The sequence below is a fragment of the Durio zibethinus genome, chromosome 14 (genome assembly GCF_047325235.1).
Source record: "Durio zibethinus cultivar Kanyao isolate XHJ-2024 chromosome 14, ASM4732523v1, whole genome shotgun sequence".
NCBI lineage: Eukaryota > Viridiplantae > Streptophyta > Magnoliopsida > Malvales > Malvaceae > Durio > Durio zibethinus.
Window position 1 is genome coordinate 1,852,769 of NC_143175.1, and position 124,537 is coordinate 1,977,305.

The 124,537-nt window shown below is 30.8% G+C and overlaps 13 protein-coding genes and 3 pseudogenes across 32 annotated transcripts; 6 read left to right on the top strand and 10 right to left on the bottom strand.

Moving 5' to 3' along the window:
* Window positions 1-950: 950 nt before the first annotated feature.
* LOC111295709 (putative lysine-specific demethylase JMJ16) lies at window positions 951-11,475 on the bottom strand. 7 transcript variants are annotated; one of them, XM_022889340.2, is made up of 14 exons: window positions 11,371-11,475; window positions 10,579-10,642; window positions 9,389-9,483; window positions 8,982-9,307; window positions 8,717-8,788; window positions 8,262-8,339; window positions 7,596-8,123; window positions 6,901-7,125; window positions 6,202-6,363; window positions 5,121-5,489; window positions 3,089-4,451; window positions 2,895-2,998; window positions 2,071-2,268; window positions 951-1,720 (listed from the first exon to the last, which is right to left on the bottom strand). In XM_022889340.2, the coding sequence occupies exons 4-14, from the start codon at window positions 9,297-9,299 to the stop codon at window positions 1,388-1,390; spliced, it is 3,750 nt and encodes a 1,249-aa protein (XP_022745075.2). In that variant the 5' UTR covers window positions 9,300-9,307; window positions 9,389-9,483; window positions 10,579-10,642; window positions 11,371-11,475; the 3' UTR covers window positions 951-1,387. The 7 variants fall into 7 exon arrangements, with proteins under 7 accessions (XP_022745075.2, XP_022745074.2, XP_022745073.2 ...); XM_022889339.2 differs by lacking the exon at window positions 11,371-11,475 and adding an exon at window positions 11,097-11,178; XM_022889338.2 differs by lacking the exon at window positions 11,371-11,475 and adding an exon at window positions 10,932-11,062.
* A 2,726-nt stretch (window positions 11,476-14,201) lies between these two features.
* On the top strand, window positions 14,202-16,848 carry LOC111294551 (uncharacterized). Of its 4 annotated transcripts, XM_089743114.1 has the most exons (7): window positions 14,229-14,524; window positions 14,619-14,721; window positions 14,839-15,016; window positions 15,106-15,203; window positions 16,145-16,244; window positions 16,334-16,419; window positions 16,507-16,848. In XM_089743114.1, exons 1-7 carry the CDS (start codon window positions 14,424-14,426, stop codon window positions 16,558-16,560), a joined length of 720 nt encoding a protein of 239 aa, XP_089599240.1. In that variant the 5' UTR covers window positions 14,229-14,423; the 3' UTR covers window positions 16,561-16,848. The 4 variants fall into 4 exon arrangements, with proteins under 4 accessions (XP_022743656.1, XP_022743657.1, XP_089599240.1 ...); XM_022887921.2 differs by lacking the exon at window positions 14,619-14,721 and having other exon boundaries at window positions 14,202-14,524; XM_022887922.2 differs by lacking the exon at window positions 14,619-14,721 and having other exon boundaries at window positions 14,205-14,524; window positions 16,148-16,244.
* Window positions 16,849-16,863: 15 nt separating this feature from the next.
* LOC111294550 (casein kinase 1-like protein 10) lies at window positions 16,864-22,865 on the top strand. Of its 4 annotated transcripts, none has more exons than XM_022887918.2 (15): window positions 16,864-16,881; window positions 17,752-17,835; window positions 17,923-17,963; window positions 18,365-18,434; window positions 18,564-18,712; window positions 18,802-18,897; window positions 19,653-19,723; window positions 19,996-20,057; window positions 20,157-20,220; window positions 20,308-20,392; window positions 20,572-20,698; window positions 21,379-21,452; window positions 21,529-21,592; window positions 21,869-22,002; window positions 22,199-22,865. In XM_022887918.2, exons 2-15 carry the CDS (start codon window positions 17,760-17,762, stop codon window positions 22,484-22,486), a joined length of 1,401 nt encoding a protein of 466 aa, XP_022743653.1. In that variant the 5' UTR covers window positions 16,864-16,881; window positions 17,752-17,759; the 3' UTR covers window positions 22,487-22,865. The 4 variants fall into 4 exon arrangements, with proteins under 4 accessions (XP_022743653.1, XP_022743652.1, XP_089599238.1 ...); XM_022887917.2 differs by lacking the exon at window positions 16,864-16,881 and having other exon boundaries at window positions 17,341-17,835; window positions 22,199-22,498; window positions 22,590-22,865; XM_089743112.1 differs by lacking the exon at window positions 16,864-16,881 and having other exon boundaries at window positions 17,341-17,835.
* A 617-nt stretch (window positions 22,866-23,482) lies between these two features.
* LOC111294549 (putative serine/threonine protein phosphatase 2A regulatory subunit B''delta) lies at window positions 23,483-30,511 on the top strand. Of its 3 annotated transcripts, XR_016327339.1 has the most exons (14): window positions 23,483-24,079; window positions 24,679-24,921; window positions 25,057-25,162; window positions 25,244-25,343; window positions 25,678-25,783; window positions 25,887-25,977; window positions 26,900-27,041; window positions 27,271-27,418; window positions 27,592-27,701; window positions 28,241-28,397; window positions 28,615-28,722; window positions 28,814-28,939; window positions 29,056-29,206; window positions 29,930-30,511. XR_016327339.1 is itself a non-coding variant. In XM_022887915.2 (13 exons), the coding sequence occupies exons 1-12, from the start codon at window positions 23,930-23,932 to the stop codon at window positions 29,194-29,196; spliced, it is 1,620 nt and encodes a 539-aa protein (XP_022743650.2). In that variant the 5' UTR covers window positions 23,483-23,929; the 3' UTR covers window positions 29,197-29,206; window positions 29,930-30,511. The 3 variants fall into 3 exon arrangements, 2 of the variants coding, with proteins under 2 accessions (XP_022743650.2, XP_022743651.2); XM_022887915.2 differs by lacking the exon at window positions 28,615-28,722; XM_022887916.2 differs by lacking the exons at window positions 23,483-24,079; window positions 25,057-25,162; window positions 25,244-25,343; window positions 28,615-28,722 and having other exon boundaries at window positions 24,821-24,921.
* Window positions 30,512-34,480: 3,969 nt separating this feature from the next.
* On the top strand, window positions 34,481-38,716 carry LOC111295261 (uncharacterized). 3 transcript variants are annotated; one of them, XR_016327340.1, is made up of 4 exons: window positions 34,481-34,787; window positions 35,034-36,940; window positions 37,577-38,015; window positions 38,357-38,716. XR_016327340.1 is itself a non-coding variant. In XM_022888683.2 (3 exons), exons 2-3 carry the CDS (start codon window positions 35,348-35,350, stop codon window positions 37,958-37,960), a joined length of 1,977 nt encoding a protein of 658 aa, XP_022744418.1. In that variant the 5' UTR covers window positions 34,481-34,787; window positions 35,034-35,347; the 3' UTR covers window positions 37,961-38,339. The 3 variants fall into 3 exon arrangements, 2 of the variants coding, with proteins under 2 accessions (XP_022744418.1, XP_022744420.1); XM_022888683.2 differs by lacking the exon at window positions 38,357-38,716 and having other exon boundaries at window positions 37,577-38,339; XM_022888685.2 differs by lacking the exon at window positions 38,357-38,716 and having other exon boundaries at window positions 35,042-36,940; window positions 37,577-38,339.
* Window positions 38,717-38,945: 229 nt separating this feature from the next.
* Window positions 38,946-43,796, bottom strand: LOC111295605 (uncharacterized). Of its 2 annotated transcripts, XM_089743116.1 has the most exons (10): window positions 43,333-43,474; window positions 42,066-42,626; window positions 41,554-41,675; window positions 41,045-41,436; window positions 40,613-40,862; window positions 40,332-40,494; window positions 40,134-40,236; window positions 39,875-40,003; window positions 39,395-39,610; window positions 38,946-39,289 (listed from the first exon to the last, which is right to left on the bottom strand). In XM_089743116.1, exons 3-10 carry the CDS (start codon window positions 41,639-41,641, stop codon window positions 39,011-39,013), a joined length of 1,620 nt encoding a protein of 539 aa, XP_089599242.1. In that variant the 5' UTR covers window positions 41,642-41,675; window positions 42,066-42,626; window positions 43,333-43,474; the 3' UTR covers window positions 38,946-39,010. The 2 variants fall into 2 exon arrangements, with proteins under 2 accessions (XP_089599242.1, XP_022744886.1); XM_022889151.2 differs by lacking the exon at window positions 41,554-41,675 and having other exon boundaries at window positions 43,333-43,796.
* Window positions 43,797-47,811: 4,015 nt separating this feature from the next.
* Window positions 47,812-55,866, bottom strand: LOC111294022 (protein PHR1-LIKE 1-like). The gene is made up of 8 exons (XM_022887151.2): window positions 55,710-55,866; window positions 53,340-53,837; window positions 52,623-52,812; window positions 52,447-52,523; window positions 52,315-52,354; window positions 52,082-52,139; window positions 48,906-48,975; window positions 47,812-48,546 (listed from the first exon to the last, which is right to left on the bottom strand). The coding sequence occupies exons 2-8, from the start codon at window positions 53,814-53,816 to the stop codon at window positions 48,190-48,192; spliced, it is 1,269 nt and encodes a 422-aa protein (XP_022742886.2). The 5' UTR covers window positions 53,817-53,837; window positions 55,710-55,866; the 3' UTR covers window positions 47,812-48,189.
* A 790-nt stretch (window positions 55,867-56,656) lies between these two features.
* On the top strand, window positions 56,657-59,763 carry LOC111294192 (peroxygenase-like). Of its 2 annotated transcripts, XM_089743117.1 has the most exons (6): window positions 56,764-57,024; window positions 57,750-57,899; window positions 58,478-58,563; window positions 58,647-58,741; window positions 59,204-59,329; window positions 59,433-59,763. In XM_089743117.1, the coding sequence occupies exons 1-6, from the start codon at window positions 56,916-56,918 to the stop codon at window positions 59,575-59,577; spliced, it is 711 nt and encodes a 236-aa protein (XP_089599243.1). In that variant the 5' UTR covers window positions 56,764-56,915; the 3' UTR covers window positions 59,578-59,763. The 2 variants fall into 2 exon arrangements, with proteins under 2 accessions (XP_022743151.1, XP_089599243.1); XM_022887416.2 differs by lacking the exons at window positions 57,750-57,899; window positions 58,478-58,563 and having other exon boundaries at window positions 56,657-57,024.
* A 185-nt stretch (window positions 59,764-59,948) lies between these two features.
* Window positions 59,949-65,404, bottom strand: LOC111294621 (uncharacterized). Its single transcript, XM_089742939.1, has 6 exons — window positions 65,315-65,404; window positions 65,060-65,173; window positions 61,974-62,242; window positions 61,409-61,632; window positions 61,155-61,282; window positions 59,949-61,052 (listed from the first exon to the last, which is right to left on the bottom strand). The coding sequence occupies exons 1-6, from the start codon at window positions 65,402-65,404 to the stop codon at window positions 60,882-60,884; spliced, it is 996 nt and encodes a 331-aa protein (XP_089599065.1). The 3' UTR covers window positions 59,949-60,881.
* Window positions 65,405-65,598: 194 nt separating this feature from the next.
* On the top strand, window positions 65,599-72,312 carry LOC111294623 (peroxygenase-like; annotated as a pseudogene). The gene is made up of 6 exons (XR_016327273.1): window positions 65,599-65,623; window positions 69,937-70,047; window positions 70,634-70,719; window positions 70,803-70,897; window positions 71,362-71,487; window positions 71,591-72,312. The product of XR_016327273.1 is annotated as a peroxygenase-like (transcript).
* A 520-nt stretch (window positions 72,313-72,832) lies between these two features.
* LOC111294624 (uncharacterized) lies at window positions 72,833-75,965 on the bottom strand. Its single transcript, XM_022888044.2, has 4 exons — window positions 74,763-75,965; window positions 74,541-74,627; window positions 73,279-74,367; window positions 72,833-73,180 (listed from the first exon to the last, which is right to left on the bottom strand). The coding sequence occupies exons 1-4, from the start codon at window positions 75,852-75,854 to the stop codon at window positions 73,007-73,009; spliced, it is 2,442 nt and encodes an 813-aa protein (XP_022743779.2). The 5' UTR covers window positions 75,855-75,965; the 3' UTR covers window positions 72,833-73,006.
* Window positions 75,966-83,789: 7,824 nt separating this feature from the next.
* Window positions 83,790-90,217, bottom strand: LOC111294626 (uncharacterized; annotated as a pseudogene).
* A 6,056-nt stretch (window positions 90,218-96,273) lies between these two features.
* On the bottom strand, window positions 96,274-98,103 carry LOC149514941 (uncharacterized). The gene is made up of 3 exons (XM_089742859.1): window positions 97,165-98,103; window positions 96,822-96,895; window positions 96,274-96,592 (listed from the first exon to the last, which is right to left on the bottom strand). Exons 1-3 carry the CDS (start codon window positions 98,089-98,091, stop codon window positions 96,541-96,543), a joined length of 1,053 nt encoding a protein of 350 aa, XP_089598985.1. The 5' UTR covers window positions 98,092-98,103; the 3' UTR covers window positions 96,274-96,540.
* A 4,566-nt stretch (window positions 98,104-102,669) lies between these two features.
* On the bottom strand, window positions 102,670-103,735 carry LOC111294628 (uncharacterized). Its single transcript, XM_022888049.2, has 2 exons — window positions 102,950-103,735; window positions 102,670-102,810 (listed from the first exon to the last, which is right to left on the bottom strand). The coding sequence occupies exons 1-2, from the start codon at window positions 103,733-103,735 to the stop codon at window positions 102,670-102,672; spliced, it is 927 nt and encodes a 308-aa protein (XP_022743784.2).
* Window positions 103,736-107,190: 3,455 nt separating this feature from the next.
* On the bottom strand, window positions 107,191-109,967 carry LOC111295263 (histone-lysine N-methyltransferase SUVR4-like; annotated as a pseudogene).
* Window positions 109,968-117,348: 7,381 nt separating this feature from the next.
* Window positions 117,349-119,075, bottom strand: LOC111294627 (protein VACUOLELESS GAMETOPHYTES-like). Its single transcript, XM_089742860.1, has 3 exons — window positions 118,147-119,075; window positions 117,810-117,881; window positions 117,349-117,609 (listed from the first exon to the last, which is right to left on the bottom strand). The coding sequence occupies exons 1-3, from the start codon at window positions 119,071-119,073 to the stop codon at window positions 117,604-117,606; spliced, it is 1,005 nt and encodes a 334-aa protein (XP_089598986.1). The 5' UTR covers window positions 119,074-119,075; the 3' UTR covers window positions 117,349-117,603.
* Window positions 119,076-124,537: the final 5,462 nt, after the last annotated feature.

Below are 124,537 nucleotides of genomic sequence, written 5' to 3' on the forward strand. Positions count from 1 at the left end.
CTATCGAGATTACTGAATTATTTGCTTTAGGTTCTGGACAATGAAATTAATTGTGATAAAATTAAAAAAATAATAATAAAATTTGTTGTAATTATAATTAAAAAAATAATTATAATTGTGATTAAAAAAATTTAATAAAAAAATTATATTTAAATTTAACTAAAAATATAATAAATTTAATCACATTGTACTAAAAATATAATAAAATATAAATAAAAATTTATTAGCTGGAGATAACAAAAACAAAAGAAAATCTTTTATTTTGCTATGCTTAAACATAAATTTTTTTTACCTAAGAGTTTTGAAAGCACGTTTATTCATTTTGGTTAAATATATATATATATATATATATTTGTTGATGTATATGCGTTGGTTGGATTAAAGGTGAGGGGGATTCTTACTGTACTAAAATTGTCGCTTTGTCGCTAAATCTTTTTAATGTTATAATTGGTATATAAGATGATATTTAAAATAGAATAAAAATTATTTTATATTATATTTGATTTGTATATAAAAAAATAAAATTATAAGAAAAATTAATAACTTTTTTTATATAGGATGATTCAATTTTTTTTAAATAAAAAAAATTATTTTTAATTCATCAAATTAAATTCTTATATCTTACTATATTTTTAAAAATTATATTCATAATTAAATTATATAAATTTTGAAAAAAATAATTTTAATTAATAAATAAATTATTTAATCTTAATTTTTATAAACATCGGATGTGTTTGGTATGCAAAATTATTATAAGATATAATAAAATGATATTACAAATAAAATTTGATTAAACAAAATCATTATATCTTATCCTATTCATAATATAAGATAAAATCATTTAATCTTATCCTATTTATAATATAGGATGAAATTATTATAGCTTCATGTTGCACCCTTCGGTTTCAGCCATACTTCAAGTGAAGAAAAATGGAGCAAATGCAGCAGCATACAGCAGCAAACAACCAATATATATATAAAAAAAAAAAATTCAGTTAAGAAGCATCTTTGTTTTTTTTTTTATTAACACCGTATGAAACTAAACTAAAACTCAAAATCAAAAAAGGAAAAAAAAAAATGGTAGACGTTGATATATGGGTAACCCTAACAAAGTACTGGACGGAGGCCAAATGATAAGAGGGTGCCAATATCCACCAGTTGAATTTCTAGACTTTTTATGCTACAAATAGTCAGGATGCAAGAATCCCACAGGAATATAACCAATTGTTAATCACTCTCCTTTTCCTACTCGAAAGAATGGTGGATTGAATGAAAGCTGTATGTATGAGAAGCGTAAAAGCAGGGCATCGGTATATACAGAGATGAAAAATGAGAGCGAATGGACTCACAGATTTGACCTCGAATCTGCATGACCAAAAATATTCAATCATCTAGGACGACTGTGAATCTCTTCATCAAGGAGTCTAGCCACAAGGTGTACATCCATGGGTGGCCCTTTGTCACTTAAAATGCTATAAAGTGAGTGTAATTCTTCAGAGTTTGCTTTCTTGAATAAGCCTCTGAGAAGTGTGTCAAGTCCACCAGTCAAGCAATTGATCCAAGGAGCCCCTGCAGTATTTTGTTCCCCAGATATTTTAAGTAAGTTCTCACCACTATCAGGGGGATGAGAATGTTGTAGAATCTGCACTTGAGGTCGTGAGTAAGGCCGAGAGTCCCAATACTCCGAACAAACTCGATTTCGATCCATTGCCTCAATGGCCTGGTGTATATTAACCATGTGAAAGATGAGTTTTACTTAATACTTCAGAGTAATGCATTTACGAAATAAAGTACAGTTGTTAAACGATTAAAAGACAATGTGCTCAGGGAGGGGGAGAAATAGTTTAAATAAACTAGTAGGATAACTTTTCAGATCAACTGGAGACCAATCAACTTCTATGTTTGATGTTAAAAATCGTCAGTACCCCAGAAGTCAGATTGTACTCTGGGGATGGCTTTCAAAGTTATCTTCCAATCACCAAGATCCCTCCCCCTAGGTGTAGAGGAACCAAACATGAAGAAACTTGCCCACGGAAAAAATCACATAACACATCGTACGAACTAATTTACCTGCACAATTGCTGGTGAAGAAAAACCAAACATCTCAAAGCCATCAAGGCTTCCGGGAGGCTGCAATGGTGGGAGGTTGGTCCTTCCTAGTCTATGTTTCTTTGTTATCTCTTGATTCACTTTCTCTCTCACCATCTCCCAACATCTGGCAGCTGAAACATGAATGAATACTTCACTGGGACAATGCTCCACAGAGACCTGAAATCAAATCAACATTAAAGCCATGAAGCCTAAAAACACATACATTTCTGGCCATTATTTTCTTACTTTTTCTAACCTAACTTCAAATCAAAACTAAGTTGGAAGACGACTTCTAAAATAGAATTTATAAGTTCTCTACGGTAATAAAACAAACAAATATTTTCTCTAATAGATGGAAGTAGGAAAAAATCAGGTGCAAGATAGTAGCATGCACTTCACTAGTAATGTCTAGAAAGTTATACTACTATGATACTATCTATAACAATCAAGTCAGCCGGAGTAAGTTATTTCCCAGTAGTCTGATAGCAAGACTAGTCAACTATGCCGAACAATCAAATGTTAAAATACATAAAACACATTCAATTACTTTCTGGTTCTCTGCAAAGAAAAACACAATGAACATCAGAGACAAACAATTTGGCAACAAAGATAAATCTATCCATATCTACTACGAATTTCTTCAATTGCCCATTAATTATGAAGGAATATGATTACAAAACTATGATAATTTTTCCTGGCATTATGTAATATAAGTTGAAGCACAAACAGGAAAGAGATAAAAAATGTATAACTGATAAGATAGTAGCACAAAACATAGTTGATACAATTAAATTTTCAATTACCATAAACAGAGGTCCATCCCTTCCCGCATCCAGAATTTCTGAGACATAGAAGGCCATATTTGTTGGATCTAAAACACTTATATACCTAACCCGGCTCTTAAATCCTGCATTAATTAGAATAAACAAGTAAATACATACTTAGCAGTTAGCATATTGACATGCATCGGCATTAATAGACCCCAAATGCAACTTACCTCTAGGGAAAATACACTGGCTGTTACACCATAACTTCCCAGAGAGCACAACTCCAAATTCCAGAGGCTCAACATTACAGTTGATCCTTCGCACTACCTTTGCAATGCGAGGACCTTTCTGCCGGAAGTTTCTGTCCAGATTATTTTGAGGGCAAGGCAGCCCTCCTACATTAGTTCTTGCATTGTCAACTAAACTTTCGAAGGCATTGGCTGCCACGTTCTCATGTTTATCCTCGTTAGCTTTTTCACTGCCCAATGGCAGCAGATGCTGAAGGTTGCTTTCAACAGTCACCAGATTATCCTTGTTATTGTCCATCTCTATTGTATTAAAGGAATCCTGAACATTTCTACCAGATTCTGCAGTGGCAGAGTCTAAATGACAAGAAATCACCTGATGATTAGATCCTAGCAATGTGATACCATTTGCAGCATGCTCATCTTTTGCTTGAAAATAATGAGATGAACTATTCCTTTGTACATCATGGGAACTGGCATCCCTTTGATACATAAAAGAAGCATCAGTTAGAGGCGTAGTTAAGATAGGCTCATTCTTGTAATTACATGTGCTCGCCTTTCCACCAGATGGTGCCAGCACCAGTGAGGTTTCGGACTGCTTTGTGATAGAATGTTCTTTTGGTCTTCCTGAAACTGGTTTCTTTGGTTCATCACCTTCATCATCACTAAGAAGAATAATATTATCATCTGCTGGAGCTGAAGGTTTCTTCACTCTACTTTCTTTGGCAGTTTGGCCTCGAGGCATGCTTAAGTTTGAAGCAGAAAGAACCAATTCCTCTTTCTTCAACTTAGAATTTGGATCTTTTGATGGTAATGCAGCCTCTGATAGTTTATTTCTTTGATGCAATAACATCTGAGCAGAGATCTGAGCTAAAATCAAGGACTTGTCTTTTGACATTTCTTCTCCTGGCAAATCTTTGAACGAAATGACTGATGGTTGTGATTGCACCTCTTTAGGTATTCCTTCCAGTGTAAAGGACAATCTACTACCCAGCATATTGTCCTTGGAGACATATGTACTCAGGGCCAGTCCAAGGTCTAGTCTTGCCCACCTATACACTGAACTTAGTTTTCCTTCCAATGCATCAACAAGGATATTTAATTCATTTATGTCATAACGAAAGAGGAAAACTTTGGCACCCCTGGCACATGAGCAGAACTGTTTTGCATGATTCAGGCATGCATATCTATCAGGGGAGCAACGACAGCCTGCTGCAGAAAGGTGCAAATCAAAAAAACATATGCTGCATTCTCTCTCGCTGGTAGCATCAAAATTGCTGTCCATTTTCACAGCCTGAGAGGAACTGCAAAGAAATTCCCTCCCTAGACACTCCATCTCAACACGTGTCTGTGGCCAAGAAAAATATACAAAGTCAATCAAAATCAACCACAGGTAATATAAGCATTTCATTTATGCTATGTTTACAAAATAAGCATATTAACAAAAAGATAAAGGTTACAAGATTTTAGCAAATATGGATCCTATTTCAGAATTTGAATTGAAATTAGATCAATTACTGGATATAACTGATTTATAAACAACATAAAATTGACTTTAAGTAATTCTGCCATTGAATACTAGATCAAATCCAGTGATTGTAGTATATATTTTGTACAAAATGAATTTTACATGTAAACATACTGCATAATAAGGTTATGGGTCTACATGTACATATACAATAAGCATGGAAGTGCATGCATTTATGTCCATGCATGAGAACATAAAATATTAGTTCTCATAACACAAGCTTCTTATCCTCAAATTATTAGAGATTTGGGATCAACAATTCTCCAGAGATCGGACCAATCCAAACCAAATAAAAAGTTTATCAATTATATTTGAATTAGAGGCACAAATCCAGCTTAGGAATGAAATTTACATAAATTCAACTCTTAGCAATAGACATCCCAACTCAAATCCAGATCATCTACACAGATTCTGAACTGACAAAATAAGAATTCATACAACCAAAGCCTATAAATCAGCCCAAAGACAAATAATGGACATAGAAATTACCTTGAGAGTTTTAGCTAAGATTCCATCCTTTCCACACATATCTTTCCACCTTATGTTATCAGAAGTATACTTCTTCAATAAATTGAGCTCCCAGTGGGCTTTGACTGCTTCCCTTGCTGCCCCGAGCAACAATTTATCGTGTGAGATGGAAGTTTTTCTTCCCTGTTCACGGTATAGCTCAATAGCAATCAGTCCATGGGGCAACCAGTCAACAGGAGCTACATTTACTGCCTCCGCACAATTGAAACCACAGTTGAACCCAGCATGGTATGCTCTAGGGAAGGTCAGAACAAACTCTCCAGCATTCTGAACACACCGATAGACAGGTGCCCCTTCAGATTTTAGTATGGAAGGGGACAGCTGAGTGACCTGCATGAAAGAATGAAATTCAGGGCATAATTGGTATCAGGCAGTAATATTACAGTAATTAAGCATACATGGGGAGAAAAGAAGATCTTATATGTGAAATTATAATGAACTATAGATTACAACTACAAATTCAATCTTCTGAAACATGGAACCAGGAACAGTTATTACAAAGCATCCACTACATTGGCACCATGAATGTGAATATATTTCATATTTGTTATGCATTGATTTCATTAATTTGCTTTTAAGTAGTGTAATAAGGATGGTGAACCAGAAGAAAGCATCCTAACTTCTCTCACATATCCCAAACTAGAAAAACACTAGAGCCAGAATAGGTCCTCTCAGTATGTATATTACGTAAAACTCGTTCAGGTTAAAAATCCTTTCTGCTAGAACCAGAACCTGGTTCAAGCATTCAAGGGGTACGGGCAATAATGATTCCTAATTCAAATTTTAATGTTAAGAGCAAAACAGCAGGGACAACATCACAGATCAGCCTTACCAAGCCACCAGCAAAATGGTTGATCCAAGGACATGTTTTCTCAATAAAGAACTATTATAATTATTTGACCACTTAAATTCAAGAAGCAAAAGTATCTTTTGATACATTTGGCTTTTTAGTACCGATTGACATGCTCCAAAACAGTTGGATAAAGTCACCCTTAGCTATAATTACAAATATAAACACCATATTATAGAACTTTTAGCTCACCAATTTGTGAAGTAGGTCAGGTTGTTCATCAAAAAGGTCAGGCAAATGCTTTCTCATAGCCACCTCCAGTTTAGGAGCATCCTTTCCTGGGACACCATACCAAATTTTTGGAGCACCCCAATGCATGTAATTTAGTGAGTATAGATGGTGATCTTCCACATGCTGGTTGCATCCATATAAAACAAATGAAAAAAAAAAAAGGAATTAGCAAAATCCTCAGGTCATCCTTTAATTGTCAACAGCAGCATAAAATAGAAGTTTTGCAGGTATAAGTAATGGCCTTAAATGTGACTTCAAAAGCTTGGAATTTCAAAAGAATCATTTGTTGCTAACACCCAAAAAACATAAAACTATACCACAAAATTCTGCATGGTGGCGTAGGTGGCTAAAAATTCCATCAAGGGTTTCTTCCACTATTTTGACAACAAATGCATGCACATTTTTACATCAACACTATATTTCAACCAGGATCTGATCACTTTAGGCATACAACTTCTTAACTGTTCTTATTATGCTGTATTACAGCACACATTATATATGGAAGAACATAATGCGGTACGAAGTCACACAAACAAAATAAATAGACATGAATTTCATTGTTCACAAGCTGGGCTAATGCAAAATTATCAAAGAAAATATTGGAGCCAAGAGTTCAACTCATGCAAGGATAAAAGAGGTCTATAGTCCTAGAATTCTTACCCAACAAAAGGAGGAAAAGCACATTCCTACATACAACCAGGGAACCAGAACCCCAGAAATATCACTGCTTTCATAAGAGAGAACAGATCCAGGAAGCCTTGGAAAGTTATTTAAGTTCCAGCCTGATTTTATGTACTTTTCATTTGAAGCAAATCCAACTTGGCTGTGCTTCTTAGGAAACCCACTGCCAAAAACCCCAGTTTCTAGATCAGCCCCATATAAGACCTGAAAAAGGAAAGGAGCATAAGAATTACCAACTACTCTTTGCAAATAGTTTAAAAGAGAAACAAAAACGAGGGTAGATAAAAAAAGAATCAGAGCTTGCTTGGCATAGTTGGAGATGAAAAAAAATAGTTTTGCTGATGTAAAGCTTTTAGAAATTCTTGATGAGAATGAAATTGTTTGAAATAACTAAGAAAATTTCTTTTGCCCGCTTGAAACTTCATTGACTTTGTCCATCAGCTTCTCATTGTGACTCTTTCTTGAATCTCCAATTAGGAACTTCAACTCCTAGCCTCCAGAAACTCATTATCAGCTTTTAGAAAGGCTAAAAGAAAAGTTTTGTCAAACTCTTATTTGGCCCAACCACAGCTTTTTGGAGTAGGAAAGCAGCTCCAATAGTCAGGCCAATCCGGCAGTAGGTAAATTAATCAACAGAAAGGAATGACGATTTTTTGCTAACTCATAACTCTTACCTCTATTTCCTCAGTTGCTTTCTCCACTATCCGCCAGTATTCACCCTCAATATTCTCAACTGAAGGCTCATGGTGCACTGGAAGAATGGTCATTTGACCTTCCATATCTACATCATTTTCCTTCCTCTTAAAGTACTGGGCCTTGAAATCATCTGCATACTTCTGAAATTTATCCAAGGTAAACTCTGGACCAGGTTCAAACCCAAACCTCTCTACTTCACAAAATCCAGCATCAGCAGACCCTGGGATACTTCCACTATCAGACCCACAGTCTGCAGCCATTCTCATGCATCTTCTCCTTTTCCTCCTCATATTGTTATTTACTTTTGACATTTTTCTCATTGAATCACGATTCTGCAGCTTGTCAACCCTCTGCACACGAGTAGCAAATCTAGACTTGTCCCACCTATTCTTTTCTTTAAGAGTACAAGGAGGCTTCCAAGAAGATGGAGGAACAATGCGACATAATCCATATTGTTCTGCTATTGGTCGTATGCTAGCTATATACTTCAAAGTATCTTCAAACTCCTGGGAAACATTATAAACCAGTTAAGATTTTTTAATTCTCTAATGTAGAACTCCAGATTATACAAGTAACAGTAACAAGTATAGCTAGGCAAATTATGATACTCAAACAATTCAAATATTATAAGTAACATTAAATACCTCTTCTGTTGGGTAGAACACAGGTGCATCCTCAAGGTCTGGCCTACATGCTTCTTCTGGCCGCCATCTTGCAGTTAACTGTTCCAACATGTTACATAGCAATGAAATAATATTTGAAGACAAAGGTTAACACATGAAAATAGCATATCAATAATGCAGTCCGGATTGCATAGTCCAGCTCCTTCATGGTCCTTCAATAACCAGTTAGTTAGCTGTCACTTTAAGCTACATTATAATATAAATTATCCATAACGTCATCATGCCAAAAACTTAAATATAAGGCACTCCCAGGTCAATACTTACATCTAGGATGTTGCTGCTACAGATGATAAATATAACAACAGTCGGGTGGAAAAAATAAATGACACTAGAGGAGCGGTGCTGCCTGAGGCAGATTATGAAAGGTGTGAAAGATTAAGGAAACTATAAAAGAGAAAAAGAAATTGGAAACTAACCTTTTGGCAATCATTACACTCTGGACATCCGCGGATAACACCTTTAGGAAAATTAAGTCTCAATCTTAGATTCTGCAAAATGAATGGCAAGTATGAAACTACCAAGATACAGCATTGTCACAAACAATAGCATGTTGTTTTGCTAAAATTTCCAAAATCAGCATTCAAAAATTTTTATAAAACAGAGAAACAATTTCAAAAAGAAAGAAAGAAAAGAAAAACAAAAGATTCAACAAATAACTTAACAAGAAAAGAAGAAACTAACTTGATCAAGCTTTCCACAATCAGGCTCATTGTCTGAACTGTTATCATACAGACCATAGTTTATCCAAGGTCTACGCCTTAGAGACCTTGTAATCTTTGCACTTTCACTATTGCCCAACTTAGTTTCCTTCTGAATTGGACTGGCATCAGAAGTACTTGCAGAGGCTGAGCAACACATTACATTATCACTCTCATGTTTTTCAACATCTTGTGCCCCCCTTTTTAAGGTAAAAGATGCATATGACTCAAAACCCGGTGGAACTGATGGAATATCATCATTCTCTTCTTTAAAACAAACTCTCATAAGTTCTGTCCCCATTGGTAGTGCTACACAAGATAATGGATGAAACTTCAAACATTACAGTCTGTATCTGGAACAGAAAACAGTTGAATACAAAACAGTCCTACCTTAAAAATTAAAGAATCAATTCAGCAGCCCAACTCAGGGTACCTAATTTGACATCCTAACTATAATTCTGAACAGCTTTAAAAAGGAACTTTATCTGCACAGAAATACAAAGCAATTAAAAAAATAAATAGACAAACATAATCCAAAAACTTCATTTGCATTCAAAATCAAGTCATTATATTCTTAGAAGATCAGCATAAATTATGTCAACATCGCAATAATTGTTACACTGATTTCAGGTTTTACTCAAACAACCACAATTCAGTACTTAGATAAGAAGATATGAGAATGGTAAGAAACAAGGATGACTACATTCCAGCATATGGTTCTGACAATTGTGTATGATAATTGATAAGCCATTTTCTGACTTATCCTCAGCAGATTAAACAATTCATGCTTTAGCCTTAATCCCCAAATCCTAGAATACTGCTACAAATAATAGCTGAAACAAAAATACAAACACAATTCTGTAACTAAACCAACTTAAGTTATCCAAGAGCCATAAGATGCATTCGATAAAACTCCTTCCCAAATTACTAACATAACATAATTAGGTGAATCAACAAGACTTATGCCTTCTCATTCTTGATAGAGTTGATTAAAACTCAGGAAGTGATGACGCGGTTGAAATCTAATGATTTCAGTTCCTTCAAAATTATGAACCCTTAAATTAGCAGCTATGCAATCAAATTTCTGAAAACATTGGTTCTAGAAAGTTCCATCTAACAGGAAAGTAACACCATTGCAGGGCATTCTTGGATCATATAATTTCATCAACAAAAACAATGAATTGTAACTTTTGGGAATTAAAATGCAACATATAAAATTGAACATCATCTTCATCAACATATTTTTCAGTTTTATTTTTCTTGATAGAAAATGAAATCATGATAACCAAACAGAAATTTACTAAATAAAATTGTAGTTTAATCCAAGATTTAACTCATGCATTACTTTCCCTATTAAATGAGTTTGATTAAATAATACTAAACCCTAAAAGATCATTATCAAATAATTTGATTGAGAGAATTTTCAGAACAAAATCAATAATTAAAAAATAAAATAAAATCTCATAAAATTCTAATTTCCTATTTTGTCATCAGCATCATCAGACAAAAAACAAATTGCAAGCCAGAAAGATCCAAAAAAAATACATAAATTAAAAAGTCAAGAAAAAATTTGAGCTTACATGTTGATCCAAAAGATTTCTGTAATTTGACTTCAATCAAAGCAGCTGAAAAAGCCCCTTTTGACTACACCAGTTTTTCAGGGCAAAATAAAAAAATAAAAAAATCAGTAAAAATTTCTAATTTCAAAGCACGATAAAATAAATATTATGAAGTAAAACAAATGAAAACGTTGAACCAGATTTTAAACAGATCTAAACCTAACCCTAACCCTAAACCTAAAACTCCAAATGGTACCACAAGAAAAAAAAAAAACAAATTCAACAGGAAAAGAGATTACTATTTTTATGATGATGATGATAATAATAATAATAATAGTAATAATTTTCTAAATTTTGGTGCTTTTCAAGGGTACCTTCAAAAGAAATCAGAACAAAGAAAGAACAATTCCAAAAAAAAAAAAAAAATAGAGGAAGGAAGCTGATGAGGGTAAATATGGAAGATTAATTAATTCATCATTACTTCTGGAAATAACAGAATTTCATCAAAGTTGGAAAAAGTGAAAATTTTTTTAATGTACCTTTTTTTTTCAATTAAGGGGCGTTTGGTCCAACAAATTTGTTTGGGTTCTATGTTTGTTGTGTTTTTATGAAGCAATTGACAGCATATAAGTTATAAAAAGAAGTTTTTTTTTTACTAAAAAATTAAGTACGATAAGGTGAAAATTTCTTAATTAATGGAGGATCGGGTGATTAATTAAGGTTAATGAAGTTTTTTTTTGGGGGGGGGGGGTTTTAGTAAAAAAAATTAAAAAAGGGAAGAAAAAATAATAATTTTTCAATTATTTATCTTACCTGTGGGCTGTTTTTCTACGGGCGCCTTGTTGGGATGAATGAGACGAAGTTTCCTCTTTTTCTTGAAGGACTGGCGCCGACTATGGCATGGACTATGGACCGACCATCCTTTATAAGTGAATTTATTTTTATTTATGGACTGAATTTTAATTTTTTAGAAAAATTAATAAAAAAAGTTAATATTTAAAATTTAAAAGTATCTTGCTTAATAAAAAAATTTATAATGAAATTAATTTATCCGAATAATTATTTATAAATTACATATCAAATATAATTGGATGAAAATATTCGGTTAATTCAATTTTTTAAAAATTAAAAAATTAAATTAAATAACCGATTAAGTCAAAGCAAATTAAAATAACTAACCACTTTTAATTTTATTGATTTTTAACAAAAATAAGAGAGTTAACATAAATTTGTCACTTGCACTAATGAAACTTTCTTTGAATTATTTTAATTATTAATTTTTATCTTAATTGTTAATAATAAATTTATGTAAATATCAAAGATTGCACTTAAGTATATTTGGTTAACTAGTATTAATACATGTATTCTCGTTTCAAAAACTAATTAGATTTAAATAAGTTGTCGTGGATTAAATTTTAATAATTAAAATTTTAATTTTAATATTTTATTAATAAATTATGCTAAATTTTTTTTATTAAAAATTATACTTTATTCACTACTTCAAGGGCATTTAGATTATAACTCTCTTGGTTGATTATATATATATGTTCATTTTTATATATTAATAATATAATTTTTACATGTAATGGTAATTTATGTACCATAATAATGCATTTAATTTTTTAAATTTTTTTCTTTTCGAAAATTTAATTCCAATTCTCAATTAAAATTTTTTATGTTTTAAAATGGTTAAGATTCGTTTTTTTTTTTTTTTTCTTTTAAAGTTCCTTTCATTCATACATATAATGTTTTGACCTAATTTATGTGATCCACATAATTTTTGTTTGGTATGCCTGGAATGTAGAATAAATCACGTGCAACATGCATACCTTGCAGTTGTTGTCATTCACATTATTGAAACGGTCCATTGAAAAATCCTGTATACATATTATTAATATTGTTAACATTATTTAACAAATTAAAAAAAAAAAAAGGCTTACCGCGTTGACAATTTCTAACGAGAATTTATTCGTGAGAATGCCTCATTTTCTTTCTTTATTATTATTTTTTATTTCTTTACATTTTTTTTTACTATACTTGCTTTGTCTTTTTTTCCCTCACTTTCGTCAAAACGTAGGTAAAAGTTGTAAACTTGTTAATTTGAATTTCAGAATTACGAGTCAACAAAAGCCTTTGAATTCTTTAATGCGTTGGTTCGTAGAGTTCGATTGTTACCTAATTATCACCCCAAATTAAGTAATCTGCCTTGAAAAATGGATTTAAATGAATGTTTGGGTTTTAATAAATGGTTTAGGGTACACTAATATTTAACATTAGTCGAATAAATAAAAATGTTTATCGGTAATATTAAGAATAATATATTTGATGGTATTAATAATAATGTAATTATCTATATTTTTTAAATATAAAAATTTATCGTAGACAATTGTATTAATGTAACGATATATTATATCAATTATTTGTTTATGATATCAATCTTTATATAAGTAAATACCCTAAAAAAGTTTAGGAACGCAAGGTTTCTTAATGACATCAATACCCTATTATTAATTTGGGTTAAGTATAAATTAATTAGTGTGCTTAATTAAATGTCAAAGTGTCTTTACGAGGTAAATGGGTTGCAAGACGTTGATCGTAGGGTTTGCAAATAATTAGGTTTATGAATACTATTAACTAATATTTATATTTTTTATTTTAAATTATATGAGTCAAATTATTTTTTAACTTAATCACTGTATTCATAATATAATTAGTTATAGATAAGTGTATTTCGTATTTCATATCATTTAAGTTTGATATTTTAAAATTAAATTCATACCTACCGTTAAGTAGTATAAATAACTATGAATCAAACTCAAATTGTATGAGTTTAACTATTTATGAATTTAACCATTCATAAATTTATGGTATCCATAAACTTCATTAATTATGAATAAATTAGGTTCATAGGAGGCTGTAATTAAGAAATATAAAAAATAATTATAGATATTAAAATTTGAATATTAAATTCGTTAGATGTCACTTATTAAGAGTTATTACATGAATAAATTAACTTAAGTTCGATATTCAATATAATTTAAGTTTAATATATATATTGAATAGTAATTTATTTTATGTTTTAGTAGGTTGTAAAAAAATAAGTTATTGGTTTCGTATCATTAGAAATTAAGTTTTAATTTTTAACTATATATGAATGTAGAATTGAATGAATTTATTATTTTGTTCATATTAAATATTATTTTATAAATATCTATTATTTATTTATACCGAATAAAATTATGATTTAAAGGAAATCGAATAGAGATATGATATTTTACTAAAGATACATAAACATAAAACAAAAATGAGATTTTAAGAAAAAAATTACTTGTGATTTATATATGCACATAAAATAAATAAAAATATTTTATTTTAAAATGTGTTTGACACACTACTTAAAAATTCCTACTTTCTCGTTCACACTATTAATTGGTAAGAATCATAATTGAAAATAGTACATGACTATGACATAAATTCCTTCATAAAATGTGTAAGTTTATGATCGGGCATGGACCTTCCAAAGCCCGGATTAAGTTCCCATCGGCCCGGAGCCCTAGCCCATTTAGACCCCTTACTCGAGAGAAATTGATCAAAGCATTGCTTACCTTTCTTCACCTTAAAACGACGGCGTTTAAATTGAGAACCATCCTCTTCCGAATCAACGCACTCAAGAAATCCCGAAAATTTCCTTCGTCTCAAGCACTCCCCCTTTTAAAAACCCAAAATCTTTATTTCAACCATGTCGATTCCACCCTCCTCCGCAACAACTCCTTCTTCCTCATCATCTTCTCAATTCACCTACCAAACGACAACGAACTCATCGTATTTTCCGTTGCCGTTTCATCTCCAGCAAAAGGCCCAACCTTATGCCCCCCTGGCCCAACCGGTTCCGGTCGCCCCTGCTCCTGTTTACCCCGCGCCGGTCGCCCCTGTCCCCGGCGCCTATTCTCTCCCTCAATATCAACAGGTCAGCAGAACAATAAATTATAAACATAATTTTTTGTAAATTTTTTATTGATGTAATTTAGGGTTTATTTTGGGTTTAATTTTTTTTTCCCTAGGTTTTGGAGGAATTTGGAAAATTTTCTGGGTGATTTGGAATTAAAAATTCGAAAAGAACAAAAAATTGCGTTGGAGAGAATAAAAATAGAAAATTTAACAAAGGTGGCAACCGAGGGAATCTTTTTGTTTGTTGGGTTTTTCCCCTTTTAATTTTATTTTAGAGCTGTGAGTTCAATTACACACTTCATCACTGTAATTTGTTGTAGTATATTTGAACAGGCTCAACAGTTATTTCAAAGGGATGCTCAGATAGTTACCCCTGAAGCACTAGAGAGCGTAAAGGCCGCCCTTGCAAGCAGTGAGATTGAGCACAAGGCAGAAACTAAAAAGAAAGCCATCCCACGTAAAGCTGCTGGTCAGTCGTGGGAGGATCCAACGCTTGCGGAATGGCCTGAAAGTATGAACTAATCTAACTGTCATATTTATTTTTGATTTCTCTATGTGTGTTTTACAAGTGGCTTTCTTATTTTTGTTGGTAATCTGCAGATGACTTTCGCCTATTTTGTGGTGATCTTGGTAATGAGGTGAATGATGATGTTCTTTCAAAAGCTTTTGCGCGATTTCCTTCATTTAACATGGCCAGAGTAAGTTTTTAATTTACTTGATTTTGTTTGTTTTCTTTTTAATAGCAGTTTTTTCCTGGGGCTATCAACTCTTTGCATTTCCTCTTCCGATTTTTGTATGAAGCGCACAGAGCAGTTATATGTTTATGTGTTTAAGCCTCTTAAGGTGGGTTTTGCTTTAGGTTTCCAAATGAATGGAATAATCCTTTTATTTCATTAGTATTCTTTAATCTTGTCAAAATTATGGAGATCAATACTATATGTTGACGGCTGGAAATGACTTACAGAGATTGAGTATGGTATATTTGACTTGAACTTATTGATTAGCTTAAGCCACAGCAAGCTGATTGATTTTGAACATGTCTGAGTAAGGTCAGTCAACCTATTAAACTATTTAATTTGGTCGCCTCCCTTTTGTTTAGCCTTAAAGTGGGGAAACGGGGAGTGCATGGTATTCTCTTCTCTGTTACTGTTTATTGTATGACATTGAACTTGAGAGAGAGGTATGCCACTATCAGTTTACTAACTGTCAACTTTCCGACAATGTTGAACCACTTGTGCTCTAACTGGTTTTCTGACTTGAGTATTGTGGCACATTTCCTTCGTAAACTTACATCTGCACGGTATTGGGAATTTTCAGTATCACCTATACTTTGTGGGATCTTAATCATGTTAACAAGAAGAGTGATAATGTTCAGATTTGTTATGTTGATTGTGTTGTTAGTTTGGGATGAGTTTTTGGCACTTGAGCACTATGCTAGGACACTATACTAGGATAATTTAACTGATCTTTGGGTTTATTTGTTTGATACTCAACCATTACCTTGGCAGTTTCTTCTGTTCCTGTTGTCATGCTTGTGGTTGTATGTTGGTATTCTGTCTTTTCTCTAAAAGAAATCCATGAGGGATTCATGATTATTTGATAACTAAGAATCTTTTTTATGCATATATCGTTTTCCTAGCAGGTTGTTAGAGATAAACGGACTGGCAAAACGAAGGGCTATGGGTTTGTTAGCTTTGCTAACCCTTCTGACCTTGCGGCTGCACTGAAGGAGATGAATGGTGAGTGCTTCTATAATCCTTGGCCAATTTTCGACAACGTTTTTTGTTTGTACCATAATAGTGTACACTTTTGGGATGATGTGTTGTAGGTAAATACGTTGGAAATAGACCAATCAAGCTTCGCAAGAGTAACTGGAAGGAGAGGATAGATCAAGATGCCCTTGGGAGACAAAAGGTATATGCTTCCCCTCGTTTTCTGTCAAAAATTTTCTCTCGGTGTCATTTTTAACTTTGGATATCTGTTTGTTAAATTCATTGGCAGAACCAAAATCACAAAAAGCCAAAGCCACAAAAGAAAGGGATATTTCACAAGTGAGCAGCCGACCAAGCCTATAGCCTTCCTCCTCTCGGACCACCAATTGACTCTGTATGATTGCACCGTAAAGTGCTAGTAATTTCTTAAGGCTAAAGTTGGGTGGTCGTAGGATATTTAAAACCTTTAAGAAAATTGAGTATACAAGCCTCACAAAGCTTATTTTCTGCGTCAAGTATCTTGTTCTTTTTTCATTTTCCCCTTTATTGTTGATGTTGTGTTTGGGGCAAGAATTTTCTCACATTTGATTTTGTTGGTTCAATCAGATGCAATGAAAGTATTTCCCCAGAATTTTGCATCCAATCAAAACAAAAAATTTTACAGGCAGGTTTTCCTTAGCTTTAGCTAATTTTCATGGTTTAGCATTGCGGAGCTATATATATATATATATATATATAATTTCTTTCACCAAGCATAGGAATATTAAAAAAAAAATTATCAAGAAAAACTTATATATTTTAATAAAAAAAAAATCTATCTTTTCAAATAATGTATAATCGATCACTTGAGAGGATCAGATTCCAAAATTGCCTCCAATTGACTCAACGGACCCATTGCTTTTTGTCTCATTCAACAAGTCTTGGTTCATTTTCTCGATTTTCTAGTTCCACCGTTTAGGTACCAGGAAAATTAAAGAAAGAAAAGAAACAAATAAAAAGTGACACCTAATTGAAAAAAAAAAAAACCCGATTGTTTATATTTAAAAAAATTAAAGCTGGTCCACGTGCTGGTCACATGCCTGCTATAGCCGTCTTCTTAACCGTGCACAATGCAAAGGAAATTGAGAGCCAGAGAGGAGAGAGAAGAAGAAGAGAAATCACAAGAGAAAAAAAATAAAAATGGAAAAAAAGAACTTTTTTCCTTGAGAGAAATCACAGAAAAATTCCTCTTCTTCTTCTTTATTGAAATCATCCTTTTCTTTCTCTCTCTCTCTCTATATATATATAGATATCTCATTTTCCCGCTTTCTTTCCCTTCCTTCAGTCGATAATCTTCTTGTTTTTATTCCTTTTTATTGGAATTTTCCACGAAAAGTATTCACATTTTTGTTTTTCACTTTTATTCACCAATGTGGCTCATCGATCCAATAATTTCCGCCTTTTATTTCTCCTATTCTGAGCCGATTCTGTCATAAAATTCTTTGATTGTAATTTTTATTTTAATTTTTATTAATTTTTGGTGAATAATCAATAGAATTGATAATGGATCGTATTGTCGGTGAAAAATTCAAAATGGGTCGAAAGATCGGAGCTGGATCTTTCGGCGAGCTTTTCCTCGGTAAATCTCTTTCTCTTCCTTTTCTCTTTTCATTTTTTACCTTTTACAGTAATTAATCCGATTTAAGTGTGGTAATTTTTTTGATAGGGGTCAATATCCAAACAGGGGAAGAAGTTGCTATAAAGATGGTATGAGCCTTATTTTTTGGGAATTAAAGTTTAGTATATTCCATTAATTTTTTTAGTGATTTACTTGTTTTATATATTGGTGCATGATATATATGAAACTTTTAGGGATTAGTTTTAAATTTTTTACCTTTGAATTAAGGCGTAGTCGAGTTCAGCTTGTTGTATTTGCAATATCAATGGAATCAGTAGGTGTTTGAATGTTTTATGTGTGAAAATTCCGAAACGTTCGAAAATGGAACTGCATTGAGATTTGTTGCTTCATAGAAGCACGTTAGATATTGCGACAATGCCATGCATTCTAGAATCAAAAGCACCACTGAAATGTTATGTGAAGTAAATTTAGAGTGTTTCTACTGATCCCTATTGATCACCTAGGATCTTTTTTTACCCTAAATCTTCAGGAACCTGTGCAGACCAAGCACCCTCAGCTTCACTACGAGTCAAAGTTGTACATGCTTCTTCAAGGCGGAAGTAAGGTTTTGTTATTTTGCTTTGCTGGTTATTTATTTTAATAATTATAGTGAATTGTGAAGAAAGGAACTTGCTATGAAATAAATTAGCTAAAGTTCATTTTTTTTCTGTTTATTGTTTTTGTTGAAGCGGGGGTTCCCCACCTAAAGTGGTTTGGAGTTGAGGGTGACTACAGTATTATGGTTATTGAGCTTCTAGGGCCTAGCCTCGAGGACTTGTTCAACTACTGCAATAGAAAGCTTTCTTTGAAGACGGTGTTAATGCTCGCAGATCAGTTAGTATGTTAACCTGTCTTACTGGAGAAATTGTTTTTCTTCCTATGTTAGCATCAAAGGTGATGAGTTCTTTTATTTCTGTTATCCTTTAGATTAACAGAGTTGAATATATGCACTCAAGGGGATTTCTTCACCGTGATATCAAACCTGACAACTTTCTAATGGGTTTGGGACGAAAAGCAAATCAGGTACTTGAGCTAATGCAATGCTTTCACTTTCTAGTTAGATAGTGGAGTGCACTCTTTTGAAATGTTATCATATTTCATTGTTGGTGGCAATAGAAAAAGGTAGAAATTGTGAAAGTGAAATTTATTATTTTATATCTTGCTAAAACCAATATGTAGTTCTTAAGATTATCTTATTCAGTTGGCTCATCACTTGAAAGACTTTATGCTTATACTTTTAGCAGTTAATAGTTTCAGGATACAATAAGAGAGTTTGAAAAAGAAAATTACTGTGTTTTCAGAGAAAAGTTAATTCTCTTTTGCGTACAATGTGAGCTTCAATATCTGAAATGTACCATGCTTATGAGAAGTTTAAAGAGAGGATACATCTTTAAGATCTTGTATTGTGGATGCATTGATGCGATTTCTTCCATGATGCTTTCCCATAAGCATTTTTGCATATTAAATATGTTGCAATTATTTAATTCGATGAAGAGTGAATTTAGGATATTGAAATAACATTTGGGAAAGTAAAGTTTTATCCTGACATCCTTTTATAGGCTTTTAAAATTGTCTTTCCTTGAGTTGAGCCTATATGTCAGTTATCAATTACATATTGAAGTTTGTTTCAATTTCTCTTGCCTGTATCAATAGTTGATAAATTGCAGGTTGCCATACTGGTATATCCCAAAAATTATTGCAGCTGTAGTTACTTGGTACGAGGGGCCACTACTAAAAGTATTGACTTGCTACTAACCATTGCATTGATTTTGTAACAGGTGTATATCATCGATTATGGCCTTGCTAAAAAGTATAGGGATCTTCAAACTCATAAACACATACCTTATAGGTATGCATGTGCCATTTGTTTCTTAATAGTGGCAAAATGAGTTCCGTTTTCTTGCAGTTCCATTTATCTCCTATATTTATCAGTTCTATGTATAATGTTTTCTATCACTTGTGTTATTCGACCTGCTTTTGCTTACATACTAATCTAGAAAGTCATCACATTTTAGCAAGCATCTAGTATTAGTTTCAGTGGTTTATTTGAGTTGTTGTTTATCTACTTAGTCTTCATGTTCAAGATTTGCTTCAACTTCTGTGAATTTGCTATCTTCACAGAGAGAACAAGAATCTTACAGGCACTGCTCGATATGCAAGTGTAAACACTCACCTTGGAGTTGGTGGGTAAATTGCCACAGTAGTTATTTTGTTGTTCTCACTTATTTGCATTATACATGTTGTGCATTGTGTAATCTAATTGTTTCTCAATTCATGTGCAGAACAAAGCCGAAGAGACGATTTGGAATCAATTGGTTTTGTGCTCATGTATTTCTTACGAGGAAGGTTATAACAATATAAGCACTATTATTTTGTGTGTTCTAAGTTTGTTGATGTGAAAAATATTTCTCATTATCATATTGCTGGCATCAGCCTTCCCTGGCAGGGCCTAAAAGCAGGGACCAAAAAACAGAAGTATGATAAAATCAGTGAAAAGAAGATGCTAACTCCTGTTGAGGTATTTTTTAATTTCAACTTGTCATTTGCTTGCAGGATACTATGCTTATATTTTAATGCATGGTGCATTCATATTGAATTCTGAATATGCAATGCAAGGCAAGGCTGGTGCCGTTACACTGCCTCTACACTTCTTTTATTTATAACTAATTACATAAAATATGCAAATCCTACCATTAGGTACTCTGCAAGTCATATCCATCAGAGTTCATATCATACTTCCATTATTGTCGTTCATTACGCTTCCAAGACAAGCCAGATTATTCATACTTGAAGAGGCTTTTCCGTGACTTATTTATTCGAGAAGGTAAGAACCAAATGATTTTAGAGCCAAATGATTTTAGTTTCAAATTCGAAATACCTTTGTCATATCTCAGTTAATACTGGAAGTTAGGAGCTGTTTGTATCCTTCTTAATACCCCGAAAAAGTTTTTAAAATGTAATGAATAGCCCAGTCTGTGTAGGTCTCAACAAGAATTTTTAGTCTGTTACCATGCAAAGCATGACCATAATGCACATAAAATTTTGTGCATTATAGAGGAAGCAATTGGAAGGTGGGTTGCTCTGGAAAATTGATGACCTAGCTTTCTAATTTCTTCTGGTCATGTATAGGGTCATTTAAATGTATCACAAACTCTGCATAGATTGGTGGTTGCTGTGCCATAGTTGTTTGCACCCAAATATCGTATGTAACTCATACACCTTGAAAATGAATAAGGATTTTATAACCAACTATAGTGGACTATCAGGATGTATATTAGCTCCTGTCAAGATGCATTTGAAACATGTGGTAAACACAGTTTGCAATATGGATAACTGTATGCGGGCTCATTCTATTGCTAGCTGAAGTTAGTTTTCCTGCTTTCAAGATGTTGGAAAGCATGATATGCCTATAAAATCATGAGAAAACATCATTTGCAAATATTTCTTTGAAGGCTGGTGGAATGTACATGGCCTTTTTTGATTCCCGAGGTGGTTTCTTGGCAGGATATCAGTTTGACTATGTTTTTGACTGGACCATACTCAAGTATCCCCAGCTCACTGGTAGCTCTAGACAACGGGTCCGTGCTTGTCAATCTTGTGCTGTACATTCTTCTATCACAGATTATTCTTATTTACTTTCTTGCATCTTTTCAGCTGTCAAGTGGAAAAGCTGCTTTAAATGCTGGAGCATCTGCTGAAAGAACAGAGAAGCCATCAGGTTTGCTCAATTCTCCTGACAGGCTGTAGGGAGGGATACAATTTGTGTAATTAAAATGTTTGGACTTCTAAGGATGTATTTGAATTACTTGATTTTTGTAGTTCTCTAGAGTTCATACTTCTAGACACAATTCTCAATTGTAATTATGATGCTTGAGGATGGATGCTTAACCTCACCTTTTTAGACCAGGGTGATTTACCTAGTTTCTTGGATGTTTTTGTTTCCCTTTGTTTTAAGTGAATCTTAATGCTTTCATTTCTTACTTGTTTTGACTAGTGGAACAAGAAATTCGAGATAGATTTTCAGGTGCTGTTGAGATATTTACTAGGAAAAATGCTTCAGGCAATGGACATCTCAGCGATCGGTCCAAGCAGAAGATATCAGAGAAGGCATCACCATCAAAGGATGTGGTAGGCTTTGGCTGCCATAAATTTGTCGCTTTTACTCTAAGTTATTGTTTATTTGCCAATTCCTATATGGATCTTGTTCTACTTCATGGAATAAATTTTGATGCATCCATGTCTTTGACTATAACGAAGCATGTAGAGTTCATAATCAGTGCTCTAGAGTTCATCTTTTATTCTGAATTTCTCAATTTTTTTCCAGGATAATGATTCTGGAAGGGGGCGAACTTCTTCCGCCCGCCCTAGCAGCTTGTCCAAGAGGGCTGTTGCCTCGAGCAGCAGGCCAACCTCTTCTGTGGGGCCTAGTGATAGTCGATCAAGTTGGCTTCTTTCAGGTAGTAGTCGCCTCTCAGCAAGCCAGAGACTTCATTCTGGGTCCGAGCAGAGATCATCTCTCTCCCGAGCTACAACCTCCAAAGGTTTCCATGAAGATCATCAGAATCAGAGCTCAGAGCACCATTCAAGGGTCACAGATAAGAGGAAGGGATGAATGTTCCATTCGGTAAGAGATGGTTCTTCTTTTTGGGGCAATCCTCACAATCCCATTTCAATCAAAACGCATTTCTTACTAGCATTAATGGGTCTCATTGCAGCAAAATTCCACATTTTTCGATGGAAGTTCATATATGCTATGTTGTTGTAGAGTCATGAAGAGAAGGATACTAAGATTTGGGATCCAGGGCCTTTTTTATTTTTCTTTAGAAGAAAAAGGGTCCTCCCAATTTGTTAATATTTATTCGAGGTAAAGCTGTAATGGCAGATTGCTCCTGATCTATGTTCATACTTGTCTAAACAGATTTATTCCTTCTCATTCTTTGAATTAGTTGCTTCTATGATGCAATCTGCAAATGTAATTTGATTTTCTCCTACAGCTTTCCTTTCATTTCTCAGTTTCTTTAATTTTAAGAACAAAGGAATTGATGCAAAGATGGGTTAAATGCCGTTAAAGAAAGTGGCATTGAATTAAAAAAATAAATAAAAAGGGAACACTTAAAGATAGTAAAGATATTTTTATTTTAAAAAATATATTTGATTTTTTAACTAAAAATAAAAGCTTTAAATTAAAAATATAATTTTGTTAAAATACAAGATAAATTACATGAATGGTAACTAAGTTTTTACATAATTTAAATTTGTTTCAAATAGATCAAACTATATTAAATTTAACCATTGTAATAGATTTTATTTTATCAACTACAGCAATTTTTTCTCATATTGCAATCTCATATGTAAAAGAATATCGGATTCTTGGGCCGAATACTTTGCCTTTGTCCTCCAAAAGACTGGTTATATAATAAAAATAAAATGAAAATCACATCCAGAAAAATAGTATAGTTTTAAAAATATATACATGTAAACATTACTCACGCTCTTGGCACGTGATGAAGAGAGAAAATAATATAATAAATGTAGTTATTTTCAACACCACTTCCCCGCATGGCCACGTGGATCCATTTAACTATTTTATTTTTCACAAAAAATAATCAGTAAACCTTTTTCTTTTAATTTAGAAAAAAAAAAGCTTCTTTTTCCTTTTCTCTCTCTCTTTTTTTCTCAGATGTTACTCAAATCTCTGCAATTTCTTAGCTAATCTCCCTCTTGAATAGCATCGATCTGTCTTTCTTTCTCTGAAAAGTTATATCTCACTTTCTTTCGTTTTCTGTCCTCCCAATCACTCTCTTGCTAACGTATAAAAAAAGAAAAATAAGAAAATTTGTCTGGTTCCGTTCTCTGATTCCATGAAGATCTAGGGTTTCGAATGGCTTCTCAGCTGCAAATCGGAGTTTCTTATTCACATTTTTCAATTAATTATTAAAAATCAATTTCTAAGCGTAAATCTTTTTTTTTTTAATTTAATTTTTGGAAGCTGATTTTCGTTTGATTTGTGCGGAAACTTTGTTTGAGCTGTGTTTGGTTATGCGAAGACAAGGAAATGGAGACAGTTGTTGTTGGAGATATAGCGTGTTTGGATGCGGAGCTATTGCAGCTCCAGGAGATGTCTCCGTTAGCTCTCAAATCCTATCCTGAATTCACTCAAAAGCTTTTCGAACAGTGGCTTTCGCTTCCTGATGCTAACAAGCTGGTACTTTTCGTTTTCTATTTTGGAATCTCCACGCTGTTCGATTTGAATTGTTTTGTTTTGAGTCCTCGAATTGAAAATTCTTGATCGTTTGTGCCATTACATTGTTCCAATCAGTTCATTTCACTGATATTTGATGGTAATTGTTTTTAAAAAGTAAATTTATTTTTATGATATAAAAGTATATTTGATGCTGTATTATTTTGATTTTATTATATGTTTGAATTAGTTCATTGTGTATATGTGTATGTGAATTCCGTATTTAGAAAAGAAATTAAGGTATTTTAATGGATTGAATGGAAAGGAATGTTGTGACCTTCAATTGTTAATTTTCTCGACGTTATCCTATATTGCTTAAGTTCATAGTATGCTGTGCAAATTGATTTTAAGTTAGAAGCGTAACTGTCTTAACAATATCCCAGAATAGCTTTTGTCTAGTCTCGAATGATGATAAAACCAATATTGTCATGTATTTAAATATGGAATTTTCCCCCATTAGTGTCTTTGAAACAGAGCATATGGAATTCATATAATTTATTGAAATATTCCTCTAAGCCTATAAGTAGAGATGCACCATTGTCTAATTCTTGTTACTTTGCTAGGTGGCATCATTGGTTAATGATGCAAAGGCGGGTAATCCCTTGAATGTTCCTGGAAATGCTTCCAGTGGAAGTATTGCCACGAGCAATTCTTTACCTTCCATGTTTCCTGCTGGCAGTGCTCCTCCCCTTTCACCAAGAAGTACATCTGGTTCCCCTCGTATTACAAAACAAAGGGCTGGTCCTTCAAACTTGGGCTCTCCACTGAAAGTACTTAGTGAGCCAGTGAAAGAGTTGATACCTCAGGTTTGGATCATGTTTAATTGATATGATATTTTTCTTTCTCCATTGCCATTCTTGGTTGTGTTTTATCTGCATATTTACCTTTCTATTCTGAAGTTGGTGATAACTTGTTATATTGGTACTTGAAAATGGCTCCAGTTTTACTTTAAAAATGGCCGTCCACCTCCAAATGAACTAAAAGAACAATGCATGTTTCGAATCAGTCAGTTTTTTTGTGGCCACCCAGATGGGCTGCAACCGAATGGTAAGATACATGTAAGTATTGCTTTAACATATATATCTGGAATTCATCTGATATTCATGCTTTACTTTCTATATATATCAGAATTCAAACTAGTGACCAAGGAAATCTGCAAGCTGCCATCATTTTTCTCTACATCACTGTTCAGAAAAATTGATGTTAATAACACTGGTTTGATTACAAGGTATAGTTTCCTGTTCACAGAAGTGGAACAGCTATATTTGCATCTTAGATCCATCATATCCTTCGAACTGCTAGGATATTGCTTTGAAAATTATGAGAATTTTATATTTTGATTCCTTTCTGTTGTGAGGTGCTCTCCATGCTGGGCCTTGTTGGAGAACTACTCATTATAAATGCAAATTGCTGCTGATGGTGATAAACAGATGAAAATATTATCTTAGAATCTGACTCCTAATCTGTTACTGGTTCTCCTTTTAATTGTTTTTCAACTGTGATGTCATTTAGATAATTTTATATTGTAGCTTTTACTGAGTTTTCCTCTAATCTGCTCGCAGAGATGCATTTATTGATTATTGGGTCAATGGCAACATGTTGACAGTGGATATAGCAACCCAAATATATACAATATTAAAGCGATCAGATCTCAAATACCTCACTCAGGTCTTTATGCATTTTTGAGAGCTTAAATCCACTGCAATTTTGGTTGATAGTCTAATAGTCTATGGATAAACTTAAATTTCTTCTATACTTTCCAATTTGACAGGATGACTTCAAACCTGTACTCCGAGAACTATTGGCAACTCACCTAGGGTTGGAGTTCTTACAGAGTACACCTGAGTTTCAGGAAAGATACGGTTCGTTTTTTATCTGTTTGATACCTTTTGGCTGTTTTCTCAGTTCAATTGGATTTTTGGGATGCAAGACTTTTTCGCTTTCCGATATTTCCCTCTTTTACAATATCTAAGGCATTTGAACACTGATATTGAGTTGTTTCCAAACTGATTCCTTCATTAAAGATACTGGAACCACTAAAATCTGAACTCTCAAATCCTGTAAATGCATCTATTTTCATGTGAATTTCTATGAATGCAGTTCACCCTGTTTCTTTGATGAAGTAGTTCTGTCTCAATTGTGTTTGATAATGTATAGAGCTATGTTAAAAATTATGTAATAAAACAACAGTGGCATATTAATAAAGCAGGAATGCATGCCTATTATTTGATGAGCAAGTGTTGAAATTTGCACATCTTTCTGACAGAAACAAAAGGTGCGTAGAAAACATGATTCACATTCTTGTTTACTTTGTTGGCTGTCTTTAGTAAGAATGGTTGGCAGTATAACTCTCATTTTTGTCTCTGGTTTCAATGGCTTAGCGTCCATGTTCTAAAATGCCTATTTTTAGGGTGATGAATTCACACAAGAAATTATTATAAATACACCTTTTTAGTTTAATGAGAAGTAATCTTATGTTCTTCTGATTATATTAGAATGACTGATTGTTGACAATTTGATGAGTATATGAGAGGTTGCGATAGGAACATATTGTGTGACTGAAAATGAAACTTAAATATTTTACTAACTCATACATTACAGCTTATTGAATATTTGTCTTAACATGTTGCGGGTCCTTTCCCATTCTATATGATTTTTACTACCGCTCAAACAGTTAGTAAAAGTACTGCCTCTGTGCTTTTTAATTGTTTGCAAGCCTAGATTCTCCCCAGTGCTGCAGAATCTGATGTTGCTTGTTCACATTACTTTTGTTCACATGGCCAGCTGAAACTGTTATATACAGAATATATTACTACATAAATAGATCTGCGAATGGTCACCTCACTCTTAGGGAGTTAAAACGTGGAAACTTGATTGATGCCATGCTACATGCTGATGAGGAAGACGACATTAATAAAGTTTTGAGGTAGGGACTTGGCTTAAGTCTACTTGAATGCATAGAGTAGGAACTGATTTTTATATTTGCTTTCAAATTCCACAAAATCATGAATAAATTTGTATAATTGCTTTTTGATGCATGCGTTTTTTCTAAATTTTGATGCATGCTTAATAAATTCTGACTGATACCAATTATTTTGACATTTCAATCTCTCTCTCTCTCTCTCTCTTTCAATAAAATATGATCATATATACAGGTACTTTTCATATGAACATTTTTATGTAATATACTGCAAGTTTTGGGAGCTGGATACAGATCATGATTTCTTGATTGACGAAGAGAACCTTATCAGATATGGTAACCATGCGCTTACCTACCGGATTGTCGATAGGATATTTTCTCAGGTTTGTCCAAGTCAGATGATATTCTTGTTCCCTGGTGCAAACCATATTCTACCTGCAGAACGAAGTTTTGCATTTAATTGAACTTTGTCTTTTCCACTATTCTCTTCTATCACTTTTCTGTTTCATTGATTGATTGATTGATTTTCAAATTTTGAACTTTCATATCATCTTAGGTTCCAAGAAAGTTTACCAGTAAGGTTGAAGGAAAAATGGGGTATGAAGATTTTGTTTACTTTATCCTAGCAGAGGAGGACAAGTCATCTGAGCCTAGTCTTGAGTATTGGTATATTTTGTTCTCTTTCTCTGTAGACTCAAGGGTATTGTAGTGGATTTTGTGCACTGATTATCATTTTCAAAAAGCTCACCTCCTTCGCATTAAAATAAATACACTTTCGATTTTTCATATGAACTCACTTGTTTGAAAAAGTCTCCCCAAAATATTTGAAAATAGTTTGAAAAGATTTTTCAGAAGCTGCTGATTGAGAAATTAGTCTTGATCAAACTAAATTTAACTAAACAAAAAGAGGATGTAAAAGATTGATTTGTGGCATTATAAATATTGGCCTTAATATTTTCTGCATCTGCTTTCACCGGGTTAGAAATAGCAATGTGTTTTGAGGGGGTGGAGCTTTTGATCGCATTGAGATTGGATTGCTGAGTAATTTTTTATTCTTGGCTAGTTTTTTCCAATGTTATTATATTCTAAATCCTGTTTTCATACCTTTGTGCTCTCTTATGGAATACTTTAACATAATTTGGCTGGGTGGGAAATTATGCCATTACTAGCCAGTAATTGGGGCACTTTTTTTTTTTCCTTTGTAGGTTCAAGTGTGTAGATTTGGATGGCAATGGAGTTCTAACATGTAATGAAATGCAATTCTTTTATGAGGAGCAGTTGCATCGAATGGAATGCATGGCGCAAGAGCCTGTGCTCTTTGAGGACATCTTATGTCAGATAATTGACATGATTAAACCAGAGGTTTGCCATTTTATCATTGTTCCCCTTTTGTCTCCTTGCCTGTTTAGTAGGGTGTATATGGGATTGTGTTCATGGAAATGCATCATAAATCTCCTCTCTGCTAAGTTCTGCTTGTAATTTCAAACTTCAAGATCTGTGCTGGTATGATAATACAATTGTCTAGAAGACAGGTTTCTGGCAAATGTTGATTTTGTCTCTTTTCATGTTCCTCTTGCAGTAGGTTGTTCATGGCTGCTTTACAATATATCATTTAGTGAGATTTAAGGATCTGAGCTAATTCTACTGTGAACTGCTTTTTACCATATGCTGGTTTGGGCCTTTGAGGGTTGAGTTTCCATTTAATGCTCCTTTCTGTACACAGCTAATGGCGATAGATTGTTTTATGTGTTTGACAATTGAAAATTTCTTGTTTGCAGGATGATAGCTCTATCATGTTGCGTGACCTGAAAGGCTCCAAACTTTCTGGAAGTATTTTCAATATCCTTTTCAATCTTAACAAATTCATGGCCTTTGAAACTCGTGATCCATTCCTCATTCGTCAGGTAAATGTAACACTTCAGCTTTTATTTACTTTAATGTTACCTTTAAAAGGAACTGTATACCATGACACTTCTATGCAAGTTTTGGATAACTGCCTTGTCTATGTTCAAACAAACAGGAGCGTGAGAATCCTACATTGACAGAGTGGGATCGTTTTGCTCATAGAGAATATATTAGGCTTTCAATGGAAGAAGATGTCGAAGATGCCTCCAATGGAAGTGCAGAAGTTTGGGATGAATCACTTGAGGCTCCCTTCTAAATTGAATTGGGTATGCTTGTCCAGTTCATGTCCTGCCGTTTTGCTTGTTCTGGCTCTTTGTGGAAAATAAAGAATAGATAAATAAAAGAATGTACTAGTAAAGATGACAACGGGTTGGGTTGGGACGTTTTTTTGCTAGCCATGAACCTGACCTGACATTATATACCTAATACCCGAATTTGATCCTATATAAAAATATTATTTTTTTATACCTGACCCAACTCGTATATGTATAAAACCGTAATTAATCTGATCTGATCCGAAATTAATAAATATTATTTTTTAAATATAAATATAAAATTAAATAAATATAAATATATTAAAATATATAATTAAATAAATAATAAAAAAATATATTTTATATGTATATAGGGTCAGGTCAAGACGGGTTTGTTTAAAACTCTATCCCGATTTTTTTTTACTCTAAACCCAACTTGAAACCCGATTAAAAAAAAATCGATCTTATATAATCAGGTCGAAACTCAATGGATTTGGGTTGGATTACTGACCCTATGTACTAGCCAATGCTGAAGTCAGATTGTCCCGGCTGGGGCAAGGATATCTTCAGTTCCTAGTAATGGTTTGCAAATGCACCAGATAAAAGAATAAAAGCTAAAATAACGGCAAAGCATTTCTAGCCAAGCAAGCTGGAATTTCATGGAAACTCAACAACAAATGTCTGTTCACTTCCTATATCATACTTATTTTTCTCATGATCTTCATGTCTCTGCAGGTGCTCAGAGAAGAGCTCAACACATTTCTTCTATGCTGGGCACCAGAAAAAGATGTCACCTTGAATGGGCAAGGAAGATACACGTGGTGTCATTGGAGGAAAATTTTGAGCTCGGCCTTGTGGGATGTACTCTTGATGCACCAGTGAAGTGTTTTCCAGCCTTCGCATTCCTGGCTTGACAAAACTTGATGAATCGTGCAATCGGGGCTTTATCTAAAGCAATTTTCACATGCACGAGGTTTTGCTGGTTTAAAGAAGGTTAGAACATTTTAATACCCTTTCCATTCTCCATTTTTAAGATACAATTAAAGTCCGTTTTTTCCTCCGTCCCTGTTGGTTCATTTAGTAATTTCAATGGTATAGTTGAATGTAGGGTTGTCATGTTATTTCTCTTATTTATGTAGCAATTTTGGTCTTGGATCATGGTCGTCTACCAATTGATTTTAGTTGTTTTCCCCCTTTTTTTCTATTAAGTTTGTGTTCTTTACCTTTTAGTTGTGTTATGAACATAGGTGTATTTTTTTGTGAAATTCGAAATTTCTGTTGTAAGTTATTTGAATAAAGAGGTGGGAGTTATTATCCAAGTCCCATCGAGAATCATTGAACTAAAGCCAAAAAAAAAAAAGAAAGAAAGAAACTGAATTAAATTTCTTCTCTTTTCTTTACAGCTTTCGCATGGACAAAAAAGGAAAGCAAAGTAATTCCTAAATTTACAAATTAAATAATTAAAGTGTTAAAAAAGATGTGAGTGAGTAACCCATGAAAGAAACAAATAAGATGAATTTTTTTTTAAAGGACGGGATATGATGCATAAAAAGATTCGTTAGTGGAATTTTTGGCGGATAGTATAAGAACCCATGGAAGAAACAAAGAAGATGAAAGAAAGGGAAATATATTTTTAAGAAGCTTATTAAGTAGGTTTAAGAGTCCTAGCTTTTCAATAGGACTTAAAATTTTTAGGGGCAATGTACATCGGCCTTCGTGTAGGTTAGATTTGATAATTTCAAACATGGTATAAAGAACATAATAATAACATGAAAATAAATCGTATATATATTTAAAAAATATATTTTTTGTATTTATTCATGTTGAGATAAATTTTGATACAATATAATTTATATTTTATGTATTGATACGTTTGAATATGTATAAGATATGAAAAATATATTTATATAAAATGTGTCACATAAATATATGTTTAACATGTGATATAATATGAAAAACACATTTAATTTAATTTTGTCATATTAAAACGTGTTCAATATATTTTTTATATTTATTTTAATTTAATACAAATATATAAAAATTATTTTAATTTTTAATGTTTTAATTATGATACTTAATTAGTTTTTCAATATCATATAAAAATGATTTTAAACATTTAATTATGATACTTATTTAATAATTATTATAAAATTATTTTTTATATTAATAATATAAATAAAATATAAATATTAATGTTAGTTTTATACATCATTATTTTATTCTTTAATTTTTAGTAATTCATAATTTTGAATTTGATACTAAAATTACTATTATTATGTAATATATATTAAAAATTATATTTATATTAACTACATATTAAATGGGTATCAAAATTTTTTTTTTTTTAATATGTAAGTAATATGTCAAGTTTATTAAGTTGTAAATGATATATAATTTATAATTATTTATTATTTTAGTTGTGTTTTTGTATATATTCTTATTAGTCTTGTTTATTCGTGTATATCTCTATTAGTCGTGATTATTCGTATATATTTGTATTATTCATATTAATTTGTGTCGTGTTTAAATATATTAATTATATATATATTAATTGTATTGTGTCATAATACATATAATAAATATTTTGTGTTCATATTTAAATTTTAAATATATATTATAATTTATATTATATTCGTGTTTTAATAATTCGTATCATTATATATATATATATATACACACACGTAAAACATAATATGAGATACGATGAATAAACATGAATTACCAGGCCTATTGTAGGCCACCCCTTTAGTAGCATCATGGGTTAAAGAAAGATGACCAATACTAACAAATGTATAATTCAAAGAAATTCAGGAGTTGTCATCAACTGGACAAATTATCTCGAAGTACAAGCTCAGTTACCATCATATCACCCTCATATTCACGATCAATGGAGACAGTTGCCAATGTACCCTTGACAGACCATTGGTTCATCAGCCATACAATTGTGATTTGTGAAAGTGACCTTGGAGGAGAGGCAGGGATTTGTGTCAGATTTTGAACCCACAACCAACCAACGAACCCCCAATCCCTGTCTCGGGTGAAAAGGAAGTGAGTAGTGCTAAGATTTTCTGTTGTTTCTATGGCCGAAGTAAGGATGCTTTCCCATTAAGAAAATAAATAAATATAGCAAAGGAACAAAATTACAAAAGGTTTTTGTGACTTTTTGTGAGAAATCACAGCTCAAATGGGAAAAGGGGGACCAAAGACTGTTTTAAGGGCAAAGCATGTGTGTGTTAAGCAAAAGAAAGCACCCCACAAGAAAATTTTGTTAGTAGTTGAGAAGCAAAAAGAGGGACAATACCCAACATTTTGAGCTCAAAGCATAATACCATTGAAATCATATGGACCTCAACCTCTCTGCTCCACCAAAAAAAAAAAAACTCTAAAAATTTACAAAAGTTAAAGTAAATGGAAACATGGTTTTTTGCATAAAATATGTTAGAAATACAAGTCTGATCAGATCAAACATTAATATAGCTAAACAAGGAAAAGAGGTAAATTGTTGGGTCCATGAGTTTGGGTTCAAATATATTAAAAAAAAATATTATACTTTTAATTTCATTTATTAAGATTCGATCACCTACAACTTCGGTTATCAAATAAATATTAAACAAGATATTGAATGAATGCATAATTTAATTCGTAGTTATATTTTTTTTAATTAAAAATTTAAAGTCATTTCCATATAGTGATTATAAAATGCCTTGTTTTATAGTTTATAATTCATATTTATTACTTGGTGTTCATACAATCCATGCAAACTAGGTTTAGAATATCAACGTAACATAGTTTTAAACTTTAGTTTATAATTAAAATAAGAAAACGCTTGTATCATTCATTCAAGTTATTCCCTTCTTTATAGTTTATGTTGTTCCCTTCTTTTTTAAGATACTTCCACATAAAAAATTAGGGGTGGCAAAAATTAATACTACAATCTATGACTTTTTACTTTGAGGGAACAAAATTAAGTCATTGATTATTATTGCTAAGATGATTCTTACTGCATTAAGAAGTCAAAGGTTAATTCTTTAACTTTTTGAAAAAGCAGAAAGTAAAAGATAAAAAAGTGCTTTAAGTACTATTTATTAAGTGGAATTTAACATGAATTGGTCATTATCAACTTCAAACCTACCCACTCTTAAGAATTTTTTAACCATGCATACCAAGTACTTTTAACTAATCACCTTTTTTTTTTTTTTTTGGAATTTGGGAAGCATTTTAATGGGATAATAATTGAAATTTCAGTAGTAAAAATACAATAAGATCTAATATATACCTTTCTCGACTTTTAGATTAAAAGTTAAAAGGTTTTTAGAATTTGTAATTTATATAATTATTTTTAAAAAATGACATTAAAAAATTATATTTAAATTACAATATTTACAATATTTTCTTTTATTCTCATACTATACATTTTTTTTTTGTTAAAAAAAAAACTAAAGGGTAAAAACCCCAAATAAAAATTTAATAATTATTTAAATTCTTATCATTTTATTACAATCAATTTAATTCTCAAACATTTATTTTCATTAATTGAATACTTATTAAACGTATAATTACTTAACCGTCAATATCTATTTTTTTGTAACTTAAGAATTTAATTAATTCTAAATAAAAAAATTTTAAAATTTGATTAATTATAATAAAATGTCCAAGCATAAATTATTATTATTTTTTGTTCAAAGATTTTTTTATCCTTTTGCTCAAAATAAAGTATCCTAAACATCTAAGCTTATGCTTTACAAAACATCAACATTTAATTCTATGAAAAAAAAAAAGCAATATTCATTGTTATAAAGAACATTTATTATTGTATGATGATGAAATTGAAAATTAATCTTTTTTTTCTTTGCTAAATTAAGATAATTATTATTTTTTAATTATTATAAATTATTTAATAATAAATAATTAATTATAGTAACTGGTGTGGAATTTTGTTCAGACACTAACTTCCACAAAGAATAAAACAGCAGCATCCGGAGGCTTAACAATTCCAAAAATGTAGGAAAAAGGAAAAAAGAAACAAGTGTTGTTTGAAACAAAGACTTGCTTTGACTTTTCCATTGATGGATTCTGGGTCGCCATCAAACAACCATTGTCCATTGGATCTATCAACTAAACTTCAAAATATCATCAGAAAAAAAAAAAAAAACAAAAAACAAAAAAAGCCGACTGGAATGGCAATTCAGGTAATTTCACACCAAAACAAAGGGCATTTAACGTTCAAACAAAGGAAAGAGAAAGAGAGAAAGCAAAAAATTGAAGAGACACCACCTGAAAATAAGCAGAGACGAGCGAAATGGATAGAAAATCAAAATAGATATTGAGAGAGAGAGAGAGAGAGAGAGATCTGAGTTAAGCAGTGAGTAGCGAGAACTGAGTCGACTCGTGGTGTGGAGGTGAGTCAATGTTTGAAGGATCAAGATTGTGACCATTCGGATCCTGTATTTTGAAATTGACGTTAACCGTCTGATTTAACCCCTCACTCTCTTTAAAGTTAACTTTTTTTAAGCTAAATTGAAAGGGAACGAAAAACCTACTCGATCGGGTCGGTTTTCGGATCTTCATTTGGATGCTGCTTCCGCTTCCTCAGGTTTGTCTTCCTTTTCTTTTAATTGTGTTAAATTTTGTTTGGTTGCTAAGAAAATGAACAAAAACAAATGGACAAGAAAGGAAAATAAATGAATATTTTTTGTGTTACTTTGAAAAGAATGTGAAATTTAATTTAGTTTAAAATAGTGAAAATATTTGTGTTTAATTTTTTTATTGGTGTAAAAAAGCAAATTTTTTTATGGTAATATGGAAATTTTACTTATTGAAGCTCCTTTTTGGGTGTTAGATTAACAGATTTGAACTCTGTGGAAGCTTTAATTTCAGTGTAAATGGAACTGAGGATAACAAAATGGAAGGCATTTGGGCAATGGTGAAGAAGTTACAGCATTGCTGAGTTTTTTAGTAGCTTCAATTTAATATTACTATAGTTAGTATTGAAGCTGGAGAGCAAAGCCTTGGAAGATATTGTTTTGAAGAATTTGAGATAAAGGTGGAAGTGGATTTTTTTTGTTAATTTTTATGTTTTTATTGTTAGGGGTATTGAAGATGAATGAAATCATAACGTAGGTATAGAAATTTTGTAAGAGAGAATTAAGTATAATGGAGGATCTTTCCAGGTATGCCCATAGTCCTGCCCATTTAGCTGTTGCCCGCCGTGACTATGCTGGGCTTAGGCACATTATTTCGACACTCCCTCGGCTTGCCAAGGCCGGTGAGGTTAATACTGAAGCTGAATCTGTTGAGGCTGAGCTCCAGGCTGATGCTGTTTTGGCCGTAATAGATCGTCGTGATGTCCCAGGTAGGGAGACTCCACTGCATTTAGCAGTGCGGTTGCGAGATCCAGTCTCGGCGGAGATTTTGATGGCGGCTGGTGCAGATTGGAGTCTTCAGAATGAGCATGGTTGGAGTGCTTTGCAAGAAGCAGTATGCACAAGGGAAGACGTGATTGCTATGATCATTGCGCAGCACTACCAACCACTTGCCTGGGCAAAATGGTGTCGTAGACTTCCCAGGATTGTTGCCTCAGCAGCTCGTATCCGTGACTTTTACATGGAGATAACTTTTCATTTTGAAAGTTCTGTCATTCCATTTATTGGTCGCATTGCACCATCTGACACTTATCGAATTTGGAAGCGGGGTTCAAATCTCCGTGCTGATATGACACTTGCTGGATTTGATGGGTTCCGTATTCAAAGATCAGACCAATCATTTCTCTTTCTAGGGGAAGGCTACACTTCCGAGGATGGGAATCTTTCTCTTCCTCCAGGCTCTTTGATTGTTCTTTCTCATAAGGAAAAAGAAGTTACAAATGCTCTGGAGGGGGCTGGTGCACAAGCAACAGAATCAGAAGCTGCTCATGAAGTAGCATTGATGTCTCAAACTAATATGTATAGGCCTGGCATTGATGTCACTCAGGCTGAGCTTGTTCCTCATTTAAATTGGAGGCGACAAGAGAGAAGTGAGATGGTTGGAAGCTGGAAGGCTAAAGTTTATGATATGCTTCATGTGACAGTCAGTGTGAAGTCAAGGAGGGTTCCTGGTGCAATGACTGATGAAGAGATTTTTTCTGTGGATGATGAAGAAAGGATGGCAAATGGTGGTGAGAATGACGAGTATGATGATGTATTGACAACTGAGGAAAGGATGCAGTTGGATTCAGCACTTCGTTTGGGAAATACAGATGGTTTTTGTGATGATGATGAGCATGTAGTTGTTGATTGCCAAGAAAATGGTTCACGAGGTTCCAATGAAAACTTTGAATCAAATGGTGTTGCTAAGGAGAAGAAGAGCTGGTTTGGCTGGAATAAGAAAGGCTCAAAACAGAGTGATGACCCTGAGGATTCAAAGATTTTGAAGAAGTTCTCCAAATTGGCCCCTGAAGGTAGCAATCAGAGACAAGTTGGTAGTCACAAATTATCATCTGAATTTGTAAAGGAAGATGCTGTGGATGGCAAGAAGGGTAAAGATAAAGGTGGCAAGAAGAAGAAGAAGAAAGGGGGCATTAGTGATGCTAAGCATGAGAGTGAGTACAAGAAGGGTTTGAGACCTGTTTTGTGGTTAACACCAGATTTCCCTTTAAAGACAGAGGAACTCTTGCCTTTACTTGACATCTTAGCCAACAAGGTCAAGGCTATAAGGAGACTAAGGGAGCTTCTGACAACTAAACTTCCTTTGGACAAATTTCCAGTCAAGGTAATTCAAGATATATTCTCAAACAATCATCTGATTTTATGGTTTAAATCCAGTTTAGTTTTTAATTGTATGCATAAATCATGCTTTTTTTTTAATGTCAATGCAATTTTTTCTATTTATTGTTTTTGTGGTTGGAACAGAAGAAGTGATGATAAGAAATACTGAAGTAGAATTGAGATTTCACAGTTGACTTAAGAGTGGTAGTCATGTCTTAAAAATGTCTGTATTTGTGTTTCTAGTTTAGGGGGCCACCTTGTTGACAATGAACCACATGCTTTCTGCATTATAGTGAGGCGGCTAAATACTTCACAATTTGTTATTTCCAGTTTCCATTTTTTTTTCAAAACTCTACAATTATAATTAACTTTGAAAATGGCCCGAATGGTGTAAAATCTTCATTTTAAATGTTAGTCTGTGGAAACTGCTGTGTAACTATAGTAGAAATTGGTGACTTTATGAGTGTGACCAATATCACAAGCCCATCCGAAAAAAGGAACAGGTTTTTTTCTCTGGCTAGCTACTAACATGCTTTCTCAACAGTTTTATTGGGCTGTTTTCTATAAATTATTTTTCTTAAATACTCATATTTTATGTTTTCAACGAATTAACATTGATGTCTCATTTTCCCTATTTCAGGTTGCCATCCCTGTTGTCCCAACTATTCGAGTCCTTGTCACTTTTACTAAATTTGAGGAGCTTCTGCCCATGGAGGAGTTCGCAACACCTCTTTCCAGCCCAGCTTATTTCCAGGATGCCAAGTCAAAGGAATCAGAGGGTTCAACGTCATGGATTTCATGGATGAGAGGGAGTCACGGTGTCCAGTGTGGGGATAGTGATAGTCATCGGTATAAGGATGATGTTGATCCTTTTCAGATACCATCCGACTATACCTGGGTTGATGCCAATGAGAAAAAACGTCGTATGAAAGCGAAGAAAGCCAAAAGCAAGAAGCATAAAAAGAAAGCAGCAGCCAAAGGTGGGGATGGTGGCCAGCAGGTGAATGAAGAGGTGGAAGAATAATTACACGGTCCCAGTTATTTAACCCCTTCAGTGGCATCTGCAAGAGGAAGTGGAGGTAAGGCTCCTCCCTGTATCCATCTGAAAATTTTCTAATCGCATTTAAGAGATATGGGGCAGTTGATTTGCAGAATGATTTGGTGGGGGATCGCTTTGATTAAGAAGAGCCTTGTCATCTGTTGTTGTATTGTTATGTGATGTGAGATTGGAGAGGGACAAAATCTCCTCGTTTCATTACTAGCTGTTTCAATTCTAATTTTTCTTGGACATCAAATCTTTGTATCTAAGTCCCCATGGTCATCAAATTTTCATTTTTGTGATTGGTATTCTTTCTCCCGTCATTGTAGTTCTTGATAATTCATCTTTTTTCTTGCTCCTTTCACCCCATCTGTTGTGCAGGTAACAGCCAATGGAACTTAAAATGAAAAACAGACTATAATTAAAGGAGATGATTTTGGGTAGCTGGTAGATATTGACATGGATCAGAAGGTTAGAAACTAATAAATCTGGGATAAGTTATATTAAATCTGACAATTCTTATATATGTGTATATTTGTATCATGTCAAACATGTTTAAAACACAATTTTTGACATGAAAAACGTGAGAAATTATCATTGTCATATTAAACATGTGTAACATGTGAAATATTTGACATTTAAAACATGAAAAATTATTATGTTAAATTCATGTTGACATGTTAAATATATATAATTTTTTATTTTTGCTAAAATCAATACAATTTTAATTAAAATTTTTAATCGTGTTGCTTTTATTTATTTATTTTTTTGTATAATTTTCATCTCATGTTATTATATCATGTTTAAAATTACAGGTCCAGTTAAGGCTATGAATTTCCTAATTTTGGTTCAAAATCTTCACTTCACATTTTGGTTTTATCCATTGCCACTACATCTACATGTTTCATAAGTAATCTTGGTGCATTTAGATACGTACAAAAAGCCACAAAATTATGTGGAAAAGCATATATAAACCAAATAAATTTCTTTAGATCTAATCTACATGCCTATCCAATCTTTGGTTCTCAGATTTCACTACCAAAACCTATCCTTATTAACACTTAAATATCCAGCCATTACCTTTCCTCCGGTGTTCCTCATGCCATCTATAAGAAAGCACCATGTGGATCCTAATGCACCAATAAAAAAGTCTGATTCCACTGCCATCAAGAAATTAACAAGAGGATAGTTCGTACTGATTTTTCTTCCAAGGCTTGCCTCATATCTGGCCATCGATATGTTACCTATTTGGCGTGTCACATTTGTGTAATAGAAGTTCCAATGAGGGTATGATTTTGTATTATCGATCACTTCCTGAAATTTAGTTAGACCATTCATGATATTAGATCATTCTTTTCTTTTTTAGTTTTTATAATTTTAATTTTTTCTTTCTATGAGTAAAAATATCAGATTACAAACCTGCATTTCAGTGGAGAGCCAAATGTTCTTGAGATGTGGAAAGCGCTTTTGAATTCGAGCAGCAAGTTCCATATATTCTTCGTATTCAACCACTTTCATTTCACATGCCTTGTCTCCCATTCTTACATGCATACTCAGCAATGGCCTTGGAACCCAAGGTTTGTGATTTGACCACACAAATTCTTCAATATCTGACTTTGGCTGGTTCACACTCACCTGTTGTGAAAGCTCTCATGAGTAATACTCTCAAAATGAGAATTGAGTTCAGCATGCATGATAATAGTTCTTTCTTCAAAGAAGCAGGTGGTTAAAATTCAGGTGACCATGAATGAAGAACTTATCCCTCTTGTTCATTCACAGGCATGAATGTAAAGACCAACAAAATAACATCAACCTGGAGATCTTAAGATTCTCTAACTCACTGTCAATTACATAGGTAGAAGTTAAATACCAAAAGACTCAAGACTTAGATGAACAAACCTTTGGCCACTCTCTGTCTATACTTGCAAGAACAATTTTTGCAGCTTCCTTCCCAAATGCAGCATGGCGAGCAATGTTAAATAAGCCACAAGTGTACTCTGTTTTAAATCTCATTAGATAGCGAACAGCCTGTGAAAAATAAATGGTATTCTACTTAAACAAGAGCCATCTGATAATCTGTACAGCACGGGATTCTCATGCTTTCCCCAAATCAATACTTCAAAAACTTCATGTTGGAAAGGAAACCATCAGAGGGTACCTGTGCTCTCCACCACCTTCGATCCATTTTATGGTGAAAAGCAATTAAACTCCCATTTATCTCTGTTGTAGGCTGCAAATAACTCCATGGATCACCCCATACCCTGTATAAAATAGTGAAATCACTGACTGAAGATATATTAATGTTTTCCAACTGCAAGTCAGTACAAATTCACATATGCAAATTGCAATTTCTTACCTTGGAATCTTCCCTACCCATATTTCCTTTGAATTATAATTGTCTTTTCCTTTTATAATTCCCTTTTCCCATGCCTCTTTGCTGAGCATAAGCTCAAATGCACGGTCTCGGCATTCCGGGGATGTCTCTAGGTAGAAGTAGCAAGACCAACGATTGCGTGCATCTAAAATACAAACACCATGGCCATGGCAATACTAATGGTAAGGTAATTCTTCAAGTTCCCAGACAATTAATTCACAAAAAATGTCACAAATCAAGCAATAAGTTGTTAAATTACAAACCTTTACAACCATCGTGGTCAGCACGATTGTAGTATCTGGTAACAAGCACCCTTTTCTCATTGATTGCAATAGCAAGAAGCCCAGACATACCAACAATCTGGGCACCAATGCCAAAGCCAGGTAATTTTTCCCAGTCAGCCACAAGAAATTTTGTGTTAGGGTCATGGCAGTTTATTGGATGCTGATGGATCCAAATGTCACGCTGCACTTTCCTGGTAAGAGGATAGTTTTCTTCGTCTGATCCCACAATCTGAAAAAGGTCCCAATTTTCGAAAATTATTAAGAAGCAAAAAAACATATCATTTTACAGAACATGTGCATAATTTCTTAATTCCAGGAAAGAAATGTAACTGGCAATACAAATATAAATCATAATCACATGATGTAAGATCAGATTTGCTTGCTTACGGATCGTGTTGCTTAGGTACATACCCATGGAGGATAAGCGCCACTAGATTCAGCTTCGTTCTTAAAGCTTCTTATATTCTCATTAGCTGCAATTGCTGGATACATGTCTAATGAACCCTTCCAAGTTGTCCAAGGAGGAAATCTCGCAGCTCCCATGCGTGTGTCAAGACGCTTATTCAATTGGGCACTTAATTTGCAGTTCTCCAAATGAGGGGCGTTTGGTGCATTGGATTTACTGAGTCCAAATCTTTGCCAGAACTCACTTTCTTCAGGTTCTCTATCAGCTAATAAAGCACCCCAAGCTTCAGTCAGTAAAGAAACTCTCTCATCATCGCTCTCTGTTTCCCTTCGCCGCGAATCCACCAATCTCTCACCTTCTTTTACTTTAAATTTGCGGTCTCTACTTGTAACAACATCTGCATTTCAATAGAGGAAAATGCATTGATATTAAAACAAACCCTTTATTGTTTACAATCAAGAAATTCTCAAATGCAAATCTATTTCAAGTCCATCATTGCAGTGGTCTCAACAACCTTTAAAATTGTTAGTGGTGGTGGCAGTTCCACGGACAAACATCTTACAGGTTAAAACTCCCAACATCGGTTGCTTGCCACTGACCATTTACTGGTCCAAAAGTTGTGATGCTGGCTTCTAGCTGAAGTATGTTAAGTGAGCTGAATTACCAAACTAATTATGATTATGTAGAGACTTAGTCAAAAGTCATCAACTAAAGACGTAAATAACAAATTTGGGCAACAAGTCATTCTAACTTTTAGTTGCTTCAAGTATACCCTTACATCATATTCATCATTCAGCATCAATCTGTCAAATTTTGACAGAACTTCACCGCGAATTCATGTATTCGCTGAACATAAAATCATTATCTGGATATACTAAGAACTCAATTCTGCACCTATTTGATCTGAATTTTCAAACTTCCATCCCAAGTACCATCTCCGTTTTTTACAAAAGATAATAAAATGTCCCATTAACACCGCACATTTCTATACTAATTAATTAATTCATTCATTGACATCTAACTTACTGGTTGTCTCTGAACTTGAATTCCTTGGAGAAATCCCCATTGATGTGGATGAAAATGAAATCCCACCAAACCCAAAAGTACCAAGTGAAGTAAGAGCAGCCAGGAACAAAGAAGTCAGACAAACTCCACAGAGAAAACCCACCACACAAATTTGGCATGGAAATGAACTACTCATTTGCAGAGCTCTTTGTGAAACCACTTTCTCCAAAAACTTCTGGTTTGTTGGCTCCATGTTCTTCTTTGTTTAACTGTTTAGAAGATTATCAAGTTCCAAGAAGAAAGAACTCTCAACAGCCCCTGAAGTACTGATTTCTTTTATCTAGAATTTCATGTCATGCTAACTACCATGCAATTATAATCACATGAAAACATATATAGTTTTAACTATATTGATGTTTTTCATATGAAAGTGAAACCGAAGCATGAAATAGTTGGTTTATGTTCAACCAATCAAAGGAAAAAACACATTCACTAAATTGTCACTCTTCAAATTCTCAACCATTCACTTCATCATTAATGACTCCTTAGCCTTGGTGGTCCACTGCTATCTTTTCCTTACAGCTGCAAAATAAATTGAAAATTCTCATCAGAATTTACAGCTGAGAATATCTAAAAAAAATGAAAGAAAGGAAAAATAATGCAAGGCCAGAATAAAGAGGAAAAACCAGGAGAAATTCAATGCAGAAAAAAAATCATAAAAGAAATTTACAAAATATTTCAATTATGCAAACATTTATTCACTAAAAGGAAAAAAAAAAAAAACAGAAAACAAATTCTTTCAAAAAAAAAAAAGAAAAACAACTGAGGTCAGCAAAGTATTAACAGATGATTCAAAACTATAAAAGAGATAAACCCAAGAAAAAAAGGAGAAAAAAAAAAGAAAAAGAAATTGATAACATCAAAATTGAAGTTTAAAACAGTAGGATATATTCAGTAAACAGAAAATGATAAAGATAAACCTTACAATTGATAGCGTTCAGAATAGATAAAAAAAAAAAAAACATGTCACAAAAGATTACTGCAAAACAGATGGCACAGGATAAGAATCTTAATAAAGCATCTTACCAGAAACAAATACCCAGAAAAAAAAAAAAAAAAACACAGTTAAAAAAGTGTGGTCATTTTCATTTCTCAATTATATTTTAAGAAAAAGAAAATGGTTCAAAATTCAACCAAAAAATGAAGTGTGATATTTTCAGCAAAACCCATGAAGTTAAGGAACAAAAACTTTGCAGTAATGAAAGAGAAAGAGGAGAAAAAAAAGAACCTTGGGAGACCAGCCATGTTTCAGTTTCTCTGAGAGCAAGGCACAGAAACGGACGTGTCACATAATTATTCTATAAGGCTATGTCTCTGACTATTCTAACAAGGTAAAGTGCACTCATTTTCTGGTTTAGAATTTTGTGCCATGAAACTTTGATTAGCACTTAACTTGTGGCAGGAATCTTCTGTCTGGATAGATGCAGTGCAACAGTAACTCCAAACTCAGTTATCATCCGGAGCAGGTCGCAAAATATGTTATACATGACCAAAAAAAGGTCTCACACTTCAAAGTGAAGGAGGGGACCACACCGTTCTTTCATTATCAAGATCAGTACAGCTCATTTGCAATGGAAAGAATGAAAGATACAAAATCTTATGGCACTGTTGCCTTTTTTTTTTGGGGGGGGGGGGGGGGGGGGGGAGGGTTTGGAAAGTTAAACCAATAAATTTCTGGCTAGTTGCCTTGGCAATGTGATGAAGACTACAAACTTTTGACCCTAATACTTTATCCAATATTAAAAGAAAATAAAAAAAGATCATGTAACTGGTGAATATACAAGAAAATTTAATCCATTGGCAGTGGTTGAGTGTGGTTGACAAAATATTTTACCTACTACTCTCTGCTCACTATATATATTTTTAATTTGTGTTACTTTCTTTTTATCAAGTTGTTTTATTTTTTATTTAAAATTATCAGAATTTAAATTAAAATATATGATTATTATATGATTACTTGAGTCTTGTGCTCTTTTTGTTTCACCTTACTCATTATAAAAAATTAATTTTTTGGATTATTACATATTAACTTTTGATTATTAAAATTAAATATTAAATATTTTTATAAACAGAACACATATTGTTGATTGATTTTGACATAAAAATAATAAACTACATAATTTGTTAATAAAAATAATTAGAAAATTTTCATTTCCTTAAAACTTTTTGCTATGAAAGAAAAAAAAAATCACATTTGTGAATAGGAATGTTAAAATGTCATATAATTTCATGTGCAGTTATTAAATAGGATGGAATTTATAGTAGATAGGGCAGTTGAATAATTGCACTACTTCAATTATTATTGCTATAAAAAAAAATAATAAATAAATCTCTTACTAGGAGTTTTGCTTTAATTGATCAAGAAGCAAAGAAGATTATGGAATTATTAAATAAAAAATTATTTACTTCAATATTTTATAAAGATTAGTGGTATAATAATGTTTGTAATATAACATCTTATGCCTTAAGCTATAATCATGTATAATTGAGTAATCTTACTATCCTTCAATCACAGCCGTTGATTGGTTTAATCAAAAAGTCAATCCAAAACAAAGAATTTTAATTATGTTATCACGTTGTCATTAGAATAAAATAAAAAATAAAAAATATTTTCAACGGTTTGATAAGAATTTAAATTTAGTTGATTTAATTTTAAATATTTAGATCTAAATTAAATAAATATAAAATAATTTAAGACAGTAATTTTAATGAGAATATCAGTAAAAATTGAATAATAGATTCGATTACATTTTAAATATATATTGATTTTAGATTTAGGATTGGAATAAACTTTCTATTCTTCTTTTCAATGTTCAAATTTTAAAAAAATTTGAATAAATTATAAATAAATTTAGATATATATATTATGAATAAATTTAGAAATAAATAAATTTTTTAGTTTTTTAGATAAATATAAAATGTATGGTATTGACAATCTAAAAAACAATTATTACAAATCATATATTTAAAATAATTTTAACAAAAATTCATCTTAAGCTCGAATTTAAAACCACTTATAATGAAAAAAACCAATTCTACCTAACAAACCTCTTATTGTTATTTTAAAATATGTATTCCAATATTAAAAATGCAACCTTTTTCTTTTTACTGTTTTATTCCTAAATTCTAACCTTAATTATGGAGGAGAACCCAACCTCTAGGAAATCTGTTTTACTCTGATCTATCTATTCATCCACCTAAATTTTGGTAGAAAAATATTTAATATTTTAAAATAAATTTATTTAAGGATGTTAAGTTTATTTATATTTAATAAATAAATTTAATTTTTCACTCGAATGTAGATAACGAAAGGTATCTCATTGTGAGTATGAAAATAAAAATAAATATGATTTTAAATTTTTATTAGATACGAGAATGAAAATGAATAATATAACATTTATTCCGTATTCATACGTTATATTTATGTTTATATATATTTAATATATAACTTTTTTATTAAATAATATAAATTATTATTTTAGATTAATTAAAATTAATATATTTTTATGGAAAAATATATGTTAATATATATTTATAAAAAATTATATAAATATACAAGATAAAAATTAAAAATTAAAAAAATTTAGTTTTTAATTTTTTTATTAAAAGTAATGGGTATAAAGATTACTCATATCCATTAAATATTCGTAGAAATGAAAATAAAAATAAATTTAAATATATATAGGATATAGATACATTGATGAATATAATACAAAAATCTAAAAATGAGAATGAAAAATATTCTACCTTGTCTATATTTTATCTATTAACATCTCTAAATTTATCTTAATTATATTTTTGAATTATTATTTAAAATAATTCATATTTTTTTATTATTAAATTTATCAAATTATAATAATTAATAAAATTGATCAAATTGACTGTATATTTGAATTTTAGGATATATAAAGAACCTATTAGTTTGGGTTAAGATTGCTCACATCTTTTCAAAAAGAAATTCGGATAAGTAAAGTTTGCTATGTTACAACTGTATTGATAGCTTTTATTATTATTATTATTATTAAACATAAATTATTTAATAAATAAATAAAAGATAATCAAGCTGTAACATCGTATGCAACGCAGGATGCGAGATATGGGAAATAGAGTTTAAATTAAACTATAACTCTTTGGATGTTACTCGAAGACTTTTTTATTTGGTAAGTGGAGGAGGTCAATGCCAGTTTCCAATACTCAATCGCATATGTCGTAATTCAAATATAAAGGGGAGGGCACACGATGGTTAATATTATTCAATAAAACATTTCCATTTTATTTAATGATAAAAAGTTTTTGGATTTTATCTAATATATATTTTTTTATTCGATTCAAATATGTTCATAAAAAATTATATTTTTAAAGTTTTTTAATAAATTTAAAAACAGACGATAAAAAAAAGTACACTTTCTTTATAACTTAAATTAATTATCTGATGATAATATTTATAATTTTATCTCTCCACTAAAATGTTTTTAAATATTATTCAATAATCTATTTTTAAAGATTGGATACATAAAATGAATATAATTCTAATTTGTTAAGAAACATTTAGAAACATTAGTCTACATTTTTTTTAATGTATATAATTAATGCATTTTTTATTTATTTTTTTACTTTTGTAGCGAATTTGCTCAACTTTGAAGCGTTTTTTTAAGTTTGATAGCCTTTTTGTATTTTTTTATAATATTTGTAATAATTTTCTCAACTTTATAGTGTTTTTATAAGTTTTAAAAAAATTTTGATAACCTTGTAAGTTTTTTGATAATTTTCATATAATTTTGATAATTTTTGTAATAATCTTTATAACTTTTAAGCATTTTTATCACCTTTCTAATTATTTTAATAACTTTTAATATAATTTTGATAACCTTTACAATAACTTTGATAATTTTTGTAATAATTAAATCAAAATTAAATCAATGGTTAAAAAGTAATTTCAAAAAATCAAAGATTAAAAAATTATATAAAAGATTATTAAAATTAAATAAAAATATCAAAATTATAACAAAAATAATTAATATTATATAAAAAATTATCGAAATTATATTAAAGATTATCAAAGATCTTTAGGTGCACTATTTATTTCACTTTATAAATCCTAATATATAAAGGCATCAATTAAATTTGACAATCAAGTAACTCTAATTCGATTGTCAAAAATATCTAAAAGAAATTAATTTGGCACTCTATTTTTATTTTACAAATTAGAATATGATTCACTCCTTTAACTTGCTCTAAAAAAATTTCCTATTTTATTAAAAATTGGATTATCTGTTGCTTAGTTTGTTTTTTTTGGTTAACATTAGATTTTTTAGTGAAGAACTGAAGATCCTCCTGGACTTCTCTCTAAATCATTCCTGATTTGGATGACAAGCTTGTCTTGCTTAGCTTGTCTACATTGTTTTGTACGAAAATAACTAATTGGTTTGTCAGCTTTCAAAGATTTTGGCTGCTTGAATTGCAAAATAATATTGATTTCCTCCAGAATGAATCTGACTCTTTGAACCACCCTTTCACCCTCTGGTTAAAGCAATGAAAACAATCCCGGAACCAGATTGGCATTAGACCCTTAACCACATCCCTAGGCAAAAGAACAAGGCTGCGGACTGGATTGCTAAGTGGAGCTGCTCACAAGGCAGAGGACTCAATGTCCTTCCAGTACCAAATCTTGATAGCTTCAAGTACTAAAAAATCAACTATATGGAACTTATCCAAGAATAACTTTCTTGATATCACTGTAAAAATCCCAATGTAATACACATTACTTACAGTATTAGTTAATTACAAAGCATGACCATAAGACAATGCAGAAGCAAGATAAAGCCAATTAGTCTTCTCAATGCAAATGCTTTAGATTTAGAAGGTTAACAACCAAAAGTAAAGCCTGTGATTCTTTCAAAATGAAAAGAATATCACATATGGTCACCCATTGAGTATTCACAAAAAGATCGATCTAAGATCTAAAATGTTTCAAAAACTCCTGATTTCTGTCAGCATAATTATCTGTATTAGAACATCATCTCCAGGAGCAATGCTATGTGGTCTATAGAAAGATGATTTATCAGATGCGAAGTCAAGAATTCTGCTATTTCTCTGTTCTAGCTCGTTTTGAGAGTGGGGAACCAGACTCGTTGTCATTTATCTCTACATGGTCAGTCGTTTCTGATTCCAATGCCTTCTGCTTCCTGCTTACATCCTGGGAACTTTCTTCCTCTTTGGTGCTAGCATTTCTTGTATCAGTCCCAGTTCTTGTCTGAACTAGCTCCAAGTCTTCTGATTTATCACTCCTACAAGTTGGGTAAATTGAGCCTGGAGCAGGAGGGTCATCTAGGGAAGAAGAGGGGGCTCGACTCTTTTCATCCTCTATCTTTTTTTGTTTCTCAAACATCATCTGCAGATACCTTCCATGTTCTTCAATTTCCAACTGCAGCTTTCTCTGAATCTGGAAGAAAAATGTATGAGGCATCAGAAAATATGCGTGCATTATTTCAGTCCATGAATAACATGTACTGGTAGCTTCAACGCCATCAAAAAGGGTTCACCAGGATTATCAAACAATAATCAAAAGCCATTTCTTCTCACCACATGCTTCCCAGTTTCCAAATGGGTATGTTTGGAAAATGAAGAGTCCAAGTAACAATGTTGAAACCAAGTACTAGCTTATTCTAAGAACTCCATATATTAAGGTGGAGAGCTTGAAAAAGAAGTTATTATATAGGAAAGAAGACATATCCATGCATTGTGTTGGCTAATCTGCAAGTGAAAGTCAAAAAAATTAATGCTTAGCCACCAGTAGCTTACCTCAAGTTGTTCATGGAGCTGCTTCTGAACTTCCATCTGCAATTTCAATGCTTCAGTAATTCCTATACTCCTGCAATTTCAAAAATTAAAGCCCAAAATCAGCTTATTTATTCAGGATTTTCAAACAGTACAAAAACAAATCTAGTAGCTAAAGTTATTAAGCCTCCACAAAGACATCTAATTTTGGAAGTTGACAGTAGGATAAAATATAGGGTAATCACACAGTCATGCTTTCTAGAATCCAGGGATGCATGAATGACAATACTTGCAAAACCTGGTTAGTTACACATAGGAAGCAAATAACCAGATGTGCAAAACGCATATTATATGAATTGGTTTCATTGATTGAGAATAGATTTACTTTTAAGAATAAAACATGACTTATATTTAGGCAGAACTTGAAAAAAAATTAAGTTACATCATTTGGATATTCTCGAACCTTTTTACAGGAAATGAGACAAATAGTTAGTGCCGAATCTCACAGTGCTAAAATGATGTTTTTCTGTTATAGTTTGACTTCCATTCTAAATGTCATATGTTTCTGTTGACAGATTATGTATCAAATCAAGATCGATTTCTTGATTTGTTGGGATTAATATATCTGGTCTTCTATTTGTTTCTATGTTTGGATGATTGTGTCCTGATTCTGTGCATTTCTTTATACATATCAATTCCTCTATATATTTGGAGATTCTTTTCAATAAAATAACACTCAGAGAATATCGTTTTTTATCTCTGTTTTCATTGTATCAGAGCAAGGTTTGCTCTTGTTTTTTCTTTTTTAAGGGCCAAAACAGCCATAACTGGTGCCTCTTGAGAGAGTAGATCAGAGGTGACTTCTGAACCAATTGTTGCACTTACTCCAAAGTGCACAATTGCACAAAAAGGTAATTATCTCTCTACTTTGGGTGCAAAATCAGATTCTAAGAAGTCAGATTATAGATTCCAAGGAGTCCGACCATAGCACTGGATTTTCAACATAAAATCCATGTTCTGGAAACCTTAAGATTCGTATCACTGATGGATCACTATCCTCTGTTGCTGGAAAAGAAAACATTAAAGTTTCTAATATGACACTATTTTTAGTTTTGCATGTTCCTACTTTAGCATGTAATTTAGTGTCTATTAGTAATTGACATGGACTTGAATTGTGTGGCTAAGTTCTATCCTTCATATTGTGAGTTTCAGGATTTACTTTCGGGGAGGATAATTGGCAATGCTAAGCAGCATGAAGGCTTGTACTACCTTGAGGATCCTCAATAAGTGAATAAACAAACTTTGGTTCTATGTGGTGAATCTGTTTCTGTTTCTAATGAAGCACAATAGATTAGGAAATCCTAGTTTTCCACATCTAAAAACTCTTTTTCCTTATCTTTTTAAGAATAATGATGTCCATTCCTTTTGTTGTGAAACTTGTCAACTTGCCAAACATACTCATGTTCCTTATCCTAGTCATCCATATAGATTTTCTAAACCTTTTTCTTTAGTTTATGGTGATACTTAGGGACTTTCACGAGAAAATAACATAACTGGAATTAGGTGGTTCATGACTTTTATAGATAATCACCCATAAGCTTGTTGGGTTTACTTATTAAAAGACAAGTTTGATGCTAAGGCAATTTTTCAGCTGTTGCACAAAATGATTCAAACACAATTTCAAGCCCAAATCCAAATTTTCCACATAGACAATAGGAGGGAATACTTCAATTCAATTTTTGGTTATTATTTAAAAGAAAATGGGATTTTTCACCAAAGTTCTTGTATTAACACCTTCCCACAAAATGGGGTTACAGAACGTAAAAATCGTCACCTATTAGAAGTTGCTCGCATTATCTGTTTACCAATAATGTTCCTAAGTTTTTTTTTGGGATGCTATTTTAACAGCCTGATTAATAGACTTCCTGGTAGAGTTCTCAATTTCAAAACACCTTTATTACTTGAATCATATTCACAAACTAGGTTGTTTGCTTCTTTAACCCCAAAAGTCTTTGGTTGCACATCTTTCGTTCACAACAAAAGTCCATACTAGAACCTAGAGCTATAAAATGTACCTCTATTGGGTACTCTCCTACTCAAAAAGGGTATAAGTGCTATTGTCCATCCACGAAACAAACATTTGTCTCATTATATGTCACATTCTTTGAAAATCAACCCTTTTGAGGAGCATCTTGAAGCTGTGTATGGAATCTTAAGGTACTTGAAGGCCACACCTGGTAAGGGTTTGTTGTTCGAGAAGAATGAACAAAGAAATGTGGAAGCATTTATAGATGCAGATTGGGTAGGATCAATTGAAGACAGAAAATCCACCTCTGGGTATTGTATGAAGGTTTGGGGTAATCTTGTCACATGGAGGAGCAAGAAACAGTTTGTTATTGCTCGAAGTGGTGTAAAAGCAGATTTTAGAGCTCTTGCACAAGGAACTTGTGAACTTATCTGGTTGAAGAGACTTTTCGGAGAATTGAAAATGATAGCTGAATATCCCATGAAACTGTATTGTGATAACAAGGCTGCTATAATTATTGCTCATAATCCGGTGCAACATGATCGAACAAAGCATGTGGAAGTTGCTAGGCATTTTATCAAAGAAAAGATTGATATGGGAGTGATCTATATGACCTATGTTCCTACAAAGCAACAAGTAGCAGGTGTCCTAATAAAAGGATTACATAAACTGAGCTCTGAGACTCTCATTGACAAGATGAGAATAATAAATATCTATTCTTCAACTCGAGGGGGAGTGTTGACAGATTATGTATCAAATTAGGATCAATTTCCTCATTTGTTGGGATATTGTTGGGATTTATACTTTTGGTCTTTTATTTGTTTCTATGTTTGGATGATTGTGTCTTGATTCTGTGGGTTTCTTTGTACATGTCAATTCCTCTAAATATTTGGGGATTCTTGTTACTAAAATTACACTCAAAGAACATTGTTTTCATCTCTGTTTTCAGTTTCAATATTATAAGAGGCAACCAAGCTACCAATCAAAAGGTTGATGGTTGATTAAGCTTTAACTATAACCCTACATGAGATTAGAACTACGTATTCCAACTCAAATTTGCAATTGTTTCTTGAAGCATAACACCAGATAAATTATACTTTAATAGAACAAAATTCATAAGCAAAAGGTTAGAAAAACTTTATTTCAAGATAGCAGGAAAAAGAAAGTTACTTACGACTTCAAATCAAAGGATTTCATTTCTTCAATTGAAGCCATTTTTTTCTCTGATGTTCCTGAAACGAAAAGCAAACAATACATTTTAACCAGTTGTCTCGCATTGCAAATGGAAGGAGATACAAGGTAACAACAGAATGGTATCCTATGCAGACAATTGTGAGACAAGAAAAAATCCAAATGATATTAAGAAAATACTGTGGAATGAAGTTGAAAGTATTCTAGTTGTCTTACCTTCTGCTGGTTCTGGCTTGCATCTGGCAGTTCTATATTTCTGGATTCAGTATAAGAAACTATTCCAGTAAATTTATAAGATTGTTTGAGAAAGTAGTTAAAAGGATCAATAAGATGAGATTACATAAAGACCTGCAAATGACTTTTAACATGATAGATTGTTAAGCCTTTAACATTCATGAGCTTTAAGATGCCTTTTGGAGTAGCTCCTGTAAGTTTAAATTAGCAAAAATTAGCAAATGATATATATAAATAATTGCCTACATGCTAATGAGATGAAAATTTACAACATGAGTTGAAGTACGCACGTTCGCTGCCACCCAGCTTATTAACAGCTTCCACAAAAGCCTCATGAAGCTCAGGTGTCCAACGCATACGGGGCTTTTGAGGAGCAGTAGATGATGTGTAAGCCTCACTAGGAAATTCTCCATGTGGTGCAGGTTTATTCTGATGAAACTGTGGCTGTTTGTTTGAGATATCACCAGAAGGTTTCAGCACCTGATACATTTTTTAGTTTTATCATGAAACAAACGAAACGAAAAACACAAAAAAGAAAACACAGCTCACAAAATTCATTAATCTTAATATTCCAATACAAAAATAATATCAAACAAAGCTTCTGATGGCAGATCAATAACTTGGCTAGATAGACCTTATCCTCTATGGAAGCCAAAGGCTAAATGGGCTTTTCATCCACAAATAAGTCCTTTTATGCCAAAGGAAAATGTTGCTGGTAGCTAATTATGAAATAGCATAAAAATTTATCACTTAGTTGATTTTTGGTAGTTAAAAGTTCTGAAGATAATCAGATGTTATATAGTTTCTAAAAAAAGAAAGTTTCAACAGTTACAAATTAATTTGTTGTTATAGCAGCAGTGGCAAGATTGTACCACCTCGAGAATCATAAAACCAGTAAATAAAAAGGAATAAACTGATAATCTTCCAAAGAAAATAAAGAATAAACCTCAAAAGCCACTTAAGATGTTTCTGCACCAACCCTATCTAAATACAAGTTAGGAACATACCTTCAATTTGGGATATGAGATGTTGGTATTACCAAGAAACTCACTCCAGTCTGGATCCAGAGCATCATCAGCAGAGATCAACTGCTCTGTCCACTCCTGCCAATCAGTTCTCTTATTGTGGTCCTCATATGCCATGACACCAGTGCTGCTTTCCACCAGCCCATTTGGACCAGGAACATTTTCAGGCAAATCAAGAAAGTCTTGAAGCCGATCTAGACACCAAGAAACATCCTTATTTTCCTTCAGGTGATTAGTCAAAGCTGTGGACTGTTCTGAAAATGAAGAATCTATTGGTGGCAAAGATTCTAAATCCCTTGATGACTGAGAAATGAGTTCAGGATTTTGAGAGTGTCGATCATGTGCTAGAGATGAGGCATGCATATCCTTGGTGGTTATGGAAGCACGTGAAAACGAATTCCCAGGAGTTCCATTGCTGGGAGCTAATGAAGATTCTTGAGGTGATTCAGAGTTCTTCATCACTTCCCTTCCTGAGGAAACCTGAAAAGAACCAGGCAATTGATATGTCTCTTTGAACGGAGTAGGAATAGCTGAAAAGATGAAGTCATAGTGTCAGAGACCTGAGTTCACCTTTATCAGCTATTTTATGCCTAAATATCAACAACCTGAATAAACAAAGCAAGATGCTGTTTAACATCAAATATCAAGAAATTCAACAATCTTGGATTCAGCGGCTCTAAACTTACTTTGCAGACATATTCATCAAATAAATTATTGGCTATAATTTAAAGGAAGGAAGAATGAATGATTTATCCTAAACTAACCTAAACTAACTTACTAAGTGCTTGGAGCCATATTTCTTATTCCTTATGAATTAAGTTTACCAGCGAAGAAAGAGGTGAGATTGGTATTCTGAAAAAGGAAGTCCAAAGACATTCAGTTTGATAGAAAAGAAGGGAGTGGCGATTTAACATCGCCAGAAATTCAACAGACTCAGCATTTCGAACTAGCAAAATTTGTTTATACGATATTTATTTTCTACAATTTCCCATATATTTTACATTTTTTAGTTCAACGGGGACAAGTATTCTTTTGATAACATAGGCAGCTGGCCAAACACATTTGTCCTATTAAATTAAATAACAGTAAAACCATGTTCAATTGCTGATCATGAACCATGAATTGCAAATGATGATGGCACGAACATTAGAAAATGATTTCTAGTACATACAAAATAAATGAGAAAAAGCATCTCAAGTCACAGCAGTTTCACTTCACCCCAACCCAAAAAGAAACCATCACAATGGTTTTTCATATAAATTTGAATCTTTTCAGTATTTACAACCACTCCAGTTATTCCATATCAATAAGTCGAAGACAAAAAGGAAAACTACGGGAGGAAAGGAATGCAATTCTTTTACTTCTGTCATAAAATGATATAAATAAGTAAAGAACCAACATAAAAACAACGGAAGTGATTTTGACTAAAACAATCCCTATATCTTGACCAACAAGTTTATATCTGTAAAAATGGAAGCAGAATCACTGTAAACTAGTAAGATTTTGGAAAAACGGAAAGTAAGGAAGAATTAGCATGTGGATCAACCAGAATCCACTATCCAACTAAATCCATTTCATGTTCATGTCCAAAGAAAAATCACATAAAAAGAGTCACAATTTCTTGGCCAACAATTGAATATCAATGGAAGCAAAATTGCCAAAACAAGCAAAGAAATTGATTTTTGACAAATCAAAGAATGCAGAAGTATTAGTGGGACACAAACCAACCAAAATCCACTGTCCAATTAAATCCATTTCAAGCTCAAGTGAGACAAGAATCACATAAAATCCCTTTCATCGTAAAAAAGAAAAACAAAAATTTCAAAGTCTATGAGAGTCACAATCAGTAAACTAAGGTGCAGGATCAGATAATCACCGGTAGAATCATTTAGCACTCTGCAAAGTTAAAAGAATAACAACAAGAACATCCCAAGTAAAATCACATAAAATCATCATCTTTCACTTGCTCAAATCATAATTACACACAAAAAAAGGTGACTACTTTCCCCACCACCCGAAAACAGAATTTCAATCAATAAAATTCTTAGAAAAAAACGTTAATAACATGTCAGAAAGCAAATAACCAATAACACAAAGCTCTCCCAATAACCAAGCCATACTAAACCAAACCAACAACACAAAAAACCCAACAAATCAGCCTATTACTAATATAAAACACAAACAACCCAATTCATAACTAAGCACAACTAACTAAAAAACAATCAAATTCAACAACAGAAACTCTTTTAAGAATTGGGTATCAAAGCTTAATCTAAATTATGGTCAATATATAAAAGCAACAATTTTTAAATAAAAAAGAAAAAATTCACAAAGGGTATCAAAGAATCTTACTTGGAATGATGTTGAAATCAAGAACGAATAAACCCCCGAGAAGTTAGAAAAGCTGATATGTTGGAGGCCAAAAAGCCAAAGTACCAAAGCAGAGAGGAGAACAACATAGGAATGAAATATTCGTCCTTGATTAACACATGTGGTGGCGTTGTTTATTTTATTTGTTATTTTTTTATCTCATTTCTTCTCGGTTTTAACAAAGACAAGAATTTTATTACAAGAAGCAGGAAACGAACTTCGTACTTGTGCTTCTTTTTTTAGCGAAAACCATATTTCCGCCCCTTTGGTTTCTCATTTTTACAAGAAATACCCTATAATTCCATTCATTCCTCTTGCATTTTAAATAAATATGCTCAAGTATTAAAAATAATTTCTTTTAAATATATAATAAAAATATCGTTAGAATTTTTATCCCGTGAAATTGCATTGTGATTTGTGACCTTTATAATAAGAGAATGAAATCTTGCCATCACTAATTTCCAAAACTCACAAGGGTTTATTTGTAAAAATGATAAAATTCAAGGGGTGTAAGTAGAGTTTATCATTTTTGGAATTTAGATTTTCACAAACTTCAATTTCCTTCTATGGCAGTAAATTCTACAATGACAGAAGTTATTAGTATGGTATTTTTTCCTTGTACTTTTCAAATGAGGACAAAATTTGAAGCTAAAATCAATTGCATCCTTTAGTCAAACAATAAGGAAAAGCATAGGAAAGTACTCCATACAAACTTTCCCATTCTATTACATTTTATAAAATATCTTTAAAATAAATTATTATATTTTATAATTAAAGTAAAGTTAAAATTACTTAAAAAATTTAAAATTTTTTATATTTTTAAAATTTATACAAAATTAGAAAATTGGCATGTACTCAATAAAAAAAATAAAATAAGTTAGTAAATTAAACAAATAACCTTTTTTTCTTTGCCAGGAACTGCTTTTGTAGTTCAAGTGTAACGAATATTAGTTGTAATAACAAAACTTAACAATTGGTATGTTTGTTACACTTTGCTTGGGGACATCCAAATTTTCCTCGTACAAATTTACGTCCACCCATGTTGATGTCTAGCGAGGTGGCCTGCGAGTCGTTTGGAGTTCGTTGTGCTCTCTCTTCACCATTTTACTTCTTCTATATATGTAAAATTAACATAAAACAAGTGTTTTTCTCTTGTGAAAGGACAGAGCTTCTCTGGTTTGCAAAGATATGGCGAAAGAGTTATCAAAGCATGCCATGGAAACAGTGGCTAAGAGGGCACCTCTCACTGCACAGAGGAAAGTCAGGAGTGATCTTGATATTAAGCTTCCAAAACCCTGTAATTTTCTATCTCTCCCTTTTCTCTCTTCGAAATTAACTCTTTTTTTTTTTCTATTTGTTTCTGTTTATTTCTTGTAATGGTCGTTCAATTTCAAGTTCCATTACCCTTTGATTGTTGGGTTAGATTGAAGCTTCTGTATGAATGAGTTGTTTCTGTTTTTATCAATATTGGCAATAGTCTGCTACTTTAAGAAACAGACCTATCTCTGGAAACCTCGACTGATCATCTGATCCTAGCTAGGGGACATAAAAAATTGGGAAAGTTAAGGTTTTTTAAGACAGTTTAATAGGTTTGGAGTTTGGGATTTGAAATAGAGGTCTTGATTTTTTGAGGGAAAAGTGTGAATTTATGCCTCAGAAGCTTTCCATCACAATATATTTTGAAATTGTTATTGCTTAGATGAACTTGAACTGCGGATTAGCAAAAAATCAGTAGACTGAGGGAAGAATTGGGGATTGAATCTCATTATTATTGCCAACTGTGAGAGCAAAAGCAAAAAAAAAAAAACAAAAAGAAAGGTAGATTAATTACTGTTAAAGAAGGTGGGATTTTCTGAATGTTTTTAAGAATGGAATTTGAGCATTTTGGTATCAGTGGGATTGATACTTATCCTGGAAGCTCTATTTTGAGGAGGACCCCAACTTGATCAATAAATTAAACAAAAAATTACACTGCATAAAGGGCTAAAATTTTTCTAAATATCCTCTTCTGTGTTTCTTTAGACTTGGCTCGAGCCATGGCTGCACCTGATGTGGATAATGTGAATGGAACATGGGGCCACAAGCATTGTGACATGTCTGTGCTTCAGCAGCATGCTGCCTTCTTCGACGAGAATGGTGATGGTATAATCTACCCTTGGGAGACACTAAGAGGTGTGTCACATGCAACTGAAAGTTCCCTTTTCATTTTCTGGGAAAGGAGCAAGCAATAAATTGAAGGACAAATAGCAGTTGAATTACAGTTTATAACCCAAAGTTTTACTGAATCAAAAAGCCATCAGCGTACCATCAGGTTTTGGAACTTGAATTATTGGATTGAGATGGTATGAAAATATTAACTTAATATAATCCAGAGACTAAACTTTGGTTATTAATTGGCTTTCTGCGGTTAAATAATGAAGAATTATGCTTGGGTCCATTAATGTCTTGGTAGGATGCTAAGACTAAGTAGAAATGGAGGAGGCTTGAATAGAGGATTATATATATACAATATTGAGTCAGATTCAACTAGGTGCAGATGAATTCAATTGGACTTAGCTGGACCTCTTCCTCTTATTGGGGCGTTCATAATAAATCCAAGCTCTAATATTCAACAGGGTTAGGCTTGTTATCCATTTGATTTTGTTTGAACAAGATATCATCATAGTGGTTATTTGAAAATCATTTATGTCAAGTTCGCTGGTTGTTACAAGTCACAACTCATAAGTCCTTTAACTTTCCTATGTTTAAAGGATTTCGTGCTATTGGTTTCAATCTGATTGCCGCTTTCATCTTCACTATCATTGTTCATGTGACTATGAGCTATCCTACTCTTCCTGTAAGAACTGGAATTTGTCTTTCCCACTTCAAAGCTGCTTGTTTCACTGTTTCAGCAACTTATTATACTTTGTCTTCCTACAGACATGGATACCCTCACCTTTCTTCCCAATATACATACTAAACATACATAAGGCAAGGCATGGAAGTGATTCAGGAACCTATGATACAGAGGGAAGGTAAGATGATTGGTCCATGACATCAATGTGCATGATGACAACTTCTTCTTGATCTTTTCCTCTTTTTTTCTGTCTTTCTATTTTTTCCTCTTGAAGTGAAAAATGAGCTTCAAAATTTGGTTTAATAAAGCAAAAGAAAAGTGTAAAATGAAGTCCAAAGTTCCAGGAACTGTTATTCAAATGTCATCATTTTGAAATGAAAACATTTGAGATGAATTTAATTCCTTTCTACCACCATGGTTGCAATCAGCATCATGAATATATGCTTTCCAAGTTTGTGCCATGTGAAATTTGTTCTAAAAGTGGCTGGTTATGCTTACCTACTTATATTCATTTTTTTCTATCAATAACTAAATATAATATAGCAAATCCTTGTTTATGGATATAGTCCCCTTGATAGTGCTTATTTAGTCACAAATGTGAAGATAAAATTCATTGTCAACTTAAACATATTACTTGCAGGTTCATTCCAGCAAATATGGAGAATATATTCAGCAAATATGCTTGCACAGTGCCTGATAAGCTCTCATTGAGGGAGCTGTGGTGCATGACTGAGGCAAATCGCAGTGCATTTGATTTCTATGGCTGGTAACTTTTTGTTTCAAACCTGCTTTTTTGTACACTCAAATGTCAGTTTACACGAAGCACAGCATGCTGAAACATTTTTCTTTCAATTTATTTGCTGCTGTAGGATTGCAAGCAAGTTTGAATGGGGTGTTCTGTACATCCTTGCAAAAGATGAAAAAGGATTCTTATCAAAGGAAGCTGTGAGACGATGTTTTGATGGAAGCTTATTTGAATATTGTGCCAAGATGCAAAAGGATGCGGCTTATTAGATGAGATGATGCTTCAAGAGAGCTTATAGTCAGAAGACAATGCCCTACATATAATTGCTAAAGTAGCAATTATCTTAATCTATGATATGAATTAGTAGCTTTGAAGGGTTGAAAGCTTTGTCTACAATACACATCTAAATTTTACATGCAGTTCTTTTCTTGATGAAGGTGAGATATGTTATCATATTTTTCTTTGTTATTATAATGAAATATTCATGCATTGCATTATCCTGTTGTACAGAACAAGTCCATAAACATAAATATTGATAAAATTCCGAACCTAATTACACTTAGGAAAAAATGATGTTGTTACTAAATCCTAAACTACATCTTCAAGAACCAAAAATTGTAACGGCAACGTCGCCTAATGCCTAGACGAACTCTGTCAAAAAATCCATCTCATAAGCTCACTAATGGGCTGATGAGCTTAAAGCAATGTGTTCTTGCTTCTTCTTTGGGACATAATAATGAAATGATGTAGCACCAAAATTCTCTTTACAGGTTAATAGTCTTAACATGATGTGCTGCAATAGATAGTTTCCCTTGAGGACTAATAGTTTCTCCCTAGTCCCTAGAGACTTACTATGAGTTATGATATGCAGTCCAGCAGGGTAGGATCAATTTTACTGCCTAAGCTGCTCTTCTCTCGATTCCATTTCCTGGTTGATTCTTTGTTCTCTGCCTTGCCTCTATTCTCCTCAAGGTCCAATTACAAATTTGAGGGTGCGTAGTTTCGTCCACTCCATAAAGAAAACATATATTACATGTTTTGACAATGCAAACTGCATTATTGATAAATAGGGAAATCATTTAAAATTTTTTGTAATTTAAATTTGATTTCCTAAGAACTTATTATAGTCTGAAGTAGATTTATTTGAACCTGGCTTTATCTATTATGATTTCATTTATTATTACCGTGGATGGACTTCTTCTGGAGAACAGGACCAGCTAACTCTGTTACTCTTAGGTGCTCAAAGGTTTCAATTACTCTTATGAGAAAAAAGGAGAAAAGGAGTTTCAGTTGCTATTATCATCTGAAAAAGATTTGCATTTGAGCAGAGTTTTAAAGGAGAAAATTATCACACTGCAAAGGTCTCAATTTTGCTCATGCCTCTAGATATTTAAGTAGTAATGCTAAAATGACATGAAACAATATTTTCCTTCAAGTATATATATGTGTGTGTGTGTATACATACATATATATATATATATATGTACTTTCCTTCAAGTGATGATAGTTTCATTGACGGAATTATGCTTCATCTAGGAAAGCAAGGGCAGAACTAACTAACTTTCTTAATTAGTCACTCTGCTGCTCTTTCTGTTGATGACTCCATTGCTGAATTTTCATTGTTGCTTTGCTCTTCCTCCTTTGAATCATCTGTGGACGCTTCGTTCTCAGCCTGCCTTGGGGTGTTCTCAAAGTCTAGTATCAGATTTGAGGATGACTCTTCTGTTGCTGCAATTTCTTCCTCCTGAGAAAGCATGGATTTTTCTGTCAGACTTCTGTAATCTTATAATTTTTTACGCTTATGGGACAGACGAATTTTATCTAGGAGATCATGGACTAAACATACCATATAGTTAAGTATGCATTCGATGTGAGCAACAAATAATCCTCCACATTCTTCACAAAAATAAATGTGATCTTTTGGAAGTCTTTCTTTTTCGCAGATTTCACAATAATACTCTCCTGAATCATCTTCTACAAAACAATCTCTCAGGGTGAGGGGGTGGATATGACATTTAGATTTGATGAAATGCGGGATTAAGACACATGCTAGATGAAAATTGAGACAGCACAATATGCAGCGATAGAAAGGCACACCACCAAGAGAGTACTTGCATCCATTACATATGGTAAGAGGATGCCCGTGATCTCCCATGAAGAGTTCCTGGCATTCTGTTCCAAAATAGAAAAGAGGATGCTCGCGAAGCTTGGATTCTAAGGCTCGCCTTAGGGAATTGGCACATGAAATATGGAGGTAGAATTCATACTGCTCACAATTATAGACGATGTCATACTTATCAAACGAGACACGCAGGCAAGACAGCCTGCATAAGGGCTTTTATTGACAACGGGGTGCAGGGGGTGCTCTGGATGAATTAACGAGAGTTGGATCTCCCTGGGAAATCCAAGACAAGATTCATGAAGAAAATAATGACAACGAATGCACCAATGGATTGGACCCGAAAGTAGTAGGAAGCAAATGCTGCACTTAAAATTTTTTTGGGGTTTGAGACTGAAATTGAGGAAGCAGAGCTCATGATCTTGGCTGAAAAGGCACAACTTTGATTCTCTGCCCATCTCTTTTCGCCTTTGACTCTTGCTATTAGGCGTTTTTATGGTAGCACATTTCACATCAACAATGAAACTACACAGGTAGCATACGTACATAAGCCCAACCGAGAAGTCTCTACATTCCTCACATATAAATGGCTCACTACCAGCAAAGAGCTTGAGAGGATGTTGGGTGTGAAGAGGGTGTAGCAGTCCATAGGACAATTTGGCGCATGTTTTGTGCAAGTAGTATTCGCAACTTTCACAGCCATAGCCTTCCCCATTAATTTCCAAATTGCAAGCCTTACAGAGAAGATCTTCCTTCTTTTCAATTACCTCATAGTAGTTTAGGGGATGTTGATGAGTAACATGTTCAATTTGCCTCTGAAAGGAAGAGGATTAAGTCAAGGGCAACAGCATATTTTGGTCTTAGGGGATTTGGTCGGCAATGAAAGGCTTTATCAGTAGTAGAAGATTTTGGTTTTCGCTTTTAAATCCAAGGTTTTCTTGAGATTTTTTTGTAAAAACTAATTGGATAGGAAGGAAAAGGGAATCAAGTAGATTTTTTTGGTGAAATTTGGTGACAATTCGGTGCCAATGGACGGCGGATGAAAGTGGATTAAGGCAGTTGCAACGGAAGAAGTTCATTGGATTCTGAGTTATCTATTATTAATATGATAATAGTTCAAATCAAATCAGATTTAATTTATTTTTTAAATAATATATAAAATTATGAAAATTTAAAATATAATTTGAATCAAAACCGAATTTTTATGTAATATGATCCTATTTAAATTGAATTTTATTGATTTGATTTGGTTTATTGATTTTTAAAATATTTTTGTTTTTATATATTATTTTAATATAATTTTTAATATATTTAAATATAAAATAATTATTTTATGTTATAAAAATTTAAAAAATATATAAAATTAATAAAAATATATAATTTAGTTCGGTTCAATTTTTATAAAATTTTTTGATTTTTTATTTAATATCCAAAATTAATTAAAATAAAAAATAAACATTATAATTTTGAATCGACTTTTTATTTTCTCGATTTTTTTTTTTTTTTTTTTGCCTTTAGTCCAGTATTGTTCTTGGATGCTGTTGAATTTACGGAGAGAAGTTAGAAAAAATAAGAGAAGAGAGAGAAGATGGAAGAATGTGAAGAATAAAAAAAAATTGGCTATTTAAGTAAGTTTGAAGCACTACCATTTTGAGACAGAAAGAAAGAAGGCTTGTCTAGGGCCTAATCCAAGTTTCTGACTCGTGCTCCAATCTGTAAATACTACGAATTTAAAGAAGAGTCTTAAATTTCACATCGAACATAATATGATGGTCATTGGGGTATATAAGGGTTCACATCACCTCCGTCTTGTGAGGCACTTTTTGTAGGATAAAACCGTGAGGTCAGGGGGCCAGAGCGGACAATACCTCACAAGGGTGTGAACCGTGGCGGAAGGCTGATTCTGGGACGCCAGAAGGGTGAATGCCCGGGTCCCGGAGTCGCGCGGGTTCGGAGCTTGAGTCTCGACCCGTGACAAGTGGTATCAGAGCCAGCCCTAAACCGTTCGATCCACGCCAAATACCTTGAGAGAAGTAGGCAGGGTGATCAGCCTCCATGACGAGGGCGTCACAAGGTTGGATGCGGGAGAATGTCACGGACTTAAGGAAGAGTCCTGAATCCCACATTGAACATAATAGGAGGGTCACTGGGGTATATAAGGGTTCACACCACCTCCGTCTTGTGAGGTGCCTTTTGTAAGATAAAACCGTGAGGTCAGGGGACCAGAGCGGATAATACCTCACAAGGGTGTGAACCGTGACGGAAGGCTGATCTGGGACGCCAGAAGGGTGAATGCCTGGGTCCCGAAGTCGCGCGGGTTCGAAACTTGAGTCTCGACCCGTGACACAAACACCTGCCTTGTATATATATATATATTCAATTATTTTTAGTTTTTATTTTATATTATTTTCTTTAAGCTTTTATTAATTTCTTGTTATCTTATTTATTTCAATTTTTTCTTTTACTTATCTATTTATTTTAAATGTTTAGATTTTCGAATTAGGAATGTGTTTTAATTATTTGATAAGTAGATGAAAAGTGTATATACGGTAAATTATAATTGATAAATTAAGTATATTCTATTCTCATAATGTTATTTATAAAAAATTTTAACAATAAATGAAAATTATTTTGATGATGGAATTCTGGAAAATCATTATTGGTTGTTGATTTTTAAGAATTTTTCATGTGAGAGTTTTTTTTTTTTTTTTTTTTTTGTAATTTAGCTTGATTGACGAAAAATTTATAATAAAAATTTCAAAAAATTTTGATATTTATTTTCAAATGAGAATAAACAAAATAAAAAATTTAAAATACACAAAAATTACACCAATTATAGAATTCTTAAAATTCAAGATTGGTTGATTTTTTAAGAAATTTCTAAATGAGAGATTTTAAAAAAATTAGACAAATAAATGAAAATTTTAGATAAAAATTTCCATGACAAAAATTGATATTTATTTTTAAGAAAAAGAATAAAATTAGAAAATTAGAATAATGGAAATTGAAGAATTAAATAACAAACTTTTTTTTCCAAAAAATATTAAAATAAATTTGACGAAGAAACTTCTTGAAGAAAACAATTGAGATTTTTTAATATTTTTGAAATGAAAAAAAGTTTTTCAAAAATTTTTTCAAATAGGAGAAAAACTTAAAAATTCTTTATAATATTTTAATAATAAATTAAAAATAAAAAATCATTTTAATCAAGATAATTTTTAGAATAATTTAAAATTAATTGATACTATTTTATGATGAGTGTTGTAGGGGTGTTAAAACATTTATTATATATAACTAAACTCTCAAACGTAATTTTAATAAATAAATTAATTTTATTCTTTTAAGTAATTTTAGTTAACTTAAGACATCTTTAAAAGAATAGAATTGTTTGGTGACAAATCACAGTTAAATAAAAAAAAATGGTGACAACTCTTAAATTTATATCTAACGATCAAGTTGTTGAACTTTTACGTTATGACATATAGTAATCTTTTTTGAATTTATTGATTGGTTAGTGTTTAATGTTATGCAATAAATTTTGGTTTTTTTGGTAAACCCTTACATTTGATCTAAGTTTAAGTATCAATGAAATTTAATTAAGGGAGTTAACTATTACGTAAATTGAGACTAACCTTTTCATTGTGAACCAATATCCCTTTTAGTTCCATCCTTTTGTTAGCAATCTCTGGTTTGTCAAAATTCTTTTCTGTTCGTTGATTCGAAAACATTTCTTCTGTAGGTTCAACCTAATAATAGTGTAAGCACAAAGTTTAATATTCATGGTTTCATCCAAATTCAACTAGGAAAAAAAATTGTTATAATACACTCAACATGAATTTGCTCATACAATTAATTAAAGGACTATAATTTATTTGCTCGTGTCTTACCTCAGGAATGACACAATCAATATGTCCAATATAAGTGCATTCTTTGCAAAAATAAACATGATGTTCTGCATTCCTTTCTGTCTCGCACATATCACAGTAATAATCTCCCGAATCATCTTCAACAAAAAGATTTTTAAGCACAAGTGGATGCAAGTGACGTTTGTGTTTAACAATTAGAGGTAGTTGAATACACTCAACATCTATATAGAAATCACACTTTATGCAGCCGAAGAAAGAATCATCGCAATCTTTATAACAAGCATCACAAGATATATTACTGGTAATGCTCTTCCCCAAATGTAGAAGATGGTAAGGATGGCAATTGTGCTTTATAGCCCGAGTTCGGTACTTAGTACATGAAACGTGCATGTTAACATCACATTGATTACAGTAGAAGCTGATACCCTTGACTTCTTCCTTACAAGCACTGCATCTGTGAGAAGAACCCTTATGGATCAGTCGAGGGAGAAGAATATGTTGTGGGTGAAATGGACTTTGAAGTACTTGTCTTGGCATGTCATTTACACATGATTCATGAATGACAAATCGACGAGGAATGCATGTATAGATTAGAATATCATGGAGTTTCTGTTTGCATGCCATGCACTTGGGCTTTTCTAGCTTCCATAGATACTTAAAAATTTCTTTACCCAACACCGTCTTCAGCAAAGAAAACTTGCAGCGGGTCAGTTGATGATTGTGGCTGAAATGATGAATTGTGGTTTTAATTCGCCTCCCTTCCTGTAAGGCCTCGTGGTTAGCTAGCTCACAATCATTTGAAATAGTGACAGCGCATCTGAAATCAAGGTTGAATGTACAATTCATGCAACTGTAACTGAATGAAAATGCCCGCAATATTGCACATCGGTCACACACAATCACGTTGCCCAGAGTGAATCTTAGCGGGTGGGGGTGAAAAGCATCTCTTTGCATTTGAGGGGGCAATTCAGCACATGATTTGTGCATATCAAACATGTTACATTTTTCACAAACATATGCTGGACCACAAATGATATCCAGGCACCCAAAGCAACTCATAGTATTGTTCTCCTTACCCACCTCTATAAAGGTCAAGTCGTGGTTGTGAAGAAAATGTTTGAACTCCATGTTATGTTTATAGGACAAAAAAAAAGGTAGAACAATGAAAGAGTGAGCGCAGTAACTGCAAGTTGAAGAGTTCTTGAACAAAGAAAATTTATTGTTTTTAACCTCTTTTCCTTCAACGAGGATTGCTTTTTATTTAATTTTCAAACATGACTTTAAGTAAATCTTAATTAGTTTAGGAATCAATCTAAAAGTTTACAATTGAAAGATAATAAATTTTTAAAAATTTTGCTTTTTCTATCTAATTTTGAGTGCTTGCTTGAGGAATTTTATTTGGTTGGAGTGCATTTGACCAACAATTTTTTTTATTACAATATAGTGCAATTAGTCAATTATAAAAAAAATAATTTTTAAGAATTCACTATTTATAAGCATGTTTGCATAATATTTTAATGGATAGTATGCAATTTTGAATTGTGATAAATTAATTATAGTGCAATAATATTTAAATTGAACCATAAAATGCACAAGTAATAAAAATAAACTCCATCTATCTGCGTAAATATACAATTTTCATTATATACCAACAAAGATATATAAAAGGGCATTATTGCTAGTCATGGTGCTAGCTTTATCCTTTCGGACATTAATAAATCTATTTGTCTTAGAAAAAATATATAAAAGAGCTAACTATATCTAATATAGTTATTAGTTACTAATTAGTAAACTTTTAACTTGTAAATATTTATCCAAAAAATTATGGAATAAAATTAAATGTTTGAATAGTAATTACTTTCCAAAAATAAATAAAATTCATATAAAGTTTTATATACCTACATTACATGCTATAAATCACCCAATACAACTTTTTCTTTTGGAGAAAAGAAAAAAAATTGCATATGATCACTTTTCTACATGACAAGCAAGCACATGATTACCTTTACACCAAGCAAATGTGTAGTTAGAAAATGATAGTGACAATGAAATAATGAGTATAAATTAAAGATTGTAATTCGAAGGTAACAATAACAACTTTATAGTATTTAGCTTATTCATCAAGAATTGACTTGAATATTTGGGTCAATTGTACGTGTGTGTGTGTGTGGTTCAATGAATGATTTTAATATTTTTTTTCTCCAAAACAAAAGAAATTGCGTTTCCACCAAGTGAAGCACAAATTCCTGCCTTAGGCTAGTAGATATGTCACGGGTCGAGACTTAAGCTTTGAATTCGTGCGGTTTCGACACCCGAGCATCTACTCATCCGGCGTCTTAGATCAGCCTAACCATCACGGTTCACACCCTTGTGAGATATTGTCCGCTCTGACCCCCTGACCTCACGATTTTATCCTATAAAAAGAATCTCATAAGACAGAGGTGGTGTGAACCCTTTTATACTCCAGTAACCCTCCTATTATGTTCGATGTGAGATTCATGACTTCTCTTTAGATCCGTGACAGATATACTTTGCTCGACAGATACAACAATTTGCATAAAGATAACTTCTCTTTCTTTTATTTCTTATACCTTTTTTTATTATTATTTTTTTAAAAGTTGAAGTTATTGGTTAAAGATTAAATCCTGATAATTGAAATCTAAATGAATATATATTCTTCACTAGATTCCGATTTATTAAGAAATTTTATACTAGGGATAGATGTCAATAAATTGCTGATAGCTTCAATCAAAGGAAAGTAACATATTCTAAAAATCCAATTATTCCTTACCATTGCTTTACTCATACAAGATATGATTCCTATTTCTGTACAAAGTGCAGGAATCTTATCCAACAAGGACCTTTGTTTAAGTGTACAGCTCAACAACTAAACTTTTGAGAGTAACATATAGTGGGATAATAAGGTTACCCTTCATCAATTTCTATACAAGCAGACTTACTCTTGGGATATTAACATATTAATTATCTTTTTAATTTCCTCCCACAAAGTAATATTGTAATCCTATAAATTCATCATTTGTCATAATTAAAGGTAATTAATTATGTTGTATTAAGGAATAAATCATTTGTTTTTTTTAAAGATACAATGAAATTTAATGTTTGAATTCTTTTTCTCCAAAAAAAAAAAAATTTCCTGCCTTGAGCTAGTAGAGGAACTTTAATTATCTTTTTAATTTCCTCCCACAAAGCAATATTGCAATCCTATAAATTCATCATTTGTCGTAATTAAAGGTAATCAATTACGTTGTATTAAGGAATAAATCATTTTTTTTTTTTTTTGAGATACAATGAAATTTAATGTTTGAATTCTTCTTCTCCAAAAGGAAAAAAAAAAAAAAAAACAAATTCCTGCCTTGAGCTAGTAGAGGTACTTTTCTTGACATATATATATATATATATATATATATATAAACAATTCCCATAATTAATATACTTAGATCCCTTGCTTTTAACTCCCCTTAACTTTCGGTGAGTTTCAATAGTTTGATTGTTTTTGAAGTTCTGGTCGTGAGATCGATTGACTTTAATCTATAAATTGCTCATAACTTTGACCAAAAGAAAGTGTTATAAATATATATATATATATATATATATATATATTCTCTAAGGGCCCAATTATTCTTTGATGCCTCACTGAAGCAAGATGCTTCTAAGTTCTTTGGAGTTGTATTAATTACAAAATGCAAAATATTGGTCCAATGCAAGAGATGGCTCAAATGTTAACATTGGGGAGGACATCATGTGCAGGAATCCAAGATACCTTACATCCACCAATTTCAAGCCCCCGAGCATTTTTTTGATCAGTCCTTTATTACTATTTAATTGTGTATGTGATTTAGAGATATTATTTACAATTATCGGCTTGAAGTTTATATTTATAATTTTAAAATTTAATTCAATTGGTTCATATAATTATATAATTTAAATTTTAACACATTCAATCTCTTTTTTTATCTCTAAATTATAATCTCATATGCAAAAAAAAAAAAAAAAACTTATATCTATAAATATTTCACATATCTAATTTATATGCTTTTCTTTTTTAGTTTCATCAACTCATAGTTCACGCTAAGTTGGAATTGTAAAATGTGCATTTAAAATTCTTAATATCACTAAATATTAATTTCATAATTAATATTAGGAAAGTTAAAGGTTTTTCTAACACAGTTCAATAGTTTTGGAGGTTGGGGATTTGAAATAGAGGTCTTGGTTTTTCTAGGGAAAACTGTGTAGTTATACCTCATAATCTTTCTATCACAACATTCTTTTCAATTGTCATTGCATAGATGGGCTCGGACTGCAGATTAGCAAATAATCAGTAGATCGAAGGAAGAATTGGGGCTTGAATCTTACTATTGTTGCCAAAATGTGGGAGCAAAATAAAAAAAAAAAATGTTGGATTAATTTCTGATGTTTTCAAGAATGGAATTTGAACATGTTGGTATCAGTGGGACTGATATTCATCCTGGAAAGCTGCTCTGTTTTTAGGGCTAACCTCAATTTGATCAATAAATTAAAAAAAGTTTACACTGCATGAAGGACAAAATTTTACTAAATCTACTCTTCTGTGTTTCTTCAGACTTGGCTGGAGCCATGGCTGCACCTGATGTGGATTATTAAAGTGAATGGAACATGAGGCCACAAGCATTGCAACATGTCTTTGCTTCAGCAGCATGCTGCCTTCTTCGACCAGAATGGTGATGGTATAATTTACCCTTGGGAGACACTAAGAGGTGTGTGACATGCAACTGAAAGCTCCCTTTTCATTTTCTGGGAAAAGAGCAAGCACTATATTGAAGGATGAATAGCAGTTGAATTACAAATTATAACCCAAAGATTTACTGAATCAAAAAGCCATTAGCTTACTATCAAGTCTTGGAACTTGAATTATTGGGATTGAGATGGTGCGAAGATATTAACTTAATATAATCCGGAGACTAAACTTTGGTTATTAATTGGCTTTCTGAGGTCAAATAATGAAGAATTTTGCTTGGGTCCATTAATGTCTTGGTAGGATGTTAAGCCTAAGTAGAAATGGAAGAGGCTGGAATAGAGGATCATATATATACACTATTGAGTCAGATTCAACTAGGTGCCGATGAATTCAGTTGGACTTAGCTGGGCCTTTTCCTATTATTGGGGCATTAATAATCAATCCAAACTCTAAAATTCAACAGGATTAGGCTTTTTATCTATTTGATTTTGTTTGAACAGGATCCCATCATAGTTGTCATTTGAAAATCATTCATGTCAAGTTCGCTGGTTGTTACAATTCAGAAGTCACAACTCATAAGTCCTTTAACTTTCCTATGTTTAAAGGATTTTGTGCTATCGGTTTCAATCTGATTGCCGCTTTCATCTTCACTATCATTGTTCATTTGACTATTAGCTATCCTACTCTTCCTGTAAGAACTAGAATTTGTCTTTTCCAGTTCAAAGCTGTTTGGTCCACTGTTTCAGCAACTTATTATACTTTGTCTTCCTACAGACATGGATACCCTCACCTTTCTTCCCAATATACATACTAAACATACATAAGGCAAGTCATGGAAGTGATTCAGGAACCTATGATACAAAGGGAAGGTAAGATGATTGGTCCATGACAGCAATGTGCATGAAGACAACTTCTTCTTGATCTTTTCCTCTTTTTTTCTGTCTTTCTATTTTTTTCCTTCTTAAAGTGAAAAATGAGCTTCAAAATTTGGCTTAATAGAGCAAAAGAAAAGTGTAAAATGAAGTCCAAAGTTCCAGGAACTGTTATTCAAATGTCATCATTTTGAAATGGAAACATTTGAGATGAATTTTATTCCTTTCTACCACCATGGTTGCAATCAGCATCATGAATATATGCTTTCCAAGTTTGTGCCATATGAAATCTGTTCTAAAAGTGGCTGGTTATGCTTTCCTACTTATATTCATTTTTTTCTATCAATAACTAAATATAATATAGCAAATCCTTGTTTATGGATATAGTCCCCTTGATAGTGCTTATTTAGTCACAAATGTGAAGTTAAAATTCATTGTCAACTTAAATATATTACTTGCAGGTTCATTCCAGCAAATATGGAGAGTACATTCAGCAAATATGCTTGCACAGTGCCTGATAAGCTCTCATTAAGGGAGCTGTGGTGCATGACTGAGGCAAATCGCAGTGCATTTGATTTCTATGGCTGGTAACTTTTTGTCTCAAACCTGCTTTTTTGTACACTTGAATGTTGGTTTACACGAAGCACAGCATGCTGAAGCATTTTTCTTTCAATTTATTTGCTGCTGTAGGATTGCAAGGAAGTTTGAATGGGGTGTTCTGTACATCCTTGCAAAAGATGAAAAAGGATTCTTATCAAAGGAAGCTGTGAGACGATGTTTTGATGGAAGCTTATTTGAATATTGCACCAAGATGCAAAAGGATGCGGCTTATTAGATGAGATGATGCTTCAAGAGAGCTTATAGTCAGAAGACAAAGCCCTACATATAATTGCTAAAGTAGCAATTATCTTAATCTATGATTTGAATTAGCAGCTTTGAAGGGTTGAAAGCTTTGGTCTACAACACACATCTAAATTTTACATGCAGTTCTTTTCTTGATGAAGGTGAGATATGTTATCATATTTTTCTTTGTTATTATAATGAAATATTCATGCATTGCATTCTCCTGTTGAACAGAACAAGTCCATGAACGTAAATATGGATAAAATTCCTAACCTAATTACAGTTAGGAAAAAGTGATGTTGTTACTAAACCCTAAACTATGTCTTCAAGAACCAAAAATTGTAACAGCAACGTCACATAATGCCTAGACAATCTCTGTCAAAAAATCCATCTCATAAGCTCACTAATGGGCTGATGTGCTTAAAGCAATGTGTTCTTGCTTCTTCTTTGGGACATAATAATGAAATGACGTAGCACCAAAATTCTCTTTACAGATTAATAGTCTTAACATGATGTGCTGCAATAGATAGTTTCTCTTGCGCACTAATAATTTCTCCCTAGTCCCTAGAGAGTTACTATGAGTTATGATATCCAGTCCAGCAGCATAGGATCAATTTTGCTGCCTAAGCTGCTCTTCTGTTGATTCCATTTCCTGGTTGATTCTTTGTTCTCTGCCTTGCCTCTATTCTCCTCAAGGTCCAATTCCAAATTTGAGGGTGCATAGTTTCTTCCACTCCATAAAGAAAACATATATTACATGTTTTGACAATGCAAACTGCATTATTGATAAATAGGGAAATCATTTAAAAGTTTTTGTAATTTAAAGTTGATTTCCTAAGAACTTATTATAGTCTGAAGTAGATTTATTTGTACCTGGCTTTATCTATTATGATTTCATTTATTATTACTGTGGCTGGACTTCTTCTGGAGAACAGGACCAGCTAACTCTGTTACTCTTAGGTACTCAAAGGTTTCAATTACTCTTATGAGAAAAAGGAGAAAAAGGAGTTTCAGTTGCTATTATCATCTGAAAAAGATATGCATTTGAACAGAGTTTTAAAGGAGAAAATTATCACACTCCAAAGGTCTCAATTTTGCTCATGCCTCTAGATATTTAAGTAGTAATGCTAACATGACATGAAACAATATTTTCCTTCATATATATATATATATATATGCACTTTCCTTCAAGTGATAATAGTTTCATTGATGGAATTATGCTTCATCTAGGAAAGCAAGGGTAGAACTAATTAACTTTCTTAATTAGTCACTCTGCTGCTCTTCTGTTGATGCCTCCATTGCTGAATTTTCACTGTTGCTTTGCTCTTCTTCCTTTGAATCATCTGTGGACACTTCGTTCTCAGCCTGCCTTGAGGTGTTCTCAAAGTCTAGTATCAGATTTGAGGATGACTTTTCTGCTGCTGCCATTTCTTCCTCCTGAAAAAGCATGGATTTTTCTGTCAGACTTCTTTAATCTTATAATTTTTTACGCTTATGGGACAGACGAATTCTAGGAGATCATGGACTAAACATACCATATAGTTAAGCACGCATTCAATGTGAGCAACAAATAATCCTCCACATTCTTCACAAAAATAAATGTGATCTTTTGGAAGTCTTTCTTCTTCGCAAATATCACAATAATACTCTCCTGAATCATCTTCTACAAAACAATCTCGAAGGGTGAGGGGGTGGATGTGACATTTAGATTTGATGAAATGCGGGATTAAGACACATGCTAGATGGAAATTGAGACAGCACAATATGCAGCGATAGAAAGGCACACCACTAAGAGAGTACTTGCATCCATTACATATGGTAAGAGGATGCCCGTGATCTCCCATGAAGAGTTCCTGGCATTCTGTTCCAAAATAGAAAAGAGGATGCTTGTGAAGCTTGGATTCTAAGGCTCGCCTTAGGGAATTGGCACATGAAAGATGGAGGTAGAATTCACACTCCTCACAGTTATAGACGATGTCATACTTATCAAACGAGACACGGCAGGCAAGACAGCCTGCGTAACGGCTTTTATTGACAATGGGGTGCAGGGGATGCTCTGGATGAATTAACGAGAGTTGGATCTCCCTTGGAAATCCAAGACAAGATTCATGAAGAAAATAATGACAACGAATGCAATACTGGATTGGACCCGAAAGTAGTAGGAAGCAAATGCTGCACTTAAAATCTTTTTGGGGTTTGAGACTGAAATTGAGGAAGTAGAGCTCATGATCTTGGCTGAAAAGGCACAACTTTGATTCTCTGCCCATCTCTTTTCGCCTTTGACTCTCGTTATCATGCGTTTTTATGGTAGCACATTTCACATCAACAATGAAACTACACAGGTAGCATACGTACATAAACCCAACCGAGAAGTCTCTACATTCCTCACATAGGAATGGCTCACTACCAGCAAAGAGCTTGAGAGGATGTTGGGTGTGAAGAGGGTGTAGCACTTCATAGGACAATTTGGCGCATGTTTTGTGCAAGTAGTATTCGCAACTTTCACAGCCATAGCCTTCCCCATTAATTTCCAAATTGCAAGCCTTACAGAGAAGATCTTCCTTCTTTTCAATTACCTCATAGTAGTTTAGGGAATGTTGATGAGTAAAATGTTCAATCTGCCTCTGAACGGAAGAAGAAATGACAGGGTGAACATAACTTTTTTTTTATTTTTACAAACACTTTGACATCTGATAAACAATTTTGCCATTTTTATAAGTGCCCCATACTGTAAATTGGTCCTGTATGTATCATATAAATTGAGGTACTATGCAATATTGTTAGTTTTTTCACCTACCTCAAGATCATGTTTTTGAGATTCTTCATTGCCCTTCTCTGCTTCCTCTTGTTGAATCAGTTCTGGCTTCAAAACTTTGCTATCCACCTAGCCAAATTAAGGTTGAATCATGGTCAAAATTTGTACTTACAAAACCAGGAGATTGAGGATATATACTCTATACTAATTAAATCACCAAATCGAAAAGAAGTAGATTACCCTTGAAAGAGAGTAAGTCTTTACCTTATTAAGTGCACATTGAATATGAGCAATATATGTGCAATTTTTACAGCAATATATGGGATGTTTCGGTTTTCTTTCTTCCTCGCAGATATCACAAAAATATTCTCCAGAATCATCTTCTCTAAATCGGTTGACGAGTATAAGAGTATGCCTATGATATTTATGTATGACAGAAGGAAGAATTTCAAGACATTTTAAATGAAAATTAAAATCACATTGCACGCAACGATAAAACCTGTTTTGGATGTATTTGGCACCGATATTCTTATCACACATGTTACATTGGTATGTAACATTGGGATGTTTTATTTCAAAGTAACTGAGACCGTGGTCATGGATCTCATGTTTTAGGCTGGGTTGGAGTCTAGAGCAAAAAACATGAAGGCTGAATTGACACTTTTGACAACGATAGGCTTCACCCACGATTTCGTCTTTACAGGCATTGCAACAAGGCTTGGAGTTGTTGAACTTCATAGCTGGCTGTATGTAAAGAGGGTGTGATGTATGAAAGGGATGTCCCAAGATTTTGGTGGGTATGTTGCTCAAGCATGTTTCATGAATGTAGAACTTTTCGAAACATTCAAAACAGCCATAACACATTCCTGATAGATGCTTCTCACACCAACCACAACTGCGGTGTTTCTTTCCAACTTTTCTGTAATTGAATATACCCGTCAAGCGATCTCTGTGGACGAAATGATCGATTTTTCGGCATCTGCTATCAGATCTTCTGCTTTCCTTTTTCCCCAGTACTGTCTCATCATGAGTACTGTGAGCAGCGCATGAGACATCAATTTCCAAATTGCAATCATTGCAATGATATCTGTGGCCTCGAGAGAGAGTGAAACATTTGTCGCAGATGAAATCGATGACAGCGAAGTACAGGGTAAGGGGGTGTTGGGAATGGAAAGAGTGTGAAATCTGAGGAGGCAGTTGCTGTTCAGCACAAGCTGAGTGCAGCCAGAAGTTGCAGGTTTCACAATTATAAGCCCACCGATCAATTTTCTGATTGCATTTATCACAACTTGCGTCTTGATTGTTGTAATGATCAAACAAGAAGTAGTGTTTATGTAGGAAAGGTTTGATGTCCATGTCTATTTCTCAAAACAAAGAGATTGCTAGAAAGATAAGAGCAAAGAGGAATTGGGACAACTACAAGGGATGGACGCAATTGAAGGTAATTCTTATGGGTGAGCCAAAGGATATATGCGGGCTGCATGTATAGTAGTCCTTTAATTTATTGAAAGACATAGAATATATTAAAACTTGAGCATTTTGTCTAGAGTTTAAAATGAAATAATACAAGTAACTGCTTTAATAGATGTAAGGTCTAGAATTTTTTTTAATTCCTTTTTTTTTTCAAGATTTTGTTCGGGAATTGTTCACTTTTAATTTATATAAAAAATTAACAATAAATTTATCAATTTTATCAATAAATAAAGTTTTTTAAAAATTTTTTTGAGGGTGTTCAAAGAATTTTTTTTTCAAATATTCTTATTTTTTAATTTTTAGTTGTACATAAACACCTTATCTTTACTTCTGCATCCTCCTTTGCTTTTTCATTGACCAATTGTCAAAAAAAAAAAATGTAAGTTATATTACATATATAGAACAACGATTTCTTGAGTGATGGAAACATGTAGGCTATATACTAGTTCTATGCACACCTAGAATATGGGTAAATGTTAATTTATTATTAAGATAAATTTTATAAAGAAAAAAATTAAAAAATGCAATTACTTGAACATTGGAGAAGTAAGAAAAAAGAAATGCACACAGTTATTTAACATTGAGAAAAAAAAAGCTATAATATCGATTAGTTTTAAAATATTTAAAATCAATTCCTAAACTTAAATACCTTAAAACTATTTTTTATTTTATTTTTTAAAATTTTAAATATTTTTAATTGAATTGCTATCACTTGTGACATCAATTCAGTCATGGATTAAAATATTATAAATATAAACACTATAAACTTGATAATGGTAGATTAATAAACTGGGGTCTCATCTAGAGATATCCAATATTGAAAATTGGACTCGTTGAATAGAAATTCCTTTCTTTCTCTTACAAAACACAGCGTAGAAGGAAAGAATTTGTGTTCAACGAGTCCAATTTTTAATATTGGATATATTATCAATTTTTTTTTTTTGGAAAGAAAGGAAAGGAGAGAATAAAGGAAGGAAATGTTTAAACTTTAGATACATCACATATCATTGTTAATTTGGTGAGCCATATTCAAGAAACATTGCTTTTCCATAAAGCGTAAAATTACTGATAATTAATATTGCTTTAACAATTTTGTATATTTTTTAGATGTTAAACAATTCAATTATCTGTGTTAGGAGCCGTGCTGAGCATCCAGTCTAGCTTGTCTCCACGGCCAATATAAAAAAATGTGTTTTTAATAAAATTACTAGTAAAAAAAATTATAATTATTATCAAGTATTATAAAATTATAAATACAAAAAAATTATAATAATAATAATCAAGTATTATATTTATATATAAAAAAATCATTGAATAATTAAACAAATAAATTAAAATATAACTAGACAAATTTAACATAAAATTAAATCAAATTCACACATAATAAAACTTAAACTTAAGATTTCAAAATTATAAGATGTCTTCTTTATCACTAAAATAAGGAAAATATATGTTTATATATATTTATTTATTTATGTAAACCTATTTTTTTTATAAAAACAAGTCATAATTGTGGATAAAAAAAATATAAATATTAAAAATTAAATCTAAAATATAATGAATAATAATTCTTAAAATAATTATATGAATCAATTAAGCTAAATTAATTGAATTCATTATTTATGTTTTATTGAATTCTATTTTTTAAGTCATCCACTTGTGAATTTTATAATATTTAATTGTAATTTTATTACTGTAATCTAGCTGGTATGTGGCAGCACGATTTTTTTATCACTTGGTTTCTCAAAATTAACGTTGTTGTCCACCGGTTAATGTTATTAGTTACAGAAAATGACAAATTATAATGTTATATATAATAAGTTTTTGTAAGGAGAGTTTTTACGATGTTGTCTAAAATTATTCTAGTAAGTAAAATTTTTTTGTCAATAAATAAATATTTTTACTAAAATTTAAAAAATATATTAATTATTGACTATATAATTTACTAAAAAATAATATTATAAATAAAATTTCAATTAATAATGTCATAACGTCTAGATCCGGGGATCTATCGCTAGACATTGACTTAAGGGAGTCGCCACCAATCTTTTTTATCTAGGTGTGATTGGCCACCTAAGGAATCTGTCCTTTTAGGGAACACCTAAGTTTAAGGGTCCCTAAAAGAATAGGTTCAGGTCTACTAACCAGAACAGAGTTCGGGAGTTCGGTTACGTGTGAGGAAGGTTATAGCACCCCCACAACGCCCATCAAAAGATGGTACCAGCTTAAATTTGTGTTATCCGAAAGCCTTAAAATTTTACCAAGTAATTAATTATTGGAAATTTTTCTCAATTGACTCTAATACTTTTAGCAGAAAATTGAGAAAATTCCCTCACCTCAAGAGTATGCAAGAAAAACTACTGTTTCACTTACAGAGGCTCCGTCGTCGGATTATTTAAAGAAAAAAACAAAATCAAAATTAAGATAGAAAGGAAGGAAAGAATGATTTTTTTTGTAGGAAAAATTGATACTTTCAACTTTTCCCCAAAAATATTTTTTTTGAAAATTTATTTTTCTTTTAAGAAAAATTGATACTTTCAACTTTTCCCTAAAAATATTTTTTGGAAATTTATTCTTAAGGAAAATTGATACTTTCAACTTTTCCCCAAAAATGTTTTTTTGAAATTTTATTTTTAAGGAAAATTGATACTTTCAACTTTTTCCTAAAAATCTTTTTTTTTTGAAATTTTGTTTTTAAGGAAAATTGATACTTTCAACTTTTCCCCAAAAATGTTTTTTTGAAATTTTATTTTTAAGGAAAATTGATACTTTCAACTTTTCCCTAAAAATATTTTTTTTGGAACTTTTGATTTTTTATTTAAAGAAAAAATAGAATAATAAAATAAATAAAAAAAGAAAAGTAAAACAAAAAATAAAAATAAAATAAAGATAAAAAGAATATTAAATAAACCTAATCTAATAAATAAAAATAATAATAAATAAAAAAACAAATAAAAAAAAATTCAAAAAAAAAAAAACTGGAGCCGCTCGGCTATCGGCTCGGCTCGGCTCGACTCAAGGAAGAAAAAACGGCTCAGGGGAGCGGCTTGGAGGTTCGGCTCGGCTCGGCTCAGCTTGGAGGAGGGCTGGCACGCGCCAGTCAGAAAGCGGGTCGACGTCCGGGTCGGGTCGGGTTCGGCAAAATGCGCGGATCCTCTGGGTTACTTAAGGCCAAAACGACGTCGTTTTGGGAGGGTATAAAAGGCAATCCCCTTCGTTTTTTCGACAGAACGCTCCTCCCTTTCTCTCTCTTCTTCCCTTTTTCTCTCCCTTCTCTCTAAAAACCGAAGAACACCGGTGCCGGATTCTGGAAAATGTGACCGGAATCTGGAAATTTCGTCGGAAGTTGGCCGGAAGATTGCCGGTTTCTGGGATTCTTCGTCGAAAACTGGGCTGGTCGCTGGAAACTTCAATGTTCGCCGGAATTGTTGCCGAAAAATTCAAATTTCGCCGGAATTTTCGCCGGAATCTGGAAATTTCCCAGAAATTTCCAGAAAAATTTTTTCGCCAGAAATTTCTAAAAAATTTTTTCTCACTCCCAGAACACTCCTAAACTTTTCCTAGCTTCCTATACGCCTCCTTTTCTCTCAAATCAGTAGCTTTGCTTACTGTTTTCTGTGTGTTTTCATTATGTTCCAGGAGGTGCTTTATATAGGGATTGATCAGGAGTTTCTGATCAATCCCAATTCCCCTTTGGACGGGAATTCAATCTTTGAATCTAGTCTGGACTCTTCTGATTGAATTCCCACTCCCAGTGGGATTCTTCAACTTTCAATCCTAGCCCTCCAAAATAAAAATCAAAATAAAAAAAAACTAGATAATTAGAGAAGATAAATCAGCAGATATTATAGGATAAATAATAATAATAAAAAAATATATCAGATATATAATTAGATAAGTAAAAATACAAAAATGAATAAAATAAAAAAGATAAAAAATATATATATATACATAAATAATAAAATACACATAAATATTAACAATAAATAAATAAATAAATATATACATATATTAATACATAATAATAATAATAAATAATACAATACATAAAATACAAAAGAAGAAGAAAAGAGAAAAAAAAATACAAGATAAAATTGAATTGGGCTTACCCATTTGGGCCAGGCCCAATTGATCTGGGCCGGACCCAATTGGGTGTCTACAAATAAAATGAAATATAATAAAGAGATGTAGGCACCAAATCCTCCAAAGCCTTTTTCTTTAAAAATTTGGTAATTAAGGTCGCTAAAACGTCAATTAACGTTAAACATTGACTTTGCTCATCTTTTCTGCCTCAATCAAAAGGGTGAAAATGTGGGCAAGGCTACCATTTCATTAATATTATTGCTACCATAAATTAACAAGGTGTTGTCATGAATTAATCATATTGAGACTTTCTTTTTACTAGAACTAATAAAACTCCATTTAGTTATCATTTTTATTTTTAATAAAAAATAAAGAACAGAAATAGAAAATAAACTAAAAAAAATTCTCGTCAATTAAACAAAGTGTAAGAGATTCTGTATATAATAAGTGAAATTATTTCTTACACATTTTTCACTTTATTTTCTAGTCTTTACTGTTTATGGAATGCTTTATATGATTTATTTCCACCAGTCTTATAATTTGTATTTGTGGAAACTGATAGCATTGAGGTCCTGAACAAGTTGTGCTCTGATCTATTGGGTTATTTTTTCCTATTTTATAAGAGAAAAACTGTTCTGATTCTTTATTGGAAGATTGAAAATTCTAAACCCTCCAAGTACATTGTCTATAGAATGTATTATAAGCTCTTGTTCAGTATTTAATGTAGAATCTGTTATTGTTATACCATCTTTGTGTTGGGCTAAAAGCTTCAAATCCAATCACATTAGCGGAAGTGAAATCAAACAATAAATCAAACATACAAAAGACAACAATTTAAGGTGGTTCGGCTCAATCAACCTATATCCACGGATGAGAAACAAGATCCATTAGTTGTAGAAAATTACAAACATACATCAAATCATCAACCTCACTCAACAATCGATACTCATAAAACACTCTCAATCTTCTCTAGTCCTATGAAGTATTCTCAACCTAAATAAACACAAACCCAAACCCTTGTGCACCCTTTCAATATAACCAAACACATGTTCCCATACATCATACCTATGTGAACTCTCTCAATCTCCTTTAGTCCACTCACAAACAAACATACGCACCACTTGTTGGGGAACACCACAGCTCTGATACCATTTGTTGGGCTAAAAGACTCCAATCCAATTACATTAGCGGAAGCGAAATCAAACACACAAGAGAAGATGATTGTGAGACTTTTATTGCAGGTGGAGCCAAGCATGTCTAGCATGAAGATAGATGATTGATGGAATTTGAGTGAAGGTGGAGATTGTTAGGAATATTGACTCAAATCCCATAAGAGATTTGTTTGAGATTTGTTAGATATTGCTTGATGGACAAGAAGACTTGCAAAGGAAGAATTCTAAAAGAAAGATGATTCTTAATAGGTAAGTTTGACTTGCAAGAAAAGAATTCTAAAAGGAAAAGAATTCTTAATAGGCAAGTTTGACTTACAAGAGAAGAATTCTAAGAGGAAAGGGATTCTTAATGGGCAAGTTTGTATGGTTATAAATAGGTGAAGTCTCTACAGGGTTAAATATGAGAAAAAGATGTAAGAGAGTTGTAAAGTTTTGTGGGATAGACATCCCATAGGAGTATTGGGGCTCTACGTCTTATGGGTGTGTATGTTTGTTTGTGAGTGGATTAGAGGAGATTGAGAGGGTCCACATAGGTATGATGTATGGGAGCATATGGGTATGTGTTTGGTTATATTGAAAGGGTGCACAAATCTCTTATGGGATTTGAGTCAATATTCTCAACAATCTCCACCTTGACTCAAATTTCATCAATCATCTATTTTCATGCTAGACATGCTTGGCTTCACCTACAATAAAAATCTCACAATAATCTTCTCTTATGTGTTTGATTTATTATTTGATTTTGCTTCCGCTGATGTGATTAGATTGGAGGCTTTTAGCCCAACACTTTGATGTGATTTGATTCGAGTTAAGTAGTAAGGAGAGAGTTAGAGGTAGGCTGAAAATTGCGTTGGCAGTGGTAATAAGAAAAAAAAAGTGCATATTCACTTGTTTTAGAAATGGATTCATGCATGAATGCACTATATAGAGTTGTCTAGCTGCAGCACGATAAAAGTTTTTGATTCATAGAATTTCACTACATAATTTTCTTTGAATTCGATTGCTGTAGGATATAAATGTTAGTAAGTCTTGTATTGTTATAAATATATTTAGAATGAGTTCTCTTACTATATTCAATCATGTTTTTCACCGCATAACCAGTTTTAATTCAATGTTTCAATTGCAAAAGAAAATGTAAAAGCAAAGTGGATCATGATTCCGACGGAATGATTCATTGGAATTGAAGAATCTGCAAAGCATTTTTAATATGAGCACTTTTAGCCTCTTATGGGAATTTAATGTGTTGTAGAACACCATATGTCATGATAGAAAGAACTTATTTTCCCTCCTTTTTAGTTTTTAATTTTTCGTTCGATTATATTAAGATTCTACTCTTTTTTTTTTTTGGTATCAGAAATGGCATTGAAAGCATCCAAAAAATATGTGAAGGAGATATTAGAACTATTCAAACAAGGTACACCGGAACTTGTTCTTACTGGGAATGCCAGAACAGGGAAAATATATATGTCAAGAGCAATAAGCGAGTCTGCAATCAAGGAAGGCTACTGCTATAGGACTACAAAATTTTTGACTTTCAAATAAAAATTATATACGGAATACAAAATTTTGAAACAAAATTGATGATGCACATAACATGCTTATAAAAATTAATTAAAACAAATCATTGTCACGAATGCATGACCGAAAATTAAATAGCAAAAGTATCATACTTCATGGAAAGTTTCCAATAATTAAATGGAGGAAATCATTTTACTTGGAATTAGTTGTTTGTTTCCGGAGAAAAAAAAACCAGGTGATTTTATAAAATTTACAGGAAAAACTTTTTCTTTTTTCAAATTAAATTTACAAGAAAACTTAAGTCCTTATTATTACTTAGAATCCTAATAAAATTGCCTCACATACATGCCATGCCATTACCAAGGGCCATATAAATGTAACATATATTGTAATTTCCAAGCATACCGTCCAAAAAGCCTATTAATCTCTTTGGTATATAATATTAGTTCGATGGACTTATATATAAAACCACCTTTTATGCTATATTTCTTTTCAAATAATATATATATATATTTATATGTATATATAGAAGAATAAAAGAACTCATCAAAGAAATCTATTAATTATGTGATTCAATAAATATATTGATTATGTATATATATGGAAGAGAAAATTATTTACTTTCAGACCTTAAATTTGTACATTTCAATAAATATATATTGATTTTGTATATATATTGATTATGAATCCTTTCATCATCATCATCATCATCATCATCATCATCATCATCATCATCATCATCATCATCATCATCATCATCATCGATTTAGTTATTCTTCTTAACCAGTTTTTGTGTCTTTGCATATATATGCTACATATAAAGATTGCATTTCATAATTTTATCTTAAGTTGAAATAATTTGACTAGAATTGGTTTTTAATAAAGAGAAACTTCTTCAAAGAGTACTAAAGCTTAAGTCAAATGAAGAGAATTTAATTAGTAATTAAAATTACATGGCAAAGCCAGGGTTCTTATAGAATAAGCTTACTTACAAATATTCAAAGCCTTTCATGGAATGTTTCTTAGAAAGGCTCTAGCATTTCTTTCAAGACCTCATCTTCCGCTTGAGAATCTCTCGTAATTTGTCAGCCTTCTCTTTCTCTTTCCTTGGACGAGGCACCAAATATTTAGATATCTCTTCAGGCGGTTCAACCTTAATAAAAGTAAATAGCAGCAAAAAATGCTTCTTTAATTTCAAAATAATGATGTAACAATTTATAATATAAATGAATATATATAGGAGCCATGAAAATGAATTCAACAAACTAAATAAAATTGGCTTGTTATTATACGAAATTTAGTAATATATATCATTTCCAAGGTTTTCTATATATGCAGATATTGCTACTTCTAATTAAATAACTAGTATTCGAATAGCTCCACGTACCACTGAAATCACACAATTAATATGCGCAATATAGGTGCATTCTTTGCAGTAATAAACATCATGCTCTGGATTTCTTTCTGTTTCACATATATCACAATAGTATATTCCAGAATTGTCTTCCACAACAGAGTTTGTAAGTGTGAGTGGATGTAAATGACGCATATGTTTGATGATATATGGTAGCTGAATACATTCAAGATGTATGTAGAATTCACATTTCATGCAGCCAAAAAAGGTGTTGTTACAATCTGCGCGACATTCAGCACATGGAGGAGATCTTTTAACGAAAATGCTTTTCCCCAAATGTAGAAGATGGTGAACATGGCAATTGTGCTTTATCATACGAGTTTGGTACTTAGCGCATGAATAGTGCATGTACAAATTGCATTCATAACAACCGAACATGATGCAATCAATTCTGTCGTGACAAGCCTTGCATGTAGGATTATCCATCACAGTCCTGAGTGGAAATGGGAGAAGAGGATGTTGTGGGTGAAATGGACTCTCAACTTCTATCAGCATGTCCTTAAGATAGGATTCATGAATAAAGAATTCACAAACAAGACAAGTATAAACTAGATCATGCAGGTCTTGTCTACATGCTATGGAAGACTGATGAATCTCCGTTTGCAATCTATTAATCTTGCAACGAGTTAGCTGATGATTGTGGCTGAAATGGTAGACTGAGATTTGAATTTCCTTCCCTTTAAGGGCCTCATGTTTAGCAAGATCGTCATTTAAAGTAGCGCATTTGATATCAAGACTGAACAAACATAGGCTACAGTTGTAAGATAAACCGCAACAGAGTTTTCCACATCCGTTACATATAAATATAGCCTCTAGATCATTGAGTGTCGGCGGGTGAGGATGAAAAGCATCTTTTTGTATTTCATAACCAACAAAAGGAAGCCTGTTACACATTTTATAAAATATAATCAATTAATCAATATATTATACACATAAATACGAATTTAAAAAATATAAATAGTATTACCTATTAATTTTGTCCTTTATTAATGATCTTTTATTAAATTAAAATATTGATAAATTTTTGTTATTATTAGCTTGACTCATTGTTGCTAGATAATGTTCGATTTTTAGGTTATTCAGGGACAGTATTTTTAGCAAGAGTTCACAATAAAAAACAAGTCACAATTAGAGTTGGCAACGGGTCAGGTCGAGACGGGTTTTTGCTTACTCCGAACTCGACCAGATTTTGTATCCATCAAATCTAAACTCGACCCGTCCCAATTTTTTAAAAATTTTTTAATACCCCAACCCGACCCTGATATTGTGTAAATCGTACATGACCCGATTTTGACCCGAAATTAATAAAATATTATTTTTTAAATATAAATATTTAAATACATAATTATATAAATATATATAAATAAAAAATTAAATAAATAATTAAAAAAAATAATTTTTATATAAATATCGGGTTGGGTCGGATTTGCCTAAAATCCGAACCTGACCTGAAACCTGATTTTCAAAAAAAAAATCGACTCTAGAGGGTTGGGTCGGGTTGCTGATCCTAGCCATAATTACAGGGAAAGCCAGCACATAACTTCATCATCAATCGCAATTCCACAATAAACACAACCACAATACATAAGTAATAGGAATTAGAAATTTAGTAGCTTCTTAAGCACGTTAGTGATCAAGGTGAAAATTTTTTTTCATTAATTGGCAACTAGCAAAATGTATGCTGTCATTCATTTCATACATTTTAATTTTTTATTTTGTTAATGTATATAAAATATTTGAATGTTATTATACTAATTATTAAACTTTGTATTAATTAGATGTATATTTAAACGTGAATAAAGTTAATATAAATTTCAGTTTCTGAATTTAAACTCTTTAATGAAAATAAAATTTATTAAAAGAATATAGAAAAAAATACATTTTTACATAATGACAGCGTTTGCGTTCGTCGTGGGTCGCTAAATGAATAATTTAGTGACGTTTGTAGCATAAAACGTCACTATAAGTAGCGACACTCTTACTAGCAAATGTCGCTTGTTAAGTAGCATTTTTCTCATAAAAATGCCACTAAAGCAACGGTATTTTTATCATAAAAATGTCATTGAATTAACGATGACTAAAAGATATAAACGCCGCTAATACAAAGGTGTTTTCAGATTCAAATGCCTATAAAGTAAAGGCATTTTCAGTTACAAACGTTACCAAAGCAACTACCTTTTTTCTCATAAAAACGTCACTAATTTAACGACATCTCAAAGATAGAAATGCCGCTAAAATGACAGTGTTTCAGATATAAACACCGCTAACATTATGGTATTTTTTCTAAAAAGCCATTATTTATCACGACGCGTGAATAGCCGACACTCTGAGTGACGTTTTTTGCAAACGTCGCAAATCTTTTTGTGGTATTTATAAACATCGCTAAACGTTAAAAAAAATATCATTAAAAACCAAAACCCCTGTATTGAGTACACATGTAATGAGTACACAAGCATGCTTTGGCATAAGGTTCTTAGAGTTTCGGTTTAGGTAACTCAAAAGGTTTTAGGTTTTAAAATTGGATCAAAAAGATTAAGTCAAGGGCAAGAGCATATTTTGGTCTTAGGGGATTTGGTCGGCAACGAAAGGCTTTATCAGTAGTAGAAGATTTTAGTTTTCGCTTTTAAATCTAAGGTTTTCTTGACTTTTTTATTGTAAAAACTAATTGGATAGGAAGGAAAAAGGAATCAAGTAGATTTTTTTGGGGTGAAATTTGGCGACAATTCGGTGCCAATGGACGGTGGATGAAAGTGGATTAAGGCAGCTGCAATGGAAGAGGTTCATTGGATTCTGAGTAATCTATTATAGATGTGATAACGGTTCAAATCAGATTCAGTTCGTTTTTTAAATAATATATAAAATTATAAATTTTTAAAATTTGATTTGAATTAAAACTAAATTTTTATACAATTTGGTCCTATTCAAATTGAATTTTATTGATTTAGTTTGGTTTATCGGTTTTTAAAATATTTTTGTTTTTATATATTATTTTAATATGATTTTTAATATATTTAAATAGATTTAAATATAAAATAATTATCTTATTTTATAAAAATTTAAAAAATATATAAAAACTAATAAAAATAATAATTTTGTTCAGTTCAATTTTTACAAAGTTTTTTTATTTTTAATTTAATATTAGAAATTAATCCAAACAATAAAAGAACAAAAATTGATCAGAAATGAATCGAATATTATAATTTTGAATTGATTTTTTATTTTTTTGATTTTTTTTTGCCTTTAGTCTAGTATTTTTCTTGGATGCTGTTGAATTTATGGAGAGAAGTTGAAAAAATAAGACAAGAGAGAGAAGATGGAAGAATAAAAAATATTTGGCTATTTAAGTGAGTTTGAAGCGCTACCATTTTGAGACAGAAAGAAAGAAGGCTTGTCTAGGGCCTAATCCGAGTTTCTGGCTCGTGCTCCCACCTGCAAACACCTGCCTTGTATATATATTTTCAAATATTTTTATTTTTAATTTTATTTTATTTTCTTTAAGCTTTTATTAATTTCTTGTTATCTTATTTATTTCAATTTTTTCTTTTACTTATCTATTTGTTTTAAATGTTTATATTTTTGAATTAGGAATGTGTTTTAATTATTTGATAAGTAGATAAAAAGTATTTATATGATAAATTAAGTAAATTCTATTCTCATAATGTTATTTATAAAAAATTTTAAGAATAAATGAAAATTATTTTGATGATGGAATTCTAAAAAATCATTATTGGTTAATTTTTAAGAATTTTTCATGTGAGATTTTTTTTTTTTAAATTTAACTCGATTGACAAAAAGTTTATAATAAAAATTTTAAAAAATTTTGATATTTATTTTCAAATAAAAATAAAAAAAATAAAATTTTAAAATACACAAAAATTTCACAAATTATAGAATTCTTAAAATACAAGATTGGTTGATTTTCTAAGAAATTTATAAGTGAGAGATTTTAAAAAAATAGACAAATAAATGAAAATTTTAGATAAAAATTTCCTTGAGAATAATTTATATTTATTTTTAAGAAAAAGAATAAAATTAGAAAATTAGAATAATGGAAATTGAAGAATTAAACAACAAACCTTTTTTCCAAAAAACATTAAAATAAATCTAAGGATGAAACTTTTTTAAAAAAATAATTGAGATTTTTTAATATTTTTGAATTGAAAAGAAGTTTTTTTAAAAAAATTTCAAATAGAAGGAGAAAAACCTAAAAATTCTTTGTAATATTTTAATAATAAATTAAAAATAAAAAATCATTTTAATCAAGATAATTTTTAGAATAATTTAAAATTAATTAATACTATTTTATGATGGATGTTGTAGGGTTGTTAAAACATTTATTATATGTAATCGAATTCTCAAACTTAATTTTAATAAATAGATCAATCATATTCTTTTAAGTACTTTTAGTTAACTTAAGACATCTTTAAAAAAATAGAGTTGTTTGGTGACAAATCACAGTTAAATAAAAAAAATAGTGATAACTTTTAAATTTATATCTAACAATCAAGTTGTCGAACTTTTAAGTTATGACATATGGTAACTTTTTTTTGAATTTGTTGATTGGTTAGTGTTTAATGTTTCTATTAGAAGATGAAATAAATTTTGGTTTTTTTGGTAAACCCTTACATTTGATCTTAAGTTAAGTATCAATGAAATTTGATTATGGGAGTTAACTATTCCGTAAATTGAGACTAACCTTTTCATCGTGCACCAATATCCCTTCCAATTCCATCCTTTTGTTAGCAATCTCTGCTTTGTCAAAATTCCTTCCTGTTCGTTGATTCGAAAACATTTCTTCTGTAGGTTCAACCTAATAATAGAGTAAGCACAAAGTTTAATTTTCATGGTTTCATCCAAATTCAACGAGGAAAAAAAATTGTTATAATACACTCAACATTAATTTGCTCATACAATTAATTAAAGGACTATAATTTATTTGCTCGTGTCTTACCTCAGGAAGGACACAATCAATAGGTGCAATATAAGTGCATTCTTTGCAAAAATAAACATGATGTTCTGCATTCCTTTCTGTCTCGCACATATCACAGTAATAATCTCCCGAATCATCTTCAACAAAAAGATTTTTAAGCACAAGTGGATGCAAGTGACGTTTGTGTTTAACAATTAGAGGTAGTTGAATACACTCAACATCTATATAGAAATCACACTTTATGCAGCCGAAGAAAGAATCATCGCAATCTTTATAACAAGCATCACAAGATATATTACTGATAATGCCCTTCCCCAAATGTAGAAGATGGTGAGGATGGCAATTGTGCTTTATAGCCCGAGTTCGGTACTTAGTACATGAAACGTGCATGTTAACATCACATTGATTACAGTAGAAGCTGATACCCTTGACTTCTTCCTTACAAGCACTGCATCTGTGAGAAGAACCCTTATGGATCAGTCGAGGGAGAAGAATATGTTGTGGGTGAAATGAACTTTGAAGTACTTTGTCTTGGCATGTCATTTACACATGATTCATGAATGACAAATCGACAAGGAATGCATGTATAGATTAGAATATCATGGAGTTTCTGTTTGCATGCCATGCACTTGGGCTTTTCTAGCTTCCATAGATACTTAAAAATTTCTTTACCCAACACCGTCTTCAACAAAGAAAACTTGCAGCGGGTCAGTTGATGATTGTGGCTGAAATGATGAATTGTGGTTTTAATTCGTCTCCCTTCCTGTAAGGCCTCATGATTAGCTAGCTCACAATCATTTGAAATAGTGACAGCGCATCTGAAATCAAGGTTGAATGTACAATTCATGCAACTGTAACTGAATGAAAATGCCCGCAATATTTCACATCGGTCACACACAATCACGTTGCCCAGAGTGAATCTTAGCGGGTGGGGGTGAAAAGCATCTCTTTGCATTTGAGGGGGCAATTCAGCACATGATTTGTGCATATCAAACATGTTACATTTTTCACAAACATATGCTGGACCACAAATGATATCCCGGCACCCAAAGCAACTCATAGTATTGTTCTCCTTACCCACCTCTATAAAGGTCAAGTTGTGGTTGTGAAGAAAATGTTTGAACTCCATGTTATGTTTATAGGACACAAAAAAAGGTAGAACAATGAAAGAGTGAGGGCATTAATTGCAAGTTGAAGAGTTCTTGAAAAAAGAAAATTTACTGTTTTTAACCTCTTTTCATTGACTTTGTCCAATTGCCAAAAAAATGTAAGTTATATTACACATATAGAACAACAATTTCTTGAGTGTTTTTCAATTTTTGGATATTCATGAATGCCTTATCTTTGCTACTGTATCTTTCATTGACCTTTCCAATTGCCAAAAAAGACAAATGTAAGTTATATTACATATATAGTACAACGATTTCTTTAGTGATGGAAGCACATAGGCTATATACTACTTCTATGCACGCCTAGAATAAGGGTAAATGATAATTTATTATTAAGATAAAATTTATAAAGAAGAAAATAAAAAATGCAATTATATATCTGAACATCGGAGAAGAAAAAAGAAGTGTATACACAGTTATTTAACATTCAGAAAGAAATAGCAATAATATCGATTAGTTTTAAAATATTTAAATCAATTTTTAAACTTAAATACCTTAAAATATTAAATATTTTTAATTTAATTGCTGTCACTTGTGACGCCAATTCAGTCAAGGATAAAAATAGTATAGATATAAACACTATAAACTTGATAACGTTAGATTAATAAACTGGAGTGTCATCTAGAGATCATGAAAGAGGACAATAGTATGTTTGGTAGGAACAAGGGAAAATATAAAAAAAAAAAATGTGAGGAAAAAGAAAGAAAAGAGGAAGAAAAATTATTTTTTCATTGTGTTTGGTATAAAGGATTGAAAATAAAGAGAATAAAATAGGCTAAGAGTAAAGTTATAAATAAAATTAATAATTTAAATTTAGTTCTTTCTTTTTACATTTGAAAAAAAAAATAGATTTTAAGAAAAAAATGTAAATTCATTCATTTTTTTTTTATCTTTTTATTTTTCACGTACAGAATAGAAGGAAAATTTTTTTTTCCATTTTTTTTCATCTTTTTCTCTTACAAAATACAGCATAGAAGAAAAGAATTTGTGTTCAACAACTCAGTTTTCAATATTGGATATTTTATCAATTTTTTTTAAAAGAAAAAGGAAAAGGAGAGAATAAAGGAAGGAAATGTTTAAACTTTAATTTGGTGAATCGTCAAGAAATATTGCTTTTCCCTAAAGCATAAAATTGTTTAATAATTAAATATTGCTTTAACGATTTTGTAGATCTTTTAGCCGTTAAACCATTCAAAGATCTGTGTTGGAAAGCCATAGTGATCACAAGGAAAGGAATTTGTGTTCAACAACTCAGTTTTCATTTCAATATATTGAATATCTTATTATTTTTATTATTTAAAAAAAAAAAAGAAAAGAAAAGAGAGAGAATAAAGGAGGGAAATGTTTAAACTTGAGATGTATCATTGTTAATTAGGTGACTCATATTCAAGGAACGTTGCTTTTCCTTAAAACATAAAAATTATTAATAATTAATATTGCTTTAATAATTTTGCATATCTTTTAGACGTTAAATAATTCAATTATCTATCTTGGGAGCTATGCTCTGAGCATCTACGTCTAACTTGCCTCGACGGCCAATATAAAAAAAAAAGTTCTTATTAAAATTTTTTATGAAATTATAAATAGAAGAAAAATTATAATTATAATAAAGTATTATAAAATTATAAATATAAAAAAAAGTTACAATAATAATCAAATATTACATTTATATATAAAAAATCATTGAATAATCAAATAAATAAATTAAAATATAATTAAACAAATTTAACAAAAAGTTAAACTAAATCCTTGTATAATGAAATTTAAATTTAAAATCTCATAATTGTAAGACTTTCTCTTCACCATTAAAATAAGGAATATATGTATGTGTGTGTGTGTGTGTATATATATATATAAATCTAATCTAATCTAATATAACCCTATTTTTTTTATAAAGAGAGTTATAATTTGCAAATAAAAAAAATTATAGGTGTTGAAATTTGAATTTAAAAGCTAATAAATGATAATTTTCAAAATAATTATATAAATAAATTGAACTAAACTAATTGAATTCATAAATTTATGTTTTATTGAATTCTATTTTTTTATGTTATTCACTTGTGGATTTTATAATATTTAATTATAATTTATTACTATAATCTAGTTGGTATGTGGACTTGGTTTCTCAAAATTAACGTTGTTGTTCACCAGTTAATGTTATTAGTTAAAGAAAATGACAAGTTATATATAATAAGATTTTGTAAGGAGTGTTTTTACGTAATAAGTAAAATATTTTTGGCTAATAAGTAAATATTTTTATTAAATTTAAAATTATATATTAATTATTGACAATTGAATTTAATAAAGATATTATTATAGATAAAATTTCAATTAATGAAATGAAATACAATAAAGAGATGTAGGCACCAAATCCTCCAATGCTTTATTTTTTAAAAAATTGGTAATTAGGGTTGCTAAAAAGTCAATTAATGTTAAACATTGACTTTGCTCATCTTTTCTGCCTCAATCAAAACAGTGAAATTGTGGGCAAGGCTACCATTTCATTATTATTGCTACCATAAATTAATAAGGGTGTTTTCATGAATTAATCAAATTGAGACTTTCTTTTTACTAGAACTAATAAACCTCAATTTAGTTGTTATTTTTATTTTTAATAAAAAAAATAAAGAACAGAAATAGAAAATAAACTAAAAAAAAAAATTCTCGTCAATTAAACAAAGTCTAAGAGATTCTGCTTATAATAAGTGAAATTATTTCTCTCACATTTTTTGGCAGGTGGTAGAATATGCTTGTTGCTTTTCATTTTATTTTTTTTAAGATTTAAATAATTTATTCAAATTTATTTGATTTAGGTACTCTAAATAGGACAAAAGAAGTGATAAGATAAGTATTTAACCACTATTTGATGTATAATATATATTACAAGCAGAACTTAAAAATCATTTTCCCATTTAACTATTCAAGAATATAGATGTTTATTAATGTCTTATATTGTGAACATTTTGTGGGAGGAACAATTTGCTCAAACAAATCAAATTATAGCAGCTTTATTTAAATCATTACTTTATTTGCCAAATATCATACCCATGTATACAAAAGGGGAATAGATAAGGTACTTCAATCTTACATCGAATATGAAAGGGGGGTTACTAAGATATAAAAGGGTTCACACCATCTTTTTCTTGTGAAATGTCTTTTATGAGATAAAATCGTGAGGCCAGAGGGATCAGAGCGAACAATATCTCATAATAGGTAGGCTAATCTGAGATGTCGAATGAGTGCATACTCAGGTTTTAAAATCACATGAGCTTGGAGGTTAAGTCTCGGCTCGTGAAAAGTGGTATCAGAACAAGCCCTGGATCGTTTGACCAACGCCAAGCACCTCAAGAGAGGTAGACAAAGTGGTCAGCCTCCGTAACGAGGGCGTCACAAGGTTGGGTGGGGAAAAATGTCATGCAAAGCTCTCCAATAGGGAGTAAGCAGGGTATTCCAATCCTACATCGGACATAAAAGAACGGTCACTAAAGTATAAAAGTGTTTACATCACATCTTCTTTGTGAAACACATTTTATGGGATAAAATTGTGAGATCAGAGAGATCAGAATAAACAATAACTCACAAGAATATGAACCGTAACATATAAATTGGTCTGTAATGTCGGATGAGTGCATATTCGAGTACTGAAACCACACAAACCTGAAAGTTGAGTCTCGGCCTATGATAATGACACTTATTTAGTATTATTACTCCATGTTCAAGGAAAATAATATTTTGTTTTTGGTCAACTCCAAATTTCCAACAAGACATCTCAGGTTTTTTCCCCCCTAAGTCTTCATGTTTTTGTACTTGCTTTCCATTTTTGCTGTTCTTATTAGATTTCTATTCCTCAACCATTTTTTTCCTTTATTTTCTAGTCTTTACTGTTTATGGAATGCTTTATATGATTATTTCCAACGGTCTTATAATTTTTATTTGTGGAAATTGGTTGCATTAAGGTAGAGAACAAGCTGTGCTATGATCTTGCGTTTTTTTTTTTTTCCCTTTTTTATAAGAGAAAAAGTGTTCTGATTCTTTATTGGAAGATTGAAAATTCTAAACCATCCAAGCATATTGTCTATTAAATGTATTATAAGCTATTGTTCTGTCTTTAACGTAGAATTTGTTGTTGTTATACCGTCTTTGGAGTTTTTTTTTTTTTTCCTTTCTGCTTCTGGTAATAATTTTCGTGATTATTAATAATCATTTTCTTGAATATATTGTCCATAGAATGTATTAGTAATATCAAACATGATGATATTTAATTCATAAAAAATAATAATTATCAATCAAATAAAATAATTTCAAATAGAGATAAGATAACTTTGATAACAAAATCATTTCGATAATTATATTACCAAGATAATATTGAAAATGATAGCTAATGTTACCTTAAAAAATTATGACTTAAGTGATCAAAAATACCTTTGATTGTATTAAAAAAATGATTTCTTCTCTATATTACATAGCATATAAATTAAACACTGGTTTTGTGACTTGATAATCTGTTAAGTGTTAAACAATTCAAGATTTTGGGCAAATTAATCACATCATCGATATGTTTTTGGTCGGTTAGTATACTAAAATGTTGGAAGTGGTTTCAATTAATAGAGGTATTTATAAGTTGGATCGAGTTGGGTTTAGATCGGATTCTTACTTGGTATTGATAATTTATATATTTGCTTAGGTTTGGTTTAATATGAAATTTCGGACTTCAAAAAATTTTCAAACTGGACCTAAATTAAAAAAATAAATCCTAAACTCACTCGTTTAACTTAATTTATACAATAAAATTTTTTTTAAAAAGTAATTAAATTAAGTTTAATGGGATTATATTCAATTCACATATATATGTAAATTAAAAATAAAAATTATATGCATAAAAATTTAAAATAAAAATTATATAAAAATAAAAATTAAATTTAATAAAATATATATTATTTTTATTATATATATTTGAATTACTTTATATATAATTCACACATATATAAAAATAAATAATTTATATATATGTGAATTTGATTTGAAGTTAAGCTAAGCTCAGACTTTAAATCTTTTATCCAAGATTCGATTTGAAATTTAAATGGACCTAAAATTATATCCAAACCTATTTAATAGTTTTTAATTTTTTTTATCTAAATCCTCTCAAAATTTGGTAAGACTTTTAAGTTTGGACGAATATCCCGATTCTTGAACATGTCTATCAGTTAGATCTATAAAAAATTTTTTTTGTTAATATTATCAATAACATTTTTGAGGAAGACAAGATATAAATACGACTTTTTAATGAAAAAAATGCATACATTTATTATTGTCATTAGACCAATTTTAGTTTTTTAAAATCGGATGTATGATATTATTTAATTTCTTTTGTTATTCTTTCATTAGTGAGCAACTGCAAAAGATTCTGCATACAATGTTTAGTTTACTCAAATTTTACGAAATTTTGTCATGAATCCTTTGGTAGATGCTTGTTAGCAGATGCATATAATAAGTGGAATTATTTCTTATCTTAAACAATAAGTACATTAACTTTGGTGAAATGAAATTACTAAAGTCACCTATTTGTTTTAAGAAACAAATTTTTAATATACACTAGACTTGAATGTAAGATCTCTTATTTAAAGCTCACCAAAATTTAATGAATTTAGTTAAAAATTAGTGACTTATCAAATAAATACCTTAGTGTGTGTGTGTGTGTGTGTGTGTATATATAAAATATTTTAGAGAGTATCCGATAACTAAAATATATTTTTTTGAAAATATTTAATATAATAAGAAGTCTTAATAACATTTTTCTTCCACGCATGATTGCAACCATCAAAGATTTAATTAAATTAAATTATATATTTTATTTTATATTTTGTAGAATATATTGTTATTAATTATAGTTATTATTGTTTTTTTTATATATTATTTTTTTCTTTTGCAAAATTTCTCATTAATGTTCAATTATCGAAACAGTAAGTTAAATATGTATTTCTACTTATTGAAAAAATAAAATAATAGTGACATTAATTTGAAAATTTTATTTAGAGCAACATTCCGTATAAAATATTTTTATTCGTACGTACAATAAAGGGGAAAGAGAAATGTTAACTCAAGATAAACCATTGTTTTATTTACATGCCAAATAAAGTTTTACTTGCTAATATTCACAGCCTTTCATTGTTCTCTTGTGATTTTCAGACTTAAAGACACATGTTGGAACTTGGAACGTTTGTTTGAAGGACTCTTGCATTTTTTGATCACCTTTCCTTTTTCTGTTTGATCCTCAATCTGCTTTTCACTTCTCCAACGACCTCATCATTTTTCCTCTATGCTTCAGGAAGTTCAACCTAAAGAAAACGCATGTACCAAGTTTTAATTAGTTTCACATTTTTCAGCAAATAATAGCAAAAATGCTTCTTTAATTTCAAAATGATGATGCAACAATTTATAATCTAACTGGATATATAGAAGCCATTAAAATGAATTCACCACACTAATTAAAATTAGCATGTTATTATACGAAAATATAGGCCATTTCCGAGGTTTTCTCTATATGCAGGCCTCATCATCTCTTACCTTTCATCTATCCTTCCCCTCTTTGTCAGCCTTCTCTTCTTCAGATATTCAAATATCTTTTCAGGAGGTTCAACCTAATAAAAGGCATTTACCAAGTTTTAATTAGTTTCATGCTTTCAGGAAATAGCAGCAAAAAAAATGCTTCTTTAATTTCAAAATGATGATGTAACGATTTATAATATAACTAGATATATAAAAGCTATTAAAATGAATTCGGCACTCTAATTAAAATTGGCTTGTTATTATACGAAATTTAGTAATATATGTCATTTCCAAGGTTTTCTACATGTGCAGATATTGCTACTTCTAATTAAATAACTAGTATTTAGATGGCTCCACTTACCTCTGAAATCACACAATCAACATGCGCAACATAAGTGCATTCTTTGCAGTAATAAACTTCATGCTCTGGATTCCTTTCTGTTTCACATATATCACAGTAATGTCCTCCAGAATTGTCTTCGACAACAGAGTTTGTAAGTGTAAGTGGATGCAAATGGCGCATATGTTTGACGATATATGGCAGTGAAATACATTCAAGATGTATGTAGAATTTACACTTTATGCAGCCAAACAAGGTGTCGTTACAATCTGTACGACATCTAGCACATTTGGGAGATGTTTTAACGAAAATGCTTTTCCCCAAATGTAGAAGATGGTGACCATGGCAATTGTGCTTTATCTTGCGAGTTTGGTAATTAGCACATGAATAGTGCAAGCCAAACCGGCATTCAAAACAAATGAACGCGATGTCTACAATTCTTTCCCTGCAAAATCTGCATTCAGGATAATAACCCCCAGATACGAGTGGAAATGGGAGAAGAGGATGTTGTGGGTGAAATGGGCTTTCAACTTCCATCAGCATGTCCTTAAGACAGGATTCATGCAAAAAGAATTCACAACCAAGGCAAGCATAAACTAGACCACACAGGTATTGTCTGCATGCCATGCAAGACAGATGAAACTCAGTTTGCAATCTATTAATCTTGCAACGAGTTAGCTGATGATTGTGGCTGAAATGATAGATTGTAGTTTGAATTTCCCTCCCTTTAAGGGCCTCATGTTTAGCAAGATCATCATTTAAAGCAGCGCATTTGCTCTCAAGGCTAAACAAACATAGGTTACAGTTGTAAGATAAACCGCGGCACAGTTCTCCACATCCGTTGCATACAAATATAGTCTCTGGATCATTATCATTAAGTGCCAGTGGGTGAGGATGAAAAGCATTCTTTTGTATTTCCTGACCAAAAAAAGGAAGCCGATTACACATTTTATAAAATATAATCAATTAATCATTATATTATACATACACTATTTTATGTACAAACACGAATTTCAAAATTATAACTAGTAAATGATATATATCTTGAATAATTTATTTTATTACCTATTAATTTTGTCCTTTATTAATGATTTTTTATTAAATTAAAATATTGATAAATTTTTATTATTACTAGCTTGGCTCATTGTTGCTAGATAATATTTGATTTCTTCAGATCTTATGTCTTTAATTGCTACTTGTTTTATTAAATAAAATATAGATTAATTTTTATCTATTTATTTCTTCATTAAACCTTGAACTCTATATTAAAGCAAATTGTTTTTAACAAAATTTAAATTTAGTTGTATCAAAAAATAAAATTTTTATTTTTATTAAATCATTAAAGTGTTTAAATATCATGAGATTTACATAACTGGTATAGGTTTCAGTAACTTCTAACGTCCAATTGAAAATATATGATGTTGCAAACATATATATATATATATGTTTTTATTGATTAATAATGATATCCTTTTACACGAATGGTTGTAGGAAGTGGGAGAATGAACCTCTAATTTTGGGCATTTTTGTATTTTGCTTTCTTTTATTTTTTTTATTAAATTTATATAATATCTTGATACTTATAATTTGTGTTATGTATGATTATAAATAACTTATAAATATTATAATTTTCATAGAACTGACCAAAACTTATAATAATATAGAAAAGAGAGCTAATAAGTCAAATATAGTTTTGATATATTATTAATATAATTACAAATCAATACTATTTTTTTCATTGGAATTTTTTTGATTTAAATGATAAAAATGGCAGTATATATATAATAAGTAATAATAATTTTGTTTTTAATTTAATAGGTTTTATGACTCATATTTACATTTATAAGTAATTTAGCCTGGTTTTTGTATTAGAACTGTTGAAGATCCCTTTTTTTTTTATTTTATAAGTTATTTTTTCATTGGTTATGGAATTACATGTCTTTCATAATTAATTATTTTTTTAATTGTTTGATAACTTATTAATCAAACATATATTTCATATAAATTGATAAAATTATTTGTCTGTATCATTGTTTTTTATTTTTATAAAATGTATTATACTGATATCATATTATATTAATTGTTTATGTATATTAAAGTTCTCTAATTAAGAAAGTTATAACAAAAAATTTGGATAGAAAATAGAAATTTTGAAAATTTAATAATATAAATTACTTTAAAAGAATCAATTTTTATCAACTTATCCATTCTTACAATTACTGTTTTCTTATGATAATAATAAAATATATTTCCTCCATCCCATAAATAATGACTGAATTTAATTTTTTGCAGTAAAATTTTTCAATTTTGATCTTCGGTATTTTAGCAACTTTATTAAACTAAATTTTTATAAAAATATGTTTGAATTTAATTTATTCAGTGTTTTTGAACTATTTTTGGTATTTTAATTTCTCCTGTTTGGGATTTTGGTTACATATATATCATTAATTTAGATATCCATTTAATCCGAGGTCCTCGTCTTCAAATTTCGTTATTAAATCCAGTAGTTTGTCATTGGATTTTGATATGGCCTATTCGAATTAAACAGTATTCGACTTTAGCCCAGATTGGTTTTGGACATTAGTCGGACACGGTTTGGGTTTTAAACCAAAATGCCTAAATTATTTTTATTTTTATTTTATTTCTTGTTTTCAATATTTTTTATTTATTAATTATTTATCTTTATTTTGATTTTGGTATTTATCTTCAATATTAGTGATTGACATTTATTTTTTATGGGAATTCTAAAACTAAGTTTTTTATAAAATATTTAATAAATTTGGCAACAAAATTTTTTTAAATGAATAAATGATTTTATTAAATAACTCTTGATTGTTAAAAATTTTGTTAGGAATTTCACAAAATGATAAGGAAGACCTAAAATTTTTTTCAATATTTAAATGACAAAACTTAAATAAAATAGAAACTTTTTTTAATAAATATATCTATTATGATAGTTTAAAATTAAATGATACTATTTTTAAAATGAGCGTTTTTGAACTAATTACGGTAAATAGATCAAAACATATATTTTTAAGAACCATTACTTAATTTTAGGATATATTTATAAGAACAAATTCACTTATGTGATTAATTATATCTAGATAAAAAAAAATGATAACGACTCTTAAATTTTTGTTTTGTGATCAAATTTTCAAACTTATAAGTTATAACAATTAATATAATGAAAAACTTGAGGAAAATTTGGAGTGAGTGATTTTGTAATGAGGTATTTTGAGGTAAGTTTATTTTTTGTAGCCTTAATTTTTTTTATAGTGAATTTTTTCGCAATGCCCGTGAATGTTGGAAAATTTCATAAACCACTTATATTATTTTATTATTTCTATTTAAAAAATTGAAACATGAAAAAAGGCAAAAGGAAAATAAAATTTTTTTTTTGAAACAATTCAAATTTGATTTGGAGTGAAATTCTTTTCGAGGGTTGAATGCTTTAAAGAAAAAAATTTTAATGAAACCATAACTGGAACTAAAACTCTTTTGTGAATTGGAATCGTTTTTGGATTGGGATAAACTTTCTTTAAAAACGTCACAAAATCAACAAGTAAGGGAGGATGAACAAGTAATTTAGAGAAAATTCTAGGATTAGTTGTTTCTAGGTTCTTCGACGAGAATATTTTTTAGCAAGAATACACAATCACATAAATTTCAACTTCAATCGTAATTCCACCATAACACAACCACAAAACACAGGCAAAACGAATTAACAATTCGCAGGTACACAATCATTAAAATAGGGTTTTGGCATAAGGTTCTTAGATTTTCAATTTAGGTGATTGAAAGGGTTTAGGTTTTAAAATTTGATCAAAAAGTTAAGTGGAAGACATAAGCATTATTTGGTCTTAGGTGATTTGGACAGAGACGAAAGGCTCTACTAGTAGTAGAAGATTTTAGTTTTCGCTTTTAGATCGAGGGTTTTCTTGGCCTTTTTTGCCACAACTAATTGTATAGGAAGGAAAAGGGAATCAAGTAGAATTTTTTTTCATGAAATTTGGTGATAATCCGACATCGTTGAACGGCGAATAGAAGTGAAGGAAGGCGGCTGCAACAAAGGAGGTTGGCTGGGTTCTGGGTTGTCTAGTATTATTTTCGGATGCTATTGAATTTTTAGTAAAAAGGGGTAGAGAAGATGGAAGAAAAATGAAGACTTCAAAAAATGTTTCGGCTATTTAAGATATTTTGAAACGCTGCCGTTTTGAGATAGAAAGAAAGAAGGCCTGACCCGTACCTAACCCATATTTATGACTCGTGCTCCGACCCGTAAACACCCAACTTTTATATATACATATATATATATATATATATTTGCCAATTATTTTTAGTTTTTATTAATTTTCTTGTTATCTTATTTAGTTCAATTTTTTTTTTGTTTTTCTTATCTATTTGTTTTAAATGTTTAGATTTTTGAATTTTTTTAAATATTTGATAAGTAGATGAAATGTACATATAGGATAAATAATAATTAATAGATTAACTATATTGTATTCTCATAATGCTATTTATAAAAAAAATTTAAGAGTAAATGAAAATTAGTTCAATGATGCAATTCTAAAAAATCATTATTGGTTGATTTTTTAGAATTTTTTATGTAAGAGTTTTTTTTTTTTTTAATTTGAATAGATCGATGAAAAATTTAGAAGAAAAACTTTAAAAATTAATTGATATTTATTTTCAAATAAAAATAAATAAAATAAAAATTTCAAAATACAAGAAAATTACTTCAATAATGGAATTCTTAAAAATCAATATTGGTTGATTTTTTAAGAAATTTCTAAGTGTGGCATTTTTTTTAAAAAAAAATTAGATAGGTTGATGAAAAATTTAGATAAAAATTTCTATGACAATAATTGATATTTATTTTCAAGAAAAAAGAATAAATTTTGAAAATTAGAGAATTAAACCAACAAACCTTTCCATAAAACGTTAAAATAAATCTGATAATGGAACTTCTTAAAAAAAAATGATTGGGATTTTTAAATACTTTTGAGATTAAGTAAAGTTTATTTTTAAGAATTCTACCTAATAGATGGAAAAAAAAAAACCTAAAAAATTCTATATTATATTTCAATAATAAATTAAAAATAAAAAGATCATTTGTATCAAGATAATTTTTAGGATAATTTAAAATTAATTGGTATCATTTTATGATGGATGTTGTAAGATGCTAAAATTTTCCTCACACATAATCAAACTTTCAAATTTAATTTTGATAAGTAAATTAGAATTTATTCGTTTTAAGAACTCTTAGTTAGCTTATAATATCTTTAAAAGAATGGAGTAGTTAGGTAATCAATTGCAATTAAATAAAAAAAAAATTGGTAACATCTTCTGGATATGTATCTAGCAATTAAGTTTTTAGATTTTTACGTTATGACATATAATAATTTTTTTGAATTTATTGATTGATTAGTGTTTAATGTTTCTATTAGAAGATGCGATAATTTTTTTTTTTTTGCAAACCCCTACATTTGATCTAAGTTAAATATTAGTGAAATTTAATTAAAGGAACTAACTATTATAGAGATTGAAACTAACCTTTCCAGTGTGCACCAATATCTCTTCTAATTCCATCATTTTGTCAATAATCTCTGCTTTGTCAGAATTCTTTTTTGTTCGTTGACCCAAAAACATTTCTTCTGTAGGTTTAACCTAATAATAGTGTATGCACAAAGTTAAATTTTCATGGTTTCATCCAAATTCAAATAGAAAAAAAAAAAAGCTTTTATAATACACTCAACATGAATTTGCATACAATTAAAGGACTATTATTTATTTGTTCGTGTCTTACCTTGGGATGGACACAATCAATATGCGCAACATAAGTGCATTCTTCACAAAAATAAATATGATGTTCCGGATTCCTTTCTGTCTCGCACATATCACAATAATAATCTCCCGAATCATCTTCAACAAATGAATTTTTAAGCACAAGTGGATGCAAGTGACGACGGTGTTCAACACTAGGCGGTAGTGGAATGCACTCAACATGTATATAGAAATCACACTTTATGCAACCGAAAAAGGAATCATCGCAATCTTTATGACAAGCATTACAAGATATCTTACTGAGAATGCTCTTCCCCAAATGTAGAAGTTGGTGAGGATGGCAATCGTGCTTTATAGCCCGAGTTTGGTACTTAGCACATGAAACGTGCACGGTAACATCACATTGATTACAGTAGAAGCCGATACCTTTAACTTCCTCCTTACAAGCACTGCATGTATAAGAAGGACCCTTAGGGATCGGTCGAGGGAAAAGAATATGTTGTGAATGAAATGGACTTTGAAGTACTTGTCTCGGCATCTCATTTATACAAGATTCATGAATGACAAATCGACAAGGAATGCAGGTATAGATTAGAGTATCATGGAGTTTTTGTTTGCATGCCTTGCACTTGAACTTTTCTTGCCCCCATAATCTCTGAAAACCATTTTTTTCTTCCTTCGTCAAACAGGAGAACTTGCTACGAGTCAGTTGATGATTATGGCTGAAATGGTGAATTGTTGTTTTAATTTGCCTCCTTTTCTGTGGGGCCTCATGAGTAGGCAGCTCACAATAATTTGAAATAGCCATAGCGCATTTAAAGTCAAGGTTGAACATACAGAACATACAGCTGTAACTGATTAAACATGCTTGCAGTATTGCACATTGATCACACACAATCAAGTTGCCCACAGTGAATCTTAGAGGGTGCGGGTGAAAAGCATTTCTTTTTATTTGAGGGGGCAATTCAGCGCATGATTTGTGCAAATCAAAATTGCGACATGTTTCACAAATATATACCGGACCAGAAATGATATCCAAGCACGCACGGCAGGTCGTTGTATCATTCTCCTTGCCCACCTCTCTAAAGGTCAAGTTGTGATTGTGAAGAATATGTTTAAAGTCCATGTTATGTTTACAGGACAAAGAAAAAAAGGGTAGAACAATGAAAGAGTGAGGGGATTAATTACAAGTTGAAGAGTTGTTGAACAAAGAAAATTTGTTGCTTTTAACCTCTTTTCCTTCAACGACGAATGCTATTTATTTAATTTCCAAACATGACTTTGCGTAAATCTTAGTTTAGGAATCAGTATAAAATGCTTACGATTGGAACATAAATTTGTTAAAATTTTGCCTTTTCTATCTAATTTTGAGTGGTTGCTTAAGAAAAGTTGTATTTGATTGGGGTAAATTTGACCTATAATTTTTTTATGATAATAAAGTACAATTAGCTAATTATTAAAAATAATTTTATAAGAGTTCATTATTTATAAGCATAGAATCTACATAATATTCTAATGAATTGTACACAATTTTGAATTACACTAAATTAATTATAGTACAATAACATTTAAATTGAACCATAAAATGCACAAGCAATAAAAATAAACTCCATCTATTTATCTATCTATGTAAATATTCAATTTTCATTATACACCAACATAGTTATATAAAAGGGTGTTATTACTAGTCATGCTGCTAGCTCTATCCCTTTGAATATTAATAAAATCTATTTCTAAAAAAATTTATATAAAAGGGCTAACTATCTAATATAGTTATTAGTTACTAATTATTAAAAAACTAACTTGTAAATATTTATAAAAATTATGAAATAAAATTAAATATTTGAATAGTAATTACTTTCCGAAAAGAAATAAAATTCATATAAAGTTCTATATATATCTACATTACACGCTATACATCAGCCAATACAACTTTTTTTTTTTTTTTGGAGAAAAGGAAAAAGTTTGCATATGATCATTTTGCTATATGACAGGGAAGCACATGATTAGCCTTACACCAAACAAATATGTAGTTAGAAAATGATAATGATAATGAAATAATGAGTATAAATTAAAGACTATAATTTGAAGGTAACAATAACAACTTTATACTATTTAGCTTATTTATCAAGAATCATCTTGAATATTTGATTCAATGATACATGTATATATATATTTTTTCAGTTTAATAAATAATTTTAATTCTTTTTCTTCAAAATTAAAAAAAAAAATAAAGCTTTTCCACCAAGCGAAGCACAAATTCCTGCCTTAGGCTATTAGAGGCACTTTGCTTGACAAATAGAACAACAATTTGCATAAAGATAATAGCTTCAATCAAGGGAGAGTAACATATTCTAAAGATCTAATTATTCTTTACTATTGCTTTACTTATAAAATATGTGATTCTTATTTCTATACAAAGTGCAGGAATCTTGTCCAACCAGGACCTTTGTTTAAGCGTACGGCTCAATAGCTAAACTTTTGGGAGTAACATATATTGGATAATTAGGATACCCTTCCTCCACCAATTTCTAAACAAACAGACTTACTCTTGGAATGTTAAGATATTAATCAACTTTTTAATTTCCTCCCACAAAGTAATAGTGCAATCCTACAAATTCATCATTTGTCATAATTGAAGGTAACCAATTTTGTATTATGGAATAAATCATTTCTTTTACGATGCAATGAAGTTTAATCTTTGAATTCTTCTTCTTCTTCTTCTTCTTCTTCTTCAAAAAGGGCAAATTCCTGCCTTGACCTTTGAGCTAGCAGAGGTACTTTCCTTGACATATACAACAAAACAATTCCCATAATTAATATATCTAGATCCCTTGCTTTTGATTCCCTTTAACCTCTAGGTCTCTAGTCAATGTTAATCTATAAATTGCGCATAACTTCAACCAAACGAAAATGTGTTATATATATACATATATATATATATATATATATGTATGTATACATATTCTAAGGACCCAATCATTCTTTGACGCCTCACTCAAGCAAGATTCTTCTAAGCTCATTGGAGCTGTATTAATTACCAAGTACAAAATGTTGGTCTAAGAGATGGATCAAATGTCAAAAATTAGGAAGGACATCATGTGCAGGAATCCAACGATGCCTTCCATCTACCAATTCAAGCCCCCAAAGCATTTTCTTGATCAATCCCTTATTATTATTTAACTAGGGGTGTGATTCAAGGATCTTATTGACAATTTGAGACCTAAAGCTTATATTTATAAATTTGAAGTTTAACTCAATAAATTTATAAAGTTCAAATTTTAATATTTACAATTCCTTTCTTTAAGTTGAAGTATCATTTGTAATAAAAATAAAAAAAATAAAAAAACCTTATATCTATAAACGTTTCACATATCTAATTTATATAAAAATATATATTTTTTAGTTTCATCAACTCATAGTTCACATTAACTTGAAAATGTAAAATGTGCATTTAAAATTCTTAATATTACTAAATATTAATTTCATTTATTAATTTTTTTTAGTTTCTATTATAAATTCTTAATATTAAGATTAGGGAAGAAAAAATATGCATTTAAAATTAATTTGTATTTAACAAATATTACTAAATATTAAAAAATGAAAAAAAAGTATATATATGTGGATTATCAAAGTTAAAATCTACAAAAGTGTCTGGCATTAAAGATCATTAAAAAGATCCTAATAATTCAAAAACGAAAGCTGTTATTAATTAAAAAGTTGAAGGGAGCAAATCCATCAATCAATGATATTCTGTCTACTGTCTAGCCTTGGAATGAATTTCATATGCCTATAATCACTGAAAATCATGGAGGTTCCGATGATCAACAGTTCATCGATGCATCACCAATCTCTTTCGTGCACCAGAATAATGGTAGTTAGGCTTCAGAAGATGCATGATGAATTAAAACTGACCAATTTGAATGCAAAAGCAGGATGCAAATTGGAGATCATTTACACAATTCTTCTTGGCTATTACCATTGAAGCATTGGTAATTGACATGTACATGAACATGTTACAATATTGAAGGCCAGTAAGCGACCATAAAATTGTTTCATATTCCTCTCATTACTCCTAAGTACTAAGCTAAAATATTAACTTACGGTTCACTGTCCGAGCTAACCATGTAATCTTAACATAGTGGTATAACAAAAATAAAATATCCCGAGCTTTGTGCCTACATCTGATTATGAGATAATATGATGCCTTCTTTTAAATAAAATGTAGGACAGTCCACAAGTTTCATGGTAGGAGAATATACACTAACCTTTTCGTTTCACATCTCTGCAAAATTCACTTCCACAACAACACTGGAATGCCTCTATTGGGGGCTCATGATCATTAAAGTCAATCCCATAGTCCCGCAATAATGTACAGCGTGACTTAATGCTTAATAGTAAGGAAATAACATATCTTCGCCAAAGTTCTAAACTGTCAAGCAGGCATTTGTCTTATTTTCATATCACATATTTATGAGTACTTAAAGTCTTAAAAAATGGACAACAACAGATGATAACTTTAAGTTTAGCAAATAGCAACATGATAAACATTTGTGAACCATACATTCCAAATAAGTAAATAAAATAAATGAAAATTTTGTTTGTAGGCTAATTTACCCATGTTTGCTCTTCTGAAGCTCTCACATCTCCGGTAGTAAAAAGGGCAAGCTGTTCATACAAACACAAAATAAATAAATATATTAACTCTTCAAATGCAGTTTAGTAATGAAGGTAAACACCAGCTTGCTTTGCTTCTACCCCCATCAATCGCAAAAGTTTGTTATCAGTCCGATTCATGCATGATAATAATGGCGATCAGGTCTCCACTTCAACTGGAATGTCAATCAAGTTTGCACCTTAAAAATAAAAAACATGTTGACCATCAACCATTGCCAGAAAAGTACAAAATAAAAATAAAAATAAAATATTGGAGGGAAGGCAGAGTTTTACTGCACAGCAAATTAAGAGGTTATGAGAAATCATGAAAGACAGTTAAAAAGAAAACCAGCATTATGCAACAGTTACAAATTTTAAGTACAAGAATCTACAACAACATTAAGAATTGTTGTTTCGGGATATAACGTATGTTTCAATTTCAGCAATAGAGCAATAGTGTATCATTCAGAACCCAAAACATAAATTACGGCCAAGGTTAAAGAATTCAGTTCTCCAAGTCAATATCAATTTAAAATGTCCCAACTACTAATAAAGAAAACATATATAGAAGGTTCTTGGCAATATTTCTCACATAACAACTTGCCAGGCTATTGCTACAAAATATAAATGTGAGCGACATTTAAATTCTTTGAAATGATTGCAACTTACGTAAAAATGTAAGCTATTCAAATGATGAATGCCTCGATCATGCTTACACAATTTAATAGACATTTCCGTTTCATGACTTCAGCATTTAATACTTCTTCAAAGATCATGCTCCTTTACTTTCCATCTATTATTTCTAATGAGAGGTATGAAATATATTTAGGCGCTCTTACTATTCATGAACGTTTATGATATTACAAAATGTACCAGGATTTCCCCTGTTAAAAGGCATCTAACAGTACCAAAAGAAAAAAACCAGGCCAAGATTGCCATATAGTACTTGAGAACATATATTTATTTGGGCTCAAGAAAATTACCTATGATTGATAAACCTAGCAGCATTTCCGTACAAGGTTGCATCGAAACAAAGTGCCTCTTCATCGTTTAAAACTTTCTCTGAGCCCCAGTCTGCATCCAGTGTAACTGGATATGTATGTCTCTCTCTGCCACTGCCTTTCACATTCCGCTCATATGAGTCAGTGTTGGTCAAGATCTCCCCAACATACTCACAAACAAAGGTTCTTCCGGCAAGTCCTGGAGTGTCTTAAGACCCCAACCTTTTCTTTCATGAGTCAAGAACACCTAAAGTCTAAAAGCATAGTCAATACCAATACAGAATCCTAACTTATCAACAAAAGTAGACCATGCATGTATTATGTAATAGATGAAGCAACTGTGGAGTGAATAGTGGTACGATTAGTAGAATTAGCAGAAAACCTATAGTACCATATTTTCACAATGTCTTTTAAAATCACATATAAATGTATTTTAGTAATAAAAAAGAAATCAATTAATAGCTTTTCAGTAGCAATATTAATGCTCCATACCTTAAGGCGATGTAAGACATTAAGTTGTATATGAAAGGCAGCTTCTAAGAGCTAAATTGAAGCCATTTTGCAAAGTTGCATTTCTACAATTGAAATAGAAAGGACAATTGAATACAACAAAAACGTCTCCACTTAGTGGAGAAGCAAATTGCTGCTTAACAAACTGTAACAGCCTAACAAAACCCTAGAGAGCTTTACCTACAATTTGCATGCAATACCTCTCTGTACTACTCGATTTTCACATTTTCTCCAGCATTCTTTAATGAATTTCCTGACCAAATGGTCCTTGCATATTTTAGGTTTATACTCATTTTTAGAACTCTCAAATGGACAATCCTGACAATAAACAAAGTGATGCCCACGAGGCTCATGTTTCATAGACATACAGGCTCTTAGAAGAATTAGAAATTCTTCTCCTGGTTGACCTTCTGGTGTGTAAGCAAACTCTCCACCAGTTTCATGAGCACAAGCACATGGTATTAGCATTGAGAGACAGTCTCCCGAACGACCTGAACAGCGATGCTCATCTGCCACCGGAGCCAGTGAGATGTGCACATAAGCATCTTGATATATTACATTGTCTCGCATGTAAGTAAACTTTGGCAGATACCAATGAAATTTGCACAATTTCTTTACCAATGAAATTTGCACAATTTCTGTGCCTTTGGTTATATCAGAAATGATATAAAAAGGCCTTTACTCGACACAAGTAGCAGGTTGCTGCTGAACTTTGTTATATGAATTTGAAAACCCAGAAGAACTGTAATGCTTCTTATTCAAAAACGTAATTCCCTGTTGAAGGTTTATCATAGGCTTTTCATTCTCTTCAGGAGATAATATTTGGCTTGCGTTGCCCTTCGCAGATGAAGACTGATCTTCCAGCTCTTGCATGCACAATCTTTAAGACAATCTGCTAAATCCATCATGCTCCACAACAACATTTTCCTTATCCTCTACTCCCTGTAAAGGACAGATTAACTACCCATTAAGTGCAAAAGGAAAAAAAAGAGATTCTTAAAAATAATTTGGAACAACTGCCACCATAATTAACGTATTAGTAAAAGCTACCATTGTCATCAATCATTTCATGCCGAACTGACAATAGGAAAAATAAAGATAGGTCCACAAAATAAATAAACAGCTAAGGAGTGAAATGGAACAGCGCATTAAAAATCGAATAACACAATAAAATACTTTATCTTCGTTGAGTTTAAAATATCCATCTATCAGTGCCTGGTAGTCTTCAGACTCTATTAGTTCCCAGTTCTTATTAAACACTTAAAAGAGGTGCTTCAGCTCTGGTTTCACCTCATGATCAGGAGTACCTAAAGCTCTTGTTCCATTAAAGGTCATGCGAGCTCTTTCATTTATAGCCATCAGCAAGGATTAAACGTAACAAAAATCTTTATTTTCTACTCGGCAACCACCCAATTCCTTCTCCTTCATATATACTCCTATAGTCTTAAATATTTGTAGTCTGCAGCAGTTGAGGTTGTCAGATTAACAAAGCAAAAACAAAGCTGCTTAATTTGACCCAAAATGATCTGAATCGGATGATCCGAACACGAATAATCCAAGTGTCAAACCAGAAATTACCCACATCCAAAATGACACAAAATTTTCTTCAAACCCAAGGTGATTTAACCCAAACATAACTTAATCCGTCGAATTTCCAGCTCTAATCTCAATCAAATAATGAAATTTTAACAAACATTGAACAGATGGAGACCTCACCAGATTCCATAATATTTGAATAAGTTGAAAATATACACATAAAAGTATCCACTTTCATTTCAGTTTCCTTATGAGCCAAAATAATTCTTTCCTTCAATTGTTCACTAGCTCTATTTGGTATATGGGGAAATTTTTAATCCAAAATGGTATTATTATAAATAAGAACATTTAGCATGAAAATTTTTTTCTTTCCTACTTTCCATTCTTGCTACCAAGCAAATCCTAGGAAAGGAAAGATTTTTCTGACAGTTCATTACTTAGTACATAAGAAACCAAATCATCAAGTTCCAAAATACTCCCAAAAAACCCTATGAAAAAGAAAAGAAAAGACAAATATTTTAACTCTGTTTTTTTAAACAATCAAGTATTTCAAACCTGAATGAACATCAAAAAGATGGAAATAAACAATCTTTGATCACATTGCTAACAACATACACATAACATGTAAAAACCAAAATTACCAAAACGAACAGACTTTTCCTGCTTGGTTACCAGGAAAATGCAGGGAAAAGAAAAAAAAAAAAAGGATTGCAGCTTTAGACATTAGAGTACCCCCCGAGTCCATGTTTTTCATAGTCCCATTATGACAAAACAAATCCTTTAATAAAACTATCATAGTAATAACGATGACGAATAAGAGTAAAACTGAAAGAAGAACAAAAGTCACACAAAGCAGAGAAACAACCTTCTTGAAAATTGGGTTTTTCTTTTTTTTTTTTTTTAAGAGAATGCAAGAATACATAAATCACAAATGTTTGAGAGTATAAAACAGAATCACATGAAAAGGATGTTTTGATTTCTTCCTGAACATGAGTATTTGTTTTCTTTAGCAGGTCTTTTTGTCTTTTTTTTTTTATTTGACCGAGTTTTATTATTAAATTTTAATTTTTAATTGAATTTTATTATTAAACTTCGATTTTGGATATTTTAAGATAAAGTTTAACAACAAAATATATTCCTCCAAAATATTTTTTTAATAATTAATAAAAATTAATTAATTAATAAAAACTATAAAAATTAAAAAAAACAACAATTTTTATTTTATAAAAAATTAAAGCTTAAATTTTGTAGTGTTTTAGATATTTTTCAAGCCATTCGTGACTAATAATGGGATCTGCAGTGATGCTTTAAGGTCAATTTTGACCATTAAGCATCAAATCTTACATATTGCTTCTACAATCTTATTTTTTAAAATGTGTTTTTTATGTCAATATTTTTTTAAAAAAATTAACAAAAATAAAATATTTTATAGAATATTTTATTCTTATCTATTAAAAAATTTACAAAATAAAAATGATGTGACAAGAAAAAAATGCAAAATATTTCATAAAATATTTTGTATGTATCAAAATAAAAATTTTAAATATATAAAAAAATAATATGACAAAAAAGAAAAAAAATCCCAAAAAAGGTTTTAAAAATGACATTGTGAAAAAAAAAATGTTAAATTTAACGAGCAACTATTAAATTTAACCTTAGAGCATCATTGTTTTTGGAGATCATGACTTGGTGGCTTGACTGTAACTTGTATTCATCTTCTTCTTAATAAAATTCTGTTTTAATTAAAAAAAAAAAAAACATTGGAGCATCTTACTGTTTTATGGCATCATCAATCACCAGCTACTTGAATAATAAAAGAAAGACCAAAAAGATTTTTTTTTTTTAAAAAAGGAAAATTTAAGCACTATTTTTTTGTAAAATAAAAATTCTATGTCAAAATTTTTATTTTTTAAATATTTTAATTGATTAATTATTTTTAATTATTAAAAAGATATTTTGAAGGAATTTTTTTGTTAATTTTTGTCGTAAAATCATTCAAAATCAAAATTTATTGGTAAAATTCAATCAAATTGAAATAAAGGGGCAAAATTCAACATTGAGATTAGAATATAAGAACGAATTTGTCATTAATCCCTACTTTTTCCTGTTTTTTTTTTTTAAATTTTTGGGTGAACGATTTCTTCTACTTTTATCAAAGGTGAAATCTTGTAGATACCATCCCATTTTATGATGGGTCAATAGAGTTTAAGTCAGTCCGAGTCATTTGATTCAATTTTTAAAACTTTTTTTTTTTTTTGTATGGTTGGATTTTTTTGGTGGTGGGTGATTGATGAAGCATTCAATTGGTTGGATTCAATTTTATAATGGATTTTGGTAATGGACTGATCAAAGTGGATCAAGCCTTTCTACAATCAAAAATTCAAAACATACATTAAAATAATGAAATTCAGGTAGAATTTGTGTGGCATGGACATAATAATACACAAATTTTCTTTTGCAAAAATTCCTCTCTACCTTCACCAAATTTAACCACCATTCCCAAAATCTGATTTCTTTTCAAAAGAAAAAAAAAATTAAGGCTTGGTTCCTTCTGATCTTTCTTCAACAATCTTCAACTAATTCACTGTATAATAAAACAATAAATATGTTGTAAGTGATGGAAGAAAGAAAAAATAAAAAATGCAGTTACTTGATCATTGGAGAAGTAAGAAAAATGAAGTGCACACAGTTATTTAACATTGAGAAAAGAAATTTCTATAATATCGATTAGTTTTAAAATATTTAAAATCAATTCCTAAACTTAAATACCTTAAAACTATTTTTTATTTTATTTTTTAAAATTTTAAATATTTTTAATTGAATTGCTATCACTTGTGACATCAATTCAGTAATGGATTAAAATATTATAAATATAAACACCATAAACTTGATAATGGTAGATTGATAAACTGGGGTCTCATCTAGAGATATCCAATATTGAAAATTGAACTCGTTGAACAGAAATTCTTTTCTTTTTCTTACAAAACACAGCGTAGAAGGAAAGAATTTGTGTTCAACGAGTCCAATTTTTAATATTGGATATCCTATCAATTTTTTTTTTTAAATAAAGGAGAAGGAGAGAATAAAGGAAAGAAATGTTTAAACTTTAGATGTATCATATATCATTGTTAATTTGGTGAGTCATATTCAAGGAACATTGCTTTTCCCTAAAGCATAAAATTACTAATAATTAATATTGCTTTAACAATTTTGCGTATTTTTTAGACGTTAAACAATTCAATTATCTGTGTTGGGAGCTATGCTGAGCATCTAGTCTAGCTTGTCTCGACGGCCAATATAAAAAAATGCTTTTTTAATAAAATTACAAGTAAAAGAAAAATTATAATTATTATCAAGTACTACAAAATTATAAATACAAGAAAAATTATAACAATAATAATCAAGATTTATATTTATGTATAAAAAATTATTGAATAATTAATCAAATAAATTGAAATATAACTAAATAAATTTAATATAAAATTAAATCAAATCCACACATAATAAAATTTCAATTTAAGATATCAGAATTGTAAGGTGTCCTCTTTATCACTAAAATAAAAAAAAAAATATGTTTATATATATATATATATATATACCTAATTTTTTTATAACAAAAGTCATAATTTGTATATAAAAAAATTTTAAATATAAAATATAATAAATAATAATTCTTAAAATAATTACATAAATCAATTAAATTAAACTAACTTAATTCATAAATTTATGTTTTAGGGAATTCTATTTTTTTAAGTCGTCCACTTGTGAGTTTTATAATATTTAATTATAATTGTATTACTATAATATAAGTGGTATATGGCATCACAATTTTTTATCACCTGGTTTCTCCAAATTAACGTTGTTGTCCTCCAGTTAATGTTATTAGTTACAGAAAATGGCAAGTTATATATAATAAGATTTTGTAAGGAGTGTTTTTACGGTGTTTTCTAAAATTATTATAATAAGTAAATTTTTTTTGGTCAATAAATAAATATTTTTACTAAATTTAAAATTATATATTAATTATTGACTATTTAATTTACTAAAAAATATTATTATAAATAAAATTTCAATTAATAAAATGAAATTTAATAAAGAGATGTAGGCACCAAATCCTGCAACGCTTTCTTCTTCAAAATTTTGGTAATTAAGGTTGCTAAAAAGTCAATGTTAAACATTGACTTTGCTCATCTTTTCTGCCTCAATCAAAACGGTGAAATTGTGGTGAAGGCTACCATTTTATTATTATTGCTACCACAAATTAATAAGGGTGTTATCATGAATTAATCAAATTGAGACTTTCTTTTATTAGAACTAATAAAACTCCATATAGTTATTATTTTTATTTTTAATAAAAAATAAAGAACAGAAATAGAAAATAAACTAAAAAAAAAAAAATCTTGTCAATTGAACGAAGTCTAAGAGATTCTGCATATAATAAGTGAAATTATTTGTCACACATTTCTTGGCAGGTGGTAGAAAATGCCTGTTGCTTTTCATTTTATTTTTTGGTAAGATTTAAATAATTTATTCAAACTTATTTGATTTAGGTACTCTAAATAGGACCAAATAAGTGATAAGATAAATATTTAACCATTATTTGATGTGTAATATATATTACAAGCAGAACTTAAAAATCAATTTCCCATTTAATTATTCAAGAACATTGATGTCTATCGATGTCTTATATTGTGAACATTTTGTGGGAGGAACAATTTGCTCAAACAAATCAAATTATAATAGCTTTATTTAAATCATTACTTTATTTGCCAAATACCATACCCATATATACATATTTTTCATTGTGTACAGTACACTTATTTGGTATTATTACTCCATGTTAAAGGAAAATAATATTTTGTTTTTGGTCAACGCCAAATTCCCAACAAGACATCTCAGGTTTTTTTCCCCTAAATCTTCATGTTTTTGTACTTGCTTTTCCATTTTTGCATTTCTTATTAGTCTTTAGTCCTCAACCATTTTTTCCTTTTATTTTCTAGTCTTTACTGTTTATGGAATGCATTAAGGTAGAGAACAAGTTGTGCTATGATCTTGAGTTTTTTTTTTTTTCTCCTTTTCTATAAGAGAAAAACTGTTCTGATTCTTTATTGGAAGATTGAAAATTCTAAACCCTCCAAGCATATTGTCTATAGAATGTATTATAAGCTATTCTTCTGTCTTTAATGTAGAATTTGTTATTGTTATACCATCTTTGGAGTTTTTTTTTTCCCTTCGGCTTCTGGAAATAATTTTCTTGAGTATATTGTCCATACAATGTATTAGTATTATCAAATATGATGATATTTAATTCTTAAAAATTAATAATTATTAACTAAATAAAATGATTTTAAATTACGAGAGATAAAATGACTTTAATAATAAAATCATTTCGATAATTATATTATCAAGATAATATTGAAAATGATAGCTAATATTATCTTAAAAAATTATTACTTAAGTGATCAAAAATACATTTGATTGTGTTAAAAAATTGATTTCTTCTCTATATTACATAGCATATAAATTAAACACTAGTTTTGTGATTTGATAATCTATTTAGTGTTAAACAATTCAAGATTGTGGGTGAATTAATCGCATCATTGATATGTTTTTGGTCGATCAATGTACTAAAGTGTTGGAAGTGGTTTTCAATTAATAGAGATGTTCATGTGTTAAGTCGAGTTGAGTTTGGATTGAATTCATACTTGATATTAATAATTTATATATCTATTTAGATTTGGCTCGATATGAAATTGTGGACCTCAAAATTTTTTCAAATCCCTTGGTAGATGACTGTCAGCAAATGCATATAATAATTGGAATTATTTTTTTATCTTAAACAATAAGTGCATTAATTTTGATGAATGAAATTACTAAAGTAACCTATTTGTTTTAAGAAACAAATTTTTAGTATACGTTAGACTTGAATGTAAGATTTCTTATTTAAATCTCATCAAGATTTAATGAATTGAGTTAAAATCGGTGGCTTATCAAATAAATACCTTAGTGTGTCTATATATATATATATAAACATTTTAGAGAGTATCCAATAAATAAAATATACTTTTTGAGAATATTTAATATAATAAGAAGTCTTAATAACATTTTTCTCCATGCATGATTGCAACCATCAAAGATTTAATTAAATTAATTTTTATATTTTGTAGAATATATTTGTATTAATTATAGTTATTATTGTTTTGTTTATATATATATATATTGCAAAATTCCTCATTAATGTTCAATTATCGAAATAGTAAGTTAAATATGTATTTCTACTTATTGAAAAAAAAAATAATAGTAACATTAATTTGAAATTTTATTTAGAGCAACATTCCATATAAAATATATTTTTTTCGTACATACAATAAAGGGGAAAGAGAAATGTTAAACTTAAGACAAAACAAAGGTTAAAAGCATATATTCGATACCTAGAGCTAATGTCGATTAAATCGTAGAAAACCTGTCAAATCCTAATTAAGTGTAAGTTAATTTGATTAAAAAATTTTAATAAATCAAATTTAAAATGATTAAAACCCTAATTAATTCGATTTTAAAATAATTCAAAATTGAACAACCATAATGACAAAAAAATCGGATGTCTAAAAATCAATATCTATATTCATTTAATTAGACTTCTTAACCAAGTTTTGTACTTTTTACATATATGCAATGTATAAAGATTGCATTTCATAATTTTATCTTAAAAGTGGAAATAATTTGATTTTAAATTCTATTAATTTTTAATGTAAAAACACACTTCTTCAAATTAAACTTACATGCCAAAGTTTTACTTGCTAATATTCAAAGCCTTTCATTATTCTCTTGTGATTTTCAGACTTAAAGACACATGTTGGAACTTGGATCGTTTGTTGCATTCTTTGAACACCTTTGTTTTTTTATGTTTGATCCTCAATTTGCTTTTCACTTCTCCGACGAGCTCATCATTTTTCCTCCTCTATGCTTCAGGAAGTTAAACCTAAACAAAAAGCAAATAATAGCAAAAATGCTTCTTTAATTTCAACATGATGATGTAACAATTTATAATATAACTGGATATATAGGAGCCATTAAAATGAATTCACCACACTAAATAAAATTGGCTTGTTATTATACGAAATTTAGTAATATATAGGACATCCGAGGTTTTCTCTATATGCAGACCTCATCATCTCTTACCTCATCTATGCTTCTCGTCTTTGTCAGCCTTCTCTTCTCCAGATATTCAAATATCTTTTCGGGAGGTTCAACCTAAAAAAAAGCATATACCAAGTTTTAATTAGTTTCACGCTTTCAGGAAACAGCAGCAAAAACTGCTTCTGTAATTTCAAAATGATGATGTAACAATTTATAATATAACCAGATATAAAAGCTATTAAAATGAATTCGGCACTCTAATTAAAATTGGCTAGTTATTATACGAAATTTAGTAATATATGTCATTTCCAAGGTTTTCTATATGTGCAGATATTGCTACTTCTAATTAAATAACTAGTATTTAGATAGCTCCACTTACCTCTGAAATCACACAATCAATATGCGCAATATAAGTGCATTCTTTGCAGTAATAAACATCATGCTCTGGATTCCTTTCTGTTTCACATATATCACAGTAATGTTCTCCAGAATTGTTTTCCACAACAGAGTTTGTAAGTGTAAGTGAATGCAAATGGCGCATATGTTTGACGATATATGGCAGTGAAATACATTCAAGATGTATGTAGAATTCACACTCTATGCAGCCAAACAAGGTGTCGTTACAATCTGTATGACATGTAGCACATTGGGGAGGTGTTTTAACGAAAATGCTTTTCCCCAAATGTAGAAGATCGTGAATATGGCAATTGTGCTTCATCTTACGAGTTTGGTACTTAGCACATGAATAGTGCAAGAAAAAATTGCATCCAAAACAAATGTACGCGATGCAATCATTTCTTTCCCTGCAAAAATTGCAGTGAGGATAATCTAACCCAGACAAGGGTGGATGTAAGAGAAGAGGATGTTGTGGGTGCAATGGGCTTTCAACTTCCCTCAGCATGTCCTTAAGACAGGATTCATGTAAAAAGAATGCACAACCAGGGCAAGTATAAACTAGACCATATAGGTCTTGTCTGCATGCCATGCAAGACAGATGAAACTCAGTTTGCAATCTATTAATCTTGCAACGAGTTAGCTGATGATTGTGGCCGAAATGATAGATTGTAGTTTGAATTTCCCTCCCTTTAAGGGCCTTATGTTTAGCAAGATCATCATTTAAAGCAGCGCATTTGCTCTCAAGGCTAAACAAACATAGGTTACAGTTGTAAGATAAACCGCGGCACAGTTCTCCACATCCGTTACATACAAATATAGTCTCTGGATCATTATCATTAAGTGTCAGTGGGTGAGGATGAAAAGCATTCTTTTGTATTTCCTGACCAAAAAAAGGAAGCCGATTACACATTTTATAAAATATAATCAATTAATCATTATATTATACATACACTATTTTATGCATAAACACGAATTTCAAAATTATAAATAGTAAATGATATATATCTTTAATAATTTATTTTATTACCTATTAATTTTGTCCTTTATTAATGATTTTTTATTAAATTAAAATATTGATAAATTTTTATTATTACTAGCTTGACTCATTCTTGCTAGATAATATTTGATTTCTACAGATCTTTTGTCTTTAATTGATACTTTTTTTATTAAATTAAATATAGATTAATTTTTATCTATTTTATTTCTTAATTAAGCCTTGAACTCCATATTAAAGCAAATTGTTTTTAACAAAATTTAAATTTAGTTGTATCAAAAAATAAAATTTTTATTTTTATTAAATCATTAAAGTGTTTAAATACCATGAGATTTACAACTGGTATAGGTTTCAGTAACTTCTAACGTCCAATTGAAAATATATGATGTTGCAAACATATATATATATATATATATATGTTTTTATTGATTAATAATGATATCTTTTTGCACGAATGGTTATAGGAAGCGGGAGAATGAACCTCTAATTTTGGGCATTTTTGTATTTTGCTTTCTTTTATTTTTTTATTAAATTTATGTAATATCTTGATACTTATAATTTATGTTATGTATAATTATAAATAACTTATAAAAATTATAATTTTCATAGAACTGACCAAAACTTATAATAATATAGAAAAGAGAGCTAATAAGTCAAATATAGTTTTGATATATATTATTAATATAATTACTAATCAATACTATTTTTTTCATTGGAATTTTTTTTATTTAAATGATAAAAATGGCAGTATATATATAATAAGTAATAATAATTTTGTTTTAAATTTAATAGGTTTTATGACTAATATTTACATTTATAAGTAATTTAGACTGGTTTTTTGTATTAGAACTGTTGAAGATCCCTTTTTTTATTTTATAAGTTATTTTTTCATTGGTTATGGAATTACATGTCTTTCATAATTAATTATTTTTTTAATTTTTTGATAACTTATTAATCAAACATATATTTCATATAAATTGATAAAATTATTTGTATGTATCATTGTTTTTTATTTTTCTAAAATGTATTATACTGATATCATATTGTATTAATTGTTTATTTATATTAAAGTTCTCTAATTAAGAAAGTTATAACAAATTTTTTTTATAGAAAATAGAAATTTTGAAAATTTAATAATATAAATTACTTTAAAAGAATCAATTTTTATCAACTTATCCATTCTTACAATTACTGTTTTCTTATGATAATAATAAAATATATTTCCTCCATCCCATAAATAATAACTGAATTTAATTTTTTGCAGTAAAATTTTTCAATTTTGATCTTCGGTATTTTAAAACTTTATTAAACTAAATTTTTATAAAAATATGTTTGAATTTAATTTATTCAGTGTTTTTGAACTATTTTTGGTATTTTAATTTCTCCTGTTTGGGATTTTGGTTACATATATATCATTAATTTAGATATCCATTTAATCCGGGGTCCTCGTCTTAAAATTTCGGTATTAAATCCAGCAGTTTGTAATTGGATTTTGATATGGCCTATTCGAATTAAAGATTATTCGACTTGAGGCCAGATTAGTTTTGGACAATAGTCGGACACGGTTTGGGTTTTAAACCAAAATGCCTAAATTATTTTTATTTTTATTTTATTTCTTGTTTTCAATATTTTTTATTTATTAATTATTTATCTTTATTTTGATTTTGATATTTATCTTCAATATTAGTGATTGACATTTATTTTTTATGGGAATTCTAAAACTAAGTTGTTCTATAAAATATTTAATAAATTTGACAACAGAAATTTTTTTAAATGAATAAATGATTTTATTAAGTAACTCTTGATTGCTAAAAATTTTGTTAGGAATTTCACAAAATGGTAAAGAAGACTTAAAATTTTTTTTCAATATTTAAATGACAAAACCTAGATAAAATAAAAGACCTTTTTAAATAAATATAATTATTAAAATAGTTTAAAATTAAATGATACTGTTTTTAAAATAATCGTTGTAGACACCCAATTGGGTCCAGGCCCAGACCAATTGGGCCTGGCCCAAATGGGTAAGCCCAATCCAATTTTTATCTTATGTTATTTTTTTTCTTTCTTTTTCTTTTTTCTTCTTTTGTATTTTACATATTTTATTATTCATTATTATTATTATATATTAATATATATGTATATCTTTATTTATTTATTTATTTATTTCTCTGTTAATATTTATATGTATTATATTTATATAGTTATATATTTATTATTATATTATAATAATTATTTTTTTTCTCTTTTTCTTGTAATATTTTTTTTTTTGGGTTGGTTTATCTTATTGTATCCCTAATTCTGTTAATAATGTTTTTTTTTCTCTCTTTTCTTGATCCGTATCTGATTTTTTTTATTATTTTTTTTTCTTTGTTTTCTTTCTTGGATGGTTGGGATTAAAAGATGAAGAATCCCACTGTGGAGGGGAACTCAATCAGAAGAGTCCAATTGGATTCAAAGATTGAATCCCCGTCCAAGGAGGAATTGGGATTGATCAGGAACTCCTGATCAACCCCTATAAAAGGCATCTCCTGGAACAGATGAAGAACACACAAAAAACAGTGAGCAAAGCTACTGATTTTAAGAGAAAAGAGGTGTATAGAAGAGTTTTCCAAGGCTAAAGAAGGTTGAAAAGTGTTAGGATAGCTGTAGGGTTCAAAAATAATTTTTTAGAAATTTTTGGCGAAAATTTTTTTGGAAATTTCTGGCAAATTTCCAGATTCCGGTGAATTTTCTGGCGAAACTTGAATTTTTCGGCAAGAATTCCGGCGAAACTTGAAGTTTCCGGTGACCTGCCCAGTTTTCGACGAAGAATCCCAGAAACCGGTGATCTTCCGACCGACTTCCGGTGAACTTCCGACGAAATTTCTAAATTTCGGCAACAATTTCCAGAATCCGATGAAAATTCCACCGGTGTTCTTCAGCCTTTAGAGAGAAGGCAGAGAAAAAGGCAAGAAGAGAGAGAGAAGGGAGAAGGTTTCTGCCGAAAAACGAAGGGTACTGCCTTTTATACCCTCTCAAAACGACGTCGTTTTGACTTTAAGTTAACCAGAGGATCCGCGCGTTTTGTCGAAACCTGACCCAACCCGAGCGTCGACCCGCTTCCTGACTCGCGCATGTCTACCCCCCTCCGAGCCTAGCCGAGCCGCTCCTGGTTTTTTTTTTTTTAGAATTTTTTTATTTGTTTTATTTATTTATTTATTTATTAGATTAGATTTATTTAATATTTTTTATCTCTATCTTATTTTTATTTTTGTTTTACTTTTCTTTATTTTTTATTTTTATTTATTTTCACTTTTTTTTATTATTCTATTTTCTTTAAATAAAAATCAAAATTTCCAAAAAAAATATTTTTAGGGAAAAGTTGAAAGTATCAATTTTCCTTAAAAATAAATTTCAAAAAAAGGGTTTTTGAGGAAAAGTTGAAAGTATCAATTTTCCTTGAAAATCAAAATTTTCAAAAAAGAAAAAATATTTTTAGGGAAAAGTTGAAAGTATCAATTTTCCTTAAAAATAAATTTCAAAAAAAGGGTTTTTGAGGAAAAGTTGGAAGTATCAATTTTCCTTGGAAATCAAAGTTTCAAAAAAATATATTTTTGAGGAAAAGTTGAAAGTATCAATTTTCCTTAGAAATAAATTTTCAAAAAAATATTTTTGGAGAAAAGTTGAAAGTATCAATTTTCTCCACACAAGAACAATTATTCTCTCCTTCCTTTTTATTTTGATTTGGATTTTGATTTTTCTTTAAATAATCCGACGACGGAGCCTCTGCAAGTGAAACAGTAGTTTTTCTTGCATACTCCCGAGGTGAGAGAATTTTTTCAATTTTTTGCTAAAAGTATTAGAGTCAATTGAGAATAATTTCCAATAATTAATTACTTGGTAAAATTTTAAGGCTTTTGGATAACACAAATTTAAGCTGGTACCATTTTTTGATGGGCGTTGTGAGGGTGCTATAACCTTCCTCACACGTAACCGAACTCTCGAATCCTGTTCTGGTTAATAGACCTGAACCTATTCTTTTAGGGACCCTTAAGCTTAGGTGTTCCCTGAAAGGACAGATTCTTTAGGTGGCCAATCGTACCTAGATAAAAAAAATTGGTGGCGACTCCTTAAAGTCAATGTCTAGTAATAGATCCCCGGATCTAGACGTTATGACAATCGTTCTTGAACTTAATTACGCTAAGTAGATCAAAACATATCTTTTTTAAGAACCATTACTTAACTTTAAAATAGGGTTTTCGCATAAGGCTCTTAACAATTCGGAGGTACACAATCATTAAAATAGGGCTTTGGCATAAGGTTCTTAGAGTTTCAATTTAGGTGATTGAAAGGGTTTAGGTTTTAAAATTTGATCAAAAGGTTAAGTGGAAGACATAAGCATATTTTGGTCTTAGGTGATTTGGACAGAGACGAGAGGCTCTACTAGTAGTAGAAGATTTTAGTTTTCGCTTTTAGATCAAGGCTTTTCTTGGCCTTTTTTGCCAAAACTTATTAGATAGGAAGGAAAAGGGAATCAAGTAGAATTTTTGTCATGAAATTTGGTGATAATCCGACATCGATGAACGGCGAATAGAAGTGAAGGTAGGGAGCTGCAACAAAGGAGGTTGGCTGGGTTCTGGGTTGTCTGGTATTATTCTCGGATGCTATTGAATTTTTAGTAAAAGGGGGGAAAATAATAGAAGAGAGAGAAGATGGAAGAAAAACGATAACTCAAAAAACGTTTCGGCTATTTAAGAGAGTTTGAAACGCTGCCGTTTTGAGATAAAAAGAAAGAAGGCCTGACCCGTACCTAACCCATATTTATGACTCGTGCTCGGACCCGTAAACACCCAACTTTTATATATACATATATATATATATTTGCCAATTATTTTTAGTTTTTATTAATTTTCTTGTTATCTTATTTAGTTCAATTTTTTTTTCTTATCTATTTGTTTTAAATGTTTAGATTTTTGAATTTTTTTTAAATATTTGATAAGTAGATGAAATGTACATATAGGGTAAATAATAATTAATAAATTAAGTATATTGTATTCTCATAATGTTATTTATAAAAAAAATTTAAGAGTAAATGAAAATTAGTTCAATGATGCAATTCTAAAAAATCATTATTGGTTGATTTTTTATAATTTTTTATGTAAGAGTTTTTTTTTTTTTAATTTGAATAGATTGATGAAAAATTTAGAAGAAAAACTTTAAAAAATAATTGATATTTATTTTCAAATAAAAATATATAAAATAAAATTTTCAAAATACAAGAAAATTACTTCAATAATGGAATTCTTAAAAATAAATATTGGTTGATTTTTTAATAAATTTCTAAGTGTGGCATTTTTAGAAAACATTAGACAGGTTGATGAAAAATTTAGATAAAAATTTC

Excerpts from the sequence above, each read along its gene's own strand:
- LOC111295709 (XM_022889340.2), bottom strand. The coding sequence starts at position 9,299 with ATGGGGACAGAACTTATGAGAGTTTGTTTTAAAGAAGAGAATGATGAT. Across the intron at positions 8,789-8,981 it reads ATTGTGGAAAGCTTGATCAA|AATCTAAGATTGAGACTTAA; the intron begins GTTAGTTTCTTC and ends TTCATTTTGCAG. Across the intron at positions 5,490-6,201 it reads CTGACCTACTTCACAAATTG|GTCACTCAGCTGTCCCCTTC; the intron begins GTGAGCTAAAAG and ends TCTTTCATGCAG.
- LOC111294551 (XM_022887921.2), top strand. The coding sequence starts at position 14,297 with ATGTCGATTCCACCCTCCTCCGCAACAACTCCTTCTTCCTCATCATCT. Across the intron at positions 14,525-14,838 it reads CTCTCCCTCAATATCAACAG|GCTCAACAGTTATTTCAAAG; the intron begins GTCAGCAGAACA and ends ATATTTGAACAG. Across the intron at positions 16,245-16,333 it reads TGCACTGAAGGAGATGAATG|GTAAATACGTTGGAAATAGA; the intron begins GTGAGTGCTTCT and ends GATGTGTTGTAG.
- LOC111294550 (XM_022887918.2), top strand. The coding sequence starts at position 17,760 with ATGGATCGTATTGTCGGTGAAAAATTCAAAATGGGTCGAAAGATCGGA. Across the intron at positions 18,713-18,801 it reads TAATGCTCGCAGATCAGTTA|ATTAACAGAGTTGAATATAT; the intron begins GTATGTTAACCT and ends GTTATCCTTTAG. Across the intron at positions 20,221-20,307 it reads ATGTATTTCTTACGAGGAAG|CCTTCCCTGGCAGGGCCTAA; the intron begins GTTATAACAATA and ends TGCTGGCATCAG.
- LOC111294549 (XM_022887915.2), top strand. The coding sequence starts at position 23,930 with ATGGAGACAGTTGTTGTTGGAGATATAGCGTGTTTGGATGCGGAGCTA. Across the intron at positions 25,163-25,243 it reads AGATGGGCTGCAACCGAATG|AATTCAAACTAGTGACCAAG; the intron begins GTAAGATACATG and ends TATATATATCAG. Across the intron at positions 28,940-29,055 it reads ATCCATTCCTCATTCGTCAG|GAGCGTGAGAATCCTACATT; the intron begins GTAAATGTAACA and ends TCAAACAAACAG.
- LOC111295261 (XM_022888683.2), top strand. The coding sequence starts at position 35,348 with ATGGAGGATCTTTCCAGGTATGCCCATAGTCCTGCCCATTTAGCTGTT. Across the intron at positions 36,941-37,576 it reads TGGACAAATTTCCAGTCAAG|GTTGCCATCCCTGTTGTCCC; the intron begins GTAATTCAAGAT and ends TCCCTATTTCAG.
- LOC111295605 (XM_022889151.2), bottom strand. The coding sequence starts at position 42,297 with ATGGAGCCAACAAACCAGAAGTTTTTGGAGAAAGTGGTTTCACAAAGA. Across the intron at positions 40,863-41,044 it reads GTGGCGCTTATCCTCCATGG|ATTGTGGGATCAGACGAAGA; the intron begins GTATGTACCTAA and ends GACCTTTTTCAG. Across the intron at positions 40,237-40,331 it reads TGGGTAGGGAAGATTCCAAG|GGTATGGGGTGATCCATGGA; the intron begins GTAAGAAATTGC and ends TATTTTATACAG.
- LOC111294022 (XM_022887151.2), bottom strand. The coding sequence starts at position 53,816 with ATGAAGAACTCTGAATCACCTCAAGAATCTTCATTAGCTCCCAGCAAT. Across the intron at positions 52,355-52,446 it reads ATGTTAAAAGTCATTTGCAG|AAATATAGAACTGCCAGATG; the intron begins GTCTTTATGTAA and ends TACTGAATCCAG. Across the intron at positions 48,547-48,905 it reads AGCTCCATGAACAACTTGAG|ATTCAGAGAAAGCTGCAGTT; the intron begins GTAAGCTACTGG and ends TTTTTCTTCCAG.
- LOC111294192 (XM_089743117.1), top strand. The coding sequence starts at position 56,916 with ATGGCGAAAGAGTTATCAAAGCATGCCATGGAAACAGTGGCTAAGAGG. Across the intron at positions 57,025-57,749 it reads TATTAAGCTTCCAAAACCCT|ACTTGGCTCGAGCCATGGCT; the intron begins GTAATTTTCTAT and ends GTGTTTCTTTAG. Across the intron at positions 58,564-58,646 it reads TGAGCTATCCTACTCTTCCT|ACATGGATACCCTCACCTTT; the intron begins GTAAGAACTGGA and ends GTCTTCCTACAG.
- LOC111294621 (XM_089742939.1), bottom strand. The coding sequence starts at position 65,404 with ATGTGCGAGACAGAAAGGAATGCAGAACATCATGTTTATTTTTGCAAA. Across the intron at positions 62,243-65,059 it reads TATTGGTTCACAATGAAAAG|AGGCAAATTGAACATGTTAC; the intron begins GTTAGTCTCAAT and ends TCTTCCTTTCAG. Across the intron at positions 61,053-61,154 it reads AATGCATACTTAACTATATG|GAGGAAGAAATTGCAGCAAC; the intron begins GTATGTTTAGTC and ends ATGCTTTCTCAG.
- LOC111294624 (XM_022888044.2), bottom strand. The coding sequence starts at position 75,854 with ATGGACATCAAACCTTTCCTACATAAACACTACTTCTTGTTTGATCAT. Across the intron at positions 74,628-74,762 it reads TTCAATGTGCACTTAATAAG|GTGGATAGCAAAGTTTTGAA; the intron begins GTAAAGACTTAC and ends TAATTTGGCTAG. Across the intron at positions 74,368-74,540 it reads CTCAAAAACATGATCTTGAG|AGGCAGATTGAACATTTTAC; the intron begins GTAGGTGAAAAA and ends TCTTCCGTTCAG.
- LOC149514941 (XM_089742859.1), bottom strand. The coding sequence starts at position 98,091 with ATGTGTAATCGGCTTCCTTTTTTTGGTCAGGAAATACAAAAGAATGCT. Across the intron at positions 96,896-97,164 it reads TTGATTGTGTGATTTCAGAG|GTTGAACCTCCTGAAAAGAT; the intron begins GTAAGTGGAGCC and ends GCCTTTTATTAG. Across the intron at positions 96,593-96,821 it reads AGGGGAAGGATAGATGAAAG|GTTGAACTTCCTGAAGCATA; the intron begins GTAAGAGATGAT and ends CGTTTTCTTTAG.
- LOC111294628 (XM_022888049.2), bottom strand. The coding sequence starts at position 103,735 with ATGGCTATTTCAAATTATTGTGAGCTGCCTACTCATGAGGCCCCACAG. Across the intron at positions 102,811-102,949 it reads TTGATTGTGTCCATCCCAAG|GTTAAACCTACAGAAGAAAT; the intron begins GTAAGACACGAA and ends CACTATTATTAG.
- LOC111294627 (XM_089742860.1), bottom strand. The coding sequence starts at position 119,073 with ATGTGTAATCGGCTTCCTTTTTTTGGTCAGGAAATACAAAAGAATGCT. Across the intron at positions 117,882-118,146 it reads TTGATTGTGTGATTTCAGAG|GTTGAACCTCCCGAAAAGAT; the intron begins GTAAGTGGAGCT and ends GCTTTTTTTTAG.